Genomic DNA, 132762 nt, shown 5'->3' on the forward strand with positions numbered 1-132762 from the left:
TGAACTGCCCTGCCCTTCCAAACTGAGGATTTGCCCCTGAGCTGTACCACTTCAAGCTGCGTGTGCACAAGATACTATGCAGGGGGGGGGGGCATAGCTGTCAACTTTTCCCTTTTCTTGCGAGGAATCCTATTCGGAATTAGGGAATTTCCCTTTAAAAAAGGGAAAAGTTGACAGCTATTTTTTTTTGGGGGGGGGGAATCCCAACAAGAAGTGTTGCAGTGTGAAAACTGGAACCCTGTTATGCCTGCATTTCATATGTGAGCTTCTGAAATGGCACAATCAAGAAACATCATCCGGGCTTGTGAAAAATAAACCCCTCTATTCAAACAAGCTTTTTAGCACATGTTAGTCAGGCACTCTGGATAGCACAGCAGGGACAGATCACCCAGGTGACTAAACCAGGACAAGCAGTCACGAGAGGCGCCAAGCTTTCTCCTCTGCCGGATTCCTGCATCGCAGAGGGTTGGGCTAGATGACCCTCGGTGTCCCCTGCGACTCTCCAATTCTACGAATCTATGAACCCTAAGGCTCGCAGTCCCTTGTCCTTCAGCCACCAAGCCAAGGGTGCCAGCTCCCTTCCGGCAGATTCAAGGTGGGCACAGCTGTTTCAGGATCTGGATGATGTTCTTGGGAACGTCCGGAATGCCCGCGCAAGAGTCCTGCAGGAACCGCGGCCCCAGCTGCTGGGCGTGGAGGCAGAGATCGCGAGCAAACACCGGCTCAACCTGGGGGCGGGGGGGTGAGAAACGGAAGGTCACAAGTAGGCAGGACACTTCCGCAGCTGCATTTTCTGTCCCCAGCCTTGGTGGCATTTTGCAGGGGGAGGAGAGGAGGTGGCGGGCAGACCAGCAGCAGCGAATGGCAGCATTTACCTGTGTCCAGATTTTCACTTTTTGAGATACGGCAACCGTAGCTCATCATTATTTTTGTTGTTGAATTGAACCAAATAGTTTTAATTGGATTTTGAATAAATGTGCAATTAATTGTTACTGGTCTGAATTTTATTGTCTTACTAGTTGGTCATGCAAACAGCTATTCTGAATGATGCTTTTTATTGGGTAGGGGGCTGCCGCCAACTGCGAGAGGGGAGGAGGCAGTGGTGAGGTTGCCGTGGGGCAAACACACCAGCCAGGAGCGCTGGATTCGCTCCCTCAGAGTGTTTGTACCACGCTGGCCTCACTTCCACTTTGCCCCTCCTGGTGAGTAGAAGCGACACTGTGGACGGGAGGTCTGGCAAACTCCACTGCCCCACCACCACCTTGAGATACTTAGTCCCTGCTCTTCCATCAATGCATCTCCTCTCCCCAGTCCCCCAACCAATGCTATCTTGGGTACAGGAAGCAAGACAGGCCACTGTCCTCATCCTGACATCCATCTTCTAGTTTCACAACCAGGACGTTTTTGACTGGGCAGTACCGGGTTTTCGACATTGCGATATATCACCAGCTAAAGATCGCGGTGGGATGTGGGTGGCGCTGTGGGTTAAACCACAGAGCCTAGGGCTTGCCGATCAGAAGGTCGGCGGTTCAAATCCCCGCGACGGGGTGAGCTCCTGTTGTTCAGTCCCAGCTCCTGCCAACCTAGCAGTTTGAAAGCACGTCAAAGTGCAAGTAGATAAATAGGTACCGCTCCGGCGGGAAGGTAAACGGTGTTTCCGTGCGCTGCTCTGGTTCTCCAGAAGCGGCTTTGTCATGCTGGCCACATGACCCGGAAGCTGTACGCCGGCTCCCTCGGCCAGTAACGCGAGATGAGCGCCGCAACCCCAAAGTCGTCCGCGACTGGACCTAATGGTCAGGGGTCCCTTTACCTTTAAAGATCGCGATATACCGATATATCGCAATGTCTGAAACAAGGATGGAGGGAACGGCCGGCTTCACAGTTTTTCCTGCATCGTGATTTTTGCACACCCTCCCAGCTTATGATTCGTGATATACTGCCGCATTATGAAACCGGTATCACAATATGGACTTCAAATTGGTTTTGGACAATATACCTACCCCCCAGCCCAAACACACACATCACGATTTGCAATATATTGCCAGGTCAAAAATCATGAAACCAGTATCACGATATGGGCGATGCATCAATATACCGCCCATCCCTATTTGACACCCCCCACCCCACCCCCTTGGTCCAAATCCCGAGTTCGCCACTCTGCGGCTGCTGGCCAATACCTACCTGTGCCATGATGAGTTTGTGGAGTTTCTGGCTGGGAGCAGCAGGATATTCCTCCCCAAAGCAGAAGCAGATCTGATACTGGGGCAGCGCGTGTCCGTGGATCAGGAACCCCCGTAATTCTGAACGGCACACAAAAGACTGCGGTTAGGACCCGAGGCTCTCTCTTTATTTAAAAAAAATCGTTTTTATTTGATTTTACAGATATAAATTTATAACAAAGCCAAATACATATCCACATAAAGAGATTTCTCTGAATCTCGAGACTTCCCCCATCCCCTCCATGGGTCCTAACATCCACATTTTCAACTGCATATTATATCATAATCTGTATTTTAAAACGATCCATACTGTCCATTGTATTTGTTACATTACAAGTGAGGGTAAAATCCTGCTAATATTTCCGTCTGCTTACAGCGGTCTCCTAAGTAAATTATATTCCCCCCCCCAAATTATTTCTTGAATTTCTTGTCTTCTTGGTCCCTGAGCTTTCCAGTCAGTTTTGTCATTTCGGCATAATCTAACAGCTTGTTTTGCCATCCCTCACTGGCAGGGACACTTTCTTCTTTCCATCTTTGCGCTAGTAGCACCTGTGCTGCTGCTGTTGCATTCATAAAAAATATTTTCATTTTCCTTTGGGATGTCGGTGCCTACAATTCCTAATAAGAAGGCTTCTGGTTTTTTAACAAAAGTTATTTTAAACATTTTTTTCCAGTTCATTATACATCATTTCCCCAAAAAGCCTTTAGTACTTTACACGACCAATTCGTTTTCCTTACATTTCCAGTAGGTATTTGTACTTGCTCTGTAGATTTATGCTAGCTTACTAGGAGTCAAACACCACTGCTACATCACTTTCATATACCGTATTTTTCGCTCCATAAGACGCACTTTTTCCCTCCTAAAAAGTAAGGGGAAATACCTGTGCGTCTTATGGAGCGAATGGTGGTCCCTGGAGCTGAATTGCCCAGGGGCCAAAAACAGATTGTGCTTTTTATTTTACAAAGAGAAAAGGGGGTGTTGAAAGGACCCCGCTCAGCAGAGCTGATCAGCAAGAGATCGGGAGAGAGATAAGAGTCCCTGGCTCCCTTTCAGCCCCGCCCTCCATTGTTGAATGTGCTGCAGAGGGAGGTTGTTTGTTTCCCCAGCTACATGTGACTGGTTGATTAGATTATCTGTCTGGAAACTGTAGAAACTGCTCCCTTTCCTTAAGATTTTTCAGAAATGTGAGTTGAACCCCATAAAAATGGGGCTTTTCCTCTTTGCTTTTCCCCCTTTGCAAAAGGAGTTTTGCTTTCCCCCTTTTGCAAAAAAAGCTGCAAAACTTTTAGCTGATCCTCCAAAAAAAACAGGGCTTTTCCCTTTGCAAAAAAAGCTGCAAAACTTTTAGCTGATCCTCAAAAAAACAGGGCTTTTAGAGGAGGAAAACCAGAAAAATATTTTTTTCCTTGTTTCCTCCTCTAAAAATGAGGTGCGCCCTATGGTCCAGTGCGTCCTATGGAGCGAAAAATACAGTAATTCTCTTTTAGCGTACAACATGCCGTTTCAGATTCGGTTTCTATAACCTTTCCCAATCTGCCATCTGAATGTTATGCCCCAAATAGTTTGCCCAGTGTATCATTACAGATTTAACCTGTTCCATCTTTTGCATGCCCAGGACCCAAGGCTCTCTGAACCAGCCATTTGCAAGCCAAGGTCCCGATTCCCTCACAGGCAAGTCTTCCTAGGGGTGGGGGAAGGTTCGTGATGCTTGGATTATTCCTTTAGAGAAGCTGAATACAGCTGGCATTAACTGGTTCTGTTATCTGTTCTGTCAAGGTCAGGGGTCCCCAAACTAAGGCCCGGGGGCCGGATGCAGCCCAATCGTCTTCTAAATCCGGCCCGCGGACGGTCCGGGAATCAGCGTGTTTTTACATGAGTAGAATGTGTGCTTTTATTTAAAATGCCTCTCTGGGTTATTTGTGGGGCATAGGAATTCGTTCTCCCCCCCAAAAAAATATAGTCCTGCCCCCCACAAGGTTTGAGGGGCAGTGGACCGGCCCCCTGCTGAAAAAGTTTGCTAACCCCTGGTCAAGGTCACGCTAACTTTAAGAGACCAGAAGGAGCCTGGGTTTTTCTCTTTCTCTTTCCATCTCTTTTCCTTCTGGTGTGGTGTTCTGTATATAGTCTTATTATAAGTTATTGTAAATTTAAGTCAAGTCTGCTGCAACTGGATTTCTTATGGACAGGGCCAATCCCCAATGTATTGGAATTGTGACCATTATGTTCATTTGCCTTCATTAGCAGTTAAATGCTGGATGAAATATTAATTGCCTCTGGTCTAATTTTTTTTTTGGGGGGGGGGAATCCTGCAACGTGTTTTAAGTTTTCACTCTGCTAACTATACGTTGGAGTTCTGCTGTGGATCAGTATTGAGCAGAATTTCAATGACAGTCCGGAGGGTGGCAACATGAGAACGGGGCCTTCTCTGTGGTGGCTCCCCGTTTGTGAGATGCTCTCCCCAGGAAGGCTCACCCGGCACATTCATTATACACCTTTAGGCGCCAGGCAAAAACGTTCCCCTTTAACCAGGAATTTGGCTAATTATCATCCAATGCCCTTTTAAAATGTGTGTGCGTGAGAGTGAGTGAGTTACTGAGTTACCATATATACTCGAGTATAAGCCGACCCGAATATAAGCAGAGGCACCAAATTTTCCTACAAAAACTGGGAAAGTTTATTGACTCGAATATAAGCCGGGTGTGCATCTGCCGGCGGCGGCAGGAGGAGGGAGCAGCCCGAGAGGAGCCATTTCGGGCAGCTCCCTCCTACTCCTCCGGCTTGGCCACGGTCGGGGCTCCTGTGCCTGCCCCTTGCAAGAGGCGGGCGGAGAGGAGCGGCGAGAAACGGCCGTTTGTCCCTCACCCTCTGCTCGCAAGAGCAGGCATAGGAACCGCTGCCCGCCTCACTTGAGTATAAGCCGAGGGCGGCTTTTTCAGCACACAAAAAATGTGCTGAACAACTTGGCTTATACTCGAGTGTATACGGTACTTCTGTTTTTTATTTTGATTGTGCGTTCGGCATTTTTATATTGTGCTTTTATCTTGCGAACCGCCCCGAGACCTGCGGGGAAATAAATTTTAATAAACAATAATAATACTCACGCTGCAGGAACTGCTGGGTGTCGAGGAGCTTGTAGGTTTTCTCCCTCTCCAGTTTGTTGGGCTGGTTTTCGTGGGGGGCCAGCGGCCCTTTCCAGTACACTCTGCCCTGGCACTGCCGTTTCATGAAGACCCCTTCGGGGGCCACCCAGAGCAGGATTCCCTGGTGCAGGTGGGGGAGCAGCCTCTGCAAGGCCCCGGTTGCTCTGCCGCCCTGGCTGCTCCCGGCCGAGGCGTCCACAGAAGGGAACAGAACCTGCTCCAGGCCACTCGAACCGTAAAGGCACCCGTTGTCAGCCGGCACTGGGCGATAGGTGATCCGGCAGCCCTCCGCCGTTTTGGTGGTGACCTCCTTCACCAACGTGTCACAGTAGTAGAGGCGGACGTGGAGCCAGCAGTCTGGGGGGGGGGCAAAAGGAGGCAGGGGTGAATCATCGAGTTGGAAGAGACCACAAGGGCCATCCAGTCCAACCCCCTTCCAAGCAGGAAACACCATCAAAGCATTCCTGACAGATGGCTGTCAAGCCTCCGCTTAAAGACCTCCAAAGAAGGAGACTCCACCACACTCCTTGGCAGCAAATTCCACTGCTGAACAGCTCTTACTGTCAGGAAGTTCTTCCTAATGTTTAGGTGGAACCTTCCCTCTTGTAGTTTGAATCCATTGCCCCGTGTCCGCTTCCCTGGAGCAGTAGAAAACAACCTTTCTCCCTCCTCTATATGACATCCTTTGATATATTTGAACATGGCTTTCATATCACCCCTTAACAGGGGCGTACCCAGGATCAAAACTGGGGGGGGGGGGCAAGACATGGTCATTCAGGTTGTGACATTTCAGTGCGGAAAGGCAAATGAAACCAAAATTTTAGGAAAATTATATATAATTATAGCAGTGCTTTATTATGGTAGTTATTACAATTATTTGCTTGAAAAATAGGAGTTGGGTCCGAGTATCACATGTTTTGAGCTGCACCGGGAGTTTCCACAAACCCAAACCCTGCAATTCTGCTCCTGAACTTAGCATAGCTTGGGGAGAGGGAGTCCGTTTCACCCAAAATCCCCGCATTGCAAAGTGACATTAAACAATGACTGAACGCATCCCGGAATCAAGAAATACCATGCACCAACTGATGTAAACAAGATTAATCGCAAAAGGGGTCACGAAAACAGCCGGAGGGCTGTTGAGCGGGGTTCAATTCTGCACCTGCTGCGTGTGCCTGCTCCCGGCAAACACAGCAGAATTTAACCCCCACCTGACAGCAGATGAGCAGGGGTTCAAATCTCGCCCAGTTTGCAAAGAGCAGGCTTTGCAAGGGAACCTGAGGTTCATCTAGTCCAGCCCTCTGCATTGCTGGACTACGCAGTTGTCCCACGGGGATGGAACTCGCAACCTCGGCATTATCAGCGCCACACTCCAACCAACCGAGCTATACAGTTAAAATGTCGCTGTGTCTTATTCCTGCGTTGCATGGGGTTGGACTTGAAGACCCTTCGGGTCCCTTCCAATGCTACAATTCTATGATGCAATCAGGGCTGTCTTAGGGAAATTGGCCGCCGTGGCGCGGTGATCCCTCCGGCGCCCCTGGCGTGCCACCTCTACGCCACCTCCCTCCCGCACTTGCCACCACTCAGGAGGGGGGTGGGCGAGCGGGGGATGAGGGGCGTGGCGCTGGAGCGGCACGGGGCTCTACGTGCCCTTCCAGTGCTCCCAGGACGGGAGGCGAGGGCGGCCAGCTCGCAGACCGCCTGGGAGCAGCATGGGCGGCAGCGGCTGCGTTGCCGGCACGCGAGTGCCCGGCCGCCAGGCCACCCGTGGGGGCGGGGACGGGTTGGGGAGGGGGCGGCCGGTATGCCAGCGGGCTCGCGGGGGCGCCGCTGGGGGGCCCAGCGCCCTGGCGCGCCGCGCCACTAGCCCCTATGGATGTTACGGCCCTGGATGCAATGGAGGTGGAGAAGAAGGATCACAGAAATCGCCGAATGGCCGCGTTGGAAAGGCCCTTAAATTCATGCCCTAAAAGAGAGGAAGTTGAAAAGGGGAATTGAAGAACGGAAAAGGAAAGGCTCCTGCCAATTAATCACAACTTCCTTAGCTGTGGGAGAGAAATCTGTTTCAGTGCAAAGCCTGTTTTTAATTTTATCTTCCTCTAGGCTTGGCATAAGATTATTCATCCATCCATCCATCCATCTACTACTTGCCCTTAAACCTAAGGTCTCCCCTTCTCCCTGCTTTGTGTAGTATCTGGCCTGCAGTTGGTGAAATTTGGGTTCATAAAGTTCTAGCCCAGTTACAGATTTTGGCATTCCTCCACAGAACAACGTGGCCAACGTTTGCTCTTTCTAATTTTCTTCTCACTTTCTCCACAGAATTGAGCTCTGGGTGGGCACAAAGCAATGGGATTTTCTGCCTCTTGAAAAGTGTGGCAGGGGGAAACAAGAGATTTTAAAAGCCTCCAACAGCCCAACTGCCCCTAACCATGGAGGTTTCATTTCCCTGTACTGTCTTAATAGCCACGGACACAGCCCTTCTCTGGTTCCGGAATCAAAGACAGTACCCCCCTGTGGCGCAATGGGTCAGTGTGTCTGGCTGTTAACCAGAAGCTTGGGGGCTTGAGCCCACCTAGGGACAGCTGTGAGCAGGACTCCTGCATTGCAGGGGGTTGGACTAGATGACCCTCGGAACCCCTTCCAATAATATCACTCTGGTTCCATGAACACAAGAGCAGGAGACGGCTTTCTCTTCCCAGAAGAGAAATCTGGTTGGCCTCTATGGGAAATAGGAACCTCAGAATGAGACCCTTGTTGTCTTCTCCCACTCCTTTTAAAGGCATCTGAGCCAGCGCGCATTATTTTTTAAATTCTTTGTGGCATTTCTATCCCAGCGTTTCTCTCCAAGGAGCTCAAGGGTCTCCTCCGCCTCCTCACGTCATCCCCCCACAACGACCTTGTGAGGTAGGCTAGGCAGAAAGAGGCAGTGACTGGCCCCAAGTTACCCCCAGCAAGAGCTTTGTAGCCGAGTGGGGGATTCGAACCCTGGTCTCTCCCAGGTCCCAGTCTCAATGCTCTAACCGCAATTCCTCACTGGCTGTCTTCAAGCAGAGACCCTTTCTTCCTCTCCTTACCCGAAACAAAATTTTTTTAAAAAAAAAAATCCTTCCAGTAGCACCTTAGAGACCAACTAAGTTTGTTCTTGGTATGAGCTTTCGTGTGCATGCACTCCTTACCTGAGTTGATGTTTTGATTGTCAGCGTACTGGGGGTTGAGACCGGCAGCGGAGGGACTCAGGTGGCAGTGGGACTGTGCCAGATTCCAGGTGCAGAAGAAGCCTTTCACCTGGTATCCTGGGAAAAGAAGCGCAACACAGGAGAGCTTTAAAATTGGTTCATTTGTCCCTGCGAGATGTGAAACAGTAGCTTGGACAAAGCCATCTCTTTCCCCAGGTATGTATTCTCCAGAGGCCTCAAGCTGCAACTCTTAAGAGCCCCAGCCAACACATATGGCACTTCTCCTGAAGAAAGGGCTGTAGCTCATGAAAAGGGCATCCACCTTGCATGCAGACGGTCACAGGTTCGATTCCTGGCATCTCCAGGTAGGGCTAGGAAAGACTCCCTGCATGAAGCTGCCAAGCAGTTTGGACAACAACGTGTTATTGCAGGGGGTTGGACTAGATGACTCGAGGGGTCCCTTCCAACTCTACAATTCTATGAGTCTATTTATCAATCTGAAATAAATAAAATCTATTTATTTACTTCAGAACTTAAAAATGGAAAGCGTAATGCTGGTGGTCAACGAAAGAGATTTAAAGACTCTCTCAAGGCAAATCTTTAAAAATGTAGTATAAACACTGGGAAACACTGGCTTGCGAGCGCTCCAGTTGGAGAACAGCCTTTACCAAAGGTGTCATGGGCTTTGAAGACACTCGAACTCAGGACGCAAGGGAGGAACGTGCTAAGAGGAAGGCATGCTTGGCAAATCCACGCCGTGATCAACTCCCGACCAGAAACCCATGTCCCCACTGTGGAAGGACATGTGGGTCCAGAATTGGCCTCCACAGTCACTTACGGACTCACTGTTAAAACGGTGTTTATGAAAGACAATCTTACTCGGCTGCGAGTGATCGCCAAAGAAGAAGAAGATACCACTAGGTTGTAAAACACACATTCTCCCTCTCCGTCTCTCAGCTCAAAGTGGTTTACAAAAAGAAGGAAGCTTTTTAAAACTATTTAAAACATCCAAGAAGGATAACGATAGGCTAACAACCTGGCGTATGTTCTTTATATCTGGATATGTTTGCCTAAACAAAAATGTTCTCATCAGACGCCAAGAACAGTTAAGTGGAAGCCTGGTGTCAATAGGCAGGGAGTTCCCAAAGGCAGATGCTGCTACTCTGCAAGACGGGATGATGTTTTACAAATGCAGGCTGATTATTACGTGGCCTCTTGATGCACCAATGGTCTGACTCAGAGAAGGCAACTTCCTGTGTCCACGTGGGCCACTGGAAGGATACGGCCCACAGGGCACTGGGGATGGGCACTGGCACTTTAGTAACCATCATCATAATCTTATTATTTATACCCCGCCCATCTGGCTGGGTGGCAGACTTTTTGTCTTGCAGAACCTTTCAGAGGCACAGCAAACAGGCTCCCTTCGAGAAGCTGGCTAGGATGTCGGGTCAGGTCCCTAGCGATTTCTCCCAGGTAGCAGATGAAATGGATCCAATTGTCAAGGGGAAGCAGTGACCCAGAGCAGCAGAGCTGACTCAAAACGGGGCCAAAGATTTGCAGAGTTGGGAATACAGTATAGCGAAGCTCCCCCCACCCGGTCTTCTTCTTTACCCTGGTGCTCTCCATGGCTTGGCTGCTGGGGGGCCTGGGGTGTCTCTGGGGCGCTCTGTAAGGTCACCAGTGGCTCATCCTTGCTGGCCTGGCCTGACTCTGAAGGTGTTCTGACCTGGGAAGAAATAAAACACGGCAGGTGTAATTCTGAACGAGGCACCATCACCCAGGGCTAAGGGTAGGAAACAGACCGGGAGTGTGGATGCAATTGGGTTTATAGTGCCCCCTAACATTGTAAGAACGGAAGACGAGCCTGCAGGATCAGGCCAATGGCCCATCATGTCAGGCATCCTGTTCTCACAGCAGCCAAACAGATGCCCCAATGGGAAACCCACAAACAGGATCAGAGCACGAGAGCCCTCTCTCCCTTCTCATGGTTTCCAGCAACTGGTATTCAGAAACATTACTTCCTCCAACTGCATCCAACTAGTTTTAGTTTCCTTGTTTTTAGACAGACGCACAAATTTGTCATAGCAGGAATCGTTCTAGGAGCATGCATTTCCTCCTGCACACGAGAAAAGGGAAAACGCCTCATTTAAACATGATGAACAAGGAGCATCCTTTGAGTCGATTAAATGTTTCCAATTAAAACAAAATAAAAAAATTCTTTCCAGTAGCACCTTATAGAGACCAACTAAGTTTGTTCTTGGTATGAGCTTTCGTGTGCATGCACACTTCTTCAGTTTCCAATTAATCACTCTAACTGATTAATAGTTCAGCCAGAAGATAAAGCAGCCTCGAGGCACGAAGCCAGATCCAGTTCAAACTGCTCAGAAGAAGGAAAAGGAGGGAATTTCTAACCGATGACAGATTTACCACATCCTGACCTTCAAACCGTAAAGGTGGGCTCAGTGCATCTCAGCAGAAAGCTTTTCCGTCACGACATCTCTGGCTTCAAAAGCCTCCCATCTGCGCAGTGCAAAAGGTATGTGTGCAATTTGCAGCCGTGTGGCTGTTCTGACTGCTAGAAGCGAGTTTTCAAAGATGTCTGCTTTCAGGCAACACCAGGAAATCTGGCTCTGGGACTCGTGTGTGTTTGCCGTTCCGGGTGGCAACGGGTTCTGGCACCACAAACCGAGAGCATGTGCCCAGGATGCCAGTCACACTGTAAGCAGGGTCAGTTGCAAGATGCCACTGATATGGCTGGCATCTTTGGAACTGTAGAAATTTGGTGGGTTGGATGGTGATCAGCTGCCACAGAGACAATGGGTGACCCCAAGGCAGCCACCAGTTTTAGGAAAGTTCACTCTGGAGGAGAGGAATGTAGCATTTGCAATGATGTCATGATGTGTGGGATGTATTGCTAGAGCAGTCAAGTACAACATTTTCCTGTTGGCTAGTGTCAGGGCAAGGGACGCGGGTGGCGCTCTGGGTTAAACCACAGAGCCTAGGGCTTGCTGATCAGAAAGTCGGCGGTTCGAATCCCCGCGATGGGGTGAGCTCCCGTTGCTCGGTTCCTGCTCCTGCCCACCTAGCAGTTCGAAAGCATGTCAAAAGTGCAAATAGATAAATACTCGTAGGTACCGCTCCGGCGGGAAGGTAAACGGTGTTTCTGTGCGCTGCTCTGGCTCTCCAGAAGCAGCTTTGTCATGCTAGCCACATGACCCGGGAAGCTGTACGCCGGCTCCCTTGGTCAGTAAAACGAGATGAGCGCTGCAACCCCAGAGTCGTCCGTGACTGGACCTAATGGTCAGGGGTCCCTTTACCTTTACCTAGTGTCAGGGCCAGATTTAGGTTTGATGAGGTCCTAAACTACTAAAGGTAATGGAGCCCTTTCTCCAGCTGTCCTTTGTCAGCAACAAATTGTCACTGTTTTTTGTGTTGAATATATGCTATATGGTAATTTGCACATAACAAAATGTTTATTTTATCAAAGTTTGTTTGTTTTTTTATCATATATTTTGGAAATGTACATCCAAGTTTTTTCCTTTATTTTTTTTTGGGGGGGGGGCCAAGAGAGTGGGGCCCTAAGCTGAAGTTTGTTTAGCTTATAGGCACTGCTTAGAGTGGACACACAGGGGAATGTGACTCCAGACAGGGAGGACTTCCTTTCATACCTGTTCTGGAGCCTCCTCCCCTTGTGTGTGACCAGGTAGATGAGTGTGACCCTAGATGACCCTGAAAAGGGCTAGCCACGCAGCCATCTTCCCTTTTCGGACTTCTCTCTTGGACCTCCTCTTCTGGCTCTTAACCAGCCCATGGCTCTCATCCTTACGGAGGATGGAAGCCACAGGTAGAAGAACGTCTGAGGCAGAGCTCAGGCTTCTTTTCTCTACAAATGTAACTGCAACCACAAGATAAAGCCTGCCTCCAGATTACTGCTGTGAACTGAATGCGAGCAAGACTTTATTCTTTGCTTTTAAAGAAGACTATGTTGTGTTGTTATTATAAGAGGGAAAGAAAGGGGAAACTTACCAGGTACAAGCCAGACTGGAAAAGCCAGAGTGGATTGCTTAATTAAAGGATTCTAACAAATCATCAACTTGCTTCCAATTAAGTTGCAAAGGGAACATGCTCTGCTGTTTACTCTCTACCGTGAGTGAGGAGGGATCATATCAAAACAAGTTATACCTCGTATTGTGTTAGGTTCATGTTGCGTCTTTTCAGTTTTGCCACACACGCATGCGCATAAGCGATCTGCGCACTACGCGCATAAGCGCTCGATCGCGCCGTGCACATGCACGGAAGAGGCATTCTAGTTGCGGACTTTTCGGGGTGCAAACGGCACCCTGGGACGGATCGTGTCCGCAACTAGATGTGCCACTGTATATCCTGCCTTCCTTAACATTCCCACATGACGGCGATGTTCTGCCTCCACAGAGCTGTTTAGACAGTGGGACAGTCTCCCTCAGGAGGCGGTGGACTCTCCTTCCTTGGAGGTTTCTAAGGAGAGGCTGGATGGCTGCCTGCCATGGATGCTTTAGCTGAGATACCTGCATGGCAGGGGGTTGGACTAGATGACCCTTGCGGCCCCTTCCAACTTTGCAACTCTGTGATTCCAGGGTTGGAGGCAGCAATGCTTCTGAGTACCAGTTGCTGAAAACCACAGGAGGGGAAAGTGCTTTGGTTCTCTCATCCTGCTTGTGCGCTTCCCCACGGACGTCTGGTTGGCCCCTGTGAGAACAGGACGCTGGCCTAGATGGGCCCTGGCCTGATCCTGCAAGCTCTTCTTATATTATTTCTGCTTCATAAACCCTTCTTCCCTCCTCTTCTTTTTTTTAAAGAAAACCCACACCACATTGCAGATATAATTATTATACGGATGAAACTCGAAAAATTAGAATATCGTGGAAAAGTCCATTGATGTAAGCAATTGTTTTCATTAGCTACTGGAGTTTAATATATGAGATAGACTCATGACATGCAAAGTGAGATATGTCAAGCCTTTGTTTGTTATAATTGTGATGATTATGGCACACAGCTGATGAAAACCCCAAAGCTGAGATTGTTAATTTGGGGTTCTCATCAGCTGTACGCCATAATCATCACAATTAAAACAAATAAAGGCTTGACATATCTCGCTTTGGATGTCACGGGTCTATCTCATATATTAGTTACAGGTAGGTAGCCGTGTCGGTCCGCCATAGTCAAAACAAAATAAAAAATATAAAAAATATAAAAAATCCTTCCAGTAGCACCTTAGAGACCAAGTTTGTTCTTGGTATGAGCTTTTGTGTGCATGCACACTTCTTCAGATATTCATATTCATTCATATATCAGTTTCACCTTTTAAGTTGAATTACTGAAAGAAATGAACCTTTCCACGATATTCTAATTTTTTGAGTTTCACCTGTAATTACTACTGCCACCACCCAAACCATCACATAAAATAGTATTTGCAGCCTGGATTTTGATTGATAGCATGCATTTTCATTTTATTCACATTTCTCATTCTGATTCTATGGTTTTCACTTTGCAAACAGCTCAGAGGTATTGTTTCTATACATTAAGACATCTACATATGGATTATATGAATGAAGGAAATCACTGGGCTGGATTTCCAATGGAGCAGCAAGATGACAGGTAAGGAGACACAGAATACTTTAGATGCGCTGTGCTGCCTGCAAGAGGCTTTCCCAACCTGGTGCCCTCCAGCTGTTTTGGACCACAACTCTCATCAGCCCTGGCCAAAACAGCTGGACGGCGTCAGGTTCAGGGAAGCCTAGCCTGCAATGTTAAAAGCAACCGAAAACAAACCCGGAAATTATATTTAAGAAAGAAAAGGGAAACAATTACAAAACACAGCAACCAATTTCTGCTGCAAAACTTGATCCACCTGGAACAACAGTGGCAGGCAGCTCAAAAGCTAAGGCTTACTCCTCTTCCCCATGCCAATGCTCAGCGGCTGGATTCCTGAGTGGCATCAAATTAGCTGGGTGTTTTGTTTTGTTTTAATGCGTGACAGCGTCCAAGACCCAGGATTGTGCCAGCAACACCCTTACCTTGTTTCAGTTACAGGTGGGTAGCAGTGTTGGTCTGCCATAGTCGAAACAAAATAGAAAATTCTTTCCAGTAGCACCTTAGAGACCAACTGAGTTTGTTCTTGGTATGAAGTGTGCATGCACACGAAAGCTCATACCAAGAACAAACTCTGTTGATCTCTAAGGTGCTACTGGAAAGAATTTTCTATTTTGTTCCTTACCTTGTTTGCTTTTCCATTTTCTCTGGTCTCTTGGTGTGCCAACGTTGAGGGCTGCCTTGCCTGCAGAAGGGGCTCTTTGCTATTTTCCTTATCTGAAAGGCAGAGAGAGAGAGAGAGAATCTGTTTAATCCCAGATAACATTTATTTGAGTATCAGCTGTCCCTCATGCGCTGCTCATGTTAGCATGGTCACCCGTATCTGTTCCTTGATCAGTTGTTAATTCTGACCTGGCCCCTAATTTAGTTTCGCTTTCCTAATTGCTCTAATTTAGTTTCGCTTTCCTTTCTGCCCGTTAATAGCTGTGCTGCTCAGATAACCCTGCTGTGCTCGGGCAAAAAAAAAACGTTGACGTAGCTCTAACACAGATCTCAGTGCCGGGTCTACTGGATATTTTTGGAATTATTACAGCACAGATTGTGGAAACTGTGCCACACCTGCGCAAATCGCCACGAGGCCTCCATTTCTCTCTGCTGTGTCACTACTTAAGATTGTAAGGTCCTCAGGGCAGGGACCTAGTCTCTCTTCTTCTTCTTTTGACACCTACACGGAAGTCACTGTTCGATCTGTGTGAATAGATATAGACAGATCCAGCGAGGATTGACCAATGGGGACGCAATACCAATATGTATTCCGGTGAGGCTACAGAGGGACAGAACCTTTCTTAAGGAAGCTCTCTTGGGAATTCCTGTTGCAGGAAACCCCAGGAGACGAGAGGGCTCTTGTGCTCGGATCCTGCTTGTAGGTTTCCCGCTGGCATCTGGTTAGCCACTGGGAGAACAGCATGCTGGATGGGCCTGATCCAGCAGAGCAGGGGCGTAGCAGGGGGGGGGCCGCCCCGGATTCCATAATGGAGGGGGTGACAAACTATCAAGGAACAATTTTTTAATTTATTTTTTTAAATGCCTGCTCCGAAGGTCTTATCTTACTATACTAGGGATTATATAGCTATATATGAAATTTCATGCATATCGGTTAATATCTTGACCCTCCTCCACCAAAATAGCTGTTCACTTGGCTGTTTTCCTATGTCGAGAAGGCTGAAATTTCAGTTCCGAGGAGCACTTACTGTTCCCAACCCTAACCCTGTGGAAAGCCATCTAATTAGACTTTAATTTGATTTTGAGATGTTTTTAGGAGGTAATTTAATTATTGTTTGATTTTATACCAATGTTATGTATCTGATATTAGCCACCCTGAGCCCGACTTCGGCCGGGGAGGGCGGGATATAAATAAAAGTTTATTATTATTATTACTTGTTATTATTCCTTTGTAAGAAAATATGAAATAACGTAAAACCATTTTTGTGGGGGGGGGGGGAAATCAATGGGGGGGGTGACAAAATTTTTTTGCCCCTGGGTACCAATTTACCTTGCTACGCCCCTGCAGCAGAGCACTGCTTAGGTTCTTAGGGTCTGTCTCCAGGGCAATTCCCCCCCCCAACAGCTGATCGCCAAGGCACACTTTCATTCTTGAATTCAAACTGGAGGCACAAAGCATTCACTTTTCCAATGTAGAAAGAGTAACCATCTCCCCTTTGAGGAATGTGCTGCATCCCATTTATTCATGCGCCGCTGTAGCTCCAGGTCCAAAAACGTCGTTGACCCCTGATCTAGCCTAACAGTGTTATCTTGGCTGGCAGCAGAAGCAGCTCTCTGGGGAGCAAAGTCCAGGCCAGCACCTGCTACCTTTTAAAATGCAACTGGAGCCTGGGAGGTTTTGCAAGCAAATCAACCGGGGCCTCTATTATTGAGCTATGTGAAGAGAGACTGGCAGAGCAGGTTTAGAGAGGGTGGGGGGTCTCCTCTCCCTACCTTGCCCTCCAGGTGGTTTGGCAGGGGATGAGGGGTCTTGCAGTCCAAAGGGGAATTGAGGGGAGCCTGCCTGACAAGCCTGAATCCTGTGCACCTGGCTTCTCCCCAAAAGAAGTCCTGTCTCAGATGCACCCGTAGTCACCAGGAGAATATCAGGAGAGGTGGCAAATCAGACGTTTAGCATGTGGTCATGTTGCCTTGCACAGAAAAGAGCCTTTTGACCAGGTGGAGGAATCTTGCAGTAATCAGATTCTGGGAACCTGGGGGGGGTGAGATAGCTGGGGTGCCCCCACTGGCACAGCCAGGATTTATGTTAGTGGGGGCCGGACACCCAACTGTCACCATCCGCTGTCCGGCTCTGGTCTAGCAGATTCAGAACGAAATGTCTCAACAACAGTCGCCTTAAATTACTTCCTTTTGACTCCAAGGACTCAGAAAAACCTGTCAAAACCTTTCTTCAATTTCTACTTGCAGTTAAGTATTTGTATTTATTTAACTTGATTTCGGGGGCAGCTGTCCCCCTTGCCTATGCCTATGGGTGCCCCCAAATTTGTCTGGGGAGAACAGAGGGGACCAAAGTTAGGTTCCTTCTTTGGGCTTTAAGGAATGGGGCCCAAGAATGAGGAGCCCTGCACCACAAGTTGAGATTCCTGCATTGCAGGGGATTGGATGAAATGACTCTTGGGGTTCCTTCCATCTCTACGATTTCATGATTCTATGAGCTGATGAAACCAGGAGAAACTAAAGGGAAGGGACTGTGGCTCCATAGCAGAGCACGTGCATCGCATGAGGAAAGTCCCAGGTTCAATCTTCACCGGCATCACCAGGTAGGGCTGAGAGAGTCCCCTGCCTGAGCCACTGGAGATCCACTTTGGACCAGGGCAGTCTACCTTTTCATACCAAGTGGGCCGCAAGAGTACTTTGACATGGAACCCACAGGCCATACTGCTTTGTTGCACAGGACGGGGGTGGGGGGTGGGGAGAGGACAAAAATGGCACACACACACACCCTGCAGCCCTCATGCCACCTTCCCAAAGTCTGCTGAGCGAGGCACTGGGCTTTGGGAAAGCAGCACAAGAACTGTGAGGTTAGGGAGGCATCAAATGTTGCCCAGGGATGCGCACTGGACCACCCTGGTGTAGACAATACTGAGCTTTATGGACCAGTGGTTTGACTCCGTGCAAAGCTGCTTTGTATACGAACCTGAAGTGTTTGTGAAGAGAGAGGAGATCAGGAAAGGCTTGAAATCAGGGGCATTCAGTGGAAGTGACTTGCCTTCATGAAATGCAATCGAAGCACTGGGAACACTTCCCTAGCCCTCTGGCTGGTAGGATTTGGTTCAGGGCCGGTGACAAGGGTTAAGGGGATTGAGGGGGGGGGTCCCTTTTTCACAGCAATAGAGGACCACCTCTCCACTAACGCCTCCTGGGGCTTCAGGCCACCAGACACACCTGTTTCTTGGGACACATCCGAGAGGATCTGGTACACCTTGTAGGGCTCTGAGATGTCCAGGTGGCTCCTCTCGGGGACCTCCTTGAAGTCGGTGCTTTTGTTCAAGGCGCAGCGCAGGCGGGTCTTCCAGACGGAGGGGTCCGCTTTGTCCAGCCCTTCGTGGTACTTCCCTTTGTAGACGGCCCAGGCCTGCAACGGGGAAGAGGAGGGAGATGGGTCACCATGAAACTAACGAGGGCCAGGGATTTCCAAGGGCATTCAAGGGCGCCCCCCCCCTGGAGCAGAGTCCCAAAAAACTCCCTAGCATCGAAGGGCACAGACCCCACTTGCCAGGAGTGCGTTGGGGAGGCTGGAACTGGGCGGGATGCGCAAAGAACTCGGGTTGACGGTGAGGGCGCAAAGTGAGCTGCAAGACGCAGGAGCCGGCCAGGGTCCCGCAAGCATTTGGGATTGGGGTAAAGTGATGCTTGGGATGGCGCCCCCCGGTGGGGGGGGGCTGCCCCTCGACGGCTCCGGTACCTTGAAGAGCGCCGCGTCTTCTTGCTGCCGGTAGTCCTGCTTGGCCGCGTGCTTCCAGGGGATGCGGAACAGCGTCTTCTCGCCGTTCTCCCAGCGCAGCCCCGGGTAGCGGCCGCTGTCCACCTGCGCGATGAGCCACTCTTTCAGGCGCATCGGGGGCCGCCTCGGCTCCGCCATGTGCTGCTGCGCCCGGGCTCCGGGGAATTGCGCTCTCCCCACCATGCGCGCCTCCTGCGACGCCGCTCGCGCGCTCCTCCCGGCAAAATCCACCGCACCGTCGGAGCTCAGCCCCGACCCCAGAATGCTCACCCCGATTCTCCCCCCCTCGCCCCTGCTCTCTGCTCCCCGATTCCTTTCCCCCAGGGCCGGTGGAGAGAGAGCCCCGCGCAGGAGTCACGGACGGATCTGGGCGGGCGACTGCTGCGCCACGCCGACCTGCGCGGGCGACGGGAAAGCGAAACTGTGCCGCGTCGGTTTCACTTTCGCTCCGGCCCGGGCGCCAAAAGGGAGCGGCCCCTCCCTCGGGGAGGCGGAGGAGGAGTTCGACTGGGTGGCAAAACGGGGTGGGGGTTGGGGTCTCTGTTCCAAGAAAGCCGTCGTCCGTCCTCCCCTCCTCCGCCGCCTTTTCCAGGGAAGCGAGGTGAGTATCCCAAACTCCAAATGCAGAATGTTGCAAGCTGCGCACGAGTTGAACAGCGGCAACAGGCAATCCTTCGGCATGAACAGGCTTGGCTCCCTTGGTGAGCCCAGGCTTGGCTCCCTTGCTGTCTCCAGCAGCTGCATAACAGGAAGAAACCAGATGGGGAACCCTTCCCTAGCACAGATGCGCAGGAAAACTGCACCTGGTGGGCATCCACTGTTAAAGGCGCAAAAGTGCCCACAAAAAGACATCAACTCTGCCATGGATGCGTCCAAAACTTAGTAGTAAAGTCCATGCAGAGCAATCGCCTTGGCAGCTTCCAGGGAGCGATCTCTCTGCATGGAGAGCTGCTGCCGGTCAGTGCAGACAATACTGAGCTAAATGGACCAGGTCTGACTTGGTGGGAGGCAAATTTCCATGTTGCGTTTGGGTAGCAGGTTCTTAGGATAAGGCTTTCGGTGGCAACTATTCATTCATGTTTATTACATTTATCTTCCAAGCATCTCAAGCACCTTCCTCCCCGTTTCATCCTCACAACAACCCTGTGGGGTAGGTTGGGCTAAGAGATGGTGACGGGGTGCCAACTTGAATGAAATACTTGGGAATATAGCAAGCCTCACCCCGAATAATCGATCGCGAGGCACGGCACACACACACACATTTGAATGGCAATGGCCATCTACTTTGGGGAGCCCCAACCTCCTGAAATATTTTATTGTGGGGCGAAGGGGCCTCGCCCCCTAGGACTTGGCTCCTGTGGATAGTGGGTGGCCCAAGGTCACCCAGTGAGCTTCATGGCTGCGTGGGGATTCGAACCCTGCTCTCCCAGGTCCTAATCCAGCAGGCAAACCATGTACTGTACTGGCTGTGCTACCCCCATTGCTGGAGGCAGTGTGCTTGGGAATCACAAGATCCTGCTTGTGGGCTTCTGCTGCAGGCATGGGGTTGGCCTCTGTGAAAGCTCTTATCCTCCTGCCTGGGTTCTGTAGGATGCAACTGGGACACAGTATTGTGCAGGTACTTTGCCATTGGCAAGCGCCCTTAAAAGCACTGACTTGCTCTCCTAAGCCTCCTTGGGTTCATTTGCGTGGAGGTCAGAGGTAGAAGCTCAGCTGCTGCAAGATCAGGACAGGTGAGGGGAAGAACCAATTTGCCCAGCCTCGTCAAAGGGATGACCTCATCTGACGGCTCTCAAGCTGATGAGGCGGTTAATGTGCATTTCAGGCTCCGTGGGGCAATTAGCCGGAATGAATAATTGAACACTTTTTGCATGATGGTGACTTTGGAATACAAATGCCTCCAACTCTCCCGCCCGGATCGCAGGGAGGCAAGAGGCCCCTCTGCGCTTGGGGGGATACATTGCATGGCTGTTGATGTGGGCCAGGGGTGGGCAGCCTAAGGCCCGGGGGCCGGATGCGGCCCAATCGCCTTCTAAATCTGGCCCGCGGATGGTCCAGAAATAGCGTGTTTTTACATGAGTAGAATGTGTCCTTTTATTTAAAATGCATCTCTGGGTTATTTGTGGGGCAGAGGAATTCATTCATTTCCCCCCCCCCCAAAAAAAAATATAGTTCGGCCCCCCGCAACATTTGAGGGATGGTGGACCTGCCCATGGCTGAAAAAGGTTGCTGACCCCTGTGGCCTTGTCATAGTAGCCTGGTGGTCAGAATCCTGCCTTAGGCTATGAGACAACCTGCATATTGATCAGCCGTCCTGACTTGCTTGCACAAATCTGACATGGAGGCTAGATCATACCTGGTCTCTGTGGGTCTTTCTTTGAGCCCCAGCGCTCAAAGAAGGAGGTTGCATGACTGTGCATTCATCCCCATTTGCTTGCACATTGACACGTCTTCCTGGCAACCATTCGTTCATCCCACATTTTGGGGGCGTGTGTGTGTTCAAATATTACATTTCAGTGTTTCAAAATAAGGAACGCTCTGTGACTTTCAGTGCAATCAAAGTACTTTGTCAGTTATCCATCTGCCAGAGGGTGAAAACCACGCTGTGCAAAGTCTGTACTTTTGACTGATTTGCCTTTTAAAAAAATAAAATAAAAGGAACAGATTTGTACATTCATAGACTCATAGAACTGTAGTGCTGGAAGATATCCCCAAGGGTCATTTAGTTCAACCCCCTGCAATGTAGGAATTACAGAACCACAGTTTGTGCTTACAAATTTAAAATAAGACAAAACGATAGTGTTGCCAATACCCAGACCCTGTTTGAACAAAAAGACGTGGGTGGCACTGTGGTCTAAACCACTGAGCCTCTTGGGCTTGCCGATCAGAAGGTCAGCGGTTCGAATTCCAACAACAAGGTGAGCTCCCGTTGCTCTGTCCCAGCTCCTGCCAACCTAGCAGTTTGAAAGCATGCCAGCGCAAGTAGATACCACTGTAGCAGGAAGGGAAACGGCATTTCCATGCACTCTGGCTTCCATCACGGTATTCCATTGCGCCAGAAGTGGTTGAGTCATGCTGGCTACGTGACCCAGAAAGCTGTCTGTGGACAAACACCGGCTCCCTCGGCCTGAAAGCGAGATGAGCACTGCAACCCCAGTCGCATTTGACTATATTTAATGATCCAGGGATCCTGTGCCTTTACCTTTTTTACCTAGAATCCTAGAGTTGGAAGAGACCCCAAGGGCCATCCAGTCCAACCCCCTGCCAAGCAGGAAACACCATCAAAGCATTCCTGACAGATGGCTGTCAAGCCTCCGCTGAAAGACCTCCAAAGAAGGAGATTCCACCACACTCCTTGGCAGCAAATTCCACTGCCGAACAGCTCCTACTGTCAGGAAGTTCTTCCTAATGTTTAGGTGGAATCTTCTTTCTTGTAGTTTGAATCCATTGCCCCATGTCCGCTTCTCTGGAGCAGCAGAAAACAACCTTTCTCCCTCCTCTATATGACATCCTTTGATATATTTGAACATGGCTATCCTATCACCCCTTAACCTTCTCTTCTGCAGGCTAAACATACCCAGCTCCCTAAGCCATTCCTTGTAAGGCATCGTTTCCAGGCCTTTGACCATTTAGGTTGACCATTTTGGTTACCTGTTTGAACAGACCAATTGCCCACTGTTCTCACAGTGGCCAGCCCAATGCCCCCAGGAATCCTGCAAGCAGGATCCAAACGCAACAGCACTCTTCCCTTTAGTGATTCCCACAAGTTGGTACTCCGACACATGTGGCATCCGATACTGGACCTTTTTTTATATCCCTTACCTTCATTAATTGCTGAACAGCAGGGGACACACATGCACACGCAGGGCTGTGATTCCTGCTTTGCCGGGGGTTGGACTAGATGACTCTTTGGGTCCCTTCCAACTCTACAATTATCTGATTCTATGCTCTTTTTCAACAGAGAGAGCATTTCATGGAGCGGTATATAAAAGTTTGCAAACGAACAAATAATTGATTCATTTTGGCATTGTGCTCTTTCTTAAGATGCCTTGACTGCAGTTTGTAGATAGGTGGTGTACAAGTCATGGCAAATGAATTCATTTGGAGGGCTGGTTCTCATTGTAGTTGTGAGCCCTTGAGCGAAGCACAATTTTATTTTGATCACACACAAGTATCTAATTTTACATCATCTCCTTACCTCCTTTTTTTTCGGGAGACAGTGGGGCTTCAATCTGGATCAGGGACCCATTCCAGTTTCCCACTGATCCCTTGCAATCATTTACCCATTTGCTGTAAATGCTGTCTTTCTGGGCATAATAATGAGCCTGAAATGAGAGCTCAGACTGCGATCGCTGAAACTCCCATGAAGCTCTCCTTAGGAGAGCATTTGCCAATAGGGCAGAATTTCCCACTAGGGGGTGCCCATGTCTTTGTAGGCTTTTTGCATAGTGCTAAGAAAAAATGCTGTGGTCTGAACCACAGAGCCTAGGGCTTGCCGATCAGAAGGTCAGCGGTTCAAATCCCTGCGACAGGGTGAGCTCCTGTTGCTCGGTCCCTGCTCCTGCTAACCTAGCAGTTCAAAAGCACGTCAAGTGCAAGTAGATAAATAGGTACCGCTCCAGCGGGAAGGTAAACGGCGTTTCTGTGCGCTGCTCTGGTTTGTCAGAAGCGGCTTAGTCATGCTGGTCACATGACCCAGAAGCTGTCTGCGGACAAACGCTGGCTCCCTCGGCCTATAGAGCAAGATGAGCGCCGCAACCCCAGAGTCGTCTGCGATTGGACCTGATGGTCAGGGATACCTTTACCTAAGAAAAAAACACAGAATCCTAGTGTTGGGACCCCAAGGGTCATCTAGTCCAACCCCCTGCATTGCAGGAATCTTAGAATCATAGAATCATAGAGTTGGAAGAGACCCCAAGGGCCATCCAGTCCAACCCCCTGCCAAGCAGGAAACACCATCAAAGCATTCCTGACAGATGGCTGTCAAGACCTCCAAAGAAGGAGACTCCACCACACTCCTTGGTAGCAAATTCCACTGCCCAACAGCTCTTACTGTCAGGAAGTTCTTCCTAATGTTTAGGTGGAATCTTCTTTCTTGTAGTTTGAATCCATTGCTCCGTGTCCGCTTCTCTGGAGCAGCAGAAAACAACTTTTCTCCCTCCTCTATATGACATCCTTTTATATATTTGAACATGGCTATCTTTTGCCCAACATAGATCTTGGACCCACAACAACCCTGACCTGAGATTATGATTAAGAGTCTCATGCTCTACCGACTGAACTATCCCAGAGTATTTGAAATAAAACACGTCTGCCCCCTTGCTTTTTTGCTATGTATCTGTTCAACCGCTTTTGCTGCAGCAGATCAGAGAGGCTTGGTGTTGCAGAAGAAAAGCCCAAGAGGCCTCTGGGAGATGAAGGCATTGCTTCCATGCCAGGGTTTGAGGTAGGAGCATCGAACAGGACCTCAAGTTTCATCTCTGGAAGCGAAACATAGGTGGAAAGATGGTTCCTCTCCCTGGATCCTCACAGGTTGACTACTGACTGAGGAAGGAGTTTAAGCACAGCTCCAGTTTGGACGACACGCGAAGCCAAACCTTGCCTTGGCTGTCATGCCACACTTAGCGCTAAAAGGACCATGAGGGGAGCAAAAGTCACTGCGTTCTACTCTCCAGAAAGAAGCCAGCAAATTTCTGTGGCTGGACTTATTGTAATTATTATTATTATTATTATTATTATTATTATTATTATACCCCGCCCATCTGGCTGGGTTTCCCCAGCCACTCTGGGCAGCTTCCAACAGACGATTAAAAATACATTATACATCAAAACAAAATAAAATAAAAAATTCCTTCCAGCAGCACCCCAGAGACCAACCAAGCATGCACACGAAAGCTTATACCATTGCCTCTTATTTTGCCGTGGCCAAACACTCAAATATTCCAGGAAGCCCAGGGTCCCTGTGTTTGCTTAAAAATGGGTTATGTTTAACCTTGTTTTTTAAACATTTACATGTGTGTGAGAGAGCGTCTATAACCTTTAGGTTAGATTACTGCAGTGCATTATATGTGAGGCTGCCTCTGTAGGTGGTTCGGAAACTTCAGCTGGTACAGAATTTGGCAGCCAGGTTTCCAATAGCTTTCTGGGCCCAACTCAAAGTGCTGGTTTTGACCTCCAAAGCCTTAAATGGCTGAGGACCGCAATACCTCAAGGACTGCCTCTTTCCATATGACCCTACCCGGACCCTCCTTCGTGTGCCTCCTCCGTGAGAGCTCTGGAGGGTGGCGACACGGGAACGGGACCTTTTCTGCGGTGGCTCCCCGTTTGTGGAATGCTCTCCCCAGGGAGGCTCACATGGCGCCATTATTAGACTCCACCAGGCAAAAACATTCCTCTTCTCCCAGGCCTCTGGCTGATGAAGCAATTGGTGCCCTTTTAAATGTGTCTGGCGGGGTTACTTTCTTAGTAGTAGTATTATGTTAGGTATTTTGTGTTTTTATGTTGTAAACTGCCCTTTGAATGAAGGGCAATATATCAATTTATTATATAGCTTGCCTTCAATAGAGACAATTTATGCTACCCGAGTAAGGAAGAGAGCAGAGAGAATTGTAGCAGATCCTTTACATCCCGGTCATCATCTGCTTGATTTACTTCCATCTGGACGTCGCTACAGGACTTCATATACAAAATCGGCCAGGCACAAGAATAGTTTTTTCCCTTGTGCAATTAAATTGTTAAATTCATAGTTGCATAGCTTAAGGGGAGGTAAAATATGGGTGGGGTTTCTTTGCTTCTTTGTATTGTGAGAGGAACAGTGTCTGTATGTTTACATTGCAATGTAGCCGAAACAAATTCCAAGTATGTTGGAAAATGTACTTGGCCAATAATAAATTATTCCTATTCCTATTCCTAATAATAATAATAATAATAATAATAATAATGCGCTTGTGTGCACACATGCGAAGAGAACATGAGGGTTTCCTGGGTGAGGTCTGTTTGCATATATGCAGACATATAACACACAACATTGTTTACCTCCACGTCATATAAATAAACACAGAACATTGTTTTTATAGTACTTAGGTATGTTTTATTTAATTTATTATTATTATTATTATTTTTAAAAAGGTATAACTGTTTGGTTATCCCCGGGATAACAAATGCCAGAAAGAACTGTTCCCTAACTCTACCCATACTCATCCGTGTGTGTGTGTGTGTGTGTGTGTGCGTGTGCACGCGCAATACCAATCTCTCTGTTAAACAAAAATTAAAGGAAGTTTACCAGCCCTTAAGAAAAATTCCGACATCCACAACTGGGCCTCGCCTTTATTAGGACCCAGTGAAGCGTCACAAGAGGAAGCAAGCCTTCAAGTTTCCCAGAACTTTCCCTAAGTTGCAATGTTAAAAAGGAGGAGGTCTGGGTGAGCATAGAAAAAAATCTGTCTTGATGTTGTGGCCACAAATATCAGATGTTGAGCAAGCAAACCTCTGCCTGCGTGCTGATGTGGCTTCTCCTTCTTCTGCCCCCCTCCTGCAGCCCCCCTGCCCATCCAGATCTTGCTCCAGAGGGGGTCCTCCAGCCCCCAGTGCACAGGAAGGGGTTTAATAGCCTGAGAGAATGGGGCTTAGCAGGCTAGTGGGGGGGTGGAGTGTGTGTGTGCACAGCACAGCACCATTTTTTACCCTGATCATTAGTGTGGCACATCCTTTACGATCGCTCCCTTGGGAAGTGCAATTTGGACTGCTGAGTCGCCGGCAAATTCATCATTTTTGTCCCACCGGGGACGGCGATGATGATGGCGGCGATGATGCCTGCCTTTTTTGCATTCTAACGAACGGAAGGACCTTCGCTAAGAAGCATTTTAAAAGCTCGCATTCCCACAGCAGGCCGGCAGGAAATAATCAGAGCGCATCAGCTCTCTGGCCTAGGGAATTGGACCAGGGCTCTAACTCTCCTGCTCAGCGTGGAAAGCTGTTTGGTCTAAGAGCACAGCAGAGGGCAGGGTTAGGTCAAAGTGGCGGTGGGGGGGAACCCACCCACCTCTGTTTGTCGCTGGCAGCCAGCTTCCTGCGCTGTCGGGAAGGAGGCCGCTGGGTGTAACGGTTCATTCGGTAAAGGAAGTGCTTGGAAAGCCCCTGTGCAGAAGAGAATTTTGGCAAAGCGCAGCTTCTCTCGCCGTCGTCTGGGAGTAACGGGACAAACTGCACCGGCCAAAATTCTTCCTTCGGTCCAACTGTTGGAGTCTCTGCTCATCGGCTAATGACTGCTTTGTTCCACTCCATCCTGCTATTTTCACTTCTGTCAATCGCACCCACCTACACTCGCAGCTGAGAGACCTGACGCACCATCTGGATGAGGAAGCCGTTTGTTGTGCAAGAACCATCTCCATTTGGCGAAAAAAATAAAAATAAAAAGGCACCCACTTGGTTGTAATTTCTCGAACGGCTGAAGCCCCTGAATTGTTCTTTCTCGGGATAATAGAATCATAGAAGTGTAGGGTTGGAAGAGATCCCAAAGGGTCATCTAGTCCAACCCCGTGCAAGGGGGGGGGGAACTCCCCAAAGAACCATCTGTTTCTGGGATGCCTTGGCTCCCACTCCTCAGCCGGTCACTGAAGCTGGCGACCTTTGTGCCTGGCATTTTTTAACCATCTGAACCTGCAGAGAAGTCCCTTGGGGCCGGGCTCTCCTAACAGTTCCCTCCGTTTCAGCGAGTGAAAGGGACTGAGGTGGGTGGACCACGTGGATCTGGGTGGCTACTCGTGGGTGCTGCCGGTTTCTCAGCCCAGCGCATTTCGTGATCCCAGGAGATGGAACAGCCCTTGCCAGGTTTTGACTCCAACCAGTCCGATGTGCTAAGCTTCTGTGCTTTCCCCCAAAAAACGCCTGGAGAGGGGGGTCATTTCAAACACCCAGGGAGGCAGGAGAAGGTCTGCTTCATCCGCAGCAGAAAGGGGTCCGTGTGCTTGGCTCCTCTGCCCTTTGGCACCAGGGTCTGTGGAGTCCCATCTCCCCTGGGGACCAGGTGCCTTTTTCCAGGTGGGAGCAGGGCTCTGATGTCCTCTTCGTCACTAAAAGGCGACGCTCCATACTTGCGCTCAAGTCTCCGGTGGATCTGTCAACGAGAAAAAGGGGGCGGGGGTGGTGAGCGTTCCTCCCAAAGGAACCGGGGCCAGCAAACAACAGAGTAGTAAAACAATACCACAAAAAATTAACCAAAAACCTATTTAAATACAGGACAGTTTGCAAGAGTCCCTTTGCCATTCCGGCCACAGATGCATGTCTCGCAAATTGCTGTTTTAGGGGTTGTTTTTAAAAGTCTTGCATTACTTTCTATGGGAAAGCGTGCCTTGGTTTTGGAACGCTTTGGTTTTGGAACAGACTTCCGGAACGGATTAAGTTTGAGAACCAAGGAACCACTGTACAGTGTTCTCATCCCTCCCATCAGTGCCACCTGCCAATCAGCACAGACAGCGCCAAGGCAGAAGAGTAACAGCCAAACTGCACCTGAAGGATTGATGGCATGTTTGGACCAACCTTCATTCAATAGGATCCCAGGGCATGTGCAAATGGCAGGTGGCAAATGATCAAAATATTCAGATTAATGCGGCATCCAAGTGTTAAAACCGTCTCTGGCTATGCCCAAGCCCTTCGCAGGCACACCACATCGCATGTGTCTCCTGCTCTCACCTTCTTCACAGACCGGCTGCCCCCGTACTCCTCCAGCTGCTGACGGAAACCCGGGTTGGGGTTGGCGACCGGCCGGGCTGCCTTGACGGCCTCCAGGGCGTCGTGCCAATTCAGCAGTGTCACGGCCATGACGTACGCGAGGACGATGGTGGTGCTGCGGGAGATCCCTGCGAGGCTGGAGGCAGACGGAGGAGCCATCAGAAACCTCTGCGTCCCCTCCCAGGCTGTCGCAAGGCCCTCTGCCTGCATTCCCACCAACAAGCGCAAAGCTACGCTTGGGACCTTCTTGTGGGCTTGTTATCGTGGGACAACCAGCCTCCTAGAACCAACATGCTTAAGTCTGATCAATGCATGAAGGGGTTAATGCCATAGAGTCAGCTGTCCTGCCAGGTTCAGCTAGGTCACTCCCCCCCCCCTCCTTGGGAGGAAAGTAATCAAACCTGTTGTTCCCCTTCCATTCTACCTGAGAAGCTCAGCGTGTGACGAGGCTAAGCTAGCTGCTGCGGTTTAGCCGCGTGCAGTGGCGTAGCAAGATGGGGGCGTTGAGAGTGGCACGCCCCCAGTTCCAGCCTGGAGGGGGGGGACACTCGGCGGCGCGCCCCCATGACTCCCAAGCCACCGCCTGGCACCACTTCCGTGCGGTGGCTGCTCGCACGCTGCAGCCTTACAAGTTGCTGCACAAGCAGCCGCCGCACGGACAGGGTGCTGCTTGCGCCCGGATGGACTGCGCATGTGCGCACTTGCACAGTCCCTCCTGGATGCCAGGCGCAAGCAGCTGCTTGCACCCGGCAGCCCAGATGGACTATGCTCCGTAGCGCGCATGTGTCATGACGTCACAACGCATGCGCGCTACGGAGCGGCACCCCGCCCCCGAGGGTGCCCCTGTATTTGCCACTCCGGGCAGCAAAGCGGCTCCGTACACCACTGGCCGCATGGCTCTTACAAGCCATTCTTACGTTCCTATACCAATAATTTAGGGACTTTCACCACTGTAACAAAGCCAAGTTTTACCACCTGTGTTTTCTGACTGCTGTGTGGGAAAGCACATGAATCTGACCTTTGGAGAGTTTGTAAGTAAACCGTTTTTAAGTTACCAAACATGTGGTCTTTTCCTATGATGGGGGAAGAGGGGCCTGTTTTGGAAGTCACATATTTTAAAGGTCTGACAGCCTAGATTTCCACACTTTACTTGCTGCATGATTTGTGATTTCAAATCTCTGCTGGGGTTCTCTGGCCAAAGAGTACTTCCCTAAAGCCTGGATCTTGGCGTCCAGGTTTTTTAAACCTATTTTTCCTAGCCAACCAAAAATTGTGGAGCATGAACCTCACTTCTAGAAAAGCCCTGGACCTCGAGGCAGCAGGGAAGAGGACCCCTGAAAGGGATATGGCTCAGTGTGACGGGAAGGCAAATGGGGAGGGACAGCCTTTCTGAAGAACAAAAGAAGAGACCCAGTGGGACAGGAAGGGGGGGCAGGGAAGCAGAAGGGCAAAGGACCTGTACATGTGCTGCGGGGGGGCAAGACAGAATGGCTCTGTAACCCGCTCCCCAGCCTTCACCCTCCAGGTGAGCAAATACATCAATTTTGGTTTCTCATCTTTTGGGACAAGTTACATTCCTACATTTCCATATCGGTTTGTAATTCTTTCTTTTTTCTTTTTTTAATCCTCATGGAAATTCTCCAGCATTTTAACGCAAATTCTTCTAATACGCAGTTTTTTTAAACGCAATTTCACCCAACATGCTTTTTTTTTTGCAAATAAAATGTCCCCGATATGCATTCTTGTATTATATTTCCCCCCACTAATATATGCAGTTATGTGCACAATTTACCGTGCGTGCAATTTTAGTACACATCGCTGAAATCTGCAAAATCTGGAGAAGTGTCCGTTTCAAAGGATGGCTATTATTTCCATTTGCCAAATGTTTCAGAAAGTGCAGAAAGTGCTGAGTCAAACTTCTCTGCCAGCCCTCCCTTCAGGTGACGCTGGACTCCAACTCCCATCAGCCCCAGCCAACATAACCCAGTGCCCGGGGATGATGGGAGTTGTAGTCCTGCAACATCTGGGAGACCACAGTAGGCTCTGCAGGCGTCCTGTTTCTCCCGGGGACCCGCCAGGTGCCCCCCCCCGAAAACCCACAAGAGGCGAGTGGAACCCCCCCCCCCCAAAAGTGAACCCACCAGTGAACAAGGCAGTTCCCTCCACGCAGGCGACAGGAATGGATGAAATGGATGCATTTCTTGAAGTGCTTCTTGCTGGAAGGACGAAAACGAAGCCAAGACAGTATGTTCAGTGCCAGATTTCAAGAGCAGACATCTGCACAGCCTTAGTCCCAAAAGACCATGGGATGCAATAGAATCAGGGAATTGTAGGGTTGGAAGGGACCTCATGGATCATCTAGTCCAGGCATGTCCAACAGGTAGATCGTGATCTACCGGTAGATCACTGGGTGTCTGCGGTAGATCACTGGGAGATCACTGGCTCCCCCCAAAGAAGCTGAACAACGGTGTCGCCCTTTAAATAAGCTCAACATGTTACCTCCTCCCTGAAAAAACTCAACAACTTTGACCTGGATCCCCCCAAAATAGGCCCTCCTCCTTACTAAAAAAAAGCTGAACAACTTCTTTGACCTGAACCCAAAAAAGGGGATAGATCACTGCCAGTTTTTAACTCTGTGAGTTGATCGCAGTCTCTTGGAGTTGGCCACCCCTGATAGTCGAACTACCTGCAATGCAGGAATAACTCTGATTAGCTCTTGCAAACAACTCTGACTATGCCCCATCACCCCACGTTTTACTTCTTCTCTGCCCCTCCCCTCCGGGTTTGGAGCTGAAGCGTTTCAGCTCGAAGCCCCACTTCCAGTCAAAACAGAACCAAAACTTCCTGACCTGGTTTTTGCTTCTTGCGCAAACTTAAAAGTTGCACAACTGGAGTGAAGCGAAACCGTCAAGATCTTCCTCCAGGCCATGGGATTATATAAGTGATTGTGTTTACTGGGACTCTGCACGTGGCTGAGCGACAGGTCTGCGGTGTGTTACATGCGCGTCCCCAAAAACAGCAGTTTCAGTTTTGCAATTGGTGGTGGAGGAGAGAACACTAGCATGGCTGCGATTGTCCAAAACATCTGGCGGACCCCAACCCAGATAGATTCCCAACATCTCCGACTTCTGTCTCGTCAGGATTCGGTTTCAGTTTATTCATTCGTTTGCTGAAACACTATTTCTCCCCATTTTTTCCTTAACAGTGGCGCCCTCCCTGTGGAACACCCTCCCGCCAGATGTCAAGGAGATACGTAACTACAGTATACAACTTTTAGAAGACATCTGAAGGAAGCCCTGTATTGTGAAGTTTTTAAATGTGCTGGACGCTGCCCAAAGTGGCTGGGACAACCCAACCAGGTGGGTGGGAAATAAATAGTAACATTATTATTATCTATATATATATATATATATCTATATCTATCTATCTATCTATCTATCTATCTATCTATCTATCTATCTATATGTTCCCATTGTGTGAGCGGCGGACACCGATGTTCTCCGTAACCGCTGCACCAAACAGCATCAAATTAGGACAAAGCGTAACTTGACCATCAAGGAAGGATCTGGCATAATAAAAATTTTAAAAAACCACACCTGTCATACCTAAAATAAAGGATAAAGGGCGGGGGAAGTGGCGCACCTATTATACCTCACCAGCAAAAAGAATGAAGACTCCAACAGCATCCAATAGAAAGGCGGATTGCCTGCTGACGTCATCAGACCTGGCCAGAGCAACAATGCCTGTGCCCTCACCTAAAATGGCCACCGCAGCTTCGCATGCGCCGAGGAAAAAAAAACACGGAGCAGGAGGCATGCCTGAGAGGTCGCAATGAGTAAGACCAGCTCTGAGGGGATTGTGTCGCTGGGGTGCGTGATTTTGGGACTGGGTAATTTTGGGACTGGGGTGGGGGAGAATGCTCTTTAAGGTCCCAGTGCCCTCAACCTAAAATGGCCACCGCAGCTTCGCATGTAAAATGCATCTCTAGGAATTAGTTCATTCCCCCCCCCCAAAAAAAAATAGTCCAGCCTACCACATGGTCTGAGGGAAAGTGGAAAAGTGAAAAAGGTTGCTGACTCCTGCTCTAAAGGGACAGGCAAGAATGAAAACAGGAGCTTCCAGAATACTCTCGGGGTCAGGAGAATTTTAAAAAGCAAAACAAAAACAAAAAACCACAGCAACGCGTGGCCGGGCCAGCTAGTTGTTGTTGTTGTTGTTGTTGTTGTTGTTGTTGTTGTTGTTGTTATTATTATTATTATTACCACCGTTACTTACATGTTGGCCTCTGGTGTGTCCGGCAGAGCAATGCGGAGGTAGATGATTCCCTGGAAAAACAAACACCCAATGACCGAGATGAGGCTCACAGGAGGAAAGGCAGCAGTTCAACAGGTGCAGCGCCTGCCATAAAGTCCCAAGTTCAACCCCCCAAGGCATCTCCAGGTAGGGCTGGGAAAGTCCCCTCCCTGAAAGTCTGGGGAGCTGCTGCCAGTCAGTGCAGACAACACTGACCTGAATAGACCAATGACTTAACTCATTCAAAGACACTTTCCTATGTTCCCTTGTATCTGGGCTGAGTTCAGGAGAAATTCCAAACATTTGCTTTATATCTCGCTTTGCGGAGCAGGAGGCGATCCAAGGCGGGTTAAACTTTGGGTCTTTTGCATTGCGCACCCCAGATCTCCTTCTGCCCAATTTAACTGTTCTTTCTTTTTTCTTATAAGGCTGATTGGGAGGGGCCATAGATCCATGGTAGGGGAACGCAGAAACAGAAGAAGTTGAGTTATACAAAGTCAGATCGTTGGTCCATTTAGCTCTATATTGTCTACACTGACTGGCAGCAGCTCTCTGGGATTTCAGGCAGGGAATCTGTCTGGAGATGCTGGGGATTGAAATTGGGATCTTTCTGCTTTCAAGGCAGAAACTCCAGCCTGGATAAGAGGAGGCTGAGAGGTGATATGATAGCCATCTGCAAATATCTGAAAGGCAGTCACATGCAAGAGGGAACAAGCTTGTTTTCTGCTCTCGAGGTTAAAACCTGAACCAGGAGATTCATGTTACAAGAAAGGAGATTCCGGCTAGACAGCAGGAAGAACTTTCTGATGGTGAGGGCTGTTCAACAGTGGGACGGTCTCCCTCAGGAGGCGGTGGGCTCTCTTTCCTTGAAATACAGATTAAAACTTGCACCAACTCTTTAAACTTGAGGCTTGTCTACATAAGAATGTTTTTAGCAGGTGCCGAAAAGAGTACAGGGAAGGTGCCTGCTTGATCTCAATAGTGTGCTCCCATACGGCTCCCAGAGGAGGAGGACTTTCCAGAGGATTGGGACCCAAGGATTAGATCTGTCTCCTGCTTCACCACCCCCAGTGATGTCCAAAATCCACTGTCGGAGGCCACTGCCTCGCATTGTCTCAGAAACCCCCTCCTTGCCCCCAATAATAAATCCAGCCCACTCATACCGGAATAAATGGCTGTGCGGATTCATGGATGGAGACGATGTGGGTGATATTGTGCCTGCTCAGCTGATCCAGGTCTTTGGCATCTAGGAGAAAGAGGAGGAGGAAGAACACAGTGCGATTGTTTCAGTCGTCCTTAATTATTACCCGCCAAGCAACTTGTAGATGTGCATGCTCAAACCAGAATATGTAGCATCGCATGCTGGAATCATGTGCGGGCAAGCGCACGAAGCCCTCGCTTCAGTGTCAGGTGACAGCGAAAGAACAAATGCTTGGTCTAACAGATTCTCGGATCCTGAAACAAGGAGAACATTCAGGGCAACCTCTAAACCCATTCACGCTCAGGGACGATGTGAGCTGCAGTCCAGCAACACCTGAGGGATAGCACAATCTGTAGAGCACGAGATTCTTCATCTCTCATGAGGATTTGAAGAAAGGGATAGGCGGGAAGTCTGGTCGATAGAAAAATACCATTTTTATTTTAAGGTTTAGAGACTACTAGTTGGTGTATCGATTTTATTTCTTTGTTGTTTTGTAGTGATGGATGTTTGTTTTCTTTTTCTGTACGGTGTGTTAAAGTGAAGGATAGCAATAAAAAAGAGAGACTTCATCTCAGGGTCGTTGGTTTGAGCCCCACATTGGGCAAAAGATTCCTGCATTGCAGGGGGTTGGACTAGATGACCCTCAGGGTCCCTTCCATATGGAAGTCCAAATATCCCCACACCTCCTCTGAACAATGGCCATCTAATGCTTTTGCCGGAAATAATGTTTAATAGAGCATTAAACATGCAGTTATGTTTAAGCAGGCCTCTCAAGTGGACTCCATTGCCATTCTAAGAGAACAAGGGTGAGGTCCAGCACCTCTTTTTCTAGAAAAACAGCACTGTGTTTAAGGGCTTGTCCAAACTTTGCTTTCCTCCGCTCTTTCCAGGCATGGACTGAGCACACTTTTTTTGGCTCTGGAACTTTCCCCACAAAAACCTGCTCTTTAAAGCCCAATTGGTGCAAACACCAGTCCGTGGAAAACCTGAACTGACGTTTGCTCTGATTCAGCTTTAAAGAGCAGGTTCTGTGGGGAAATTTCAGGCAAAAGCTTGTACACGGAGCATTAAAAAGCGCAGACATCTGCTGGAAAGAGCAAAACGTAAATGCGGATAAGGATATTGAAAAGCTGGAAGGTGGGCAGAGGAGGGTGACCAAGATGATCAAGGAAAACAAGCCTTAGGAAGAACAGTTGAGGGAGCTGGGTATGTTTAGCCTGCAGAAGAGAATCACAGAATTGGAAGGGTCTTGTAGTCCAGCCCCTGCAACACAGGAATCTCAACTAAAGCATCCATGACTGTTGGCCGTCTGAAGACCGAGAGCTGATTCGATAGACATCTTCAGATATCTGAAAGGCTGTTGCATGGAAGATGGAGCAAGCTTGTTTTTCTGCTGCTCTGAAGGGGAGGACCTGAGCCAGTGGATTCAAAGGACAAGGAAGGAGATTACAACTAAACATCAGGAAAAATTTTCTGATGGTAAGAGCTGTTTGACAGTGGAACGGACTCTCTCGGAAGGTTATGGACTCTCCTTCCCTGGAGGCTTTGAAGCAGAGGTTGGGTGGCCCTCTGTCAGAGAGTCAGCTCTTCAGCTGAGATTCCTGCATTGCAGGGGGTTGGGCTAGATGACCCTGGGGGAACCCGTTCCAACGCTACAGTTCTAGGAATCTATAAGTGAACAGGTAGTCAAGCACAGTCCTTGGGCGCCATGTGGCTTACAGGTTTTGAACTAACACACCCAAGGACCCACGCCTGCCTGCCTGCCTGTGCATTCATAGAATCATAGAATCGTAGAGTTGGAAGAGACCCCAAGGGCCATCCAGTCCAACCCCCTGCCAAGCAGGAAACAACATCAAAGCATTCTTGACAGATGGCTGTCAAGCCTCCGCTTAAAGACCTCCAAAGAAGGAGACTCCACCACACTCCTCGGTAGCAAATCCCACTGCCGAACAGCTCTCACTGTCAGGAAGTTCTTCCTAATGTTTAGGTGGAATCTTCTTTCTTGTAGTTTGAATCCATTGCCCCATGTCCGCTTCTCTGGAGCAGCAGAAAACAACCTTTCACCCTCCTCTATATGACATCCTTTTATATATTTGAACATGGCTATCATATCACCCCTTAACCTTCTCTTCTCCAGGCTAAACATACTCAGCTCCCTAAGCCGTTCCTCATAAGGCATCGTCTCCAGGCCTTTGACCATTTGGGTTGCCCTCCTCTGGACCCGTTCCAGCTTGTCAGTATCCTTCTTGAACTGGGGTGCCCAGAACTGGACAGCTAGCAATGCAAACAGGAAAATGCAACTCTCTCCAGAAGTTCCCGGAATTCCAAACGGGTGAGAAATGCTCAGGTCTCGAAATGCTCAGGTCTCCTTACAGGCAGGGTAGGAGCAAACTGGCAATATGCCAGGCCTCCTTTTCCTCCCCCCACCCCCATGACACACACACTTGACATTCCTTCCGAAGCATATGCTGAGCCTAGCAGATCGTGAGAGGCAGGGCAGGCAGGTTGCAGCAACTGTTGCTTCTGCTACTGCTGGGGCGGAGGACATTTTTCGGTTTGGGGGCCGCATCTCCTCACAGGAAGCGTCCTGGGGGCCACTGCATCCAAGGGGTGGGAGGGGCAATGGGGGAAGTGAGCGGGGGCAGGAGGTGGGACCCTAAGTTACAATCCAGCCCTGCCAAAAAGGGCTCTGTACCCAATCCCTTCTGTCCAACGCCCGGGAAGACTTCTTAAAGTTCTGGAGGATGAATTCAAGCCAAGCAAAAGCACCTGAACAAGGCCAGGAAAGTCCTCACCTGGCAGAGAGGCCTGGAGGTGGGGCGCATTTGGCCCGCAGACTCAATATTCCCTACCCCTGTACCACAGAATCAGAAAATCATAGAGTTGAAAGGGACACTGGGGATCATTTAGCCCAACCCCCTGCAATGCAGGAATATGCAGCTGTCCCTTACGAGGATCAAACCTGCAACCTTGGCGGTATGGGCACCACACTCTAACAATCGGAGCCATCTGTCATGGAGGCTTTAGCTGAGATTCCTACATTGCAGGGGGTTGGACTAGATGACCCATGGTGTCCCTTCCAACTCTAAAATTCCACGATACTATTACCTGTCTAACATTTTATTCAGCAGTTCTTCCTGCTGACATGCTAAAGAAAACACCAGTCTACAGTAAGTATTTGCTTCTCTCCCCGCTGTCCCAGCATGTTTCCAGTGCTTTGAAGGCCAGGACAGCAGGCAGAGATGCAAATGGTGAAGTCTTCCCTTCCCTGAAAATGCAGCCACAGGGAAAGCTGCAGCTGGCCTCTTTGGGCCTGCCCAGGCATTGGGCTAAGACAAGCACAGGATCCTAGGTGAGAGTATATTGGGATATGATATATCATGATTTAAGAAAAATGTTGAAATATAATTTTGTTAAGAAACCTGAAGCCTTTTTATTAGGCATTATAGGTACAGACATTGAAAAAAAGGACATTAAGCTTTTCCAATACGCAGTGACTGCAGCTAGGATTTTGCTAGCACAAAGGTGGAAACAAGAAGAATTACCGACGAAAGAAGAATGGACAGTGAAACTGATGGAATATGCAGAACTGGATAAAATGACGGGAAGAATCCGGGAACAGCGGGACCAGATATTCATCAAAGACTGGTTAAAGTTTACGAACTATTTGAAAGACAATTTGCAATTGAATACGCTAATAGGACTTCAAGAAGTTTTGTAGTTAATGTGTAGAAATATTATTGTAAGTATGGTAGTTAGAGTATGTATGAGATTTATGATAATGTAAGCAATGGTAGATTAAAGAAGTATAATACTAAGATATAATTTTGAAAGCCATGTGGAAGGTCTGAGGGAAGTCACGGCTATGTTAGCCAAAATTGGAAAATGTATGTGAATGTATGTTTGATTTTCTTGTTGTAGTATGGTATAAAATAAAAAATTATTTAAAGAAAAAGACAAGCACAGGATCCCCGCCAAGGTTTACAGCAGAATCTGAAAGAAACACAGGCCTCTGCTATTCTTCCCAGGTTCTGCAGCATGCCCATTTCTCAGACGACTCACCTATGAAGTTGCCGAGGAAGAGCCCAGGGAGAATCTGTTGGACACAAAAGGTAAAGTCATTGTCAGTTGCAGCAGCTCTGCAGGGGTTTCTCCCAACCCTACCTGGAGGGGATTGAACCTGAAACCTTCTGCTTGCAAGGGAAATGCTCTGAGTGCACACCATAAAACATTTGAAGCGCATGACTTCCCCTATAGACTCCTGGGGGTGGTAGTTTGTTAAGGGTGCTGGGAATTGTAGCTCTGTGAGGGGTAAACTACAGTGCCCATAGGCAAAGTGAAGCGATGCAAACACAGAACAACTTATTCTCCTTCTTCTTCTTCAAATTATTTTTATTTATTTGCATGGTACAGAGGCTCTCCCGAGGCAGCTGGAGGTTTCTCTGAATTCTGACTAGCGTTGCCAGACCTCCAGGTCTGACCTGAAGTTCAGGTTAACCTGGCCCTCTCCAGGTGGCAGGTGGAGGACGTGAATATCCGTGTCAGCAAGTGTGCTTTTAATTTAAAAAAGAAACATTAAGAAGACTTTGCATGCAACTTTGAAGCTTTAGCCTGGCAGGAGCTGGCTGCAAAATACAGTATAGTATAGACACTTGGGGGGGGGGGGGTTCTGCATTCCTCCCCTCCCCTGTCTCAAATAACTTCCATCTCCAGGGGCCACCCCCATGGCATCGCCAGGACCCGCCCTTACGGTAGGTCTCAGGTTTGAGCCCTGAAATTTCAGTGCCTGGGATGCTCTGGATCTGGCAACTCTGACAACATTCAGGTTCTGTGGGGCTTCATTCAGCATGTGACTGCCCTGAAACACAAAATCTTCCTTTTCCTTTTTCTGTGGTTCAAATGCACCTGACCTCTCCAGGGCTGTTGGTTTCACACATCTCTTTTTGCTGTGCTGCCAAAGTGCTGAACTGAGATTTTAGGAAAGCTGCAGGGCCTGGTAAACTCTTAGGAGGTGTGGGGGGTTGAAAGGTGTGAGAAACCGGAGCCTCCTATCGGCTCCACTGGAATAATTCTGATTCCCTGGTGTTTGCTGGGTTTGGCCAATGCCCCTTTGCAAACCTGCCACAGTTGCTACAGCCATCACCATTGACCACAGACCACAGACCACCATTGATGGGCAGCGAACGCCAAAGCACCATGCAGGATCCTTTGCAAGCTCTGGACGGCCCTTTGACGTCCCAATTTAAGGACGTCAAAGCACAAAGTAATTTAACATTGTGACACCAGGTTGATAAAAGAGCAGCCTCGCCCACCTTTCAAATCAGGTCCAAGAGGATAGGATCCAGCTTACAGAAACAAAAAAGCACGACAGCATACAAAATAGGCACCATGTGCCCCCTATTCTGTAAGCTCCAGCGCCTCTTTGAAGGTAAGAGTCATCCATAACACCATCTATTCCTCTCGGGAATGATTGTGTGCCCAATAATGGCATTAAGGGAAAATGAATAGGGAATTCTAAACCTGACAGCTATATTGGTTTCATACCCATTTAGGGCTACAGCTTCTCCATGAACCCTGTGACGAAGGGCTATGGGATCACCCCACAAAGGCTCCTTGTGGGGTGGCAGCTCCCTGGGGAGTAGGAAGGCATATCTGTTGAACCAGTTTAGTTCTGCAACGGAGGCAGAATTCTCAAGGCAGAGATGGTTGGCAAGCTGGGTGGTTGGGGGTTAAGGTGGTTTGCCTGCATTGAACAGAAGCACAAAAAAGAACCTCTGCATGTTGGGGGTGCTATTTGACCTCTCCAGGGGAACCTAAGAAGAGCCCGCTGGATCAGGCCAATGGCCCATCTAGTCCAGCATCCTGTTCTCACAGTCAGGACCGGTGCTAGGGCTTCTTGCGCCCTAGGTGAACCACCTTCTGGCGCCCCCCGCCCCGCCCAAGCCTGCTTTAGCAGGAGCCGGGGGGGGGGTAGAGAGGCAAGCAGCAGTTTCTCCGCTGTAGCGGTGAGCTGCTGCTCGCCCACCCCGCCCCCCGCCAAAGCCTGCTTTAGCGGGAGCTGGGGGGGGGGTGTAGGGGGCAAGCAGCACCTCTCCGCTACAGCGGAGAAGCTGCTGCTAGCCCATCCCGCCCAAGCCTGGCCAGCGCCCCCTCCATTTTGGCGCCCTAGGCAATTGCCTAGTTTGCCTAAATGGACACGCCGGCCCTGCTCACAGTGGCTGGCTCAGCAGTTGCCTGTGGGAAACTGGCATGCAGGATCCCAGCACAAGAGCAACTCTCTCCTCCTGTAGTTTCCAGGAGCTGGCGTTCAGAGGCAGAGCATAGCTGCCAGCCCTCCACAGCCCCCTCCTCCCTGAAGGAAACAGTGGCAAAAGACACCTTGTGAGCAGTTTGGGCTTGTGAGCTTCCTACAACCTTTCCTTTCAAGCCACACTCTTGCCACCGTCACCTGTGCACTGGTAGCTTTGTAGCAGTAGAGCAGTTGCTGCTGGTCCCGGCCCTACCATTGGACAATGTGAGGGGACCACAGCTACAGCCCCTAGCTGCCCCTCCTAAGCCCCCTGGCCATTGTCCTCTGTCGGGGGCAGAGCTGTGCAGGCGACACAAACTACTGTGCTCTCCCCCAAACTAACGTGTGAACAGGCACTATTATAGCCACCACCTAAGACCCGTACCGCACGTGAAAGAAATTGATTCCGCCTACACTTTGGAACTCCCTGCCTCATGACATCAAGCAGGCACCTACCCTGCACTCTTTCCAGTGCCTGCTAAAAACATTCTTGCTTAGGTAAGCCTACGGAGACATGAAGGTGCATGTTTTAATCTACTTTTGGTTTATTGCTGTTTTTTTAAAATCTTTTGACTGTTTCTACTGATAAGTTTATTGTTTCATTCTCTTTGTAAACCGCTTTGAGCGTTTCTCCTCTAATCGTGCGGTGGGAGAGAGCTGCACCATCGCCAGGTGTGTCAAATTCAAAGATCCAACTGCTAGTCCATTTGGCATCTGTGTCTGCAGTGGGGAGTGGGGCACCATTTTGTCCTCCCTCTCAAGTGGCAAAAATGTCTGGGTCCCACCCTGAGGGCTGGGGTGTGTCCCTTAAATCAGAGGAGGTTCATTGTGGCAATTAATAATAATAATTATATTTATATGCCGCTCATCTGACTGGGTTACGCCTGCCACTCTGGGTGGCTTCCAATAAATTAAAAGCTTTGTGAAACATCTCTGAGGCATTTTCAGGGACGTGGAGCCGGTGGCCCTATGGATATTGCTGAACTCTTATCATCCCTGACTCTGGGGCTGGTAAGAGCTGGACCCCAGCTATACTTGTTTATTTCATTTCCCCAGATTTATAAACCTCTTACATGCAAAATCTCAAAGCGGTTTACAAAAAATAACAAAACCATAAAATTTTCCGTTTAAAAACCCCAGTTAAAAACAACTATTTAAAACATTCAAATAAATAAATACTTGGACAGCCCTTGTCTCCCACCCACCCCTGCTTGAAACAAACCCTCTTTCTCAGCCTCCCCCCCCCCCAGGCTGGTGCCCTCCAGAGCCAGGAACTCCCATCAGGCCTTGCCAGCCACAAAAAGGTACACTCCGTGCAGCTTTGCCCAATTGCATTCACAGATAAAGTTTCCTCCACACATCAACAGCATTAGTCATACCTTGTTCATGCCATTGCCCATGGTCCAAAGCACAGTCTAGGCAGAGAGCAGTTGTCCTGGTGTGTGTGTGTGTGTGTGTGTGTGTGTGTGTGATTCTCTTCCACAAAATCCCCAGCAAGAGGTATGGAGCAGGGTCACGGGGCGAGGTTTCTCCCCCCTAGGCCTGGCAGAGTTTCCCACTGCCTCCGTTCACTTCTTAGGACCAGGCAGGAGGGGGAAAGGAGATCTCCAAGGTGGCAGCTCTGCTTTCCCCTTGGGGAGCCAATAAATCGGCCTGCTGCAGACGCCCGGCCTCTTTCTCCTGCTCTGGAGAAAGCTCCTTTCCTCCAAGATGGCAAAGACGCTACTCCTGGAAATGCCCTTATCCTGGCCGCCTCCTGTGGCTGGCACCCTGACAGTAGAGGATAAACTCCACCTCTTTCGTAATCGTGTGTGTGTGTGTGTGTGTGTGTGTGCGCGCCAAGGGCTGGCGGTGCTGCTGCTGCTGCTCCACCGCCGGGACAATGCTCCAGTGTTCAGAGAGAACAAAACCTTTAGTCTTCCTGGCTCGGTGACAAGCCAATGCTGTCGGGGCATGCAGGGGAAATGCGCCTCCCTGCCTCGGAAAGGTGGCGGGTGCGCAATTACGCAGCAGCCTGCCGCTTCTCTGCTCAGTTCCCGGGACATCCCCCCTCCCTGCAAAAACAAACAAACCGCTTTCTGGGGAGCTGTCCCAGCAGCATACAGGCCTCTGGATCATGGGTGAACATGGCAGGCCTCCTTTAGTGTAATGTTGCGCTGTAAGGAAGGCAGGAGGCTGCCTTGAAACCTGCAACTCGAAATCTGTGATTCACTCCAGCAGGAGAGAGTGGGAGTCCGGCAGAATGCAATGTTCCCGGCGTGGAATGTACGAGCGAAGGGCCGCCTGCCTGCCTGCCTGCCGCAGATCGAGTTACATCCTTGGATGTCTGTTTACGAAAATAGAATCGGCAAAGCACGAGGCCACCTTAGTTGGGCGGGGAGAGAGACCTCTCCGGGGCGATCGCCGGTGCTTCCTATTGGTTGAGGAGGAGGAGGAACAGCAGCAGCGGAGTAAAATGGGATCGCGCGTGGCTGGCTTTGCCTTTAAAGCTGCAGAAAGACACCGTCCTCACGAATCACACTGATGGGGAGCGCGTAAGAACATCAGTCTGCCGTCCCAAAGTTAGCTCAGGTGGTTAGAGCGTGGTGCTGATAATGCCAAGGTCCAGGGTTCAATTCCTATGCGGGACACCTGCATATTCCCTCTGGGTCCCTTCCAGCTCTACAATTCTATGATTCTATTCTCACATTGGCCAAAACCAGATGTCCTAAAATGGGAAGCCTGCAACAGCAGCATGATGCTGTTGTCCATTATGTCCAGAAGTTCAGTGTCCAGTTCAAGGGAGGTAATAGCATCACTCCATTCAGCCATGGTCAGACCACATGGGGAGCCCTGTGTCCAGTTCTGGGTGCCACAATTTAGGAAGGATGTGGACAAGCTGGAAGGTGTGCAGAGGAGGGAGATCAAGTCTTATTCAACATCTATATCAATGACTTGGATGATGGGCTTGAGGGCATCCTGATCAAGTTTGCAGATGACACCAAATTGGGAGGGGTGGCTAATACCCCAGAGGACAGGATCACACTTCAAAATGACCTTAACAGATTAGAGAACTGGGTCAAAGCAAACAAGAGGAATTTTAACAGGGAGAAATGTAAAGTACTACACTTGGGCAAAAAATAAAATAAAAAATGAAAGGCACAAATACAGGATGGGTGACACCTGGCTTGAGAGCAGTACATGTGAAAAGGATCTAGGAGTCTTGGTAGACCACAAACTTGACATGAGTCAATGGGATTTGCTGCCAAGGAGTGTGGTGGAGTCTCCTTCTTTGGAGGTCTTTAAGCGGAGGCTTGACAGCCATCTGTCAGGAATGCTTTGATGGTCTTTCCTGCTTGGCAGGGGGTTGGACTGGATGGCCCTTGTGGTCTCTTCCAACTCTATGATTCTAAGATGATCCAAGGTCTGGAAACGAAGCCTTAGGAGGAACCTTTGAAGGAGCTGGGCATGTTTAGTCTGGAAAAGAGGAGACTGGGAGGAGATATGATCGCCATTTCCCAATATCTCAAGGGCTGAGACATGGAAGATGGAGCAAGCTTGTTTTCTCCTGCTCTGGAGGATGGGACTTGAAGTTACAAGAAAGGAGATTCCGACTAAAACATCAGGAGGAACTTTCTGACAGTAAGAACTGTTCAACATTGGGACGGTCTCCCTCTGGAGTTTGTGGACTCTCCTTCTTTGGAGGTTTTTAAACAGAGGTCAGGGCCATCCACCATGGATGTTTTTGCTGAGATTCCTGCATCGCAGGGAGTTGGACTAGATGACCCTCAGGGTGGCTTCCAACTCCAGGATTCCATGATTCTATAAAGGTGCTAATCAGCCAAAGGCCTGGTTAAAGAGGAGCCAATTCTCTGCCGGCTATGCTTCCTTCTCACTCTTCATTTACTTATTTATTTAGATAATGTACATACTACCCTTTGGCCGAGCCACAGGGGCAGTTCACAACAGGCAAATCCATAAAATAGCACAATATTTAAAACAAAAAAACAAACAAAGGGCTTGTCCACACTGGAACAAAATGTGGATCTCTTCCCAATGTCATCCTGAACCTCCCTACCCGCCCATTACCGCTTTAAACACATGTTCTTTAAAAATACTGATTATTTTGGATTATCCAAGGATGGGAAAACCATGAAAAAATGCCCTGGACACCACTGGGGTTGGGAGGATGCAGTGTGGACACCTTTGCATTAATAGGGAAGCAACTTGGTGCAAATCCACAATCTGTTCTGCTTTGAGGACAAGCTGAAAAGTTTGGGTGTCTGAAGATGACAGGGTGTGGCTTCTCCTGTGCCCTAACCAAGAAATCTTGATCTTGCTGACCTGGTGTTTACCTGGGTGCCTCCCTTGGCAATTTCCTCACCAAGGAGCCATGCAAGGACCCAACATCCTCACTGTCAGCGGCCCTGGAGACCGGTTCTTGCCCTTGTCTGGCTGCCTGGCCCAGCAAAGCCTTGTCCTTTCCTGCTTTTCCAGCTTGGATTGTTGGATAACTCTTCCATTTGTTGTTCCCAAGTACCTCTCTCCAGCATCCATCTTTTGGGTTCTAGGTTTCTTTGATCATCCTTGGTTTCCTAGGCATGCAAAGGCTAAAAACCTTGCTGAGTCAAATTTTTAAAATAATAATAATAATAATAATTTTATAAATTGTGTGTCCTTGTTTCTCAATCTGATCCTTTTACAGTACATGGTTTTGTATGTTTTGTGGTATTTTATGCATTGTGATTTGTTGTTATTTTTATTGATTATAGATTAACAATTCTTTATTGTAATTGATAAGTGTTTGATTGTTATTTGCTGGTGTTTAATTTTACTGTTTACTATTGGATTCTAATGGATTATTGAATGTTGCTTTATTTGATATAAATTGTTTGTTTTAAAATTATTGAGACTTTTTATATTGGATTAGATGGTTACTATTAATTTGAATTATGGTGCTGGAGGAGACCCTTGAGAGTCCCATGGACTGCAAAAAGATCAAACTTATCCATCCTTAAAGAAATCAGCCCTGAGTGCTCACTGGAAGGGCAGATCCTGAAGTTGAGGCTCCAATACTTTGGCCACGTCATGAGAAGAGAAGACTCCCTGGATAAGACCCTGATGTTGGGAAAGATGGAGGGCACAAGGAGAAGGGGACGACAGAGGATGAGATGCTTGGACGGTTTTCTCGAGGCTACCAACATGAGTCTGACCAAACTGCGGGAGGCAGTGGAAGACAGGAGTGCCTGGCGTGCTCTGGTCCATGGGGTCACGAAGAGTCAGACACGACTGAACAACAAACAACAAATTAATGTGTGAAGTTTTAATTTTTAATTTTTATGTGTGTTTCAAGCCGCCCAGATGGGGGGTATAAATAAAATAATAATAATAATAATAATAATAATAATAATAATAATAATAATAATAATAATAATAATAATTACATCAGTCATGAACTGCCATCTCCAATATGCAGCTGACAATACTAGCCTACTTTACAGGGCTCTTTTAAGGAGTTGCCAAGGTTGTGGTCGTCAGATCTCAAAGAAGTGCTATTACTATTTGTGGGTTTTCAGATATTTGGGGCACAAGCATCCAAATTAAGCGCTCCTTAACTTTTCCTCATTGCTCAGTCGCTAGAGCAGGAGACTCATAATCTCAGGGTCCTGGGATCGAGTCCCATGTTTGGCAAAAGATTCCTGCATTTATCCATTGCATATTATCTCGGGAGAGTACATCCTATTTTGTCCCTACGATGACTCAGTCAGTCAAGCTCAGCTGAGATAATGGTGTCTAAGCAGGCAACTTGTTTTCCGCGTTGGCTTTGAGGCACTGTTTCAATGCAAACACCTTGTGTTTCGGCAAACCGCTTAGGGATTTTATTTCCAGCTCAGAAATATGCAAAACAATAGCAATAACCCAAAAACAATGGGGAGGAGGAACAGATGCCTTGCTGTCGGGGCTCAATCCTGCCTCCATCCCGTCGCCTCTCTGATCTCCCCCAGGTATGCCGCGTAGGCGGGCGGGGTGGCTGCAGCGCCGAGGCGAAAGCACTCCAGGCATGCTCAGAGGCTCCCTTGCGCTTCACCAGGTGCCGAGCTCTGCCCAGTTTTAAGGCATGTTCCGGGGCTCAGACCTGCCTGCGATTAGTCCCCCGCCGCCCCCGCCCACAAAGCAAGGACTCCGCGCCTCCCCCTCCTCTCCATTCATGCCTTGCCCGTCCTAGCTCAGGTCCCGCCCACCAGCCTCGAGCCCCGCCCCGGTTGCCGTGGGAACGGGACGCGCCGGATGGCGGCGGAGGCGGAGGCGGCTCTGGGCTGATCCCCCTCCGGAGCAGAAAGAGGAGCGCCATGGCCAAGAACAAGGTGGGCGGCGGGGGGGGATGAATGGGTGGGTGCAAGGGGGGAGGGGCATTAGGGTGGGGGAGGGGAGTAGATGGGTGGGGGAGGAGGGGGACACTAGCGATCAAGCCAGACACTCGCGACATTTCCAAGGAAGTAACTTTTCACACCATGATCACTGCAGTCACGAAATCAGAAGACGCCTGCTTCTTGGGAGAAAAGCAATGACAAACCTAGACAGCATCTTAAAAAGCAAAGACATCACCTTGCCGACAAAAGTCCGTATAGTTAAAGCTATGGTTTTCCCAGTAGTAATGTACGGAAGTGAGAGCTGGACCATAAAGAAGGCTGATCGCCGTAGAATTGATGCTTTTGAATTATGGTGCTGGAGGAGACTCTTGAGAGTCCCGTGGACTACAAGAAGATCAAACCTATCCATTCTCAAAGAAATCAGCCCTGAGTACTCACTAGAAGGACAGATCCTGAAGTTGAGGCTCCAGTACTTTGGCCACCTCATGAGAAGAGAAGAATCCCTAGAAAAGACCCTGATGTTGGGAAAGATGGAGGGCACAAGGAGAAGGGGACGACAGAGGATGAGATGGTTGGACAGTGTTCTTGAAGCTACTAACATGAGTTTGGCCAAACTGCGAGAGGCAGTGAAGGATAGGCGTGCCTGGCGTACTCTGGTCCATGGGGTCACGAAGAGTCGGACACGACTGAACGACTGAACAACAACAACAACAAACTTTTCACATTTAGGTACGCACCCTCCAGCTTTGCACGGGTGTAAATCGGGACATGATTCTGACACCCCGGTTGTCACGTGTAAGAGGATATTGTGGCGCCCAGCGCTTTGCTGTATTTGCTCCTCCTGCGCGATTATTTTAGTGCAAATACCCTTCAGTCCACTTCTTTAACAGCTACAAGAGAAAGACCTCCTGGGGAAAAGCAGGAGTCGTGTCCTACAATATCCCATAATAATGTGTTCTCAGGGGTGGAGAATATGCCTTAGCAGCTGCCGTGTCCAAATCTGCAGGCTGCGTGCTGCCTGGCGCCTCCCTAGCATCAAATCAGGCTGGCGGTCAGGACCTCCTGCAGTTTTTCTTAAAAGATTAATGTCAGCCACACAGAGCAGAGGGTGGGCGAAGAGCCATGGATCTCCTATGCTCTTTTCTCAGCTCAGATTACACTACCACCCCCAACCTGCTGTTTGCCCCAAAATATTCCTGCTAGTTCCACACACACCCCACAGGCCAGACAGCATATCTGAGGGGGAGGGTAGTTTGCATCCGGAAAATGGTTTAGTGGGGAAAGGTGAATCCCTCCTTCTTCAGCAGCATTGTGGCTCTGGGGTCCCCCTGAGTCCCTTCCAACTCTACCATTCTACGATTCTATGATCCATACCATCCCCGTGACTTCTGTTAATATTTCAAAACTTGTGGCAATGCAGAGCAAAGAATTTCTGTGTCTGGTTTGGCCCTTAATTGTTCATGTGCAGCCATTTACGCGGGTGGCGCTGTGGGTTAAACCACAGAGCCTAGGGCTTGCCGATCAGTAGGTCGGCGGTTCAAATCCCCGCGACGGGGTGAGTTCCAGTTGCTCGGTCCCTGCTCCTGCCAACCTAGCAGTTTGAAAGCACACCAGAGTGCAAGTAGATAAATAGGTACCACTCTGGTGGGAAGGTAAACAGCGTTTCCATGCGCTGCTCTGGTTCGCCAGAAGCGGCTTAGTCATGCTGGCCACATGACCTGGAAGCTGTACGCCGGCTCCCTCGGCCAGTAAAGCGAGATGAGCGCCACAACCCCAGAGTCGTCCGCAACTGGACCTAATGGTCAGGGGACCCTTTACCATTTACCTTTGCTAGAGCCAAGATTTATTGCACTGTGTGATTTCGCCACCGGAGACCATGGGAGCAGCTCTTAGCAACTTGCTCAAAGACATTTTTACCATGGCATCCCACCCACACTAAAAAAACAAAACAAAACAGAGGCAGTGCTTTGACCAGGAACTGTCACTGTTAAACAAGGACAGCTGGGGCGCCTGTGGATGTCATCCGTCTCATCGCATCCTTTTTGTCAGCCTCAGAATTATTCAGTACAATATTTCAAAATTTTGCCCATATGAGCAAACAAACACTGAGTGGGTGTCTGTGACAATCACGTCTCGTTCAGCAGTCGCAATTGCAGCGAATGCGCGATCTGGCGGAGAAAGATGTATCATATGTTCCCCAACCACAGAGTATCGCAGCTTCAGTGCTCAGAGAATGTGGTATTGTCAGCACAACGAAAACATTACCAGGAGGGAAGAGAAGTGTGGGCTGTGCATGACAAGCAGGAAGACAAATACGTGTTCAGAATGTGATCTTAGAGATGCCAGTTAAGGCAGTCAGGTACCTGATAATTCCAGGCATCTTCTTCTTCTTTGGCGATCACTCGTAGCCAAATAAGATTGTCTTCCAAGAACATGGTCTTAACAGTGTGTCCGTAAGTGACTGTGGAGGCCAATTCTAGATCCACACATTCTTCCACAGTGGGGACATACCGTAGGTTTCTGGGTGGGAGTTGATCATGGTGAGGGTTTGCCAAACATGCCTTCCTCTTAACACGTTCCTCCCTTTTGTCCTGAGTGTGAGTGTCTTCAAAGCCCATGACACCTTTGGTAAAGGCTGTTCTCCAACTGGAGCACTCGCAGGCCAGTGTTTCCCAGTTGTCTGTGTTTATACTACATTTTTAAAGATTTGCCTTGTTGTTGTTGTTCAGTCGTTCAGTCGTGTCCGACTCTTCGTGACCCCATGGACCAGAGCATGCCAGGCACCCCTATCCTCCACTGCCTCCCACAGTTTGGCCAAACTCATGCCAGTCGCTTCGAGAACACTGTCCAACCACCTCGTCCTCTGTCATCCCCTTCTCCTTGTGCCCTCCATCTTTCCCAACATCAGGGTCTTTTCCAGGGAGTCTTCTCTTCTCTTGAGGTGGCCAAAGTATTGGAGCCTCAACTTCAGGATCTGCCCTTCCAGTGAGCACTCAGGGCTGATTTCTTTAAGGATGGATAAGTTTGATCTTTTTGCAGTCCATGGGACTCTCAAGAGTCTCCTCCAGCACCATAATTCAAAAGCATCAATTCTTCGGCGATCAGCCTTCTTTGCCTTGAGAGAGTCTTTAAACCTCTTTTGTTGACCACCGGCATTACGTTTTCCATTTTTACGTTCGGAATAGAGTAGTTGCTTTGGAAGACGATAATCAGGCATCCAAACAACATGAACAGTCTAACGAAGCTGATGTTGAAGAATTGTTGCTTCAACACTGGTGATCTTTGCTTCATTCAGTACACTGACATTAGTTCGCTTGTGTGAAATTTTCTGGAGACACCCTTGATGGAATCATTCAAGGCATACCTGGGAGCCGGCTTGCTACCTTGCAATCCAGAGGCCTTGCAATCACTGGGAGCAGCTCCCTGGTTCCTTCTTCCCAGACAAGACGTTGAATGCTCAGACCATTAGCAACCCATGCTAGCACTGGGGGCGAGCATTGGGTGCTTATTGGGCAAAAGTGGTCCTGCAAGAAGACTCCCGTTGATGTTCATGGCATACAATGGTTGAGGTTCCCACTATTAAAATGACTGTGTCTTGTTCAGCTCTGTTGGAGCGGAATATCCCAGTTCTTAAGGGCAAAACAAGGACCTGGTAAAATTACGTGTGTGCCAAGGGCAGAATGTAGAGATGGCGGGACTTTCCTCTTTTTCTTATTTCTCCTTGGCATGTCTTCTCCAGTATCCCATACCCGGACAGTGGCCAACCCAGTACCTTATGGGAATCCCACAAGGCAGGGCCTCGCCCACTTTTGTGCCACAGTGACTGGTACTCAAAGAAGGCGTGGTGCCTCTGATTCTGGAGGTATCATAATGGCGTCATTTTATTGGCATAAATAGACCAAACCATTTGTTGTTGTTCAGTCGTTCAGTCATGTCTGACTCTTCGTGACCCCATGGACCAGAGCACCATGCTGGCAACATATTATAGATATTTTCGGCCAATTAACTGACTTCTGGCTAATTGGTAAATTAACCAATTAAAGTTATTAACTGCTTTTTTTGAGGCCACCCATATGAAGATGGCAATATGTACGTCGTAATTTACAATTTATCCCTTCACTCCATGTCCCCACCCCACCCCCCCACACCATTTTATCTTCCACAAGGGAAAGACAGAGAGAAAAGCAAAAACAAGCTGTGAGTTGAAACAAAATAAAAAAAAAATCCTTCCAGTAGCACCTTAAAGGTAAAGGTACCCCTGATTGTTAAGTCCAGTCACGGATGACTCTGGGGTTGCAGCGCTCATCTCGCTCTATAAGCCGAGGGAGCCGGCGTTTGTCCGCAGACAGCTTCCAGGTCATGTGGTCAGCATGACTAAGCCACTTCTGGTGAACCAGAGCAGCCCACAGAAACGCCATTTATCTTCCTGCCGGAGCGGTACCTATTTATCTACTTGCACTTTTGACGTGCTTTCGAACTGCTAGGTGGGCAGGAGCTGGGACTGAACAACAGGAGCTCACCCCGTCGCGGGGATTCAAACCGCCGACCTTCCGATTGGCAAGCCCAAGGCTAAGTGGTTTAGACCACAGTGCCACCCGTGAGCCAGCTGTGAGTTGAAACAACAAAAAAATATTCCTTCCAGTAGCACCTTAGAGACCAACTAAGTTTGTTATTGGTATGAGCTTTCGTGTGCATGCACAGTTCTTCAGTTGTTTGGCAAGAATTTGCAGCTGGGCTTGCCAGACCCTTGGCTTCTTTTGGAAGGAGAGAGAAAGTGTAAAATATTGTATCTCTAGTATACTTTCTTTTATAGACTGAGTTATATAAGATGTGGGATGTAAAGCACAGGAGCAGTCAAGCACAACATTGCTAGAGTGGACATAGAAGGGGAACTCTAGGCCAGCCAGTCAGAACTTGCTGTTTCTCCTGGGCTGGGCTGGGCTTCCTCTGTGTAAGTGGAGATGGGCGTGGCCTCACCTGGGCAGGTGATCACAAAACCACAGGGACCAGTCTCCATCTTCCTCTTTTGGATCGGCTTCTCAACAGAGCAGCACCTAGTTAGGGCAAAGATGTTCTGCCAAGAGAGGACAAAGGGGCTTTCTCCCATATGGAGATAGTCTCCATATGTATTGTTGTTGTTGTTCAGTCATTCAGTCGTGTCCGACTCTTCGTGACCCCATGGACCAGAGCACGCCAGGCACTCCTGTCTTCCACTGCCTCCCGCAGTTTGGCCAAACTCATGTTAGTAGCTTCGATAACACTGTCCAACCATCTCATCCTCTGTCGTCCCCTTCTCCTTGTGCCCTCCATCTTTCCCAACATCAGGGTCTTTTCTAAGGAGTCTTCTCTTCTCATGAGGTGGCCAAAGTACTGGAGCCTCAGCTTCAGGATCTGCCCTTCTAGTGAGCACTCAGGGCTGATTTCTTTGAGAATGGATAGGTTTGATCTTCTTGCAGTCCATGGGACTCTCAAGAGTCTCCTCCAGCACCATAATTCAAAAGCATCAATTCTTCGGCGATCAGCCTTCTTTATGGTCCAGCTCTCACTTCCGTACATTACTACTGGGAAAACCATAGCTTTAACTATACGGACCTTTGTCGGCAAGGTGATGTCTTTGCTTTTTAAGATGCTGTCTAGGTTTGTCATTGCATACATTGCATGTATCCATATGCATACTATTTTCTAAGCCAAAAGTCTGCCTTCTGGGATCCTTTTGTGAACAGGATGTCTGTAAGTAAACTATTCTTATGCTTTTATAGAAGACTGTGTAGTGTCTTATTTTGAGGGGGATTAAAAGGGGGAAATACCAGGACATTATTAAAACTCTAGCGAGTCTGAGCAAGCTATCCGCTGTGTGTGTTTAAATGGGGAATGTTAACTCTGCTGATATTGTTGAACTTGTAAACACAAGTTGGAATAGGATATCTTAAACAATATATCCTCTCCTTCATCCCTAAACATTCCCACATAAGAGGCAGAGCCAAACAGAATATTTCAAATTTCTGGGTCAGGGCATCAGGTTTTTAGGAGCTAGCATCTCATTTTTAGTCGCCAGTTCCACATAGAACTGAAGAAAAAAATTATTTCTGGTGTCTTACATTATATTTGATGGTACCTCATCATAACAGAGGAGTGGGTGTTTTTTTTATTTTAGGATATTCATTATTTCACATTCCAATTCCAATTTCATTTGCTTTTCTTTTTATCTCGTTGCAGAACGTAAACTACAAAGGGCCTTACGGTTACCAAAAACTGAAAGAACGGTGAGTGGTTGGTTGTCCCCCCCCTCTCCCACATCTGATCAAATCATTTAAAAATCGTTTCCTCTTTCTGCGTGAATGGGGGGTCTGAGGTATTTTTATGGACTCTCTGCTGTAATGGGCAGAGTGCAGGGGGTTGTATTCCAATCAGAAACTGGTGTAATATTTTTGATGCAAGAAAAGTGTAGATTTTTCCATCGCTTTGAAAAGCTGAAACATGTGGTGGGGTGATTTTTAGGCATTTCTCCACACTGTCAGGTCTTTCTCGGGGGGTAAACCGCTAGACTTGTCTGCAACAAACTCCGCTAAAGTTATAATCCCACAAAATTACGACTTGCCTATCTTGCCTGCGGATGTCTCTATGGCACAGTGGGTCAGTGCATCTGGCTGTTAACCAGAAAGTTGGTTCCAGTTACAGGTAGGTAGCTGTGTTGGTCTGCCATAGTCAAAACAAAATAAAAAATAAAAAATTCCTTCCAGTAGCACCTTAGAGACCAACTAAGTTTGTCTCTAAGGTGCTACCAGGGATAGTTTGTTATGTTCAAAATGAAAGGATGGTTAAGCAAATGGAAGGAGATGCTTTATAATTTCGAGCCCACTCAGGGATGGCTGTGCGCAGGATTCCTGTATTGCAGGGGGTTGGACTGGATGACCCTTGGTGTCTCTTTCAACTCTACAATTCCATGATTCTATCTTCCTGCACACACAGTGGAGGCTGGTCCGCTTGGGTGAAGGGGGCCCTGCCCCACCAACTTTGGGCTGCTCTCAGCCTCTACCTGCCTGCTTTCTTCTTTCTTACAGCTAATTCCAGGAAGCTGTCAGCTTCCTCTTTTTACAGCCATACCTCTGGTTGCGTTCGCTGCGGGTTGTGTTCGCTACGGGTTACGAATGCACCGAACCCGGAAGTACCGGAACGGGTTACTTATGGGTTTTGGTGCACGGGCATGTGCAGAAGTGCTAAATCACGCATTGCACATGCGCAGAAGCACTGAATCGTGCCGCGCACATGCACAGATACGGCGCTTCAAGTTGTTCTCTTTTCATGTTGAGAACCGGCCTCCAGAACGGATCCCGTTTGCAACCAGAGGTACCACTGTAGTTTCCGTTTTTGTCTTTGTAGAAGTCAACAGGGAGGAGGATGGGAAAGTTGGCTCTTCCTCTCGTTGGCTCTGGCGCCACCTACTGTTGGCCTCCCTGCCTTCTGCCCTACCAGTCCCAAGGCACACCAGTTGCCACTGTGTGCGCAAACCTATCCTGGCAGGTTGTGTTACCTAAAAGGGAGACAAAAAAAAAACTATAAAAAAAACTGGAGGCAGTTTTCACACGCCAACCGGACGTACTGACAAGTCTGGCAGTAAAACGATGGACATCTGTCAACAGAAATGCTGTGGAAGGCCGGCAGATAGTGAAAATCAGGGCATAGGAATCTGCCTTAAACCAAGTACGGCTATTGCTGCCTCTCAATTATCGCTGCCTACTTGCCATTCATGGCCTCAAACCCAGGCAGCTGGAATCTGCAGAGAAATGCATTCCAGGTAGGCGGCATACAATTTGAGCTGGGACTCCTCCAAACATTCCCCATATGACGAGGCTCAGTCGTTTCGCATTATTTTGATAACAGTTTTGAACGTCCCTCCTGCCAGGGATAGTTTGTCATGTTCAAAATGAAAGGATGGTTAAGCAAATGGAAGGAGATGCTTTATAATTAGCAGATATTGCCCGGGTCCAAAGAGCTTCTCTGTTCCCATCATAGCTGTCAAGGGAAATTCCCTTATTCTGAATAGGATTCCTTGCAAGAAAAGGGAAAAGTTGACAGCTATGGTTCCCATGGCTGTGGCGTTCATCAATTTTTTCTCATCTGCAAGGAGCACTTCTTTCGAGACTGAGAGGCGACTTAAAAGCGGGGGTCAGGGTGGGGGCTTTGCAATTCACTGCCCCACCTCCAGGAGTGCCCAGTCTCCCGGCTCTGTGCCTGCTTTGGCTCCTAAAGCATATCACACAAGCCCTTTTTCTGCTACATGGAGTAGAAAAGTTACAGGTAGGTAGCCGTGTTGGTCTGCCATAAAGGTAAAGGGATCCCTGACCATTAGGTCCAGTTGTGGATGACTCTGGGGTTGCAGCGCTCATCTCGCTTTACTGGCCGAGGGATCCGGTGTACAGCTTCCGGGTCATGTGGCCAGCATGAATAAGCCGCTTTCTGGCGAACCAGAGCAGCTCACGGAAATGCCGTTTACCTTCCCGCTGGAGCGGTACCTATTGATCTACTTGCTGTAGTCGAAACAAAAAAAAAAAAAAAAATCCTTCCAGTAGCACCTTAAGAGACCAACTAAGTTTGTTCTTGGTATGAGCTTTCGTGTGCATGCACACTTCTTCAGATACACTGAAACAGAAGTCACCAGACCCTTAAATAAAGTGAGGGAGTGGGGAGGGGTATTACTCAGAAGGGTGGTGGGAATGGGTGATTGGCTGATGGGTGTGGCAAACCTGTTGATGACTGTTAATGACTGCAATTAGTCTTACAGGAAAAAGCAATGGGTGAGATTGCTAAAAATTCAGCAACTTCTCTTTCCAGTCTATTTCTGAAATTCTTTTGTAATAAGACAGCTACTTGTATAGATCTTGTATAGAATGTCCTGGGAGATTGAAGTGTTCTCCTACTGGTTTCTCTGTCAGTAGGAGAACACTTCAATCTCCCAGGTATCTGAAGAAGTGTGCATGCACACGAAAGCTCATACCAAGAACAAACTTAGTTGGTCTCTAAGGTGCTACTAGAAGGAATTTTTCTAATTTTTATTTTGTTTCAACACTCAATATGCATAAGAGATTCAGGAACCAAGTATTTACCATCACAAAGGAATGGCCAGGCTACCCAGAAATGGCAATCAGATAAGGCATTATCAGGTATCCTGGAAGACAGGAGAGAAGCCTTCCATAGTTCCATTTACAGGTAGGTAGCCATGTTGGTCTGCTGTAATCGAAAGAAAATAAAAATAAAAAAAATCCTTCCAGTAGCACCTTAGAGACCAACTAAGTTTGTTCTGGGTATGAGCTTTTGTGTGCAACACACTCAAATTTCTGCTGGGGACCACCTCTTTCTGTGATGTATGTATGATTTTTTTGGGGGGGGGTGGTGGTCTTGAGCTACAGGGTAAAGGTAAAGGTAAAAGGACCCCTGACCATTAGGTCCAGTCGTGTCTGACTCTGGGGTTGCGCGCTCATCTCGCTCTATAGGCCAAGGGAGCTGGCGTTTGTCTGCAGACAGCTTCCGGGTCATGTGGCCAGTTTGACTAAGCCGCTTCTGGCAAACCAGAGCAGCGCACGGAAACACCGTTTACCTTCCCGCCGGAGCGGTACCTATTTATCTACTTGCACTCTGACGTGCTTTCGAACTGCTAGGTTGGCAGGAGCAGGGACCGAGCAACGGGAGCTCACCCCGTCGCGGGGATTCAAACCGCCGACCTTCTGATCGGCAAGCCCTAGGCTCTGTGGTTTAACCCACAGCTCCACCTGCGTCCCTGAGCTACAGGGTAGGCAATTTCAAAAGTGTGTATTTGAGCTTGCATACCAATGTTCTGGGTTCGTCTCCTTCCTCCCTGCGTGGGGGGGAATGGGGGACCCTGTTGCAACAGTTTAATAAAGATCAGGCTTACCAGCTGCTTTGCTTCTCAATATTCTCTGGTTGGCCTCTGTTATTTTTCTCCTACGGATAGAGAACCTACCTGTACATAAGGATTCTCTAACACTAGGATAGAGAGAGAGAGAGATTGGCAGATGACTTGTTCGCAATGCAGTGCCCTGCCCTGCGTCTAACGGGATCCATGTGTCTTGCTTATACACAGAGAACCCCGAGCTTGCATCCGGTTCAAGTGTGCCCTTACAAACACCATTTTAGACGTCCTTCGACAGCGACCAGGATGGGTTGAAGTGAAAGAGTAAGGCTTGCCTTTTTTTCTTAACGGCATGATAACCGGGGTGTGTGGGAGGCAGTGCTGTCAAGTATCCCGTTTTCCCCGGGATTCTCCCTTATTTCAAGCAGTTTCCCGCTGCTCTCCCTTATTTTTTATTTCCCTTAAATTTCCCGTTTTCAATGGAAGCAGCTCCTCCCCTGCTGGCCAGGGACTGGGTGGGAAGACCTCGCCTACTTGGAGAGAAAAGCCTCAGCCCTCAAAGCAAGTGGGAGCCGTTTCCCGTGCTTACAGGGGGGTGTATTCCTCCCCCTGCATCAGCCCCTATCCGTTGCCGCCGAGCCCCTCAGCCGGCCAATAGGCTTAGCTGGTGGGTGGAACCTGGCTGCCTTTGAGCAGCTGCTGCTTCCTGTCCTGTTTTGATGGGACCAGACAAGAAGACGATGGGGCTCCATTGCGCGGAGCACATGGCTGCCCTCCTCTTTGCTCCGCTCCGAGCCGGAGCCCGCTTGGAGTTTACATTGCTGCTCTGCCCACTTTTGCTTCTGGCCCCGCCCACCACTGACATGTGACTGTCCCCGGGATAGGTGAGACTGCTGATCCCTTATTTTCAAATCCGTAACTTGACAGCTATGGTGGGAGGGTGTGTGTGTGGGGGGGTGTCTTCTCTCGTAATCCAAGCCATAGCACAAGCACAGAATTTATTTCCTAGTGCAAGAAGCCCGCTTCCCAAACCTCTCATCTCCACAGAGGTTCCTGCCTCAAATCAGGGGGCTTTGCCGCACACGCCTCCCCCCTGCTCCTCTGGCAAGAACTTAAGAAATACATGCGTACATAATTTTATTGGTATGCTGCCTTTCCAGAGTTTGAACCATGCTCAAGGTGGCATACAACGTAGAAAAACCGCCCCCAATTTAACTGCAACATAACAAAAGCAGTCATAAACAGTAAATAAAACATTTGAAAAAACACACAGCGATAGGGTTGCCAGGTGTCCACTATTTGAGTGGACAGTCCACTTTTTTCACATTATGTTCACTATTTTTTTCCACAAAATAGTGGACATTTTTTTAATTCAAAAGCTTTGTGATGAAATGGTATTTTAATACGTGTTAAAATGTTTGTAAGAAAATATATAATTTAATTTAATTTAACCTCCCCCCCCCTCTTGTCCGCTAATTTTTGGAAGCAGACCTGGCAACCCTACACAGTGAAACTGCGCAATTTCCACCTAAATCACAAGGCCTAAAATAAAGATACAACCCCCCCCCCCACCCAGCAACAACAGCCCCCCAACACCACCCCATACTAGGCTTCCTCAAACTCAGCTCTCCAGATGTTTTGAGACTACAATTCCCATCATCCCTGACCACTGGTCCTGCTAGCTAGGGATCATGGGAGTTGTAGGCCAAAAACATCTGGAGGGCCAAATTTGAGACCAGTAGTCTGTTCTGCAGCCTCAGCTTGTTGTAGCTGGAGTCAGTCCCAGGTCAGGTTGGCAAAAGGTCTGCAGGACAGGAGGAAGCAGGTCTTCCCGGACTCCCAGGACTCAGCTATAAAACTGCAAATAAAATGTTTTAAGTGTGTTGTAATGTGCATTATTCAAATGTTACACTAGATGGCGACGGCGAGCTATGATAAATTCAATATATTTTTCAAAACTTTTTTTAAAAAGGATTTTCACAACGTTTTTTTAAATATGTGTGTAGATTTCACCCCAGCCAAGATGAAGCTTCCTCCTCTTTTTGTGTGCTGGGAGAAAGGGGATTCTGAAATTATTACCAGGGATAGCTTTCAGGAAGGAGATTGCACACACACAGTTTTCAGACATTTGCACATGCTCAGAGAACAATGCACACAGTCAGCACTAAACAAAAGAGTCCTAGTTCACTGGGATTCTCTCAGCGCTCCCAGCAGCCCCTTCTCCTGGCTTAAGTCCCAGAGACATGCATTGTCTTCTCTGCACACTGTTACTAAGGGCAGGGAGCGCAACCACCTCTTGGCTCATTTAGAGATTTGAGTACGTGGAGGGAAGAAATGGGGATGATGGGGATCCCAAATTTTGGAGTTCGTAGTTAATTTTACTTCCTCTGTCTGCCTGCTGGAGCTTAGAGGTCAGCCACTGGGACAGATTCATTCTGTATCGTCTATCAAAGCAGCTGCAGGAGAACATCCTATATGGATGTTTGCAAGGGGTTTGCATTCCCAACAGTGCCGGATTTACATATAAGCTATAGCTTAGGGCCCCACTCTCTTGGGCCCCCCCAAAAAAAATTAAAGGGGGAAAAACCTGGATGTACATTTCCAAAATATAAGATAAAAAACAAATAAAATTGTGCTGTGTAGGCTCCTATGATGTAAGTAATGGGTCCCCGCCTGCCAGCCTGCTCCCTAAAATATCACTGGTTTGCTCCTTTCTACCTTATTTTTTGCTCCATAAGATGCACTTTTTTCCTCCTAAAAAGTAAGGGGAAATATCTGTGCGTCTTATGGAGCGAATGGTGGTCCCTGGAGCTGAATTGCCCAGGGGCCAAAAGCAGATAGTGCTTTTTATTTTACAAAGAGAAAAGGGGGTGTTGAAAGGACCCCGCTCAGCAGCTGATCAGCAAGAGATCGGGAGAGAGATAAGAGTCCCGGCTCCCTTTCAGCCCCGCCCTCCATTGTTGAATGTGCTGCAGAGGGAGGTTGTTTGTTTCCCCAGCATCATGTGACTGGCTGATTAGATTATCTGTCTGGAAACTGTAGAAAAGGCTCCCTTTCCTTTAGAAGCTGCAGAAATGTGAGTTGAACCCCATCAAAATGGGGCTTTTCCTCTTTGCTTTTCCCCCTTTGCAAAAAAGCTGCAAAACTTTTAGCTGATCCTCAAAAAAACAGGGCTTTTCCCTTTGCAAAAAAGCTGCAAAACTTTTAGCTGATCCTCAAAAAACCAGGCCTTTTCCCTTTGCAAAAAAAGCTGCAAAACTTTTAGCTGATCCTCAAAAAACAACCCCAGGGCTTTTAGAGGAGGAAAACCAGAAAAATATTTTTTTTTTTCCTTGTTTCCTCCTCTAAAAATGAGGTGCGCCCTATGGTCCGGTGCGCCCTATGGAGCGAAAAATATGGTATATATAGGGTGCCTACATTCTGCATGGACTGGTTGCATGGGAACATGCGCAAGTGGCTTTAGATACCTATTAGGTCCATAAATTACCATATAGCAGGGGTGCCCAAACTTTTTTCCAAAAAGGGCCAGATTTGATGAAGTGAACATTTTTAGGTTTTAGCTCAAAGTATATAAAGGGCCCCGTTACCTTCAGTGGCTTAGGGCCTCATCAAACCTAAATCCGACCCTGATTCCCAGCAAGGCAAGGGCTTCTTTTTTCAAGCTTCTGTGTTCTCCATATCTTTCCTCAAAGCCCCACATTCAAAGCTGCATCTCCTTTGCTCACTAAACACACACACCCTGTTTCTCCTCAAGTCCTGGATATAAATGCAAACACACTTCTCTGTTCCCGCTCTCTGGCCTTTCCCAAACATCAGGTGCTAGCCATATTCTTCTCCAGTGCCAAGATCCCTGTTTACTCCTCGGAAATGAAAAGTGCGTGGGATCCATTCAGGCTGGAGATCATCCATGCCAGAGCAGAGATGCCTCTCTGAGCGCAGATAAATGGATGTCTTTGCGCTGCGTATGCTTGCTCTATTTACATTTCCAGAATGGAGTCCTGGAATAGCCGTGTAAAGAGGGACTTTCATCTCCCCCAGCAAATGATCCTTTCCGCAGAACTATATAAAACCAAACCACCTGTGTTTGGGTGGTGGGTGAAGAGAAACCTGTGGCCATTTCCTTCTTTAAATAGAGAAACTATGGTGGAATCTACACGTTAAAAAAAAAAAACCCGCTGTGAAAATGCTTTTATAATAAACGTTTTGAAAAATATATTGAATTTGCCGTAGTTCACCATCGCCATCTAGTGTCACATTTGTATACAACACGTTTTATTTGCAGCTGTAAAGCTGAGTCCTATGAAAACTTGCAGAGTCGGCACAGCAAAGGAACACCCTTTTCCTAGATGTAGTTTCTGCTCATCATCATCATCATTTTATCCCCTCCTGCACACACGATCTGCTTCCTTAATTATGTGGAGACCCTGATTCTGGCCTTGTTGGGGTCTGGAGTTTGAATGATGGGGTGTAAAGGTTCTCAGTGGGCAGGTGGGTCAACTTTTTTTCCAACCACACCTGTTGAAGGTGGGTGCTCTGTTTCTGCAGGGGACCATTTCTTGTTGGTCTTTGAGGCAATAAAAGCCAGCTCTGGGGGTCCACAGACCACTTTGAAGCCTTCCCATTGATTTCTAGTGCTGCTCTCCATGCTAATCCTACGCTGCATATTGCATTGACTTTTTTTGTTATTTATTTGAAATTTATACCCCGCTCTTTAGTGGAAAAGGCTCCCCATGCAACTTAACAATCACCCATAGTAAGATAGTTCCCTGCCCCCAGGCATACAATCTAAAAATACACGACACATGAGGGAAAGCAGATGAGAGGGAAAGCAAGCCCAGGCATCAGTTCTTCAAAGTTATAGTTCTTATAAAACGAGATGAGAATTGGCAAAGCTTTTGCTAAAATTGTTACTGTCAGTGAGATGTCCCTTAAGAACAATCTTCAGAGGGCCGTTCAATAATGTGCTGTGGCTGCCAGTTAAAAATGAGGAGAGTGGCTCTTAACAGAGCTGCTCGGATGTGCTTTTTTCTGGGCAGGAAGATGAGAAGTTTTCTGGGATTCCTTGTTTCCATTGTAATTCCTGGGAGATGAAATGGAATATCCAAAACGCAACATGTTACCTGATAGCCGCCTCATTTGGCAGTCAAGGAAGCCATGTCAAGTCCTTATTTAACATATATTAAAAAGGCTCCGGTTGCACTTTTAAGTCTTAACTGAAATGATTTTGTTCCAAGAGCGGCTGATAGGCTCTCCTGTGACAGTTTGCAATAAACACACTGACATAAAATGCCTCTTTATTCATAGTTCTGGAAAATTGATATGCTCAGATGGAAGCAGTCCTGGGAGCAACATATGCTCTTAAATTAAAGGCCCGGGATGTTTATGGCGTTTTAAGCCAGCCAATTAACGGGTCCATAAAAGCGGTGCAGCGAAGGAGCAAAAGGGAGCTGGATGTGCTGCTTTTGTGCCCAACTGGATGTTGTTTGACCTTTTCCCGACAGCGAAGGGGAGTGGGACTTCTACTGGTGCGACATCCGCTGGCTCCAGGAGAACTTTGACCACACTTACATGGATGAGCATGTGCGCATCAGCCACTTCCGCAATCACTACGAGGTGAGAGGAACTTGGTGCCAGTGGTGTAGCAAGCCTCTGCGCTGCTGGGGGCGGCGGCAGCGCAGAGGCACCCCCCTGGGGGAGGGGCACGACGCGTGCGTTGTGACGTCATCGCAACGTCACGACGCACGTGGGTGCAGAAAGGGGGAGTTACCCCCTTTCCGTGGCTTTTTCGGGGGGTGCCCAGCGAGGAGGGGGTGACAAGCGTGACACCCCGACTTGCTGGCCCACCCCCCCCCCCGCCGAAATAAAACGGCGGAAAGGGGAAAAAGAGAAGCAGAACAGGCGCTTGGATGCGCCTGCTCTGCTTCCTTTCCCCCCTCCCAGCGTTTTTTTTCGGCGGGGGGTGGGCCAGCGAGGAGGGGGTGTCATGCCAGCGTGACACCTCCTCCTCGCTGGCCCACCCCCCGTCGAAAAAAAACGCTGGGAGGGGGAAAGGCGGGGTGGGAGGGGCCGGTCAAAGTGTCACCCCCATCTCCCCTAGAACTAGGGGTGACCCGCCCCCCTGCCCCCCCCCCGCGACGCCCCTACTTGGTGCCTTGGTGCCAGCCGGGTCACACGGAGTAGAGCTGGGCGATACCTGGTTTTCAACATCGCAATATATCAGAATGGCTGCCGCGAGGCTCCTCACGGGGAGCATATTCACCCAGTACTATACCAGCTGCACTGGCTTCTGGTGGAGTACCGGGTCAGGTTTAAGGTGGTGGTTTTGACCTTCAAAGCCCTATGCGGCCTAGGAACCTCGTACCTACGGGATCGGCTCTCCTGGTATGTCCCACAGAGGACCCTAAGATGGTGGTGGAGGAGGAGGAGTTTGGATTTGATATCCCGCTTTATCACTACCCGAAGGAGTCTCCAAGCGGCTCACATTCTCCTTTCCCTCCCTCCCCCACAACAAACACTCTGTGGGGTGAGTGGGGCTGAGAGACTTCAGAGAAGTGTGACTAGCCCAAGGTCACCCAGCAGCTGCATGTGGAAGAGCAGAGACACGAACCCGGTTCACCAGATTATGAGTCCACCGCTCTTAACCACTACACCACACTGGACCTATTATTCAAGGTCCATGAATAAAAATAGCTTAAGGGTCCCAGGCCCTAAAGAAGCCAGATTATCCCCCCCCCCCCCAAGGCCAGGGCCTTTTCAGTGGTGGCTCCGACCTGGTGGAATGCTCTGTCCCACGAGACTAGATCTCCTACCGCAGGGCCTGTAAGACAGAGCTATTCCACCTGGCCTTCAATTTAGCCCAATCCTTCATTCCTTTTGTCCCTTCCCTTTTTCTATGAAGAAACCCTTCTGGGACCTCACATTTAAATTCTTCCCTGGTCTCCTTGCTGGCCCTAGCAGGACTAACTTGGCCTGTTAGCCCTGGCAATGCTACATTTATGTTGTACTTTAGGCTGTTTTTAAACTGTTTTTAAAGTCGTTTTTAATCAATGTTTTATATTTGTTGTTAGCTGTCCTGAGCCCGGATTTTAAATCGGGAAGGGCAGGGTATAAGTAAAATTTATTATTATTATTATTATTATTATTATTATTATTATTATTATTATTATCATCATCATCATCACAATATTTGTTGTTGTTGTTCAGTCGTTCAGTCGTGTCCGACTCTTTGTGACCCCATGGACCAGAGCACGCCAGGCACGCCTATCCTTCACTGCCTCCTGCAGTTTGGCCAAACTCATGCCACTCACTTCGAGAACACTGTCCAACCATCTCATCCTCTGTCGTCTCCTTCTCCTTGTGCCCTCCATCTTTCCCAACATCAGGGTCTTTTCCAGGGAGTCTTCTCCTGAGGTGGCCAAAGTACTGGAGCCTCAACTTCAGGATCTCTCCTTCGCAATATATCACCAACTAAACATATCGCAATATATCACCAGCTAAACATCGCAACATACATCGCGAAATAAGGATGGAGCTATGCAAAGGCATTGGCTGGCTTCGCGGTTCCCCCCACATTGTGATTTTTTTTGCATAGCACACATGGGCCGCAATTCACAATATATCACCAGGTCAAAAACTATGAAACCGATATCACAATACGGACTACAAACTTGGTTTGAATTGAAAGCAACTTGGATAACATGGTCCCCCATGGAATCACAAGGTTTGGGGCTCAGCTCACAACTTCTTCCTCTAAACCCATCCATCGTTCTGAGAATCAGAGTGTCTTCCTTAAAAACAAGAATAATAATAATAATAATAATAATAATAATAATAATAATAATAATAATAATAATAATAATTTTATACCCCGCCCATCTGGCTGGGTTTCCCCAGCCACTCCAGGTGGCTTCCAACAGAATTAAAAGCACAATAAACCATCATTCCAGTTACAGGTGGGCTGCCTTCAGATGTCTTCTAAAAGTCAAATAGTTGTTTATTTCCTTGACATCTGATGGGAGGGCGCCACCACCGAGAAGGCCCTCTGCCGTGAGTCTGGCCTTCACGGTTGTAGAGATGGGGACAGTGTCTACCGTGTCAATTATACATTTTATGCAAACAACCTTGAACTGTGAATCTTCATAAGAAGAGCCCGCTGGATCAGGCCATCAGTCCACTTAGTCTCTCGGTGACCTACCAGGGAAGCCCACAGAGCAACGAGAGCTCACCCCATCGTGCTGATTTGAACTGCTGACCTTATGATTGGCAAGCCCAAAAGGCTCAGTGGTTTATTTAGACCACAGCGCAACATGCATGCCCTCCAGGCGGTGTGTGTGGGGGGGGGGGGGGGTGAGAGGCAAGAGGCTGTCATGGGAGCACTGTAGGTGGGCCCCTCCAAGTACATCGATCACTTATTTGCAATTGACAAGGTTAGAACCTAGAGCAAAACCCCTTCTTTGCTTCACACTTTCGGCTCTCATTGATTTCAAAGCTATTGTATTTCCTTTGGACATTTTTTCCCCATTTACTATTCTGAGTTGTCACAAGCCGCAGGATAGCCAATTATTAGTAATAGCTATTTCTTTTCTTATAAATTACTTACAGTACATCTGTGATAGGTGAAGGCCTGTGCATGTTTGGTAAGTCGTTCTATACAAACAGGCTACAAATTTCTCTCGCCCTTCTGTTTCCATTAGTAAGAAGGCGTAAAAATATTTTTTTCATGCGGTATCTGTGATCAATGAATCATCAGTTTGGCTGAATTAATTAAACTAAGTGGTTTTAATGTGATTCTGAATAAATGCGCAGCTAACTGTTACTGTTTTGAACCGTGTTGTGCTGCTATCTTCTTCGGCGGGTTGTGCAAACGGCTGTTCTGAACAACGCTTTTTATAGGGTAGGGTAGCGGAACTGGGGATGTGTTTACGGAACCAAGGGGGCAGCGACCCAAAAAGTTTGGGAACCCCTGGGCAAGATGAACAGCTAGATGAAGCAGCTCCTGTTTCACACGAGGCTGTTTTTTCTCATCCTTCGCGCCCTTGCAGCTGACTCGGAAGAACTACATCGTGAAGAACCTGAAGCGGTTTCGGAAGCAGCTGGAGAGGGATTCTGGGAAGCTGGAAGCCATGAAGTGTGACTTCTTCCCCAAGACCTTTGAGATGCCCTCGGAGTACCACTTGTTTGTGGAGGAGTTCCGCAAGAACCCTGGCATCACCTGGATCATGAAGCCGGTAAGAGGGCTGCTGGAAGCGGGACGAGGGGTTTCTCCACCCTTGCCCTGGCACAAATTAAGCACACGCCTTCTCCGGAGGAGGAGATGGTGGGGTCCCCCATGCTGCTGCTCCCCAGCTCCAGGCAGGCAGGCGAGAAAAGGCGGCCGTGGCAAGGAAGGTTACAGTTCAGGCGTAGAAAGCACGCTTCGCCTGGGGGAAGCCTCCGCTTTAGGGAGAGGATCTCAGGCAGGGAGGGGCGCGTGGTTCTTATCCGCATGTGTCTTAAACAAACAGGTGGGGCAGTGTTTTCAACTCTGGATGCGTACAAGGGAGGGGGGAGCTGACTTTGCTGTGTTCTCTTAGCCAGTGGCGGAGAAAGGGGGGGTGCAGTGGGGGGCGGGCTGCCCCGGGTGTAATCCTGAAGGGGGTGACAAAATCCCCCGTGGGCGGATCGCCGCTGTGCCGATGGGGCGCCGATGGGGACAGGATGTGCGGCGCCCATAGGGACTGGGTGCGCCGTGGTGCTTTAGCCGCCCTAGAGCTGGGGGGAGGCAGTGGGTGGACAGTGGAAGGGACGGGCCATCTCTATGGGCGCTGCGTGCTCCACCCTGTCCCTCCCTGTGGGCGGTTTGCCCTGCCCCTGTGGGCAGTTCGCCCCACCCCTATGAGCACGCCGCCCCAGGTGCCCGAGAGACTTCCTCTGCCGCTGCTCTTAGCTCAGGAATATTGCACCCAAGTAGGTCAGACCTAATTTCTCCTAATACAGTGGTACCTCGGGTTACAGACGCTTCAGGTTACAGACTCCGCTAACCCAGAAATAGTACCTCAGGTTCAGAACTTTGCTTCAGGATGAGAACAGAAATTGTGTGGCGGCCGCACAGCGGCAGTGGGAGGCCCCATTAGCTAAAGTGGTACTTCAGGTTAAGAACAGTTTCAGGTTAAGAACGGACCTCTGGATCAAATTAAGTATGTAACCACAGGCACCACTGTATGCACAGTTTTGCATGCAATAATTTTACCCAACGTTCAGCTTTAGAAAGCGGTTTCCCCATATGCAATGCATTTTTCAGTGTATCTGAAGAAGTGTGCATGCACACGAAAGCTCATACCAAGAACAAACCTAGTTGGTCTCCAAGGTGCTACTGGAAAGAAATTTTTATTTCATTTTTCCTATGTTATTTTCGCTGGTATCTGCATTTTTACTGGTACTTTTTGAACGTTTGCATGCGTTACCCGGCACTGCGAAATTTCAGTTCTGAGGGATGGCTGCCTTTTCGGTTCGAATATTGTTTCGGAAAGTAAAAATCAGGTGGCTTTTAAATGAGAGCTGGCTTGAATTTCTCTCTCTCTCTGTGGGTGTGTTTGTGCGTAGATAATAAATGAAAGACTCCGAATTTTCTTCAACGGGTCTCTGTCGCCTTCCACCCCCCGGAGCTCCGATTGCCCCTTTCCTAGACCTTAAGAGAAACAAGCTTTTCCTGTATGTAATCATTGATTCTGCTCACTCGCTTTCCCCAAGGGAGCAGGGTGGGAAATCTGCCTCTTTGGGAGGCTAGCAAAGAAGCCGAGAGGAGGCGAGGCAAGGCATGTCGTTGCTGCCAGATGATGAGAGACGTTTTAGCATCATGAATACGGCACCACCGTGCATAATTACCCCCACACCCATCTGCGAAGCTCGCAGTGGGGCAGGTCGTTTGCCGGGCAGATAAAAGCTGGCACCAGCCGCTTTCTGCCTCCCGCCTGCAAATGAGGGGCAGGCATCCGAGTGGGGGGAATGGGAGGCAATTATGCAAACGAGCATGTGAATTACTGCCAGGAGGATAACAGCCAGCGATTATCTAAGTCTACAAATGATAATTTGTGTTAATTGCCAGCAAGAAACCTTGCATTAAGCTGATTTGGGCCCACATCCTCAATTAACATTGGGGAGGAAAAAGCACGATACGCTCAACGAGACTGTATTAAAAAGGTTGCAATTACCAACGTTGCGGCGACAAGTGGAAGGACGCTGGTTGAAGAAGGCTCTGGAGGGGGAGGCAGGAGTTCAGTTCTCCTCAGGTTCTGGTTAATAGATCCGTTGGTTGTTGTTTTTTTTACTATCCTCTCCCTTTCGAAAGGGGAGAGGAAAATCAAGTTAAAAGTCAATGTTCGCTTAGATACCTCTTTCACACTGCCTATTCTAGAAAGGCCTTGGAATAGCAGGTGAGGTTGGTGCTTTCTCAGTGGGGTTGGGTTTGAGTGGTGTCTAATGAGAAGGAGCTGCAAGTTCTGTGAGCTGAAACCCTGAGTTTTATGCATGCGATGTATCAAGCCGGAATATCTCACTGTCGCTTCATCGTTAGAGAATGGGATGCATGCAGAAGAGGGCTTTTGAAGTGTTGGCAGCCCTGGGATCTAGGAAAGAATTAGGCAAAGGGTCTGGAACAGAAAGAGGGTCTGGAAAAGGACTGGAACAAGGAGCGGCCAACCTCCTCACTTCGCTAGCCAACCTGGTTGCTAACCCAGTGGCCTGCTTATCCGGTGTCAGGAGCGAGCCAGCAGTATATCACACCCTGCAAGTTAGAGTTAACTCTTTATTATTAAAAACGCAATCAACACAGCAGTGCCAGGCCTAATGAGCACAGCAACTCACTCCAATAGGTCTTGCCCCCATGAAGCAGTTGCAGAGACTGATGGTCCCCACCTCCCCAAGTCCCCACCTCTCCAGGGTTTCCCCCCAAGCAATCTGAGACTGTGCCTGCATGAAGCTAACTTCTCCTTTGCCCTCTTCATGCCTCTTCTGATTCTGGGTGCAGGGCTTGCCCCCCCGATTGCCCAGTCCTAGGAGCGCAGTAGAGTGGAGCCAGCTGACCGCCTCACCGTGTTGCTGGCTCGTTCGCCCCCGAACTCGCGGCACAGAGCCACCCGCAGCAGAAGAGCCCACCACGGCACTCTGACTGACGGGCGGGCTCTTCCCCGGACTCAACTCTTGGGCCCCGGACTATCGGCCTGGCACCCCTGAGAGCCCGGTGCCCGGGTGCCCCACAACCCTAGTGCCTATGGGTAAGACGGCCCTGTCTGGGTGACCTGTGGGGGGCTTGTCGCAGCAAGATTGGGAGATACCCACCCATGTGTCTTCACCTGCCTGGCCCATCTCTGTCTCTTGGCTTCTCTCCTGCATCAGTTTCAGCTTCTGGATTTATTTCTGCCACAGACTCTCCCTGCTCACTAAGCCCTGTTACCTCTTCAGCATCTGACACCTCCTTCTCCCAGTCTTCTCCTTCTTCATAGTCCCACCAAGACTCTCCGGACTCTGGGCATTCTTCCCCCAGCTAGTTCCTCCCACCGTTCCTGGACATCCAACTGGCCCATGACACCTGGGATCTCTAGGGTGGGGGTAGGGGTGGGGGTGGGCAGATACGAATGCTCTGTAGGCTCCAGTAATCATTTTGCCCGGACACTGAAGTCCAGCTCCGAGGGGCTTCTGGTGGTTCCCTCACTATGAGAAGCCAATTTACAGGGAAACAGGCAGAGGGCCTTCTTGGTAGTGGCACCCGCCCTGTGGAATGCCCTCCCACCAGATGTCAAAGAGAAAAACAACTACCAGACGTTTGGAAGACATCTGAAGGCAGCCCTGTTTAGGGAGGCTTTTAATAGATTATTGCATTTTAGTGTTCTGTTGGAAGCCGCCCAGAGTGGCTGGGGAAACCCAGCCAAATGGGCGGGGTATAAATAAATATATTATTATTATTATTATTATTATTATTATTATTATTATTATTCTGCAGTAGATAGCACAGTGCTCTGCAGTGTCAGTCCAGCCCAGAGCTCATGAGCCACCTTCCTTTGTTGGCTTGTTGTTGTTGTTGTTTAGTCGTGTCCGACTCTTCGTGACCCCACGGACCAGAGCATGCCAGGCACTCCTGTCTTCCACTGCCTCCTGCAGTTTGGTCAGACTCATGTTGGTAGCTTCGAGAACACTGTCCAACCATCTCATCCTCTGTCGTCCCCTTCTCCTTGTGCCCTCCATCTTTCCCAACATCAGGGACTTTTCCAGGGAGTCTTCTCTTCTCATGAGGTGGCCAAAGTACTGGAGCCTCAGCTTCAGTATCTGCCCTTCCAGTGAGCACTCAGGGCTGATTTCTTTGAGAATGGATAGGTTTGATCTTCTTGCAGTCCACGGGACTCTCAAGAGTCTCCTCCAGCACCAGAATTCAAAAGCATCAATTCTTCGGCGATCAGCCTTCTTTATGGTCCAGCTCTCACTTCCATACATCACTACTGGGAAAACCATAGCTTTAAGTATATGGACCTTTGTCGGCAAGGTGATCCCTTTGTTGGCTAGCACCTGTCAATCCTCTCCCTGTCCCCTGAAGTGTGACCATCTCGGCACAGAAGGCTCCATGCCATGCTTGGCTCTGTGCTGATTTAAGTAGCTGCTGCTTTAACGAGGGCTGGGAGGTGGGGAGAATCTCATGAAAAGAGCCAGCAATAGAAATATTTCTTTCTTTGCCTTACAAAATGTTCTGCTGGGTGGGTGGGTGGGGGGAATACACAGGCCTTAAAACTAGGAAGGTAATATACGAGACTGAGCCAGGGATGTTTTAACAGCCCAATATATCACTTCCTGCGAGGCTCGGAAAGTTTGCTTTATCACCTAGGGGAGCTGAGATTCCGGGATTTCAGAGCTGGATTCGAGGAGGGCTGCTAAGACAAGGCCCCAGAAATTCAGGGGGGCTGTGTGTGGCTTTAGATGATTCCGTACACAGCCAGGGGCTCAGGTGGTTAGCGTCGGGCAACCTACCGGGTTGGCCACTGACATGCAAGGAGCCTGAGAGCCGCATCTTGTCTCAGGTGATTCCACAGTCTTTGGGTAGGAACGTTTGTTGCAATAAAGGGATTGAGAGCAGTGGGGAAGGGGTGGGCAAATGCCAGCCCCCAACTTCTATTCTGGCCTTACCACACATTCATTTTCCAAGATGGAGAGTCAGATTAGGCAAGAAGCTGTGAGATCTGTGATTGGATCTCCTGGGGCCGATGATGATGATGATGATGATGATGATGATGATGATACCAAAAATAAATTTATATGCCACCCATCTGATTGGCATATAATCCAGCTGTAGGCTGGGCCAAGGCATCCGGGAGAAAGGTATAACCCTCTCTTGGTTGAAATGACCCTGAAAATTTGCTCTCAATAGCCTCAAGTGCTTGTTTCACCAAGGATGTTGCCACAGGAGGGGAAGGTTAACACCCACAGCGGGCGCTGCCACCTCCCAACACTTTGACCTCACCCCCAAAGTCACACTCCTCCATTGTCTCCCAAGACAGACTGATGCCAGCCAGAAGGAAGTCCCTCTTTACACAGCTTAAGTTTTAACTTCATGCTTTAAATTCTGTATATTGTATGTTTCCCTCTGTTGTTGTTTTTTTGTAACCCTACTTTGAGTCAAATAGCGAAAAACAGGCCATGAGCGCGGTGCTGATAGCACCAAGGTTGCAGGTTCGATGTCCGTAAAGGACAGCTACGTATTCCTGCATTGCAGGGGGTTGGACTAGATGATCCTCAGGACCCCTCCCAACCCCATGATACTTTGATTCTTTGAAGCAAATGATGAACGGCACCCGCAGAACCACAGATCTGGTCCAGCCTCCTCCCAAGGATACAGCTACAATGTCCCACTAGCTTAGATGGCATTAAAACAGGAGTAGACAAATCAATGGGTCGCTCACAGCCATGACAGGGTGGAACTTTAATGTACAGATTCAATTCCTACCTCCAAGGTGGTTTTCTCATCAGCAACGGCTGCAAGGGTAACTTTAGCAGCTCTTTATTTACAACCAAAACACCTGTGGCGGTGTGCGGGGGGGTGAAAGCAGTCCCATTTAAAACTCTCCCCCCCCCAATACTTGCAAGAAAGAGCAAGGGAAACTTTTTGCCTGCGCTGCAGGAGAAACAGGCTGCATAGCAACATGCAGCCATAAAGATTTTACCATCTCCTCTGGGATGGCCGGCATAACTCACCCGTGGCACCGCCACTCATGAGTAATGCCACCATCCCAAATTTGTGCCAGTAAAACCTTTATATCACGGCACACCATCAAGCATTCCCTTTTATATTGCTAAATAAAACAGCACCGTCAGCTTTAGAAACACAGCAGGGAGAAGGCGAGCCCTTCTGCTGAGCTGCAGCTGGAAAATTTGTGGGTGGCTGGTTTTAAGACAAATCGGGCGCCTCTTTGTAGCCTTCCTCCCAAACACCTTAAGGCTTTTCACAATATCATTAATTGTTGCGGGGGCCTAGAAAGTGCCTGTTACGTGAGAAGGGACACAGGGCCCCCTAAGCTGAAGTGTGAGTCCCTTCCCACAGCGAGACTTGGATTCAGATTCTGCACTAAAAAACAAACAAACGAAAAACCTCCTGTTCAAATGTTTCAATTCAGTCATGTATATCCAATAACTTTATAGTGTTGAATGCGTCATTTTCTTCACAGTTTTTCATGGGCAGTGTTACCAAAGGGACCATAGTAATATTTATCACGTCCGCATTCCATCTTTTCTCCAAGGAGCTCAAGGCAAAGTGCATGCATTATGCTATTTTTTCCTTAGCAAGAAACCTGTAAGCGCTGAGGGATGACGACTGGGTCACCCAGCAAGTGGCTCCTTGGATTCTGAACTCTGAACAGCCAAGTTAGCCAAATAATTGTAGGGTAAAAAGGTGCAAAATGATCCGCTGCCGATATTTGCTTAACTGGTGCAGGTTTTCAGAATCCATTTCCTCTTGGTACGTTGTGCGGATTGCTTTGGAGTAGAATTTATTAAGGAAGTTGTCGTTTTATTTCTCTGTGGAGGACAGAGTGCAAAACATCTTAAGATTTAGTGTCAGGAGTATAACGTATTCCTGGACACCGCAGAGTTAGACACAGACTTTACTGGAAGCTTCTGGCTGTTGTGTAATTGACTGGACAGCACAACGCAGGAACTCAGCAACTCACTGGATAACTATATACAGTATTTATTGATTGAAGCAACTAGCATCCATAAGTTACTATTTACAGACTTTACAAAATAAAAGAAACAAAACGTAAAATCTTTTCCTCTCTCTCTCTCTGCACTGACCACGTTCTCTACACCAACCATACACTAACCACACTAACCACACAGCTCTCACACAGAGCTGAGTCTTTAGGACTTCATTGACCAATCACAGGTCGTTGCTAAGGGTCTGAGAGAGAGCAGATCTGGGCTTTCTGCCAACTAGTTAATTGCTTGGAGATAGACAGCTGCATTTCTGCACGTAGGCAACTCTGAAATCTCTAACAAAACAGTCACTTCACAGCTTCCTTTTTTTTTTGCAGGCCGAAGGAGGAAAACGCCGGGCGGACGAAGGGCTAGTAACGTTTTTCCTCTTTTGCAGGTTGCCCGGTCTCAAGGGAGAGGCATTTTTCTCTTCCGGAAGCTCAAGGATGTAATTGACTGGAGGAAGGTGAGATGCCTCCTTCTTCTCACCTCTCAGGAAGGGATTAGTTGGGAACAGCCTACCATACAGTTTTGCCCGGTGAGCAGCACCTTTGCATCAGCTGCTTAGGGGTTGGGGCCCCATATATTTCTTCCTGCCCTCTACTGTTTAGGGTGGCTTATGTATGGAGATCATGGGTGAGGTGGTGACCCTGGAGGCTTCTGCTTTCTTTGAGCCCTGGGAGATTTTCAGATGTAACTTGGCTCACACCAGAAAGACAGAAGAGCTCTAGTACGATGACTGGGCTGACTATAATACTATTCATTCTGGACGGGACACCCAGAATCTTACTTCAGTTTAAAACCAACCAGACAAGCAGAATCTTCTAATTTGCCATTGTACACTTTGGTCCTTTTGGTTGGTTTTTGTAATTTGGTTAAAATATAAAAGGAGAACTCCCTGAATGTCTGGATCCAGGTTTGGGGCAAATATTCTTTGTTGAGAGAGCTGCAGCAGAGATTTAAAATCACAAGCCATGCAGCAAAGTAAAGTGTGGAACTATAGGCTGTTAGGACTTTAGAGCATTCCTTTGTAAGCTGCTTCCAAGTTTCCCACTTCCTTCAGCATTGAAAGAGACCACGCGTTTGGTAAGTTTAAAATGGTTTACTTACAAACTCTTCAAAGGTCAGGTTCATGTGCTTTTCCATACAGCAGCAAGAAAAGACAGGCAGTACAACTTGGAAACATTTCCCACTTTTTTGAAACTAAGTCATTTTAATAGAAACACATACTAATAGAAGCTCATACCAAGAACAAACTCAGTTGGTCTCTAAGGTGCTACTGGAAAGAATTTTTGATTTTGTTTTAATAGAAACACAAAGATGGCTTACTAAAGCCACACGGTCTGAGCTTGGAGCATCCAGCTTAGACATTCTTACTGGTCAGGTTCATATGTTGGAAAATAAGAAGAACCATCTTTGATTCCTGAGAATGCCTCTAGGCATGCCCACATGTAGACTGGGGAAACAAAGATGGCAGCTGAAGGTCAGGGCTTGGCGTAGCAGCACAAACTGCCTGCCTGGTAAATAACATTTTATTCAAAATTAGGGAGGGTTATGGGGGTTTGCAAGGGACGCGGGTGGCGCTGTGGGTTAAACCACAGAGCCTAGGGCTTGCTGATCAGAAGGTCGGCGGTTCGAATCCCCTGATGGGGTGAGCTCCCATTGCTCGGTCCCAGCTCCTGCCCACCTAGCAGTTCGAAAGCACGTCAAAAGTGCAAGTAGATAAATAGGTACCACTCCGGCGGGAAGGTAAACGGCGTTTCCGTGCGCTGCTCTGGTTCTCCAGAAGCGGCTTTGTCATGCTGGCCACATGACCCGGAAGCTGTACGCCGGCTCCCTCGGCCAGTAACACGAGATGAGCGCCGCAACCCCAGAGTCGGACACAACTGGACCTAATGGTCAGGGGTCCCTTTACCTTTAGGGGGGCTTGCTGGTGCTGAGGGAGGTATCTAGGGGTGCTCTGGTGTGCTGGATTGGAGAGCCCAGATTTAGGTGTATGGGGTCCCCCTCTTCCCCTTATTCAGGCCATAGCTATCGCCATACTTGGCTTTTGAAAGGAATTTTCCTCCAGGTCTAGAAACCTAACGATGTTAGGTGGGATATACCTCCTGCTATATCAGATTTACCAAATGTGATGTTCCCCAGATGTTTTGGCCACCCCTGACCATCGGCCTTGCTGGCTGGAGCTGTAATCCAAAGCATATTGTGGGCAGCCTGTTACTGCCATTCTTCTTATTGTTGCATCTGTTAGTCGCTTTATACAGAAATGAAATGTCACGGAAACAAAATGCAAGCAGAAACAAATGGACTTTCAGGCGGTTCAGCTTCTGGCTGCCTCTTTACTGCCCACTGAGGCCTGGATGTCTGGGTCGACGTGTGAGAGGCAATTTGGTCTAAACACCATTCTGGTCCTTCCTGTGTCTCTCTGTTCCTCTGCTTTGTACAACAGCAGGCAAGCAGCCCTGAGCGAAGGCAACAGCACTTCCCATATTTAAGGCTGAATCTGACCTCAGGGGAAACTTCCTTCCAGGCCCCCAGTATACATGCCAACCTGACCCCACAGGTAGACAAGAGCAAAGTTAGGAGAATGTTAAAGTGTGCTTCCCTTCTTCCTGACCTAAGCAAGTCACCCGATCTCCTTCACAGGACGGTGTCCGCGTGGATGACCAGAAAGATGAAATTCCGGTAGAGAATTATGTAGCGCAGCGATACATCGAGAACCCGTATTTAGTCGGTGGTGAGTTGCCAGCTTGCAGCCTTTGTATCAGCCCAGAATATGTGCGCACGCACAGACACACAATCCTGCACCTCCGTCCCAAATTTGGAGTGAATTTCCCTGACCGCCACGGTCTCATTTGGATTTGATATCCCGCTTTATCACTACCCGAAGGAGTCTCAAAGCGGCTCACATTCTCCTTTCCCTTCCTCCCCCACAACAAACACTCTGTGAGGTCTGAGAGACTTCAGAGAAGTGTGACTAGCCCAAGGTCACCCAGCAGCTGCATGTGGAGGAGAGGAGACGCGAACCCGGTTCCCCAGATTACGGGACTACCGCTCTCAACCACTACACCACACTGGCTCTCATTAATAAGCACATGCACACGCAGCCCGCTTTCTGGGATAGGCTCCCCAATGGAGATTGTATTTCCTACCTCAGACTTAAAATGACCATTTGTACTAGTCTAAACGTACGTGGGTGGGTGTCATGAATGATTAGCGCCCACGCTTGCCCTCTGCATGTAGATTAGCAGATAACTTCTCTCCTTGGGAAGCCAGAGAGAAGCTCCAATTCCCACTAGTTCCAGCTGCCTGCAACTGATACTCTATGCTCCGTCGGAGGTGAATGATGTTTGCGGCTCGCTCAGTAAACTATCCGGTGATTTGTTCTGTAGCGGATAAGGCACTTCCATTGTTTCTGATTGACTTTGACTTTTCTACAAGTATCTGTTTCTGTGGTTTTTGTTGCTTAACCGTGACAGCTATTGGTAGCAATTACACAGCCTCGAGCGATAAAACCTTCAGTTCCTCTGTTTACCTTCCAGCCGCTTCGCTGATGAGGCTAAAACATCCCAGCAGGGTTTTGGGTTTCCATGTTTCAATTCTTTCATCTATCATAATCATCATCATCATGATCCCTTCCAGCCCTAAAATTCTATGTATGATTCTATGCTATAAATATCCACATAGGTCCCGCTTTAAAAATGTCCACTATGAGAAAATTCACTTATCCAAACACAATGAGTTAGTACCCAAGCCTCGCTGTGCACACTGCAGATTCAGATATTCAAACAGAGAGTATTTTTACTTCTCGTTTGCCTTTTGCTGGTTGACTGAAGAACGGGGAGGGAGGGAGTGCCGAGAGCAATTTTTCCTGGGTTTCTCTCTCTCTTTTTGCCTTTTGGAGCTCAACATTGTGTGCTTGGGAACGCATTAGAAATCTCCCCATAGGAATGAATGAAAATCATCAACTTGTTATGTGAACACTCACCTAACAGACGATATCCGGGGAACACACTGTGTTCAGTAAGTGGGACCTGCATGTACATAATAGTCCTTACATAAGCGAAAAAGACAAGTCGCTGCCCCAAGGTGCTTACAGACTGGGAGCACGGGTGTATTCTGCAACATGTCACTGATACAATAAGAGTGTGCTAGTGGTGGATTTGTACCAGACCGCCCACACAACCTTCTCAGTTCTTCAGCATCTGAAGAAGTGTGCATGCACACGAAAGCTTATACCAAGAACAAACTTAGTTGGTCTCTAAGGTGCTACTGGGGAAAAAAAATTATATATATTTCCACTGCGTCAGACCAACATGGCTACCTACCTGAATCTAGAACCTTCTCAGTTGTTCTAGTCATCCTGGTTTCTGACCCTACCGGTCAGTTTTGCAAGTTCTGCATATTCCACCATCTTCGTCTGCCACTCATCAATCGTTGGTAATTCCTGTAATTTCCACTTTTGGGCAAGCAATGTTCTTGCTGCAGTTGTTGCATACATGAACAATCTTTTGTCCTTCTTAGCTACTTCTTCTCCCATCAACCCCAACAAAAAGGCCTCTGGCTTTTTTGGAAAGGTATATTTAAACATCTTAAGTTCGTTGTAAACTGCTTCCCTTAACCTTATTGCAAGTCCACCACATGTGATAAAAGTCCCCTTCTTCTTGTCTGCATTTCCAACATAATTTATCATGTGTTCTATACATTTTCGACAATTTCACTGGAGTCAAGTACCATCTATACATCATCTTATAAACATTTTCTTTCAAAGTTACACATGCAGTAAATTTCAGACTCTCATTCCATAGTTTTGTCCATGCATCATACTCAATATTGTGCCCAAAATCCATTGCCCACGGAGCAAGCACTGATTGGAAGTAAAGCGCTTCGTTTGCCCCCAAAACCTTTGCAGACACAAACAGTATCGAACGTGGGATTGTGTATAACCACCCTGATACCGCCGGGAGCACAAAACACTGTGAATGCCCAAACGAAAGGACACAAATGGAGGGAACTAGCGCAAATGTAATACCATTCTTGAGTCCTGAGAATGAAGAAGAGGAGGAGGAGGAGGAGGAGGAGGAGGAGGAGGAGGAGGAGGAGTTTGGATCTGATATCCCGCTTTATCATTACCCGAAGGAGTCTCAAAAGTGGCTAACATTCTCCTTTCCCTTCCTCCCCCACAACAAACACTCTGTGAGGTGAGTGGGGCTGAGAGACTCCAGAGAAGTGTGACTAGCCCAAGGTCACCCAGCAGCTGCATGTGGAGGAGCAGAGACGCGAACCCGGTTCACCGGATTACGAGTCTACCGCTCTTAACCACTACTCCACACTGGCTATAAATAAATAGCACATGTGGGGCAGTAATTCATAAAGCTATTTCTCTTGGGTTCACAGGGCGGAAGTTTGACTTGAGAGTGTACGTCCTGGTCATGTCGGTGAGTGAACAGGCCGTCGCCCCTGCAATGCCTAGCCCGTCCCCTAAATTGATGTGATAGCCAGCTAGGATGGACGTGCTGCTCACCACCGCTTTCTCTTCCTCCTAGTATATCCCACTCAAGGCCTGGCTCTACCGCGATGGCTTTGCTCGATTCTCCAACACCCGCTTCACTCTGAACTCCATCGATGACCACTGTATCCTGACCTGTCCGCACATTGCATGAGCTGCTTCAGGACGGAGCAACTTTTTGTCAGCTGTTGGGTGGGGGGAGGGAGAGGCATTGAAACAGCCTTTCCAGCACATTTTAGGACCGCTGAAGTCCAAACCACATGCGATGCTAAATGCATCACTGCTTAAGAAGCTAATTTATATCTGTTTCTGTATGTTCTGTTTGTTGTGTTTATACACCACCCTTTTATGTGGGAGGAATATATTAATCCCTGTGACCCACGTGTGTGGGGTGAATTGGCTGGGTGCCTGGATTCAAGATGCAAGGCTAAACTCACATTCCAGCAGGAAAGAGACCTCAGTAGCAGAGTTTAAACACACCAAAGTCAAGCAGCAGCATATTGTTAGGAAGGCAGGTTGTTAGAACCTTTTAGTCTGCTTGCGAACAGTGCCCCTCTCTTTCTACCCCTTTTGCAATGAACAGACCACACACTGTTAAGTAAGTTTAAAATGGTTTACTTACAAAACATTCCATAGGTCATGTTCATGCATTTATCCAAGCAGCAGCAAAGAGAACACAGGGGGAATAATCTTGAGTAGAAAACGGAAAATAGTGTCAAACATGTGCTCTAAGCTTGGCGCTTGCTTAGGCACGTCTTCCTTGGTCAGTTACATGGCGCAGAAAGAGTGAGGGAACAGTAAGAGAAGGCTTCACTTCCTCCCTCATTGGAGAGGAGTGGGCATGACCTACATAGCTGAGTCTAGGCATTTAACTCTGTGATCTTAACCCATTCAGTCACTAAGACTGGATCTACACACAAGAAAAACCCGCTATAAATAAGTCATAAATTAAATTGTTATAACAGAAGAAAAAAGCTGTATGTAAAATCACGTAGACAAAGTTTTGTGCTCTACATCGCCATCTGGTGTCGCATGTTTGTAACAAATTTATAGCGTTGCAACATGGCTGATGTAGCTGAGTCCTAACGTTTCCTCCAAGGAGCTCAAGGTGGCATGCATGGTGCTCCCTCTCCCCATTTAATCCCCATGGCAACCCCATGGGCAGGATAGATGAACTGAGTAGCCGGGGCCAAGGGAAGCCGTTTTGGGAGCCAGGTTCATGTTCTGGATTCAGGGAGCATCTCTTTCCTTTCATACCATCCTTACCTCCTGCCTCCTGCCAGATGTTCACCTGACAAATGTAGCCGTGCAGAAGACAGCCCCTGACTACGACCCCGAAAAGGTGAGCAATGAGGGCCCAGCAAGCCAGGTACCCAAACCCTTCTGTTTTAGGGGCAGAGGTGGTTTGGCTGGGGGGTGGGGGGTGGGGGGAGGCCACACTTCAAATCCTCAACCAAGGAGTGGATGTAGCAGGAAGCCCAATGGGTTAAGAGTCAAGACAGATGCAACATTTTAACTGTAGCCCCTTTGGGCTCTGCATTTTGGGAGTGCCACTTCGCCCTGTTTTTACAACATGCCCTGCACATACAGTAGGCCAAATGCTAGGTTTGGCCTCAATTCTTAATAATAATAATAATAATAATAATAATAATAAATCTTTTTTACGGTCATAGACCAGCAAAAGAGAAAATAAAACGATAGTACATAGTATAAATATTTCTTTAAAATGTCTTTTAACAATACTATTTCAAATCCCGTATTAGATTAAAATTAAGCTAAAATTTAATGGGAGATAATTCCATTTAAGTATTGTCCGCTATGGCTTGGTGGACGGCTTTATCGCTGCTGTTAGTTGATGTCACAACGCGTCTCAGTCTTGCTGCATGGTAACAAAATTTGGCTACAGTCATACTTTACTCTGGGTTGGTGTCCTCAATTAAATATCTATGCAGCATTTCAATTGAACGTCCTGGTAGATTTTTTAACAGGGCCTCAATTCTTTCCCCTCCTCTCGCTATCGGGTAGGCTGTTCATCTTTTTTAAAAGTGGCCCATGCACAATCAAAGTGACATGTGTATATCTGCCAGTTTTGGTTTTTAAAAAAGCTTCAGGGATTTGAAAACTATTGCAAAACTCCTCTGAAAACTGGGCAAGGAAAGAAATTGCATTGGTAACATTAGCTTTCCCCAACTAAAACTGAATCAGTCCAAGTTACTTCAAAATTAATTGAGGGTAGGGTTCACTCCAGGGGAGGGCAAGAGGGTGCTTTGAAACCGCTTCCATCTTCACCCCTGGGCTCTCACTTATGGCTGGGAGAACTGGAAACCTCAAGGACCGCTTCTTTCCATAAGAAGTTACCTGGAACCTGACATCATCTTCTGGGGCCTTCCTTCATGTGCCTTCTCCTCCTCAAGAGGTCTGGAGGGTGGCAACACGAGAACGGGGCCTACTCTGTAGTGGCTCCCCATCTGTGGAATGCTCTCCCCAGGGAAGTTCGCCTGGCGCCTTCATTGTATAACTTTAGGCGCTGGGCAAAAATGTTCCTTTTTAACCAGGCCTTTGGCTGACCTGATCAACATCCCATACATTTTTTAAATGTGGCTCTTTTGGGGGGAGGGATATTATTGGGTTCTTGCTTTTATTTTCATCTTATATACTGTGATCTTTTTATGTGAACTGCCCTGAAACCTCTGGGTATAGGGCGGTATATAAATTCAATAAATAATAATAATTTGGAGAGACCAAGCCTGAGTTTGAAGCCCAGCAGCAGCAGGAAGCCATTGAACTGCTCCTCTGCAACTCCAACCAACCCTCTGGTCCATGCACCTGTCTTTCCTTTGGCTGTGATGCCATCCTGAATCTGTTTCTCTTCGCACTGGCTCCCTGGAACTCTCCGTGTCTGTTTTAAACTCCTAGTACTTCCAAAGCTTCCCACCTCCCTTCTGGCTCTCGTCTCCTCTTTCCCCTCTTCGCACCTCATCCACGTACAGATCCTTGCGATATGGGAGCAGCGGCCACGTTGTGGTCCCTGCTTGCCCTGCATTTTCATGGGAACATCAGATCGAGCCACTGGCTGGTGACACCCACATGTCTCTCTGATAAGGACCAGTCCTCAGTCCCTCCCTACCACACAAGCCTATCAACCGCCTTTTCCTGTCAGTCTAATGTTCTGTGTAATAGAGGGGTGGGGACCTTTTTTGATCTTTTTTTGTTTTCAAATAAAATTTTATTATTTTCCAGATATATCAAATTACAGCCAATTCAACATCTAACACAAATTACATCAACCATTGCTCTGCCGAGCTACGACTCCCCTCCCTCTCGTCAGCAGGTTTTCTAGTCCATTCTCGTCGCGCAGTTTTTACCACTTCCATATTAAACTATGTCAAAGGTTTATTCCAATCCTACTAGTGTTTTTAAACTTCCTCGGTTCAATCTTAAGTATTCCACAAATTTACTCCAATCTCTTCGAAAACATCCTGGTTTCTGACCCTGGCGGTCAGTTTTGCAAGTTCAGCATATTCCACCATCTTCGTCTGCCACTCATCAATCGTTGGTAATTCCTGTAATTTCCACTTTGGGGCGAACAGTATTCTTGCTGCAATTGTCGCATACATGAACAGTTTTTTGTCCTTCTTAGCTATTTCTTCTCCCATCAACCCCAACAAAAAGGCCTCAGGCTTTTTTGGAAAAGTATATTTAAACATCTTCTTAAGTTCTTTTTCGATCTTAAGGGCCACATTCCCCCGGGGGGACCTCAGGAGGAGCACCCGCCACTGGTTGGCGGCGCCAGAGGCAAACGTGAGCGGAGGGACAGACGTCACTCCTTACCTTTGAGCAGCAGACTGCATTCTGAGTACTGTGCTGTTTCTGTATGGTACCTCAGTCACACCCTTGACATTATGGCAGCCCCAACAGCTGCTGGGCTACCAGGCTTATGGAAACATTCTTGTGATATAAATGGAGTACCCCACCTGTTAAAAAAAAAACAACAACAACCCTGGATGTCCAGTTGGGTTTTTATAAGCAGCTGCCACTGCCACTCTTGGCTGTTTTGGCCTGTGTCCATTCTATCGATCCCATATATGGCTCACACAGAGCTCAGAGTGACAGTTACCACATTTTTCGCTCCATAGGGCGCACCGGACCATAGGGCGCACCTCGTTTTTAGAGGAGGAAACAAGAAAAAAAAATATTTTCCTGGTTTTCTTCCTCTAAAAGCCCTGCTTTTTTGAGGATCAGCTAAACGTTTTGCAGCTTTTTTTGCAAAGGGAAAAGCCCTGTTTTTCAGAGGATCAGCTAAAAGTTTTGCAGCTTTTTTTGCAAAGGGAAATGCCCTGGGTTTGGGTTTTTTTTTGTTTTTTTTTTTTGAGGATCAGCTAAATGTTTTGCAGCTTTTTTTGCAAAGGGAGAAAAGCAAAGTTCCTTTTGCAGAGGGGGAAAAGCAAAGAGGGTTCAACTCAAATTCCTGCAGCTTCTGAAGGAAAGGGAGCCTTTTCTACAGTTTCCAGACAGATAATCTAATCAGCCAGTCACATGTAGCTAGAGAAACAAACAACCTCCCTCTGCAGCACATTCAACAATGGAGGGCGGGGCTGGGACTCTTATCTCTCTCCCGATCTCTTGCTGATCAGCTGCTGAGCGGGATCCTTTCAACACCCCTTTTCTCTTTGTAAAATAAAAAGCACTATCTGCTTTTGGCCCCTGGGCAATTCAGCTCCAGGGACCACCATTCGCTCCATAAGACGCACAGATATTCCCCCTTAATTTTTAGCAGGGAAAAAGTGCGTCTTATGGAGCGAAAAATGCTGTAATCTCTTTTTGTCTCTTAGCAATCTTGAGAGGTAGGGTAAACTGAGAGGCGGGGGACCAGGGAGCTGCTTGGCCGAGTGGGGATTTGAACTCGAGTCTCCCCAGCCCAAGCCCACCCCTCCATGCCCCTCTTTGTTGGCAGGGCTGCAAGTGGATGATCCAGCAGTTCCGCCTCTACCTGACCGCCAAGCACGGGGCGGAAGCTGTGGAGAACCTCTTCGCCGAGATGGACAACATTTTCATCAAGAGCTTGCAGAGCGTCCAGAAAGTCATAATCAGCGACAAGCACTGCTTTGAGCTCTATGGCTACGATATCCTGATTGACCAAGACCTCAAGCCGTAAGGGGGGCAGGGGGAGAGGGTCAGAGAACCCTCCCAAGGGAAGGGAGGTAGCTCAGCTGCTCTGGATAGGAGGAGGAGGAGGAGGAAGAGGAGAGTCGGGCAGGAACTGGAAGGGCTGGCTGGGCAGCAGACAGTTCAAGGGAAGGAAAGAAAGATTGCAAGGCGTTGGGAACAGGAGATTTTTTTAAGGGTTCATGGGTATCTAGCCTACTCCCAATATGCAGTTACGTGGCTATTTCCAAAATCACACAACAGGGCCGCCACATAGTGGATTCAGATAACCAAAGCGGAAGGATGGTTAAGAGCAGCCTTCTCCGACCTGGTGCCCTCCAGATGTTCTCGGCTACAAATCCCATCATGCCTGACCATTTGCTGCACTGGGAGCTGGGAGCCCCGACAACATTTGGAGGGCCCCAAGTTGGGGAAGGCCGATTTAGAGCATGCCTTTGCCTGCAGAGTTTTCAGCACAATCCTATCCATGCCTACTCGGAAGGAAGTCCCAATGGGTTTCGCGGGGAGTTGCCCCAACATAGGTGGATATTGAATTATGGCCACTGTCTGTCTTAACTGCTGTATTCCGAGGGGAAAGTGTAGATCCGTAGGGAATAGGACCCTCTAACAGAATTCTCAGTTTTCTCACAATGCAGTAAGTCTCGGGGGGGGGGGGGGGTTGGGGAAATTGAAACTGGCTTAAATCCAATTTTCGTTTGCAGGGGCAAATGTCGTTTAAGGGGAACCTTCGCTTCTTGCCATTCCCTTGCATTGCCCGAAGGGAGGAGAGGTCAGGCAAGGCACGAATGTGCCTTTCCTTGCCATTGTAGCCTCCAGCCATCCTCTCGCCTGCCCAGCCATATTTCCCCCCCTCCCCTGGCAAGGAAATGTGGCGCAATCAATTTCAGACCTGCCATTCTCCCTTTGAGCTCTGCCCTCGTAGCCTTGCTCCCCCTCCCTCCCTCTGCTGTGGCTGCTGGTTCAATTAGCGCCTTGGTGGCTTGTCAGCATTGCTCCGGTGCCTCTGCCACAACCCTGGGGACAGCTTTATTTAAAAGGAGCCGATAAGCAGACGCCGCCGTCTGGAGCAGCGACTCTGCATTGTCTGCTGCGCCCAGAGGAACATGGAGACTGCCTCCCTCGGCACTCGACAGAGACTGAGTAGCAGATCCCTAGAATCATAGAATCCTAGAATTGGAAGAGACCCCAAGGGCCATCCAGTCCAACCCCCTGCCAAGCAGGAAACACCATCAAAGCATTCCTGACAGACGGCTGTCAAGCCTCCGCTTAAAGACCTCCAAAGAAGTAGACTCCACCACACTCCTTGGCAGCAAATTCCACTGCCGAACAGCTCTCACTGTCAGGAAGTTCTTCCTAATGTTTAGGTGGAATCTTCTTTCTTGTAGTTTGAATCCATTGCCCCGTGTCCGCTTCCCGGGGCCTTGCAGTAGAGGATTGCAGCAGCCCAGCTTCTTTGCTTTATTCGACCGGCTCTTCCCCAGAGCCTTTGGGTGGAAATTTGTGCCCAGGTCTTCAAAGGTCTGGGTCAGGTGGGGCTTGCCTACCTGGGAAGGTAGCCCATCTAGGAGAAGGAAGAAGACTCTGGTGCTAAACCTCTGCTGCCTTGCGGCTATACTCATTCCTGAGAAAGGCTTTGGGAGTCAACCCCGAGGAGGAAAACTCCATACTCGCTGCCTTGCGGGAAAATCTTTGGGACACAAATCCAGAGTGGAGTCCCTCAGATGGTTGGGTGCCTGGGCGTAGCCAAAGGGGGGCAGGGGGTAGCTCTGTTTAGGGAAGTTTTTAATGTTTGGCGTTTTATTGTGCTTTTAATATTCTGTTGGGAGTGGCTGGGGAAACCCAGCCAGATGGGCGGGGTATAAATATTATTATCATTATCATCATCATCATCATCATCATCATCATCATTATTGCTGCCCCTCCCCTAGACTAAGTAAAACAATAGAAATACTTAACTAACTGACCAATCAGGTCAGTTCTGCCCCCACAAAAATCCTGACTACGCCCATGGTTGAATGGTGCCTTGCAGCAACTGCAGCCACGCTGGTGTCAGATGTATTGCATCAGCGAAACTGATAGGGGAGTCTCGTCTGGGCAGCCCAGGACCTCCATATATACCCTGCCCAGGCTTGCACCCAGGAGAGGAGGGGCACACCCTTGCCTCTCTAGAGAGATGGATGCCAGCCACCTTCAAAAGGCAGTTAGCATAGACTAGGGAACGGAACCCAGGGCAAGTCAACTGGGACAGGGCAGCCTTCACTAACCTGGTACCACCCAGATGTTTTGGACCGCCACTGATGAGCTGTAGTCCAAAACATCTGGAGGGCACCAGGTTGGCGAAGGCTGAGATAGGGCCTGGCTTGGATCTTACTGCTGCTGGTTGAGTTGCATGGGGCAGAATATTCCTCCACTTAAGGCATTGACCTCAAGGATGGATGGAAGAGGGAAGAGATATGGCGGGCAATGGAAGGTAGATAAGCCAACTGAGGAGAGCGTGCCAGTCTCGACAGCCCTTTAGCATGTACATTGTGCCCACTGTAGTGTGACCAAGCAGGAGAACCCAGGGAGGGTCTATGGAGGTTAGAAGGGGCTGAATTCTCAGTAGTCCCATTCAGTTCTATGGGATGACGCAGTTGGCAAGGTTGTCGGGGAAAGCCCCAGACTTGCTTCCCCTACGAGCAACTGATGGCACTAAGAGCACAGCCTGGTCGCGTGCTCAGATACAGCCCTTCACTTTCTCCTCACCTACGGGGACACTTCCTCAAAGAGAGCAAGGCTGGCCGACGAATGAAGCAGGATTCTGCATGCTTCATCGTATGCACATCTCGCACCCGTATCAACCAGTCAGCCTCCACGGGGCATCTTTGCATCGGTGAACCGCCTCCCCTTCACCAAACCGCATGGATCTATGATGAAAAGACAAGCCCGATCTCCTTAGCTCCGGGTGCATTAAGCACACAGAGAGCGCAGCTCCTTCCAGCCCCGACTGCTCTCTTTTGCTGTCCTTGGCAGGTGGCTTCTCGAAGTTAATGCTTCCCCCTCCCTCACGGCCAGCAGCCAGGAGGACTACGAACTCAAGACCCGTCTTCTAGAGGACACCCTGAATATAGTGGACATGGAGGGCAGGTGAGTAGAGCACTTGGCGTGGGTGCCTCTCATTTCAGTTGGCTCTACTAACCTTTTTTAGTGTGCCTTCCCCACTGTCGATCCACATGAGGGTGCAGCAGGAGTCTTTGCCCTATGGAAATAAGCAACAAGTCATGTGCACTGCTTACGACTCCCAGTTTTTCCGCAGTCTCAAGTGCTGCAGCAGCCCCTTAATCTTACGCAGTGCATCAAAGCCAAGTGCAAGTTCATGGGAGATGTTTCGAACCACTTGCTTTCCTGTGTCGACCATCTTTCTGCAAAACCACCCAGCCCTCCTCTGCCTTCCGGCTCTCCAACCTCCTTTTGCGGGAACTTCTTCCTGGGATTTCTCTTGAAGCGAAGTTTATTTGTGTTCCTAATCCACTCCCTTTAAAAGACTGGGCAATTAAGGAAGATGATATAGGCAAACACACCTTGCCAGGAAAGCGCTGGGTCAATAAGCCAGGTGGATCGCTCTGTTCTAGGGTGGTCATCAGAAGCAGTTTTCTGAATTCTCAGGGGCATGCAGCCCTTGTACAGGAGATGGATAAGCACTAAACTCGCCTCTGTCCTCCCAAGCTGCCATCTCGACATCCCCTCCAAGGTTGGAGCTTGGATGTGCAAATCCATCCTGCAGCCAAGGAAGGGAGGTGCAGAGCAAAGGTTACAAGCCTGCCATTGACTCTCAAGCCTTTGCTCCTACAGGTTGACGGGGAAGGAGAAGCGTGTCGGAGGCTTTGACCTAATCTGGAACGACGGTCCCGTCAGCAGAGAAGATGGGAATCTGGACACACCCATGAACGGCTTCGTTGCAAACACACACCTAGGTATTCAGCCGAGTGGCCCTTAAGAGGCATAGGCAGGGTGGGGGCTGCAGGTGTTGCTGTTTCCCTGTCCCCCAGATGTGCCAAACCCAATTGAGGCATGCAGATGTCTCAGCACTGGAGATGGTGGCTGGGATCATAGAATCATAGAGCGTGTTTTCTCCTGCTCCAGAAGGTCCCTTCCCTTCCCAATGCAAAGTACTACACTTGGGCAAAAAAAAAATGAAAGGCACAAATACAGGATGGGTGACACCTGGCTTGAGAGCAGTACATGTGAAAAGGATCTAGGAGTCTTGGTAGACCACAAACTTGACATGCGTCAACAGTGTGATGCAGCTGCTAAAAAAGCCAATGCAATTCTGGGCTGCATCAATAGGAGTATAGCGTCTAGATCAAGGGAAGTAATAGAACAACTGTATTCCGCTCTGGTCAGACCTCACCTGGAATACTGTGTCCAGTTCTGGGCACCACACTTCAAGAAGGATACTGACAAGCTGGAACATGTCCAGAGGAGGGCAACCAAAATGGTCAAAGGCCTGGAAACGATGCCTTATGAGGAACGGCTTAGGGAGCTGGGTATGTTTAGCCTGGAGAAGAGAAGGTTAAGGGGTGATATGATAGCCATGTTCAAATATATAAAAGGATGTCATATAGAGGAGGGTGAAAGGTTGTTTTCTGCTGCTTCAGAGAAGCGGACACGGGGCAATGGATTCAAACTACAAGAAAGAAGATTCCACCTAAACATTAGGAAGAACTTCCTGACAGTGAGAGCTGTTCGGCAGTGGAATTTGCTACCAAGGAGTGTGGTGGAGTCTCCTTCTTTGGAGGTCTTTAAGCGGAGGCTTGACAGCCATCTGTCAGGAATGCTTTGATGGTGTTTCCTGCTTGGCAGGGGATTGGACTGGATGGCCCTTGTGGTCTCTTCCAACTCTAGGATTCTATGGTTCTATGATCCATGACAGATGGCTATCCAACTTCTGCTTAAAAGCTGCCAAGGAAGGAGAGTCCACCCCCTCCCGAGGGAGACTGTTCCACTGTCAAACAGCTCTTACAGACAGAAAGTTCTCCCCGATGTTTAGTCGGAATCTCCTTTCTTGTAACTTGAATCCATTTGGTTTGGGTCCTACCCTCCAGAGCAGGAATTATGGGAATAGATCTTGACAGGTTCATTCAGGGTGGTTGTTTCTGAATCAGCCTAGCTAGTTTTAAGTTGCTGCTGGCGATTCATTCAATATTCTTGGAGATGATACTGATATTATCCTACTTTTTTAAATAAAAAAATCCCTTATGCATTGCTGCTTTAAGCCGCTGCAACTCCCTCAACTTCACCCACCCATTTCACTTGAATAGCTTCCCAAAAGGCACATAGTACAGATATCACGGTGTTGTGGTCCGTTCTTTGCTTGATGCTGACTTGAGGAGACTCGGTTCTCTCTTCCCACCTCCAGTTCCATCAGTCTCAGCGCCTATCACAGGCTGTCAGGTAGTACTAAGGGGGGGGGGCGAGAAGCTCCTGCAGCGTTTCCTCGGGGCACACTTTCAAACTGACTGAACCACAGCTCAGCCAGAGAGGCAGATTATCTCCTAGCTCCGTGGAGGGGACAATTCACATGTAACACCTTGTTATCGCTTTCATTTCAGGCTACAACAATGACAGGAAGAAACAGCTGAGGCAGCTTTTCAAGTCTTTTCAGACGCAGCAGAAAGTTTAAACATTGCAGCGGAGAAATGGTCAGATCTCGGGGGGAGGGGGTGTCCGGGCTCTGGAGCTGAAGTAAGGCCCTTGCCGGCTTTGCTGCCTCAGGATGTGGCTGCGGGGATTTCCTCCACTTTGGGGAGCTTCAGGTGCACTGTTGAGAAGATTCCCGTTCCCAGCAGGTTGACCAAGCACTGGACACAGAACAGCTTTTAACCTGGGCATGTTGCAAAGTCGGGTCTATTGCACCGGGTTTTTGGGGCAGGCAGAGGGTGCACTACTCACCTGGCCAGGTTCAAGCAGTGCTTAATACGGACAGCATCCGTGGGGGCGAGAGGCAGGGGAGGAATACAATTGTTGCTCCGCCAACTGGTTGCAGCAAAGCAACTGGCACCATCCACATGCAAGGCTGGAAAGAGTGATGTGTCCCACCTAAAGACCCACTGCCTTGACTAAAATGCATTGCAGCAAGCGTGAATAAAAATTAATGCCTTAGTACTGCTAAGGACCCAGAAACATGCCCCTTTTGTTCTTGACTAGAGAATAATGTTATGGGGTGGCAGAGAGGCAGAGCACACCAGAACAACCTGCTGGTGCTCGATAACTGTTCCCCTGGGAGCGCATCCCTTCCTTCCCTTTTGCACACTCACCGCTATGAGGAATGAAGTTGAAACTAAAGAATCTAAGCTTACAGATCTAGAACAAGCCTGCCATGTTACAGGATTTAACTATTTGGAGATAACTATCTCACAACCAAAGCACAAGGCTTCGGTGGATGGGTTTGCTCAGGTTCCAGTTTAAAGGTAGGATATATACATACAGTGGTACCTTGGTTCTCAAACTTGCCGTATTTTTCGCGCCATAGGACGCACCGGACCATAGGGCGCACCTCATTTTTAGAGGAGGAAACAAGAAAAAAAATTCTGGTTTTCCTCCTCTAAAAGCCCTGTTTTTGTTTGTTTGTTTGTTTGAGGATCAGCTAAAAGTTTTGCAGCTGTTTTTGCAAAGGCAAAAGGCCTTTTTTTTAGGATCAGCTAAAAGTTTTGCAGCTTTTTTTGCAAAGGGAAAAGCCCTGTTGGGTTTTTTTTTTAGGATCAGCTAAAGGTTTTGCAGCTTTTTTTGCAAAGGGGGAAAAGCAAAGCTCCTTTTGCAAAGGGGGAAAAGCAAAGAGGAAAAGCCCCATTTTTATGGGGTTCAACTCACATTTCTGCAGCTTCTAAAGGAAAGGGAGCCTTTTCTACAGTTTCCAGACAGATAATCTAATCAGCCAGTCACGTGTCCTGGGGAAACAAACAACCTCCCTCTGCAGCAAATTCAACAAAGGAGGGCGGGGCTGAAAGGGAGCCGGGTCTCTTATCTCTCTCCCGATCTCTTGCTGATCAGCTGCTGAGCGGGGTCCTTTCAACACTCCCTTTTCTCTTTGTAAAATAAAAAGCACAAACTGCTTTTGGCCCCTGGGCAATTCAGCTCCAGGGAACACCATTCGCTCCATAAGACGCACAGGTATTTCCCCTTACTTTTTAGGAAGTAAAAGGTGCATCTTATGGAGCGAAAAATACGGTGATCTGTTCCGGAAGTCTGTTCTAAAACCAAAGGGTTCCAAAATCAAGGCACGCTTTCCCATAGAAAGTAATGCAAAATGGATTAACCCGTTCCAGACTTTTAAAAAACACCCCTAAAACAGCAATTTAACATGAATTTTACTATCTAACGAGACCATTGATCCATAAAATGAAAGTAATAAACCATGTACTGCAGTCACACAATCAATCAGTAGCTGAACTAGGTCCCACACAGTCACACACACAAAAAACCAAGAAAGCCGCAAAAACAAAAAAGCAAAATAAATAGCAAAAACAGGCAGACATCAGTGTAACACTCAAAACGGAAGTGTGGCACTCAAATCGGAAGCATAACACTCAAAACAGAGCATGTTCAGCTTTCGAAAAAAGTTCACAAACAGGAACACTTGCTTCCGAGTTTGCAGTGTTTGGGTTCCAAGTTGTTTGAGTACCAAGGCGTGGATTGTGTACGGAGAATCCCCTGCTTTTCTCAGGAAGCAGAATAGAGTTTGAGCCTGGCAGCAGGAGCGACACAGGGGTGTGTGGGGTGGAGCCAGGAATAGCACTTGCAGAGTGCAGATGCAACTGGGCATCATTCACCCCTCTCCAGTGAGATAAGGTGATCTCAACACCGCTTCTGAGGGTGAGCGCACATTGCTTCCACCACATCATGGACGGCCACTTGATGGCTGGTCTTGTGAATGCTCCAAGAGCCCAGCTCACCTACGAGTTTGGGCTCAACAGGCATTTTGAAAGTTTCAAGACACAGGAAAACGACAGCAGTGATAAGAAGTCTGTGGGCCTCCACATGCTACTCCCGAGGTTAAAGAACCTTTTAATGAGGGTGAAAGGGGAGAGTGCAAAATATGGTCTGAAGCTCAACATCAAAAAAACTAAGATCATGGCCACTGGTCCCACCACCTCCTGGCAAATAGAAGGGGAAGAAATGGAGGCAGTGAGTGATTTTACTTTCTTGGGCTCTATGATCACTGCAGATGGTGACAGCAGTCACGAAATTAAAAGACGCCTGCTTCTTGGGAGAAAAGTGATGACAAACGTAGACAGCATCTTAAAAAAGCAGATACATCACCTTGCCGACAAAGGTCCGTATAGCTAAAGCTATGGTTTTCCCAGTAGTGATGTATGGAAGTGAAAGTTGGACCATAAAGAAGGCTGATCGCTGAAGAATTGATGCTTTTGAATTATGGTGCTGGAGGAGACTCTTGAGAGTCCCATGAACTGCAACAATATCAAACTTATCCATCCTTAAAGAAATCAGCCCTGAGTGCTCACTGGAAGGACAGAACCTGAAGCTAAGGCTCCAATACTTTGGCCACCTCATGAGAAGAGAAGACTCCCTGGAGAAGACCCTGATGTTGGGAAAGATGGGGGGCACAAGGAGAAGGGGACGACAGAGGATGAGATGGTTGGACAGTGTTCTCGAAGCAACTTGCATGAGTTTATCCAAACTGCGGGAGGCAGTGGAAGACAGGCATGCCTGGCGTGCTTTGGTCCATGGGGTCACAAAGAGTTGGAGACTACTGAACGACTGAACAACAACAAAGAACGGAATCCGAACAGTGGAAGGCACCAGCGGCAGGAGGCCTCATTAGGGAAAGGGCGCCTCGGTTTAAGAACAGTTTCGGTTTAAGAACAGACTGCCAGAACGGATTAACTTCGTAAACTGAGGTACCACTGTATTGGTTAATGTGGTCATTTAATGTACAGGATGAAGCTTATTTTGGGAGTGGAGAAGTTTGCCACCTACTGGTAACGCAAGGTGCAGGCTGAAAGAGCTCACAACTTTGTTACTCTATAGGGAGTCATGGCGAAGCCAGGATTCCCAGGCTCGATTACCTTGACTTAAACCAATTATCAGCGCGTACAATTCCATACAGCATGCCCAATTTTAAGCTGGAAGAAGCTGTGCAGAAGTGCCAGGTGTTTGGCAGGAGCTGAGGGAGGAGGCAAGCATTCCCAGCTGTGCCATTTGGCGTTTTCGCACACCTGGCTCACAACCCGCTTCCCACAGCAAGACAGCCTGTTGGGCAAAAGGGGCATGTGTGGCTTTCTGGGCTTTGTGCCCAGAGTTTTAACACGTAGGAATTGATGAGCTTGGGCGAAGAATCTTAACACGAGAGCAAGCTGAACAAAAGAACACTTTCCATTGTCACACAGCTTTTGGATCTGAGCATACAATTTATTAGTACAAAGACGTGTGCATTCGTGTCCTGTTCCTGCCACTTAATTTCCAGTGGTTGGAATTCAGCAGCCCATCTTACGACGACAACATTGCAACCTCTTACTCTTCGGGCTTCAATGCTTGTGCTTCAGCCAGACTGTCAAAACTGCAGAAGGACAACAGGTTGAGCATTTTGCTTCACCCAAGCCCAAACCTCTCCAACAAAGGATGCCAAGGGATCAGATGCTCAACAGCTCAGGAAACAACCTTCTTCAGGCATATGCGAAGCTGCCTTTTGAAAAGCGAGGAGTTCTCTCGAGTTTTTTTTCTGTGCAGGAGTCGGCTGCTAAATCCCCACCAGGAAGCCGCTTCAACCATCCACCACGTTTCTCATGAACCGCATCTCTTCGGCGCTCAAGGGCTTCAGGCTGTAGCCTTTCAGCTCTGGCTTACCTTAGGAAAGAGCAAGGAGATGTACAGTGTTAGAAAGGTTGGGAAGAGCCACAGTAGAAGCACCAGCCGAGCCACTGGGGAATTTCCAGGTTCCTTTGCAAAGTGTGGCTTTGGCCCCCTTGCCTGGATTGCCGGGGACTAGATGTACCATCACTGCCTGTGAAGTGCTCAACGGTAAAGGACAAACATTTGGCCCAAGATGCTTAGAGCTGGGACAAAGGTGAGCAAATACAGTTTGAATTGATTCAGTTTCTGCCAAAGGACGCTCAGAAGACTACAGCCTATTTGGTGGGGGACGGGGGAAGGAAAGAAGGAGCCTGCTCTGGAATAGCATGAGGGACTTGGCGACCTTCAGGCCTTGCAGCTTTATGAACTGTCAATAAGGGATGAAGGAGAAAAAAAAAACATTCCACTGTGGCAATGCGGCTGAAGCTTTGCTTAATGATGCATCCTTGCTTGGACACTGATAGTAGGGTAGGAGGGAAAGGGATTTAGATGGTGGAAACCATACAGATTAGGTGATGCACCCTTCACACAGCTAACCATTGTGTGAATGAATTTCAAAAGGTACACGGCAGGTGGGGGAACCCCGTGCCCCTCCTCCCACAATGGAAGTTTAAAACCTTTCACTCCATGCTGCGATCCCAAATTAGATCTCCCCTCCCCCCAAAAAACCCTGCTATTTGCGTTGAAAGAAAAGCTTCGATTGGCAGAAATAGGAGCATTTACTCCAGTGCAAATAGTAGGTATGTGGAGCCTGACCCCAGGTCGAGACTGCTACAGGGGTGGCCAAGGTGAAAACCTCACACTAGGATTCTGATTTTAACTCATTTATAGCTTTCCTTTATACTTTGTTGGAAGCTGTCTAGAGTGGCTGGGGCAACCCTGTCAGATGGACATGGTACAAGAAATGTTTTTGTTGCTGTGGTTCGGCAGAAGCCCTTTCTTACAATTGTCTCATTCCGTGGAGGAAACACTTTTGACCACAAAGTAGGCTGTTCAAGAGCACTCCCCAGCAGTAGAGAAGCTCCAAGGTCTTCTAGGTCTCTGCCAGGTCTCATGGCTGCCTGGTTGATATTGACCAGTGACAGGGCCTTTTCAGTGGCAGTTCCCCATTTGTAGAATGCCCTCCCGGATGAGTTGCACTTGTCTCCCTCATTACTGACTTTCGGGGGAAATCTCAAAACGTTCCTGTTCACCCAGACATTTGATGGTTGAAAGACATCGTCCCTGAGATCACTGTTCTTAGAGCGCTGCGTGGTTGTTGTATTTCTTTTGTTTGATTATTGATGTGTTTGCTGCCCTGAGGTCCTTTGAGAGGAAGGGCAAGATCTAAACTAAACCAATAAAATTACCCTGCCTCGCCTCAGCTTCCACTACATCTCCTCCGCCCCTTGCTTAGCTTATAGAGAATACACCAATAAGTAGACTTGAACCAGCCTATTCTCAGATATTTAGAAGCATACACCTGTTCTTAAAAGAATAATCCTGCTCACCCGAAGAAGAAGAGTTTGGATTTGATATCCCGCTTTATCACTACCCGAAGGAGTCTCAAAGCGGCTAACATTCTCCTTTCCCTTCCTCCCCCACAACAAACACTCTGTGAGGTGAGTGGGGCTGAGGGACTTCAGAGAAGTGTGACTAGCCCAAGGTCACCCAGCAGCTGCATGTGGAGGAGCGGAGACGCGAACCCGGTTCACCAGATTACGAGTCTACCGCTCTTAACCACTACACCACACTGGCTCTCAAACGAAACCATTATGGTTATCCCAAACCACTATTGCTTATCAAGATGGCATGAAGAGTGGAGGCAAGAAGGCAACTTCTAAGCCAGGCATAGGCAAACTTGGCCCTCCAGATGTTTTGGGACTACAATTCCCATCACCCCTTACCACTGGTCCTGTTAGCTAGGGATCATGGGAGTTGTAGGCCAAAAATAAAATAAAATCTGGAGGGCTGAGTTTGCCTATGCCTGTTCTAAGCCCTGAGCACTTGATCAAGAGCCAACCCATTGCGGGTTCCCCCTCAAGCACAGCCACATTATTCCAGCCTGTCTGGCAAATACCTTGAGCTTCCAAGAGACGGTTGACCTTCACTTTCAACTCCTTCCGCAACTTGCCTATTTCTTCATCTAGGAGTTCTTGGTCTGGAGAAAAAGCAGAGGGTGTGACATGTCACCTGGAAGATTTAAGACTCACTACCTGAATTAACCCATATTACTCCCTGCTTTGTCTCTCAGTTGCAAGCACTGTGGTAGAAGGACTCTTTCTCCGCATCGGAAAGCTCGCCGTTGTGTTGTATTAAGATGCCGCCCCCCCTTTCAACTCATTACATACACCCATTTAAGCTTCAGTTTAAACCAGTATGAATTACATCTCACTGCAGACTACAAGCCAAAGATTATTATTTACTGCAACTAAACACAACAATTTGGGGACATCTCTTGCACACCAACAATTTCAATAAAATTCCAACACAGGGATTTTGCTGTACACTACTAGTACTAATTACACAAATACTAAACTAATACAATCGTACCTCGTGTTACGATTGCTTCAGGTTGCGTTCGTCACGGGATACGAACACGCCGAACCCCGAAGTACTGAACAGGTTACTTCCGGGTTCAGCAATTCGCGCATGCGCACACGCAAAATGACGTCACGCGCATGCACAGAAGCGCTGAATCGTGTTGCGCACATGCGCAGACGTGGCACTTCAAGTTGTGGAGGTACCACTGTACATTGTTGTAAACTGCTGTCATATATTTCTATGATACAACAGCATAAAATTATTTTTATAAATAAATACAAATAAATAAAACAGTTGCATTTGAAAGGAGGATGGGATTTTCCCTCAAGGCTGGCTGGGTAACAGTTCAGGGGCTCTGTGTAATGTACAATTTGGCTGATTTGATTCAGTCACTTTAGGCCTCAAAAGTTGTTGTTATTTAAATTATTTAGATTCTCTAGAAACACACAGTTAATACGACGTTGTCCCCATCTTCAAAAAGGGGGAGAAAGAAGACCCAGGTAACTACCGACTGGTCAGCTTGACATCGATACCAGGAAAGGTCCCTGGGCAGATAATTAAACGGTTGGTCTGTGAGCAGTTAGAAAAAGATGCTGTGATTACTAAATCCGAGCATGGGTTTCTCAAAAACAAGTCATGGCAGGTTAATCTCATTTCTCATAGAGTTACAAGCTTGGAAGATCAGGGGAATGCTGTGGACGTAGTGTATCTTGATTTCAGTAAGGCTTTTGACAAAGTCCTCTTTCCCCTTCAGTGGCCAGTTGCTCAGCTTCCTCCCCCCTCTGCCCCTGGGGACAATTATCCCCCAACCGGCACCTTGAGAATCTCAGCTTTCATTTTAAATAATATCAAGCTGGTTGACAGGCCTCATAATTGTAGGGTGCGGGCAAAAGTTTGGCAGCATGTGACAAAACTTTAGAAGCTAGCATACACTCAGACAGCATCTACTACATTAGCACAAAGCTAAAGGGAACCAAGATGATGAACTGCAAATCGACTTGGCTCCCAGAACCACAGATTTTTCCAAGCAGATGACAGAGAACATAACTGGGCTCTTACCTCTCTGCAACATGTCCTTGGTTTTTGCTTTCCCAAACTGCACAAACATGCTCCCAAAGCAAACCATGACTTTATCTGAAAAAAAGAAAACGAATCTGCATTAAAGAATCATAGAATTGTAGAGTTGGAAGGGATCCCGAGGGTCATCAAGTCCCACCCAATGCAATGCAAGAATCTCAACTACAACACCCATGGCAGATGACCATCCAATCTCTGCTTAAAAACCTCCAAAGAAGGGGAGTCCACAACCTCCTGAGCGAGTCTCTTCCACTGCTAAACAACTCTTTCCGTCAGAAAGTTCTTCCTAATGTTTAGCTGGAATCTCCTTGCTTGTGATCTGATTCCATTGGTTCGGGTCCTACCCGATTACCTAAAGCATGCATGGCCAAACTTGCCCCCCCAGCTGTTTTGGGACTACAACTCCCATCACCCCTAGCTAACAGGACCAGTGGTCAGGGATGATGGGAACTGTAGTCCCCAAACAGCTGGAGGGCCAAGTTTGGCCATGCCTGACCTTAAAGCTCATGAACACCTTTAGCAGGCTCATTTCTAAGTCTCCTCATTATAACAACCACCTAACAAAATAAATATACCCAGATCTGCCCTACCCATCACCAAACTGGAAGCCATATTCAACTAACTTGTTGTGCTAGTGGACGTCAGCGTGGGAATTCTCACTAGCACAACAGGACTTTACCCCACCTTTCCTCCCTCTGTGCCCTCCTCAACTCTGCTCAAGAGGGCTGGGAGAACCCCCACAACAGCACGTGGGGTGGTGGTGGTGAGGGGGAGATGGTTCAACTGGGCAAGCAGAAATTCCGGGGCTGACAGAACGGTCTCTTTAGCACTACACTTGAATGCAGTCCCGTTGGTGGGGCTGGGATGGGAGGAGGTCAATGGACGCTGAAAAAGCTGCCTGAGAATGAGAAATATTCCACAAGGGGTAAAGCAGACACTGTAGTTGGACAAAGACGCAGCACAAAGGCCTGGCCTAAGACGGGCATGAAGCAAAGCACCATCGCAGGCCCAGCGCATTTATTCCGCCTTGCCCTCATTAATGCAAAAGGCTTGCTGCGTGTGAGAGAAGCCAGGCAATTTGCTGAGCACAATCTTTCCCCGGGGAGAAGAGGAGACGCGGCTGCCACTTGCGGCAGACATTAGTCACCCAACTTAACGTGTCACCAGAAAACATTTGGATAGGACGGGCAGGCTCAGGGCTGGCAGCGAGGGAGCGGGGAGCCAGTGCAATTTGTGAAATGTAACAGTAACTATTATAAGTTATCACTAAACACTACAGTTACTGCACTGTTTCCCGTATTGGCATCTGCATTTATAGTTACCAGCAGCCCTGCAAAAATTCATGACGCAAAAGCCGTGACTGGGATCAGGCTGATTCCCTGTCCTGCTACTAAGCAGGATTATGAAACTTCTGCTGTCTGCTCTATGGAGCTGATACCGAGAGAAAAAAGAGAAACTGCAATTCTTCTGACCTTATAAAGTGATTTATTTATACAGGTGTGGAGGGAAATGATCTAGTTACTAAGAGACAGCCCCACAGAGCTGAAGACCTATTTCAAATTTCCAAGAACTCTGCATCACATTTCTAGGTGTTCAGATGATTCCACCCCCACCCCCACCTGAGTGTACCAAATCCCAAAACAATACAAATGCAATCAATTTGAACAAAGCCTAACAAATATAGAAAGTCTAAGGCAAAATCAAAAAGTGGTTGTAACATTTCCAGAAGAGGTATGGCAGTCCGTCAAGTAACTCGGTCCTGAGCTGTGTAGGGCCTTATAGGAACTTGTCGTAATCACGGTGCATTCAACTTCTACAGCAGCATCTGCAGCCAATTACTCATTTCTAAATTATGAGCTTGTTTCTCACTTCATGCTGGGATGACCATCTTAGGCTCTCTTACAGTGCATGAAGGAGACAGCTGCATTTGATAAGCTTGCTCTAGTCAAAATGCTCAAGAAGAAATGAAAAAGTTATTCCACATAACAAAATTGCCCTTGCTGTTATCTGACTTCTTTCCATCGCATCCTTCAAAATAATGCTGGCTTAGCAAGGGGCAGTTTATATTAGGTTTAGTTCTGGGATGCCTACAGTGGCATCTACAGTTATAGTTCAAGCAGTAAATAATAAAATAGGCGGAGGTCAGAGAAAATGCAGGAGTCTCAAGACAATCTAGATTCAGCATAGAGGCATATAGGACATCGAAATTGCAGGAACAAATGTGAACTTCATTCACAAGTAAACAGACCTGTGTGGCCAGAGTACCAAGTTCAAATCACTTCTCCATGCAAGAGGTCTTGGGAACTCCTTAACTGTCAGCCTTATGTAATTTACAGGACAGTTGCAAGGAAAACATGCTAAATCTGGGGTCCTTGGAGAAAGTTACATTTATTGTGGGAATATGTTTTGTAGGTGCCCTTGCACCTGTGCTTATTTATATTTATTTATGCTTGTTTATGTTTACTTGATGATATCCTTCCGCCTTGGAAGGAAGGGTAAAAAAGGGGATCCGACAGGCAGTTCGCTGCATGGATCCCTCCGCGGGTAAAAAAGGCTCCAACTTTAAATAAGGTAACGGTTGTTAGTCTTCTTCCCGCCTAAACCTAGCACGGTAACAGGACTGCAATTGGTTGTTATGCTTGTTATGACGTTGGTTGATCTTCTAATAAATAGTAGCCGCTCCCTGTTTGTGGTGTGGAGAAAGCGCGAGGCAAGTCGAGTAAGAACATCGTTGCGTGGCAAGCACAGAGAGAAAGAGAAACTGAAACCAACCACGCAGGGTAGCAGCAGGCTTCTTCACCAGACTGCAGTCTCCGTTGTATTTATTTCATTTTCGTTTTTACTTTAAAACCTTTTATTTGGCCGTCTAGTTTTTGGCCACCTTTTAGTTTAGTTCTTCTTATTTTCCAGAACATCTTCGAACTCACAGACGCTCTCAGAAGACTCACGAGGCATCAACAATCTGAACTCACAATCTCAACCTTCAGATTCGAGCCAGCGGACCCTTTTTCACGGCGCGGTGGGAGCAGGGCTCCAGAATTATCGGCCGTCCCATCCGCAGGCTGACCCCATAGCTGGTGCCCATTAGGCATTGGCTATCCCCACAATTTATGTTCTGCTTTAACAAAGAAACTTACAAAGCAAGCAGCACAGCACAAGGTTGCCCCGGCACATTGGTATTATTGGAACCCTGGTACACAGTGCCAGGTGCCATATGCTTCTGGGAAGCAATGGGTTTCTGTAGACCCGGCTTCCTCAAACTCGGCCCTCCATATGTTTTTGGCCTACAACTCTCATGATCCCTAGCTAGCAGGACCAGTGGTCAGGGATGGTGTGAACTGTAGTCTCAAAACATCTGGAGGGCCGAGTTTGAGGAAGCCTGCTGTAGACAGACCGAAAAGGGACAAGAGACTATCAGCTCAACAACAGCACACACAATATGCGCACAAAGGAAGTGCAAGGTTCAGACCCTGGTATCTCCTTTTATAAGCATCTCAGGTGGCAGGTTGGGAAAGGCAGACTGCACTGGAGAACTGTTGCCAATTACAATGGACTGCAAAGACAGCCTGTGATGTTCGAAAAGACCTCTCACCTGAAGTCTCCATGTCCTTGCTCAGGGCCCTCAGGGCCTCCCGGTTCTGATTTTGTTTCAGACCCAGATCCACAATCTAAGAGAGAAATAGGGGGAAAAAACCTTCAGGGTGTGTCACAAGAAGATTACAGTGAAGGCCAGTTCACAAGTGCTCCCCTGATCCCCATGTTGTATTTTTATTTTGTTCTAACTCAGGCATAGGCAAACGCTGCCCTCCAGATGTTTTGGGACTACAACTCCCATCATCCCTGACCACTGGTACAATTAGCTAGGGATGATGGGATTTGTAGTCCCAAAACACCTGGAGGACCGAGTTTGTTCTAACTGTTCCTAAGGCCTCACAGATAAGAAATCAATACAACCAGCAAAATTTATGATCTTAAAAAACACACACACCCTCAAAGCAGTTACAAAAAAACGACAAAGCAATAAAATTATCGCTAGGAGAAATTAACAACAGTAATCTGAAGTTTTCAAAAAGTTAAAACAATAAGACTAAAAAAAAAACCAGATTAAAACACGCACCAACTTTCTAAACACCTGGGCAGCCTTGCCTAAATAAGTGAACAAGGGAGGCATTCGTGGTCAGTTCCGGCACCTCTTTTTCTAGGAAAAAATAGCACTGATAATAATAATGATGATGATGCGTGATCCTCGGCCGAAGGCGGCATAGAAATGTAATAAATAATAACAGCAGCTGGTCGTCCAAATGTTGTGGGACTATAAGTCCCATCATCCCTGAAGGCATCTGGGGCGGAGGAGGGGACACAGGTTTAGAAGAAGGGAATGCACACAAAACCTATGGGGGATAATAATAATAATAATAATAATAATAATAATAATGAATGAGCAAGCAAGCAAGCAAGCTAAGGCAGCCTCCGCCCACCTGGAAGCTGAGGAAGACTACCATTGCCATGAACGTGAGCTTAACCATTACCTGCCCTATACTTTTTTAGGAGGGCGGTAGAGATGGGGGAGATCGAGGGGGTGTCTGGGGCGGGAAGGGGGCGTCCGGTCCCTCCTCTCCCCCCCCCCCTCTCCTCCCGCGCCGAGGCCTACCTGCTGCCTCCCGCCCATCACCTCCTCGGCCAGCTCCTCCACCTCCGCCAGCACCCGGAGCGCCAAGTCCGGCTCCAGCTCGCCCATCGCGGCCCGGAGGTAAGGGGAGCCTCGGAGCGGAGGGAGCCCGAAGGAGGCGGAGAGGCCTAGTCGGAGGCCGTTCCGCGCAGGCGCCTCGCCTGCCTCCAGGACGGCGGTAACCATGGCAACCCGGCTAGGCCCGGCCCGGCTCCTTCGGGCCTCCGCCGCCGCCTCCTTTCCTCTTCCCCCGGTTCCGCCGTTGGAGTCCCGGCCCCGGGCGAGTCGGTAGCTGGCTAGCTTCCCTGCACCGTCCCGCTACCGGTTGGCCCTCCTGATAGCGAAAGTTGCTCCGTTGAAACTTCATGGCTTTGCTGCTCTTCCGTGGGAAATGCCGCTTTGTTTATACAGTATATCGCATTTATATCTCTCTCCGAAAAGGGCGCAAAAGTGGGGCAGATGGGTCGCCTCTCCCCGCCCCGTGGCTTGCTTGCTTGTATTTTTCTTTTTCTTTTTAAAGCAGCAAGTAAAAACAGTAATAAAAATAGCACAAGAATTGCAAGTTTGCACTGAAAATGCAAGCAGAACTTGCCTGACATCATTTATTTGTTTAAAATTCAATTTATATATCGCCCTTTCTCAGTGCATGCACACAAAAGCTCATACCAAGAACAAACTTAGTTGGTCTCTAAGGTGCTACACTACGGGACTATTTTTTAATATATATATATATATTTACATTGCAGAACATCAGTGATAAAAAAGAATAAAAAGAAACTGACAGACAGCCTAATAATACAAATACAAATAATGCACAAATCCCACAGCTAAAAGAACTCTTATTTTTAATTTAAATGCTTATTGTCCTCAACGCCATGAAAAAGGGGTTTTACAGTTTTGAAATAAGTATTGCAAGCAGGGGAAGTTTAGACATAAAAGGAACCCAGAAAGGGAAGTTGAGGGAAGTCAGGGGGGGTGGATATGGGGAATTCAATTTGGTAGTATTTGTTATGATGTGATTGTGATAAAAATGTAAAAACCAATAAAAACTATTTTAAAAAGGAAGGGAGGGAGGGAGGGTGGGTGGGTTTTCTGGGGGCGGGGGGGGCTTCATTTCAGGGTATACTTGGCGGCGGCATTTCCCAAGAAGGCCTGCCACTGAGTCAGCACCCATGTTATCCACATACAACAGCCCTGTGAAGTAGGTTGGGCTGAGGAAGGTCACCCCCATTGAGCTTCATGACTGAGCGGGGGATTTGAACCCTGGTCTTCCTCCAGGTCCTGGTAGTCTGACCCTATTGCACCACGATGGCTCTCCAGCCAGGCCCAATGCGAGACCAAGGCTGCAGCCCCTTACCTGGGAGTAAGCTCCGCACTGAATTCAATAGGACTGGCTTCTGAGTAGACACATAAACCTTCATAGTATTTAAAGGGGGTGGCTTTTGAGGAGGGGTCCGAAGGAAGAGGGGGTGAGCTCTAGAGAGCATTTGGAGCAGCAAGGGAGCATGTTCAGAATTACGTATGTTATAAGAATTTAAGGTCTCAAATATATAAATAAAATGTTCATAAATGTACAAGGCAAACACATACGTAAATATATAAACCACATGTCTGAAACAGTACAGGAAGACAGTCCTGAAACAATTTGACTCTCCCAAATTGACCTCAAATGTTTCTCTGCAAGGAGGGAGGAAATGGGAAAAATTGCAATACCTGGGCAGCCTGTGACCTGGATTCAGGAACTACGGTAAGTATTTACCATCACAAAAGAATGGCCAGGCTGCCCAGGTAATGCAATCAGTGACCATTATCAGGTATCCTGGCAGGCAGGATTTCCGCTGTAGATCGCTTCCTGTGATGTATTTCTGCTGTAGACCGCCACTTCAGTGATGTATATGTATATACTGTATTGGGTGGTGGCCTTGAGCTACAGGGCGGCAATTTCAAAAGTCTATATAAGGGCTTGCATACCAATGTCCGGGGTTCCTCCTCCCTCTTGCGTGGGGGGAGGTGAGCACCCTGTTGCAACAGTTTAATGAAGATCAGGCTTACTAGCTGCTTTGCTTCTCAGTGTTCTCTGGTTGGCCTCTGTTATTTCCTCCTACCGATAGGGAACCCACTTAAGGACTCTATACGGGTTCTTGGATACCCCATAAGGGAAAAGGAAAAGATTTTGTTTACAACATGTAAGAGACCAGTTGAAGGGGGCAGAATTGCAGGAACAAAACTAGAGGAACTTGCCTGGGAGCTTTGGAAGAATAAAGGGCAGAAAGGTAAGCTGGTTATTTCTTCTTCTTTGGCAATCACTCGTAGCCAAATAAGATTGTCTTCCAAGAACATGGTCTTAACAGTAAGTGACTTTGGAGGCCAATTCTAGATCCACATATCCTTCCACAGTTGGGACATAGGTTTCCAGGTGGGAGTTGATCATGGAAGCCTTCCTCTTAGCAAATTTCTCCCTTTCGTCCTGAGTTTGAGTGTCTTCAAAACCCATGACACCTTTGGCAAAGGCTGTTCTCCAACTGGAGCGCTTGCAGGCCAGTGTTTCCCAATTATAGAATCATAGAGTTGGAAGAGACCCCAAGGGCCATCCAGTCCAACCCCCTGCCAAGCAGGAAACACCATCCAAGCATTCCTGAAAGGTGGCTGTCAAGCCTCCGCTTAAAGACCTCCAAAGAAGGAGACTCCACCACACTCCTTGGCAGCAAATTCCACTGCCGAACAGCTCTCACTGTCAGGAAGTTCTTCCTAATGTTTAGGTGGAATCTTCTTTCTTGTAGTTTGAATCCATTGCCCCGTGTCTGCTTCTCTGGAGCAGCAGAAAACAGCCTTTCACCCTCCTCTATATGACATCCTTTTATATATTTGAACGTGGCTATCATATCACCCCTTAACCTTCTCTTCTCCTGGCTAAACATACCCAGCTCCCTAAGCCGTTCCTCATAAGGCATTGTTCCCAGGCCTTTGACCATTTTGGTTGCCCTCTTCTGGACACGTTCCAGCTTGTCAGTATCCTTCTTGAACTGTAGTGCCCAGAACTGGACACAGTATTCCAGGTGAGGTCTGACCAGAGCGGAATACAGTGGTACTATTACCTCCCTTGATCTAGACGCTATACCCCTATTGATGCAGCCCAGAATTGCATTGGCTTTTTTAGCTGCTGCATCACACTGTTGACTCATGTCAAGTTTGTGGTCTACCAAGACCACAAACTTGACATGAGTTTATACTACATTTTCAAAGTTTATACTACATTTTCAAAGATTTGCCTTGAGACAGTCTTTAAACCTCTTTTGTTGACCACCAGAATTACGCTTTGCCTTTTTAAGTTCGGAATAGGGTAGTTGCTTTGGAAGACGATAATCAGGCATCCGCACAACATGACTGGCCCAACGAAGTTGATATTGAAGAATCATTGCTTCAGTGCCACTACTGCAGCCCCTGTTTTGTTAGTCCCAAAATGGAAAACAAGTGAGGTCCCAACTAAAGAAGAATGGCAATTTAAGCTGACAGAATATGCACAGCTTGCAGACTTAACATATGAGAGAACAAGAAGAACATAACGTTTAGAGAAGATTGTAAAACATTTATTGAATATATGGGGGGGGGGGATTGTGTACACTTGAAAATGTTGGCAGCATTAAGATAAATCCAAAAGTGTAAATAAGTTTTGATGGATGTAATAATGGAATAGTGATTGGTATAGTTTTTGTAAAATATGCAGGGATTTAGGATATGCAAAATGAACCATGGAAAGAGAAGATGGGAAGCTATTGATAATTTAATTATGTTTAAATGAGTATTCTAAATTGTAAAACAGACAATTTAATAAAAATTATATAAAAGAAAGAAAGAAAATGAAAGGTAAGTTGCAGCGAGGTCATGGAGAGCTCCAAAATCAGGGTCTGGACATAGAAGGGAATGGGGAACAAATGTGCGGGGGAAATGTGGGAGAAAGCAGCCATCCTGTGGTCCCTTTTAGAATTTAGTTGCTATCCAGAGATTTATTGAATGGGTGGGTTTGGCTCCTGCTTACTCTCTAACTAGGGTAGTGGAGGGATAGGAAGGACATTTCCCAGCAAGTCCCATGAAAAGGTGACCATTTGCCTCTCCCTTTTTCCTGTAGGATTTGATCACCCTGTAGTCATGTAAAACTGCATTGCTCGTGCCATGACGCACCATGCATTCACTCTCTCAACATCGATTTGCTTTGTCCTGGATTGCATGGGTGCTGTTTTGTTGCAGCAAAGTGTTGGGTGAGATGGTATGAGCTTTCATGTGCATACACACTTCTTCAGATACTTCAGATACAGTTGGAAAAGTGCATCTCACGCAACACTTTGCTGCACTTTTCCAACTGTATCTGAAGTATCTGAAGAAGTGTGCATGCACACGAAAGCTCATACCAAGAACAAACTTAGTTGGTCTCTAAGGTGCTACTGGAAGGAATTTATTTTATTTTCCAACTTGGTGAGTCTGTGGTTTATAATTTTGGTAGCAGCTTTCAGTGTGTCGGGGTTTGGGTGCTGGAGCTCCTCGTGCACGGCCTTGGACTGGTTATGCACGAGGTACCAGTTGCGGGGAAAGCGGCCAGCGTTCCGCGTGCTTTTGAGCACGGTCGCCGGCCAAGTCTCACAGTCTGAAGGATGTTGAGTAAGCCAATTGACGACTCCGATGAAGTGTGAGTTCCTAATTGCCTTCTTTAATGAATGGTTGCCTCGTGAAATAAAATTTATACCCTGACTCTGAATAGACGGACCAGTTTAAAGAAATTAAAAATTTTACTTTACTCCCCCCTTTAACCCCAAAGGAAGACAGACACCGGTTGTATCTTTAGTGGCTTCGGCAGAACCCGCATAGGCTCGTCCCCTAAGCTAAGTTCTCCTAAGCTTAAAGTCCCTGCGCGCCCGATCTTCCGCGAGGCTAACTAAATAAACTAAAACCGAAATATCTTCCGCGGGCCTAATCCTAGGCTAACCTAAAAGAACCTATCTAAAACTAAAACCGAATGATCTTCCGCGATCTAACTCTAACTAAAGAAAAACCCATCCAACCCATCCAGCCCGCTCCTAGTCCCTTAAACTAAACTTGACTTCAACTAAAACCCAACTAAAAGAACATAAGAAGAACGTGCCTAACCCAAACTGAACATGAACGATGAACCTGCCTAAGCGGGGTGCCTCTGCCTTTTATTAGGGAACAAACGTGACATCATCAATAATGCTTTAACCAATAAAATCACTGTTGCTGCCCTCCAAAAGGGCGGGAAGCAAGTTTAACGCTCATTAACAACTTTGAACATGACCGGAACTATAAAATAAAGGCGGATTAATCTCGTAAGTGAACCACACTATTCATTCATGCTTTCACTTTCGCTTTTACGCGCAGTTATACCAAAAGTAGACCTCGAAAAACTCATAAAATAACCAAATAAATATGAATCCATGGCGGATCCGTGAAACGTATTCCGACATCAGTGAAGAAAGTACTTTGCAAATCTTACCACATTTATCCACTTTATGACTGGTCAGGAATTTAAATCCAGCCTTCTGGCATCCAAAACCATCCATTTATCCACTTCACTTTGCTGGCCCAAATGAAAACAAAAACAAAAACAGGACAATTCCATTTTATTTTATTTTTGGCAAATGTGTGAGGGGGCTCACAAATTTTAATCTGAGAGACCAGGGTTCAAATCCCTGTTCATTCATGAAGGTGACTGGGTAATCTTGGGCCAGTCACCAGCTCACAGCCTAATCCAAAGTTCACAAAGTTGTTGTGAATATAATATGGAGATGAGGAGATCGGTGTCCGCAGCCTTGAGCTCCTAGGAGGAAAGGTGGGATATAAATTCAAAAATAAATAAATAAAGTAAATCATTTTCCCCCCCCCCCTCTCTCTCTCTCTCTCTCTCTCTCTCTCTCTCTCTCTTTCTCTCTCTTTCTTTCTTTCTTCCTGTCTCTCTATCACACACACACACTTTGCCCCATTCTTCCATTGACATCCTTCTCTTGCCAGGGTACCCTGTGATGGATTATTTGCCGCAGAAGCGGCCTCTGAATATTTGGCAGCCTGAAGTGGCGGTGGAGGAAGGATGGCTATTTCTGTGGAAACGAGTCAGCAGAACTTTTGATGAACTGGCAACTCTGCTGCATGAAGTCCTAGATTACGTTAATGTAATTAAACAGGGGCACTTGGTTCATGGGAGGCATCTGCTAAATGCACAAAAGCAATAAAAGTGAGAAATTGTGGCTTCGCGGAGACTCGTCCCTGCCAGAAAGCCAGCCAATTGTCATTAGGAGATTGCAAGCTCTTGGCTTTAGCTGCTGCCTGAGTTCTGTGGCTGAAACTGCATTATGCACGCTTAGAGCTCGTATCTGCACCATGGCTGACACCAGGTTCTTTCGCTATGGGGCAACAGACGAAGAAGCCCTAGAGAAGGGGATTCAGTGTTGTGTTAGCAACAATGGCAATGATTCAGAGAGTAGAGGACCCCTCTGTGGCTTTGGATAGGCCTAGTGGTGGCTAGTCTCATCCTGAGTGATATTTGCACCCTACCCTTGCACCCAAGCATCCATGGGGTAGTGACTGGACCAAGTTCTACCTATGGCAGCCTTCTCAAACCTGGTGGCCTGCAGAGGTTATGGACTGCAGCTCTCATCTACCTCAGCATCGTACGACTTTGCTGGCGTGGCCTGATGGGAGCTACAGCCCAAAACATTTGGTGGGCACCAGCTTGGGGAAGGCTGTGCCCCACAAACCTCACCAGCCAAGCAGGAGCATGAAGCCTTGTCTCCCTGGTCCAAATCCAACGCCCCGTCTGCCACATCACCACACTGGCTTGCAAATGAAAGTAGTGGCAATTGTAATGCACTTTTAAATGGGCTACTCTACTAGGTATATATGGCAAAGCCAGAAAATCCCTTGCTTGATTTCATTTGTAACATTGGCACAGCTTTTGGTACCAGTTGTTGTGCATTCCTTTTTATTGTTTTTGTATGTCCCTAATGTGTTTTCTGATGGCAGAAAGTGAGGAGGAATCAAAGAACCTTTTAATGTGGGTGAAAGAGGAGAGCGCAAAATATGGTCTGAAGCTCAACATCAAAAAAACTAAGATCATGGCCACTGGTCCCATCACCTCCTGGCAAATAGAAGGGGAAGAAATGGAGGCAGTGAGAGATTTTACTTTCTTGGGCTCCATGATCACTGCAGATGGTGACAGCAGTCACGAAATTAGAAGACGCCTGCTTCTTGGAAGGAAAGCAATGACAAACCTAGACAGCATCTTAAAAAGCAAAGACATCACCTTGCCGACAAAAGTCCGTATACTTAAAGCTATGGTTTTCCCAGTAGTAATGTATGGAAGTGAGAGCTGGACCATCAAGAAGACTGATCGCCGAAGAATTGATGCTTTTGAATTCTGGTGCTGGAGGAGACTCTTGAGAGTCCCATGGACTGCAAGAAGATCAAACTTATCCATCCTTAAAGAAATCAGCCCTGAGTGCTCACTGGAAGGGCAGATCCTGAAGTTGAGGCTCCAGTACTTTGGCCACCTCATGAGAAGAGAAGACTCCCTAGAAAAGACCCTGATGTTGGGAAAGATGGTGGGCACAAGGAGAAGGGGACGAAAGAGGATGAGATGGTTGGACAGTGTTCTCGAAGCAACTAGCATGAGTTTGGCCAAACTGCGGGAGGCAGTGGAGGATAGGGGTGCCTGGTGTGCTCTGGTCCATGGGGTCACGAAGAGTTGAACACGACTGAACGACTGAAGAACAACAACAATGTGTTTTATTGTGTTGTGCTGTTTTGCAAGCAGCTCTGACCATTTGACGGAAGGGCAAAGTATTAATGTCTTAAGCAAAGAACCACAGTAAATGCTTCTAAAATACACTGCTTTTATAAGTACGTTTTGCAGTTTAATCTTGAACAGACCCAAGAACAGGCCTTTGGACGCTTGTGGAGCATTTTACTCATCCCCGCTGAAATCTTTGCGCCTTGCCCAAACTGAAATTTGAAATGGCACCTTGACTTAAGAAGTCACATTTCAAATCTGGCGAGGAAATGCACATCACCACATGGCTGAAAGCTGTGGGCAACTAGCTCTGGATGAAATTGCAGTGGTCACACCATGCATTGAAAAGCTGGCACCCTCTAGCTGGCTGGCAAGTCACACCCAAAATACGTAAAGCGATTTTGAGCACTGAAATGGCAGCATAACTTAATTGAAACTTGGAGGGAAATGACAGAGAGGAAGAGCAGAGTGTGGAAATGGAAAGAGTTTGGAAATAAATGGCTGTATCCCCTATGGTGTCCCCATGCACCGTCCAGCCCAATAAATAAATCAGGAGTAGAAATCCGGGAGAGATTGGAAGGGGGGTTGGACTAGATGACCATTGGGGTCCCTCCCAACTCTACAATTCTATGATTCCATCCCCAGGAGACTGTTGAATGAAGCCGTTGACAGCCGTTGTCCAGCTCTATAAGAAGAGCGCTGCTGAATCAGACCAAACGTCCATCTAGCAGAGCAACCTGTTTGTTGGAAAGAAACAGCTGCTCCTCACTCTTTGCACCCCACCCCAAACAAGTGGTGTTCAGAGATGAACTGCTTCTGAACACTGAGGCTCCGCCACATGTCATGGTAGCAATTTCAGCTGTGTACGCGAGAAACCATTTGTTGCAGGTCCACCCACGGACATCTACTTTAGACCTAAGTCCCGCTGCATCAAGTTAAGCGTGCAAAAGGTTGGCACCTGAAAGTTGTCCCTTTTGCACACACGCACGGATCCACGCACCTCTAAATAATGCATGCTTTGTCATACTCAATTCCCACTGCTTCGTTGCCACCACTTCCTCCCGGGTGATGCACTCTGATGCTTGCTCTCTCTCTTTCTCTTTGTAACAATCCACCCATGTCAAACAGATGGGCTCATTACAAGAGAAGGGGGTTGCCTCCTTGCGTTTTGGCTTAGCAGTACATCGCTGAGAGACCACTGGAGAGAGCGGTGCAGCCAATGAGATCAGATTTCATTCTCTGGCCCAAGCACAGACTGCTCTTGCCTCTGCAGGCAGCCAAGGGAAAGTGGGATCTGTCTGCGAGAACAAAGGCAGGATTCTGCCAGCTACGTGTCACCCTTAGTAAAAGAAAAGGCTTGAGAACTGATGCCTTAAAAATAGAGCATTTGTTAGCGTTTGCCTTCTGCAGACAAGCAACACCTGCTGCGGAATCTATTCTGAGGAAAGCAAGACAAGGTTCTCTGTCATTCAGGAACCAGGCTTCAGCATTCAGGGTCAAACTTCTCCCAGAGAGCCTGGAGACTAGCAGCAGGTACCTGGAAGACCAGAAATACATACCGTACACCTGGCCCCCAAAGGCTTCCCACCCACCCCCACCTGCCCACCTCCCTGCCACTACAAACATAATAGCCCTGGGGCTAAGGACTCCCCACAAACATTTTCTTCCAGTGATCTGACTGGCAGCCTCAGATCTTCCAGCAGCAGCACCAAAATCTCCCCCACGCCCTTGGTGCCCCTTGTGAAAAAGAGTTCTGTCCTAAAGAGACTTTTACCAGGACCAGGACCTTCCCCAACTCATGCTGGTTTTAGGATTACGACACGACTAACCTGGCTACTCCCCTATAAGTCCCACAGTGTACATGTTTTTGTGTGTGCCACAAATGAACCATGAATGCGACCCACACATATTTGCAGATGCTGGACTTGTACAAGCGGACTGGCTGGGGCTCACCGCTGAGTGTCCACTTCCTGGCAAACTCAGTGTGTGAAGCATCCCTTCTTTACATCCCTTTTGCTCGCGTTTTGCAGAGAGATGATGACAAATTGCTGCTTGTTTGTATTCAGCCGGCATGGACGATCCGCCAATGGCCAGCCCTGTTGCTGTGCAGCTGTGCTCCCGCTAGGAATAGCAAACTAATCTTCCCTGACAGTTTGGCCACACCTGATCCTACCACGACCCAGCTGGGCTGTCCTCCCAGATAGACGTCTGCCTGCAAGCCAGTTTTGCAGTCTTGACACACGGACTGACATTTGGAGCTAGGAAATTGGATCTGACCAAAGGTGCATGTGTGTGTGTGTGTGTTTGTGTGTGGTGTTAGTGGACTCTTACATTGGAAATCCAGTGGGCTGGCAGCATGGGTTAAGAGAACTCATTTGGGGAGATGGCAAAGGAGAGAGCTCTCCTCCAGTGCTTCGAATCCCTCGTTCGAGCACGTTTCTTCTGTGGTGTCTTTGGCTTAACTCATGAAGTTAAGTTCACTGCAAGAAGTGAAGTTACAGGGAACCAGGCAGGGGGCCTTCTTGGTGGTGGCGCCCTCCCTGTGGAACGCCCTCCCATCAGATGTCAAGGAGATAAAGAACTACGCAACTTTTAGAAGACATCTGATGGCAGCCCTGTATCCGTCAGGAGGTTTTTAATGTTTGATATTCTATTATGGTTTTTTTTATATGCAAGAAGATCAAACCTATCCATTCTCAAGGAAATCGGCCCTGAGTGCTCACTAGAAGGACAGATCCTGAAGTTGAGGCTCCAGTACTTTGGCCACCTCATGAGAAGAGAAGACCCCCTGGAAAAGACCCTGATGTTGGGGAAGATGGAGGGCACAAGGAGAAGGGGACGACAGAGGACGAGATGGTTGGACAGTGTTCTCGAAGTTACTAACATGAGTTTGGCCAAACTGCAGGAGGCAGTGAAGGATAGGTGTGCCTGGCGTGCTCTGGTCCATGGGGTCACGAAGAGTCGGACACGACTGAACGACTGAACAACAACAACAACATGTGTTGGAAGCCACCCGGAATGGCTGGGACAACCCAGCCAGATGGGCTGGGTGTTTTTGTTATTGTGAGTCCTCCATACCCAGCGACGTTATTGTTATCACAATTACCATCTTTCCGCCAAGGAACACAAGGTGATGTGACACACATGGTTCTGCTCCTTCTTTATTTTATCCTCACAACAGCCTGTGAGGTAGGCTAGGCTGAGAGTGAACGACTGGCCCAAGATCACTCACTGAGCTTCATGGCTGAATTTGAACCCTGGCCTCCCAGGTCACAGTTCAACACTTAAACCACTACATCACACTAGCTCCCTGCCAGGTGCCGGCCATGGACACAAGGTGGCTATCAAAGGGATTTGACAAATTCATGGAGAAGTCTGTCAATGGCTTCAAGTCACAATGGTCATATACTGTCTCCAGGATTCAGAGGCAGGAGAGGACAATTGCCCTCATGGCCTGCTTCTGAGCTTCCCAGAGGCATCTTGGTAGCCGCTGTGGGCCACCGGGTGACACACTAGAAAGTCATTTGGTCTGACCCAGCAGAGCTGCTCTCACGTGGTCCCCATGAGCTCAGAGGGCTTTTAAGAAAGCGTTGCTGAAACAGGCGCTTGGAGGAGAGGTCTTCGCAATGGCTCTTTGCTGCAATAGCGAGAAGCGGAATGGAGAGCACATCTTTGATTGCCCCCGAGTTGCACCGATGGCCAAGCCAGCAGCAGCAGCTCTATCCATTTCACTGCTGCTTAAGAGTTTCCTGGGGGCAGCTGGCTGGCCTCTGCCAGAGACAGCGTAGACTTTCTGGCTCCTCGGCCTGCCATCTTTCTTCTTTTCTCTTTAAAAATTGGCTGGGGCAGGAGGCACGGGTGACAGAAGGGCAGAGGAATGGACGGTGACTCATGTCTCCTCTCTGCAGCCTTGGAAGTGGCGGAGGCAAAACCGGTTGTCTCGGGTGTGCGATGAGGGGCTAATTTTTCACATCACGAGCCCGTCGCCATACAAGGGGGTGGCGTGAAGCCTTTGTTGCACGCTCCCTTGGGATTTGAGAGAGGCACGTGATCTATAGAGCCTTCATGTCAGTCCCTTGTGTGATGATCTACTTGATGCTTTGTGGGGCTCACACACCTCAAAGGGGTCTCTGTGACTCCTCAGACAGGACGGGTGCTAATTTGAACATTAACTAACAGGAGGGGCTGTTTAAGCACCAGCCTCCCAGCTGCTGCCCTGCTCGGTTCCATCAGCCCTTCTGTGGCTACCGGAGCTCAGGCCCTCATGCATTTTTAACAGAAAACACAATTAGATCATGATCGACAGGAGCTCACAAGTGCCGTATTAATGGCCAAGGAGGCTATTACACACTTCCTTTGTCCGGGACGGTAATATACTGGGCTAGTTAGCCTGTGATGCATTAGGGCTGCTTCCCTGGCCCTCGGGCTCAAACTCCCAGCTTCTTCCCTTCCTGCCGGCATTTTTGGAGAGGCCTGACGGTGACAAATTGCTGCTTGTTTCCATTCATCCCTCATTGACAGCCTGCCAATGGTAAATCTGGCTGTTCTGCTGATGTTTCAAGGACTGGCTTGGCGCTGGCATTTTATCACTGCTGGAAGCACCCTCCTGTCTCTCTCTCTCTCTCCCTCTCTCTCTCTCTCTCTCTCTCACACACACACACACACACACATGCACACTTTGCTAGCTGCCGTACTTTTCCACTGGGCTGCCGAGAAGTCATTTCGTGGAACCCGGGAAACCAGCATCAAGGGGACGGTATGCGCAGATGGTTAGCCATGCAGACGGCTGCCCCCAAACCGGCGGCGTGAGCTTCCAGAGGCAAAAGCCCTTTATGCTTCAGTCAATGCGTAAAGAGCACAGGGAAGGGTGGTGTGAAATCTCTGCTGTGGTGCCTGGTGTCCGGTTCATATCCCCGTGCCCGCTTCGGGAATGGGCATAGCTCAGATGAGAGCATTTACCTTGCAACCAGAAGGTCTCAGGTTTAATCCCTGCTGGCCTCTCCAAGTAGGGTTTAGAGCGATTCCTGCCTGAAATCCTGGAGAGCCGCTGCTGCCAGCCACTGTAGGCAGGACTGACCAAGATGGAACAATGCTCTGAACAATCATAAGGCAGCTTCCTCAGTGTTCCTGTGTGCACATTGTAGGAGTGGCCGCCGAGACCATATAACACCAGTCCTGAAAGACCTACACTGGCTCCCGGTACGTTTCTGGGCACAATTCAAAGTGTTGGTGCTGACCTTTAAAGCCCTAAACGGCCTCGATCCAGTATACCTGAAGGAGCGTCTCCACCCCCATCGTTCTGCCGGGATAATGAGGTCCAGCTCTGAGGGCCTTCTGGTGGTTCCCTCATTGCGAGAAGTGAGGTTACAGGGAACCAGGCAAAGGGCCTTCTAGGTGGTGGCGCCTGCCCTGTGGAACGCCCTCCCATCAGATGTCAAGGAAATAAACAACTATCTGACTTTCAGAAGACATCTGAAGGCAGCCCTGTTTAGGGAAGTTTTTTATGTTTGATGTTTTATTCTTTTTTTTAATCTGTTGGGAGTTGCCCAGAGTGGCTGGGGAAACCCAGCCAGATGGGCGGGGCATTATTATTATTATTATTAAATTAATAATAATAGTGGTGGTGGTCAAATACAGGATGGGTGACACCAGGCTTGAGAGCAGTACATGTGAAAAGGATCTAGGAGTCTTGATAGACCACAAACTTGACATGAGTCAACAGTGTGATGCAGCAGCTAAAAAAGCCAATGCAATTCTGGGCTGCATCAATAGGAGTATAGCATCTAGATCAAGGGAAGTAATAGTACCACTGTATTCTGCTCTGGTCAGACCTCACCTGGAACTGTCCAGTTCTGGGCACCACAGTTCAAGAAAGATACTGACAAGCTGGAACGTGTCCAGAGGAGGGCAACCAAAATGGTCCAAGGCCTGGAAACGATGCCTTATGAGGAACGGCTTAGGGAGCTGGGTATGTTTAGCCTGGAGAAGAGAAGGTTAAGGGGTGATCTGATAGCCATGTTCAAATATATAAAAGGATGTCATATAGAGGAGGGAGAAAGGTTGTTTTCTGCTGCTCCAGAGAAGCGGACACGGGGCAATGGATTCAAACTACAAGAAAGAAGATTCCACCTAAACATTAGGAAGAACTTCCTGACAGTGAGAGCTGTTGGACAGTGGAATTTGCTGCCGAGGAGTGTGGTGGAGTCTCCTTCTTTGGAGGTCTTTAAGCAGAGGCTTGACAGCCATCTGTCAGGAATGCTTTGATGGTGTTTCCTGCTTGGCAGGGGGTTGGACTGGATGGCCCTTGGGGTCTCTTCCAACTCTATGATTCTATGATTCTAAGTGAAACCATTTGTGAGAATGAAGGTGTCTCATTTAGATTAGGAACCCTCAATCACATCACTGATGCTACACAGTCCTGCAATAATGTCACCAGAGGAGATATGGGGACAGCCCCAGCTGTGACCCAAATCCTGCCGGGATTCACCCTTCAGCCCCCTGAATGATTTGGCAATTGGCTTCCTGCATCGCCAGGGAGCCATCAGATCGGGCCATGCGTAACCAGGCCTGGTTCTCTCCCTCCCACCCTGGATCCCCCTGAGCCATTCGTCCCCCTTCATCTCCCTTTTTAGCAGCTGTTGACTGCCATGCAATTTGTCAGAGGCAATTTAGCATTCCAGAAGTGCCTTGTGAGCCTTTTTTTTCCTGCATAAAGCTGCTACGGAGCAGTCATTATTATCCCCTTCCCCTGCCATTCCAGCCCTGCTTCTTCTGATTAAAATCATACTGTTCCGCATCACCCACAGATTTCTGAGGGTCAAGGGGGGACCAGAGGGGAAGGGGGAGGGAGAAGCAGGTGCATTTCAAGAAGGTTCCGTCCAGTCCTCTGTCATCAGCAGCAGAGGTAATGGGAAATAATTTTGGTCCGAAAAAAGGAAGTCTCAGCCATCAGTCTCTCCCCAGCTGCCTGCTTGGCAAAGACTGTTTGAAATCCTGAACCCTTCAGAATGGGAGACTTTCCAAGCAGTGTGGTGACATGGCATGAGGAAGTCGGGCTTTCAGTATTTTGGTCCCTTTAATGAACAATTCATTATTATCCACGGTATAAGGCATGCTCTGACAACCCATTATTTTCAGATATATGCTTAAGACTTAAAAAATAAAACGAAACCCTCAGCCTCTTCTAGAAAGAACATTTTAATTGTTGTCTGTTGACCATTTCATAGTGTTTACCTGTCATTTTAACTCTGTTTACTTTGGCATATAATTTCTACCTTGTGCTTGGTTTTTTGTGAACTGCTCTGGTATACAGAATGGTCTGTACATTTCATAAGACAAATAAATTTAGAGGACCCGATGAAGGTCAACATCCCCCTTGAATACCTGGGGGAAGCACCCTCATTTTAGATGAACCAGGAGCCCACGCTGTATCCTCTCTTAATTTCAGGGAACAGCCTTTCATCGTGACCCGATAAAACAGATGGTTCTGGGGTGCTCATGTGAGATCTCGCAGGGGTATCTGGGTTCCTGCAAGATCTCACATGAGCATCCTAGAGCCAGCTTATAACTTGTTTTTTGTGCTGGGTAACCCACCTTGCTTGGGTTCAACTTGCATAATAATAATAATAATAATAATAATAATAATAATAATAATAATAATTTATTTGTACCCCGCCCATCTGGCTGGGTCTCCCCAGCCACTCTGGGCAGCCTCCAACAAATATTAAAATACATTAAAATATTACAGATTATAAACTTCCCTAAACAGGGCTCCCTTCAGGTATTTTCTGAATGCCAGGTAGTTGCTTATCTCCTTGACCTCTGATGGGAGGGCATTCCACAAGGCGGGCGCCACTACCAAGAAGGCCCTCTGCCTGGTTCCCTGTAGCTTTGCTTCTCGCAGTGAGGGAACTGCCAGAAGGCCCTTGGCGCTGGATCTCAGTGTCCGGGCTGAATGATGGGGGTGGAGACGCTCCTTCAACCAGCCTGCCTTCAACCGTGTATGGTTGAAATTTCGCGAGCTAACCATGCATACCGGTAAGATCTGATCATACTGTACAGAATCATTTCCATTCCTTTCTGAGCAAGTAGTTCACCTGGTGTGCACCCATAGAAGTCTAGGGTGCAGATTTCCCAGTTCATAGAGTGGATATTTCAACCTGGAAAGCTTTGGGCTCTGCTTGTGGGATGCCCAGGGTGAAGAGGCAATATGATTGACACCACTGCCTAGTTGGCTTTTAGGAACATAGGATTGTAGGGTTGAGAGGGACACAAGGGGTAATCCAGTGCAACACCTGCAATGCTGGGTCCTTACTTTCAGAGGGTAAGTGAGAAAGAAGCAAAACACAGATGGGGAGGACAGGTAGAGATCAATTTCGGGCAGAAGGTGAGGCTCAATAGGAAACAGGGCTGTAAGCAACAAAGTACTGAAGTTTGGTTTGCGGGGTCAAGCATTTACTAGTACCTAGGGGGGGAAAGGGGCCAAACATTTCCCCCTGCACCTTTCCCTTTATTTTATTTTTATAAAGTTTGAAAAGATATACAAAAGTTAATATCCAATATCTTTTTAGAGCATTAAAGATAAGAGAAATGAATCGAAATAAAAACCCGAACCAAAAAGTGGAAAAGAGAAAGAAAAGGAGAACATCTCTTTTTCTTTTTGTATAATCTCAGACCACCACCACCACTGCACCTTTTCCCATAAGGCTCCATGAGGTCTAGGAACTTACTTTGTTCAGAATAATCGCTGAGAGTCTGGAGGAGGAGTTCCATTTCCCCAAACAAAGACTGTTCACCTGTAGTGGTATCGTGCAGTCATGGAAGATCCACAGAGCGGGGCATGAATCATAAAACTGCCCACTGCCACGTTCACGTTTGATCTGGGCCAAGCCAAAAGGTCAAGGAGCCCTGCTGTTTCAACAAACCATACTCTCGAAAGAAAGGCACAGGCCTCTCCTGCTAAATGAAGTTGTCTTCATTTATAAGGAAGAGAAGGTGCAGCACACAAGGATTCTCAAAGGCAGGTCCTTAACCACCAACCAGAAGAAAGCTTTTATCACTCATCCTGAGTGTCTCTAAGCATCAGCTGAAAAACTTATCATTCCTTCCTCTGGAGGAAATGGAAAAGGGAGACAAAGACTCTCTTTAGCTTTGCCAAAAGCCATCATTCTTCTACATTAAGGAGGCTGCAGTAGTCCTGAAGCTATGTTCCTGGGGCAAACACCATCTGAATTATAGGCAGAGCTGTGTGCGTCAAACAACATTCTGAAGTGCAAAGAAAGGAAGAGGGCAAGGAAATTCTGCAGCCTGAATGTGTTGTTAAATGACCAGAAGTCATTTAAAAATCTTTTTGTAAACCACGTTGGGAGGCTGTATACCTGAAATGGTGGCGCTGTGGGTTAAACCACAGAGCCTAGGGCTTGCCGATCAGAAGGTTGGCGGTTCGAATCCCCTCGACAGGGTGAGCTCCTGTTGCTCGGTCCCTGCTCCTGCCAACCTAGCAGTTCGAAAGTGCAAGTAGATAAATAGGTACCGCTCCGGTGGGAAGGTAAACGGCGTTTCCGTGCACTGCTCTGGTTCACCAGAAGCGCCTTAGTCATGCTGGCCACATGACCCGGAAGCTGTATGCCGGCTCCCTTGGCCAGTAACGCGAGATGAGCGCCGCAACCCCAGAGTCGTCCGCGACTGGACCTAATAGTCAGGAGTCCCTTATACCTGAAAGGCACTACAAATCCTAGAAAGAAAATCAAAACCTTAGATTTCCAGGCTTTTGCACCGGGGAGTCTTGAGGATCCCAACCCTACCTAGACTACTCCTTAATTTCCTCTCAGCAATAAGAACTTTTTAAAAAAAAATCTGGACTTTGCAGGACTCCTTCTGGCATTTTCCATTATCCTTAACACAGTATGACAGCCAGCCAGAATATGTCCCCGTTGCCCGTCAGCTAGCAACAGGTACTCCCAAAGCAGTAACAATATTTGGATATAATCTCTTCTGAAAGATTACCTCTAAATTGGAAGATTATGGGTCATAATCACATAAGGCTATTTGTTCTAGTTAGCTAGAGATGCCACTCTGACAAGCAACAGGGTGCGCCACTGAGACAGTGCTGCACATGAGAGCTGTGCTCTGCGATTCCCAATGCTTACGTTGCCCAAGGAATAGGCACACCAAGAACTTGCTGAGATCTCTTCCCCCTTTTTTTCCGTTGAGCAGAAGTTCAGCACTCGGCAACCTGATCCAAAACACCCTTCATTGTTTGCTGGGGGTGAGGGGGGTGAGAGGCTGATTTCTGGACCAGCTCAAAAGCAACATTTCACCCGTGAGACTGTGCAGTCCAGTGAATGAAGCACTGGGCTTAGAAAAAACTGAGTCCAAAACCACCCTTCCTCATTAAGCTCTCGTGCAAAGTATTGCAAGCAAAGCCGAGTGTTTGTTCTCTGCACCAAGCCCTCCTCCTAATTCTGCACAAAGGGATGCTAATTCTGCAGTTCGAATAAATTATGCAGATGTACATGGTCCCTTTGCATAGTGCATTCTGCTTCTGCTGGTTATTAAGAGGAGCGAGGAGCTGCAGGAAGAAATGCGGGGGGGGGGCAGTCGGTTTGCCTCTCCCCTCTGGCTTCCCAGATTTTACCAGGCATTGTCCATATTTTCAAACTTTTCCAATTAAAATTGGAAGCGGAGGTTCTTTGATAGCTAGTGTTTCAATCCATATTTGGCTGAAGTGAATGAAAAAATTCCCACGGAATATGGTGGTTCTGAGTGGCAGTGTTCATAGGGTTCCCCCCCCCCCCGGTACAAAATGGAAATGATGAAACATGTTCCAAAGAGCACATGCTGGGAGAGCAGGGAAGGGTCATGCAGAGGGGCAGGTCCTGTTTGTGTATGTGTGCTGCCTTCATTCCCTGCTTGTAAGCTTTCCTGAGGTCTCCACCCCCATCATTCAGCCCGGATACTGAGATCCTGCGCCAAGGGCCTTCTGGCGGTTCCCTCACTGCGAGAAGCAAAGCTACAGGAAACCAGGCAGAGGGCCTTCTCGGTAGTGGCGCCCGCCCTGTGAATGCCCTCCCATCAGAGGTCAAAGAGATAGACAGAAGGCAGCCCTGTTTAGGAAGCTTTAAGGTGTGATATTTTAATGTATTTGATTTTTGTTGGAAGCCACCCAGAGTGGCTGGGGAAATCCAGCCAGATGGGCGGGGTACAAATTATTATTATTATTATTATTATTATTATTATTATTATTATTATTATTATTATTTGGGCAGCCAGTGCAAGAGACAAAATGCTAGTCCTTGTAGCTGTTTACTATGCCCTCTGAGAGATTGTGATCTACATCAGTCGGTCATGGAACAGGTTTTCTCCCTCTCTTGTAACACTAAAGCTCACGGGCATCTAACACACTGGACACTGAAAGATTCAGGTCAGAATAAGGTTACTTTCTTCAGGCAGCGCATACTTAAGCTATGGAACTTCCTCCCGCAGGAGGCAGGAATTGCTTTAAAAGAAGATTAGAGAAATTCATGGAGGAGAGGGCTATTAATCCAATTAATAGATTGGATTTGTGTGAGCCAGTGTGGTGTAGTGGTTAAGAGCGGTAGACTCGTAATCTGGGGAACCGGGTTTGCGTCCCCGCTCCTCCACATGCAGCTGCTGGGTGACCTTGGGCCAGTCACACTTCTCTGAAGTCTCTCAGCCCCACTCACCTCACAGAGTGTTTGTTGTGGGGGAGGAAGAGAAAGGAGAATGTTAGCCGCTTTGAGACTCCTTCAGGTAGTGAAAAGCGGGATATCAAATCCAAACTCTTCTTCTTCTTCTTCCACATGCAGCTGCTGGGTGACCTTGGGCTAGTCACACTTCTTTGAAGTCTCTCAGCCCCACTCACCTCACAGAGTGTTTGTTGTGGGGGAGGAAGGAAAGGAGAATGTTAGCCGCTTGAGACTCCTTCGGGTAGTGATAAAGCGGGATATCAAATCCAAACTCTTCTTCTTCTTCTTCTTCTTCTTAATGGCTATTAGCCCTGATGGCTATGGTCTGCTTCCACCTTTGGAGGCAGCAATGCTTCTGAATACCAGTTGTTGGAAACCACAGGAAGGGAGGGTTGCCTCTTGTGCTCGGATCCTTCTTGCGGGTTCCCCACAGTCATCTTGCTGGCCAGTGTGAAAACAGGGTGCTGTGCTCACTGAGCCACGGGCCCAATCCAGCAGGCTTCTGTAAATCCGGAACTGTCCCTGGAAAGTAGGGATACTTGGAGGGTCTCTTCAGATTCTTCCTGTGGTTTGCTAAGTTGTCTGGATTGCTTTGAATGGGAAAATTTGGTTTTAAATCTTAAACGCTGATGGTTTTATTGTGTATATTTGATGGTTTAGCTATATATTGTGTGCAAACTCCCTGGGATATATCTCCTTGAAGGGAAGTTTGGGAATCACAGGAGATGGCCTTTTTGTAAGGGTGAGTTGGGCCCTAAACCCCTGGGAGGAGGCTGTTGTAGTCCTTGAGTCTAAGTCCCTATGAAATAAAAGCATCCAGTGCTCTGGACTTTCTTCCCCCAACATCCCACAATTCTGTTGCATTGCTATTTTGACTGCCTGAGATAAAAGGGTCAAAGAGGGCCTGGTAAAATTGTTTTCTCAGGACACCATGTCCTGGCTTCATTAAGCCTGTCAGTAGATTCAGGATTGCAAAAATGGAAATAAGTGCATCCTCAAGAGTTCAGCAGTTGAAAATGTGGTCCAGAGCTGACCACCTCTCCCCTCCGAGGGAGGAAGCAATGAACCAGCGAAGCCCCTGGAAAAAGATGGGATGACTCAGAGCCGGCCTCAGAATGACTGTGCCCCACTTGAAAGTTCCTTTCATCTCTGCCAATGACACGATCAAGGAGATCTAGCAGGAAGGGACCACTCTTCTGAACGAGGCAGGGAAAGTGCCAACAGAAGTTCGTTGGGGAGAACCAATCACGAAATGTTAACAGAGAGTCCATAGTGGACAAGAGGTTTGAGTGTCATACTAGTCAGACAGGGGGTCGTGGGTGGCGCTGTGGGTTAAACCACAGAGACTAGGATTTGCCGATCAGAAGGTCGGTGGTTCGAATCCCCGCGATGTAGTGAGCTCCCGTTGCTCGGTCCCAGCTCCTGCCAACCTAGCAGTTGGAAAGCACGTCAAAAGTGCAAGTAGATAAATAGGTACCGCTCTGGCGGGAAGGTAAACGGCTTTTCCATGCACTGCTCTGGTTTGCCAGAAGCGGCTTAGGTCATGCTGGCCACATGACCCAGAAGCTGTACGCTGGCTTCCTCGGCCAATAAAGTGAGATGAGCTCCGCAACCCCAAAGTCGTCCGTGACTGGACCTAATGGTCAGGGGTCTCTTTACTTTTACTTTACTAGTCAGACAAGCAGGATTCCAGCAGAACTAGCAGTGCAATGGGGACCAGACCCTTGAGTTTGCATAAAGTTATAATCTCACAACATTTAGGATCTGGGAGACCAGGGTTCAAATCCCCACTCAGCCATGAAGCTCACGGGGTGACCACGGGCCAGTGCAGTTGACTGGCTTCCTGCGGAGCATCCGGAAGCTTCCACATTAATGCCTTGCGCCAATGCGCCATGCTCCCAAGCAGTCTGCTAAAGCTTCCAGCGCTTCCCTGAAAACTTGCAACTTCATTGTTTCTCATCTGGGCATTTACTGATGAGGGTGAGTCAGCTTCCTAGTATGGGGTTACTGTGTTATTGGTGGTTTAATATTTCAGCAGATGCATTGGGAAGTCATGAATAGGAAATGAGGGTCCTTATTCAAAACCAGCTCAGTGCTGCTACAGTTCAATGACGGCTGCAGGTCCAGAAGCCAACGGAAATGCAACGCACCCTCCCCGCTCCGCAAGATCCCTTGCAGCATTGCAGGAGATGTTGGGTGGGTAGAGGCTGCTGCTGTCAGATCGCATGCAAGCAGTGATGCCGGGGATGATGGGAGTTGTAGTCCAAAGCGTCTGGAGGGCACCAGGTTGGGGAAGGCTGGCATGGCCACTGCTTCTCCTCTGCAAAAGAGCAATGGGAAGGTGCTCCTGGAAAACAGTACATCTATTCCTACTTCACATGCTTCAAGATTAAGCCAAGACGTGGAGAACATAGGCAGTGGCTCAGTCTTGCCGCAGATATTAAGCCCTGAACCCATCACAAAGACAAACCATTACCGTATTTTTCGCTACACAAGACGTACTCCCCCCCCCTAAAAATTAAGGGGAAATATCTGTGTGTCTTATGGAGCGAATGGTGGTCCCTGGAGCTGAATTGCCCAGGGGCCAAAAGAGGATCATGCTTTTTATTTTACAAAGAGAAAAGGGGATGTTGAAAGGACCCCGCTCAGCAGCTGATCAGCAAGAGATCGGAGAGAGAGTAAGAGTCCCAGCTCCCTTTCAGCCCCTGCCCCTCCTTTGTTGAATGTGCTGCAGAGGGAGGTTGTTGTTTCCCCAGGACATGTGACTGGCTGATTAGATTATCTGTCTGGAAACTGTAGAAAAGGCTCCCTTTCCTTTAGAAGCTGCAGAAATGTGAGTTGAACCCCATAAAAATAGGAGCTTTTTCCTCTTTACTTTTCCCCTTTGCAAAAAAAAACCTGCAAAACTTTTAGCTGATCCTCAAAAAAAACAGGGCTTTTGCCTTTTCCAAAAAGCTGCAAAACTTTAGAGCTGATCCTCAAAAAAACAGGGCTTTTAGAGGAGGAAAACCAGAAAAATATTTTTTTCTTGTTTCCTCCTCTAAAAACGAGGGTGCGCCCTATGGTCCGGTGCGCCTATGGAGCGAAAAATATGGTATCTCTTCAATTGCTGCCCCAACCCTTTCATGTGGGGACCTACCTCACAGGGTTATTGCATGGATTGCTGAAATATTGTACTTGGTCACCCTCCTCTACACACCTTCCATCTTGTCAACATCCTTCTTAAATTGTGGTGACCAAAATTGACACAGTATTCCAGTTGTGGTCTGACACTGCACACACCCCTAAACGCACACTACCTAATACACAACAGCTCATAAAAATTGCAGACTGCTTGTGGTTGTGGAGGAAGAAGTGGCACTCTTCTCATGCTTATTGGCACTCTTACCTTTATATTATCAGGAAACCCTTCTTAGCAAGCCCTGCCACAACCTAGCAATAAAGGAATACCAACCTCTCTAGCTGTTTGAGAAGGACATTGATTGCCAAATGATGGATGTGGAGCAGGATAACACGCTAGGAGAGGCCTCAGAGGACCTCACATGCAACTTGTGAACTCCATTCCTTTAACAAGTTTTATCCAGCCTCAAGGAATTCTCAGAAAACAGCCAAAACTCAGTGTCAGAGGCATCTTCTTTGCATCTGAAGGTCTCAGGTTCAGAGACCTATGTCTGATACCAATGGCTTAACTCATAGGCAGCTCCCTATATACCTGGAACCAGGTTGTTGTTGTTGTTCAGTCGTTCAGTCGTGTCCGACTCTTCGTGACCCCATGGACCAGAGCACGCCAGGCACGCCTATCCTTCACTGCCTCTCGCAGTTTGGCCAAACTCATGTTAGTAGCTTCGAGAACAATGTCCAACCATCTCATCCTCTGTCGTCCCCCTTCTCCTTGTGCCCTCCAACTTTCCCAACATCAGGGTCTTTTCTAGGGAGTCTTCTCTTCTCATGAGGTGGCCAAAGTACTGGAGCCCTCAGCTTCAGGATCTGTCCTTCCAGGAGCACTCAGGCTGATTTCTTTAAGGATAGATAAGTTTGATCTTTTTGCAGTCCATGGGACTCTCAAAGAGTCTCCTCCAGCACCATAATTCAAAAGCATCAATTCTTCGGCGATCAGCCTTCTTTATGGTCCAGCTCTCACTTCCAGGTGGAACCAGGTGGTCCTAGTCAAAGGACTTCTTGCCCTTGTCTCTACCAGGATGAATCACACACTTACAGGGAGGGTTTTTGCATCCTGCAGAGTGCTTGTCATGGACTTCCACTGCCACCAGATTTCAGCTGCTTCCTTCAGTTTTTCTCTGCTTCGAAACATTTGCCTCTCCATAGGTTTCCAAGGAACTCTGCTGAGCTGACTGGCCAAATGTATTTGAAGGGTGAACTTGAAAGCCCCCATTAATCAGTGCTGTGCCTTCTAGCCAAGGCCCACTGAGATATTGAGTATTAATTGGTGGCAAGGCTTTGCCCAGTAAGCTTCTCACTAAGAGCCCGGGGCCGTCAGTTCACAAGATGCAGTTTCCACCGCTGAGCTGAGGAGACCTCCACCTTGGGCAGCAAAGCGTCTTGTGTCAGCTCTGCTTACCATTCCTTCTCATACCCTACATCTGTTTGTTCTTTAAATGGATTGTGTGGTGGGTTAATCATGGGGGGAAGTTCTTACACAGAGAGGGCTGCCTTCTCCCTTCAAGCCTTGGAGTCAGTGTAAAAAAATAACCACCACTCTGTAAGATGTCATGTTTGCTTCTAGGATGAGCTTGTTTACCGAATATTCTAGCTGATTTGTTTGCAGAAGTTTGCAAGGAGGTGATAGAGGTGGCTGTTTATTGGATGTTTGTTCTGCTTTGTTAGTGGGGAGGAGAAAAGGTGTTGTGCCAAGCAATTGTCAACCCACACTTTCCAATCCGTTTCCCCCCTCACTTTCCTTCTTGCAAGAAGTCTGATTTTTCTTTCCTTACTTTGTATCTTTGTTGTTGTTGTTGTTGTTCAGTCGTTCAGTCGTGTCTGACTCTTCGTGACCCCATGGACCAGAGCACGCCAGGCACGCCTATCCTCCACTGCCTCTCACAGTTTGGCCAAACTCATGCCAGTCGCTTCGAGAACACTGTCCAACCATCTCATCCTCTGTCGTCCCCTTCTCCTTGTGCCCTCCATCTTTCCCAGCACCAGGGTCTTTTCTAGGGAGTCTTCTCCTCTCATGAGGTGGCCAAAGTACTGGAGCCTCAACTTCAGGATCTTTCCTTCTAGTGCTTAATATTAAGGCAATTGCTAAGCAGTTTTGTTGTTCAGTCATTCAATCATGTCTAACTCTTCGTGACCCCATGGACCAGAGCACGCCAGACACCCCTATCCTTCACTGCCTCTCGCAGTTTGGCCAAACTCATGTTAGTAGCTTCGAGAACACTGTCCCACCATCTCATCCTCTGTCGTCCCCTTCTGCTTGTGCCCTCCATCTTTCCCAACATCAGGGTCTTTTCTAGGGAGTCTCTTCTCATGAGGTGGCCATGAGAATAAACATGCATGTAAACATGCTAAGCAGTTTACAAAATAGCAAATATTGGAGAGAGAGAGGGGGAGAGAGAGGGAGAGAGAGAGAGAGAGAAGCAGCATATAAAACAATAAAACAGCAAAATCCTCCCACCTGCACAACAAAGCAAAAATATTGCAGCACAATTTTGAAGTGGGTTCATTTCCCCTGAGTGCCAACACCACTTTAACTGAATGTGCTGGTATGCAGCTGAATCTCACCTGCGAAACCGTGACAGTCTGAAAGCGGCCAAGCACAGCCTTCACCAACCTGCATGCTTCAAACTGCCATTCCCATCAGCCCCGAAGCCGGCATTCTTGGCTGGTGAAGGCTGTCCTAGAGCATTTGCAACCACGGGAACCTGCTTTCTGCCCACTTGGGAAGTAATGGAACAGAATTGCCACACCTTGTACAGAAAGAGCAGCCAAGACACACAAGCCTGCCTTACACTGAGCCAAACCAGGGTTTCATATCCCTACTCCAACTAGTGGCAGTTCCCAAAGGGCTATTATTATTATTATTATTATTATTACACTTATTAAATTTGTAGATCACAGTGCAGTTCACAGCATAAAAACACAAATTGAGGACACAAAACAAAATAAAATAAAATAAATTCCTTCCAGTAGCACCTTAGAGACCAACTAAGTTTGTTCTTGGTATGAGCTTTCGTGTGCATGCACACTTCTTCAGATACACTGAAAACGGAAGTCACCAGACTTAAAACCATGGAGAAACCTGGTCTGAACAAAGACATTGGATTATTATCTCATTATACATGACAAAGCTATCTTTAGCTATCTCACCCCTTGCCTTTCCCTGTAAGACCCTGTAATAATTGCAGTCGTTAACATCAGCTGATCACCCATTCCCACCACCCTTCTGAGTAATACCCCTCCCCACCCTCCCACTATATTTATGGGTCTGGTGACTTCCATTTCAGTGTATCTGAAGAAGTGTGCATGCACGAAAGCTCATACCAAGAACAAACTTAGTTGGTCTCTAAGGTGCTACTGGAAGGAATTTATTTTATTTTATTTTGTTTTGACTATGGCAGACCAACACGGCTACCTACCTGTAACTGAGGACTCAAAAGACATGACATAAAACAAACCTGTAACCCTCCCCAACAAACACATCATTATTATTATTATTATTATTATATTATTATTATTATTATTATTATTATCTCCCAAGCATCTCTGCTGCTCCCTGAAATTCTGGAACTAAAATGACTGCAGATGAAATCTGGGTCCTTCTAGATACTGTACAAAGCTTGCGCTCCAAAGCAGTGGGCAAAGGTCTTCTGCAGACATTCCATGTGCTCTTTTAGCACATAGGTGTTCAGAATCAGGGGTGGGGATCTTTGCAGCTCATCTCTTCAGCTCATCTCTTCTCCCTTTTCTTACGGCGCGGCTAGCTCTTTCTTCTCCCATAAGTCTCTTTGCTCCCCGATCCTTTACCAGCTCCTGGCACCAGCTCCCAAGCTTGGCACTGCTGCCCGGCCTGAACATTGGCCAAGCGAGCAACTCATCATGAGTCAGACAAGCACGCCTGCCTGTGAGCGCCTGATCTGACCGCTTCTGACAAAGTGCACCACCGGCGTCAATGAAGCATTTCCATGAAAGGAAAACAACAAGCAAGCAGGCAGGCAGGCAGGCAAACCCCAAAGTGCTAAATATAGACTTTGAAGCTGGCTCTGACCTGTCTGTCCCTTCACCTTTGACTCCCATTGTGCACTGAACAAATCATAGAACTGTAGAGTTGGAAGGGACCCCCCAAGGGCCATCTAGTCCAACCCCCTGCAATGCAGGAATCTCACCTGAAGCATCCCTGACAGGTGGCCATCCAACCTCTGCTTTAAAGCCTCCAAGGAAGGAGAGCCCACAACCTCCCAAGGGAGGCGGTTCCACTGTTAAAAGGCTCTTACGGCCAGAAGGTTTTTCCTGGTGTTTAGTCGGAATCTGCTTTCTCATAACTTGAAGTCATTGGTTCGAGTCCTACCTTCCGTGGGGTCTAGGAGGAGCAGAGGAGCCGTGTGCCACGGGCAGCAAGTGCGGGGGGCAACAAGCAAAAGAGCTTTGGAGGTGGAAGAACTGTGTGAGAAAGAGAGAACCAAGGGAGGCAAAGAAGCCGTGTGTGTGTGTGTGTGTGTGGTGTGTGTGTTGTGTGTGTGTACAAGGTGCGGAGCCCAAGAAAGTAAAGTATGTGCCCTTAAAACAGGATTTGTGAGGACAGGATTTGTGAGGAAAGAGACAATGGGGAGATTTTCCACTTTGACCTTTCAGAGAAATGTTGAGGTCAATTCATTCAGGACCTAATCTGTGGGGTTTCAGACATGTGGTTTATATATACGGTTATGAACATTTAATTTTATATATGACCTTAAAATTCTTATAACACACTCCTCTTTTCTGAGGTTTCAGTGCCAGCGCTGGTCAATAAGCAACCAGTAACACGGAATATGGAAGGAACACTTCGGACTGAAGCCCTGGGGCAGACCACACAGTAGGGGGACCAGGAGTAGTTAAAAAGCAGATTGCGTGATGGGTGTTTAACTACGTTTATTAGACATGCGGGGGTGGGGTTATTACTGTGATCACGTTGTTTATTTTATGTTGTTATGCTGTAAACAGTCCTATTATCTTTGGCTGAAGGGCAATATCTAAATGGAATAAACAATAACTATAACAGCAGTACCATTTAATGTGCACCCAGGTCTCTGAGCCATGAGAGATTTCAGGGGATCCTGCAGATACCTTTTGAATGAAGTCACAGAACACTTAAAGCATTCTGTGATATTTATTTACATATATCCACTGGTTGCACATAGATGGAAATTCACGGCAATAATGCCACACCAGATTTCTAACGGGGCCCTTAGGTAGCGGTGTACACAGCCTAACACCACAATCCATAGCTATCCAGTCTTTTTTTAAAAAGAAAAAAACTGACTTTTGGTGTTGTTGTTGTTGTGTTGTTGTTCAGTCGTTCAGTCGTGTCCGACTCTTCGTGACCCCATGGACCAGAGCACGCCAGGCACCCCTATCCTTCACTGCCTCTCGCAGTTTGGCCAAACTCATGTTGGTAGCTTCGAGAACACTGTCCAACCATCTCATCCTCTGCCGTCCCCTTCTCCTTGTGCCTTCCATCTTTCCCAACATCAGGGTCTTTTCCAGGGAGTCTTCTCTTCTCATGAGGTGGCCAAAGTACTGGAGCCTCAACTTCAGGATCTGTCCTTCTAGTGAGCATTCAGGGCTGATTTCTTTGAGAATGGATAGGTTTGATCTTCTTGCAGTCCATGGACTCTCAAGAGTCTCCTCCAGCACCATAATTCAAAAGCATCAATTCTTCGGCGATCAGCCTTCTTGATGGTCCAGCTCTCACTTCCGTACATTACTACTGGGAAAACCATAGCTTTAACTATACGGACCTTTGTCGGCAAGGTGATGTCTTGCTTTTTAAGATGCTGTCTAGGTTTGTCATTGCCTTTCTCCCAAGAAGCAGGCGTCTTCTAATTTCGTGACTGCTGTCACCATCTGCAGTGATCATGGAACCCAAGAAAGTGAAATCTCTCACTGCCTCCATTTCTTTGGGTGTACTTCCCCCAAAACTAGCTTTGATCCAAACTGAGGAAAAGAATGACCTAGCTGCGTTTTAAGCTTCAGCGCAGATCCACCCCCCAAAAGTCCTGGGAATTGGAGTTCCCACCTCACAAAACTATAACTCCCAACTGCCTTAACAAGCCACAGTTGCTGGCATTCTCTGGGAGAGGTTGTGTCCTTTAAATGTGCATTGGGTGTGCCTTAGATAGATAGATAGATAGATAGATAGATAGATTTATTTATTTTGTCATTGTCCGTATATACACAGTATACACAACAACGAAAATCAAACACCCAAAGACCGGATTTACCATACACATTTGCACATATCTCCAACACCTCATCCTTATTAAAACATAATCTATTAAAACATAACATAATCCAGAGTATAGCATAACCTATTAAAAGCATAGCATAACCTAAAAGCCTGTCTCATTCCTTACTACTCACTGCTACTATTACCTACTACTGACCCTGAGATCATTATTAAGTGCAATCAAAGCTCTTGGATAGAAACTAAATGTCTGGGGTGGATTTGCTGCCATTCTGCACATTGCACAGAAGGTCAGCACCCTTCCCAAAAGGCCCTGGCCAGGGACTGTCCACAGGTGTCTCCAGTCTTCAGTCTTCTCTGGCCTCATCATGACTGAATGTACAGTAAACAGGGTCTGGCTAGAATTTATTGTTTCGGTTGCTGCCAGGACAGGGATGGGAGCATGCACACCTCTCTTATCACTCTATAAACTGTCAAACAAACAGTGAACAATATACAAAGCAGCTGGAAGCGTGGGAGGAAGGCTAAACTAAGTAGAGAAGTATTTAGGAATTTGGGAGAGAGGTCAGGCAGAGGCTGGGTGTGGAGGAGGGAGGGAGAAAGTACACTTAAGAGAATATCAATGAGGTGGAAAAAACATTATTTGGAACATGTGTTCCTTGGGTTGAGTCTGGGAGAACTTTTAGTATCATTGGCCTGGTCCTGTGGAACTCTCTGTCACTAGAGAAAGAGCTCAGGTCTGCAGTACCCCCCAAGGACCACTTCTCCATATGAACCTACCTGGATCATCACCTGAGGCCTTTCTTCACGTGCCTCCTCCACGTGAGGTCCAGAGGGGGCAACACGAGAACGGGCCTTTTCTGCAGTGGCTCCACATTTGTGCGATGCTCCCCCCAAGGCGGGTCACCCGTCACCTTCATTATACACCTTTGGGCACCAGGAGAAAACATTCCTTCTGCCAGGCCTTTGGCTCATAAACACCCAATACATTTTAAAATGCGGTGTGGGTGGGGGGTTATTAGTTTGTTTCTTATATTATTATTACATATTTTGTGTTCTTACCTGTGGCATCTCCTCCCCACTCTCCTCGCTGCCAGACCACCACCACCACCCCTTTTGGTAGCCCCAGATAGACCTGACCCGGCCCAGAGTGACCAGGGGCTGCCTCAGCTTGACCCAGACACACCCCAGGCTGACCCGAATTCATCCAGATGGATTCTGGTGCACAACGCTACTGCAAACCTTGAGGTTTTCCCCCTCATCTACTGCCCCCCTTTTATGCTCTGGGGTGCCGATTCGGCTTCACAAACATCAGCACTCACAGCCTGAACATCGGAAATAGAGTGTGGATGCTGTAAGCTAGCAAGTGGAGCAGCTGGGGCAACCTAGTCAGATGGGCAGGGTACAAGTAATTATTATTATTATTATTATTATATATTATTATTATTAGGAAGTTAGAACAGAGATGTCTTCTCCAGTCCTCTCTTTGTACCCTTAACAGATCTTGGCAGGCAGGAATGAGCAGGGGGAGGGTTTTTTGCAGCATGGAATAAAAGCATGATCACCAGCAAATGCCTGCACATTGGACGTAAGTGTTCATCGAGGGACCATAACTCCATGGCAGAGCACATGCTCTGAATACAGAAGCACAGTCCCTGGCATCTCTAGTTAGACAGCAGGTGTGCATAGCCACCTCCAGTGACAGCAGACAATACTGGCCTAGTTGGACCAGTCGTCTGACCTGATGTGAAGCACCACTGCAATGCCCTGTGGGAAACTCAAGCCATCCTACTTCCCCACCCATCCTTTCAAGGGTTTTCATAGAATCCTAGAGTTGGGAGAGACCACCAGGGCCATCCAGTCCAACCCCCTGCCAAGCAGGAAACACCATCAAAGCATTCCTGACAGATGGCTGTCAAGCCTCCGCTTAAAGACCTCCAAAGAAGGAGACTCCACCACACTCCTTGGCAGCAAATTCCACTGTCCAACAGCTCTTACTGTCAGGAAGTTCTTCCTAATGTTTAGGTGGAATCTTCTTTCTTGTAGTTTGAATCCATTGCCCCGTGTCCGCTTCTCTGGAGCAGCAGAAAACAACCTTTCACCCTCCTGTATATGACATCCTTGGATATATTTGAACATGGCTATCATATCACCCCTTAACCTTCTCTTCTCCAGGCTAAACATACCCAGCTCCCTAAGCCGTTCCTCATAAGGCATCGTTTCCAGGCCTTGGACTATTTTGGTTGCCCTCCTCTGGACACCTTCTAGCTTGTCAGTATCCTTCTTGAACTGTGGTGCCCAGAACTGGACACAGTATTCCAGTTACAGGTGGGTAGCCGTGCTGGTCTGCCATAGTCAAAACAAAATAGAAAATTCTTTCCAGTAGCACCTTAGAGACCAACTGAGTTTGTTCTTGGTATGAGCTTTCGTGTGCATGCACACTTCTTCAGATATTCAGTATTCCAGGTGAGGTCTGACCAGAGCGGAATACAGTGGTACTATTACTTCCCTTGATCTAA

The 132762-nt window shown here is 48.0% G+C and overlaps 4 protein-coding genes across 5 annotated transcripts; 1 reads left to right on the forward strand and 3 right to left on the reverse strand.

The window, feature by feature from the left end:
- Positions 1-231: 231 nt before the first annotated feature.
- LOC117049158 (interferon regulatory factor 4-like) lies at positions 232-18858 on the reverse strand. Its single transcript, XM_033153856.1, has 8 exons — positions 18573-18858; positions 18053-18242; positions 14790-14881; positions 10148-10262; positions 8537-8653; positions 5322-5717; positions 2182-2300; positions 232-728 (listed from the first exon to the last, which is right to left on the reverse strand). The coding sequence occupies exons 1-8, from the start codon at positions 18792-18794 to the stop codon at positions 591-593; spliced, it is 1389 nt and encodes a 462-aa protein (XP_033009747.1). The 5' UTR covers positions 18795-18858; the 3' UTR covers positions 232-590.
- A 6858-nt stretch (positions 18859-25716) lies between these two features.
- On the reverse strand, positions 25717-41917 carry DUSP15 (dual specificity phosphatase 15). Its single transcript, XM_033153857.1, has 7 exons — positions 41503-41917; positions 37897-37930; positions 33797-33879; positions 32616-32665; positions 30482-30556; positions 28302-28476; positions 25717-27726 (listed from the first exon to the last, which is right to left on the reverse strand). Exons 1-7 carry the CDS (start codon positions 41521-41523, stop codon positions 27511-27513), a joined length of 654 nt encoding a protein of 217 aa, XP_033009748.1. The 5' UTR covers positions 41524-41917; the 3' UTR covers positions 25717-27510.
- A 4473-nt stretch (positions 41918-46390) lies between these two features.
- On the forward strand, positions 46391-89387 carry TTLL9 (tubulin tyrosine ligase like 9). 2 transcript variants are annotated; one of them, XM_033153858.1, is made up of 14 exons: positions 46391-46467; positions 52690-52736; positions 56573-56665; positions 61843-61954; positions 65383-65568; positions 72948-73088; positions 75197-75287; positions 77948-77988; positions 78097-78184; positions 79343-79401; positions 83014-83210; positions 86238-86351; positions 87057-87178; positions 88817-89387. In XM_033153858.1, the coding sequence occupies exons 1-14, from the start codon at positions 46453-46455 to the stop codon at positions 88885-88887; spliced, it is 1377 nt and encodes a 458-aa protein (XP_033009749.1). In that variant the 5' UTR covers positions 46391-46452; the 3' UTR covers positions 88888-89387. The 2 variants fall into 2 exon arrangements, with proteins under 2 accessions (XP_033009749.1, XP_033009750.1); XM_033153859.1 differs by having other exon boundaries at positions 72948-73016.
- Positions 89388-92612: 3225 nt separating this feature from the next.
- PDRG1 (p53 and DNA damage regulated 1) lies at positions 92613-101559 on the reverse strand. Its single transcript, XM_033153861.1, has 5 exons — positions 101326-101559; positions 100267-100342; positions 96657-96731; positions 95134-95214; positions 92613-93068 (listed from the first exon to the last, which is right to left on the reverse strand). The coding sequence occupies exons 1-5, from the start codon at positions 101527-101529 to the stop codon at positions 92986-92988; spliced, it is 519 nt and encodes a 172-aa protein (XP_033009752.1). The 5' UTR covers positions 101530-101559; the 3' UTR covers positions 92613-92985.
- Positions 101560-132762: the final 31203 nt, after the last annotated feature.

The sequence above is a fragment of the Lacerta agilis genome, chromosome 6 (genome assembly GCF_009819535.1).
Source record: "Lacerta agilis isolate rLacAgi1 chromosome 6, rLacAgi1.pri, whole genome shotgun sequence".
Lineage (NCBI taxonomy): Eukaryota > Metazoa > Chordata > Lepidosauria > Squamata > Lacertidae > Lacerta > Lacerta agilis.

Bases quoted from the DNA above. Each gene is read 5' to 3' on its own strand.
- LOC117049158 (XM_033153856.1), bottom strand. From the start codon at position 18,794: ATGGTGGGGAGAGCGCAATTCCCCGGAGCCCGGGCGCAGCAGCACATG. The intron at 10,263-14,789 runs GTAAGGAACAAA...ATTTCTTCCCAG, and splicing joins AAAATGGAAAAGCAAACAAG to GTCAGAACACCTTCAGAGTC. The intron at 729-2,181 runs GTAGGTATTGGC...CCCCGCCCCCAG, and splicing joins ACAAACTCATCATGGCACAG to GTTGAGCCGGTGTTTGCTCG.
- DUSP15 (XM_033153857.1), bottom strand. From the start codon at position 41,523: ATGGGCAATGGCATGAACAAG. The intron at 33,880-37,896 runs GTGAGTCGTCTG...TCTTTCTCCTAG, and splicing joins CTTCCTCGGCAACTTCATAG to ATGCCAAAGACCTGGATCAG. The intron at 30,557-32,615 runs GTAAGTAACGGT...TCGTCCTTCCAG, and splicing joins GACACACCAGAGGCCAACAT to CAAGAAGCACTTCAAGAAAT.
- TTLL9 (XM_033153858.1), top strand. The intron at 73,089-75,196 runs GTGAGCAGCACC...TCTCCTTCACAG, and splicing joins CTACCATACAGTTTTGCCCG to GACGGTGTCCGCGTGGATGA. The intron at 79,402-83,013 runs GTGAGCAATGAG...CTTTGTTGGCAG, and splicing joins CTGACTACGACCCCGAAAAG to GGCTGCAAGTGGATGATCCA.
- PDRG1 (XM_033153861.1), bottom strand. From the start codon at position 101,529: ATGGTTACCGCCGTCCTGGAGGCAGGCGAGGCGCCTGCGCGGAACGGC. The intron at 100,343-101,325 runs GTAGGCCTCGGC...TTTCTCTCTTAG, and splicing joins TGATGGGCGGGAGGCAGCAG to ATTGTGGATCTGGGTCTGAA. The intron at 96,732-100,266 runs GTGAGAGGTCTT...TCTTTTTTTCAG, and splicing joins CAAGGACATGGAGACTTCAG to ATAAAGTCATGGTTTGCTTT.